The sequence below is a fragment of the Monodelphis domestica genome, chromosome 3 (genome assembly GCF_027887165.1).
Source record: "Monodelphis domestica isolate mMonDom1 chromosome 3, mMonDom1.pri, whole genome shotgun sequence".
Taxonomy (NCBI): Eukaryota; Metazoa; Chordata; class Mammalia; order Didelphimorphia; family Didelphidae; genus Monodelphis; species Monodelphis domestica.
The window spans coordinates 98,326,949-98,437,527 of NC_077229.1; the positions used below are offsets into that span (position 1 = coordinate 98,326,949).

The 110,579-nt window shown below is 41.6% G+C and overlaps 6 protein-coding genes across 11 annotated transcripts in view; 3 read left to right on the top strand and 3 right to left on the bottom strand.

The window, feature by feature from the left end:
- The first annotated feature begins 10,364 nt into the window (after positions 1-10,364).
- LOC100013445 (DNA (cytosine-5)-methyltransferase 1-like) lies at positions 10,365-53,785 on the top strand. The gene is made up of 31 exons (XM_056822775.1): positions 10,365-10,572; positions 11,990-12,059; positions 12,562-12,646; positions 18,263-18,303; positions 19,922-19,970; positions 20,728-20,811; positions 21,590-21,699; positions 23,337-23,455; positions 25,093-25,185; positions 26,391-26,542; positions 26,813-27,000; positions 27,422-27,608; positions 28,337-28,434; positions 29,178-29,325; positions 33,933-34,048; positions 34,275-34,476; positions 34,591-34,724; positions 35,033-35,206; positions 39,651-39,872; positions 40,797-40,989; positions 42,238-42,316; positions 42,554-42,685; positions 42,886-43,168; positions 45,719-45,860; positions 48,132-48,298; positions 49,839-50,016; positions 50,326-50,521; positions 51,957-52,120; positions 52,497-52,613; positions 52,972-53,062; positions 53,522-53,785. Exons 1-31 carry the CDS (start codon positions 10,491-10,493, stop codon positions 53,524-53,526), a joined length of 4,101 nt encoding a protein of 1,366 aa, XP_056678753.1. The 5' UTR covers positions 10,365-10,490; the 3' UTR covers positions 53,527-53,785.
- Positions 53,786-56,774: 2,989 nt separating this feature from the next.
- Positions 56,775-61,793, top strand: EIF3G (eukaryotic translation initiation factor 3 subunit G). The gene is made up of 11 exons (XM_001363582.5): positions 56,775-56,912; positions 57,147-57,193; positions 57,340-57,423; positions 57,520-57,608; positions 58,063-58,122; positions 59,273-59,377; positions 59,464-59,653; positions 59,955-60,062; positions 61,128-61,264; positions 61,394-61,500; positions 61,659-61,793. The coding sequence occupies exons 1-11, from the start codon at positions 56,800-56,802 to the stop codon at positions 61,672-61,674; spliced, it is 1,056 nt and encodes a 351-aa protein (XP_001363619.4). The 5' UTR covers positions 56,775-56,799; the 3' UTR covers positions 61,675-61,793.
- Positions 61,794-62,062: 269 nt separating this feature from the next.
- On the bottom strand, positions 62,063-70,720 carry PPAN (peter pan homolog (Drosophila)). Of its 3 annotated transcripts, XM_016431269.2 has the most exons (13): positions 70,575-70,720; positions 70,243-70,413; positions 68,225-68,326; positions 67,999-68,049; positions 67,742-67,912; positions 67,330-67,406; positions 67,048-67,155; positions 66,834-66,957; positions 66,570-66,648; positions 66,346-66,475; positions 66,073-66,245; positions 65,881-65,977; positions 62,063-64,349 (listed from the first exon to the last, which is right to left on the bottom strand). In XM_016431269.2, the coding sequence occupies exons 1-13, from the start codon at positions 70,590-70,592 to the stop codon at positions 63,314-63,316; spliced, it is 2,337 nt and encodes a 778-aa protein (XP_016286755.1). In that variant the 5' UTR covers positions 70,593-70,720; the 3' UTR covers positions 62,063-63,313. The 3 variants fall into 3 exon arrangements, with proteins under 3 accessions (XP_016286755.1, XP_056676199.1, NP_001191381.1); XM_056820221.1 differs by lacking the exon at positions 62,063-64,349 and having other exon boundaries at positions 65,117-65,977; positions 67,048-67,152; positions 70,575-70,719; NM_001204452.1 differs by lacking the exon at positions 62,063-64,349 and having other exon boundaries at positions 65,751-65,977; positions 70,575-70,592.
- Positions 70,721-73,611: 2,891 nt separating this feature from the next.
- Positions 73,612-82,971, top strand: ANGPTL6 (angiopoietin like 6). The gene is made up of 6 exons (XM_007488577.3): positions 73,612-73,798; positions 75,327-75,902; positions 76,610-76,802; positions 77,070-77,257; positions 77,355-77,625; positions 82,659-82,971. Exons 2-6 carry the CDS (start codon positions 75,339-75,341, stop codon positions 82,841-82,843), a joined length of 1,401 nt encoding a protein of 466 aa, XP_007488639.1. The 5' UTR covers positions 73,612-73,798; positions 75,327-75,338; the 3' UTR covers positions 82,844-82,971.
- An 87-nt stretch (positions 82,972-83,058) lies between these two features.
- Positions 83,059-87,394, bottom strand: SHFL (shiftless antiviral inhibitor of ribosomal frameshifting). Of its 4 annotated transcripts, none has more exons than XM_056822777.1 (8): positions 86,620-87,394; positions 85,774-85,906; positions 85,471-85,520; positions 84,772-84,807; positions 84,527-84,679; positions 84,338-84,441; positions 83,865-84,016; positions 83,059-83,615 (listed from the first exon to the last, which is right to left on the bottom strand). In XM_056822777.1, the coding sequence occupies exons 2-8, from the start codon at positions 85,832-85,834 to the stop codon at positions 83,410-83,412; spliced, it is 762 nt and encodes a 253-aa protein (XP_056678755.1). In that variant the 5' UTR covers positions 85,835-85,906; positions 86,620-87,394; the 3' UTR covers positions 83,059-83,409. The 4 variants fall into 4 exon arrangements, with proteins under 4 accessions (XP_056678755.1, XP_007488636.1, XP_056678756.1 ...); XM_007488574.2 differs by having other exon boundaries at positions 86,551-87,393; XM_056822778.1 differs by lacking the exon at positions 84,772-84,807 and having other exon boundaries at positions 86,620-87,391.
- Positions 87,395-101,219: 13,825 nt separating this feature from the next.
- Positions 101,220-110,579, bottom strand: part of LOC103096413 (venom factor) — a 36,884-nt gene continuing 27,524 nt past the window's right edge. Inside the window, exons 31-41 of the mRNA XM_007488578.3 lie at positions 108,801-108,860; positions 108,241-108,331; positions 107,961-108,003; positions 107,534-107,621; positions 106,526-106,612; positions 105,530-105,635; positions 104,596-104,685; positions 104,090-104,176; positions 103,828-103,911; positions 101,923-102,058; positions 101,220-101,608 (exon numbers count right to left, since the gene is read on the bottom strand). Coding sequence (XP_007488640.2) covers positions 101,476-101,608; positions 101,923-102,058; positions 103,828-103,911; positions 104,090-104,176; positions 104,596-104,685; positions 105,530-105,635; positions 106,526-106,612; positions 107,534-107,621; positions 107,961-108,003; positions 108,241-108,331; positions 108,801-108,860 — 1,005 coding nt within the window. The 3' untranslated portion in view covers positions 101,220-101,475. The remainder of the gene's footprint in view (positions 101,609-101,922; positions 102,059-103,827; positions 103,912-104,089; positions 104,177-104,595; positions 104,686-105,529; positions 105,636-106,525; positions 106,613-107,533; positions 107,622-107,960; positions 108,004-108,240; positions 108,332-108,800; positions 108,861-110,579) is intronic.

The window sequence follows — 110,579 nt, forward strand, 5'->3', positions numbered from 1 at the left end:
CAAATTCTTGTTACACTGAGTAGGGTGAAGAATGTGGGTTTCCATTCTGGAGGGCAATTTGGAACTATGCCCAAAGAGCAATAGAAGACTTGTCTGCCCTTTGATCCAGCCATAGCACTGCTAGGTTTGTACCCCAAAGAGACAAGGAAAAAGACTTGTACAAGAATATTCATAGCTGCGCTCTTTGTGGTGGCCAAAAATTGGAAAATGAGGGGATGCCCTTCAATTGGGGAATGGCTGAACAAATTGTGGTATGTGTTGGTGATGGAATACTATTGTGCTCAAAGGAATAATAAAGTGGAGGAATTCCATGGAGACTGGAACAACCTCTAGGAAGTAATGCAGAGCGAAAGGAGCAGAACCAGGAAAACATTGTACACAGAGACTGATACATTGTGGTGCAATCGAACTTAATGGACTTCTCCATTAGTGTCAATACAATGTCCCTGTACATTCTGCAGGGATCTAGAAGAAAAAACACTAGCCACAAGCAGAGGACAAACTGTGGGAGTAAAAACACTGAGGAAAAGCAACTGCTTGACTACAGGGGTGGAGGGGACATGACTGTGGAGAGACTCTAAATGAACACTCTAATGCAAATACCAACAATATGAAAATGGGTTCGAATCAAGGACACATGTCATACCCAGTGGTATCATGCATCAGCTATGGGAGGGAGGGAGGAAAAATGAACTTTGTTTCCAATGAATAATGTGTAAAAATGACCAAATAAAATAATGTTAAAAAAAAGAATGTGGGTTTCCAAGACCTGATTCTGTTATTCCAAGTATCTCTATTGTTATTGATCAGGAAATAGCTAAATCAGATCTTCTAAAGAATGGTATGATTATCAAAACAATTTGGTACTGGCTAAGAAACAGAAAGGAAGATCAGTGGAATAGACTTGGCGTAAATGATCTCAGCAAGACAGTTTATGACAAACCCAAAGACCCCAGCTTTTGGGACAAAAATCCATTTGATAAAACTGCTGGGAAAATTGGAAGACAGTGTGGGAGAGATTAGGTTTGGATCAACACCTCACACCCCACACCAAGATAAATTCAGAATGGGTGAATGACTTGAACATAAAGAAGGAAACTATAAGTAAATTAGGTGAACACAGAATAGTATACATGTCAGACCTTTGGGAAGGGAAAGATTTTAAAACCAAGCAAGACTTAGAAAGAGTCACAAAATGTAAAATAAATAATTTTGACTACATCAAATTAAAAAGTTTGGGTACAAACAAAACCAATGTAACTAAAATCAGAAGGGTAGCAACAAATTGGGAAACAATCTTCATAAAAACCTCTGACAAAGGTTTAATTACTCAAATTTACAAAGAGCTAAATCAATTGTACAAAAAATCAAGCCATTCTCCAATTGATAAATGGGCAAGGGACATGAACAGGCAGTTCTCAGCCAAAGAAATCAAAACTATTAATAAGCACATGAAAAAGTGCTCTACATCTCTTATAATCAGAGAGATGCAAATCAAAACAACTCTGAGGTATCACCTCACACCTAGCAGATTGGCTAACATGACAGCAAAGGAAAGTAACGAATGCTGGAGGGGATGTGGCAAAGTAGGGACATTAATTCATTGCTGGTGGAGTTGTGAATTAATCCAAACATTCTGGAGGGCAATTTGGAACTATGCCCAAAGGGCGACAAAAGAATATCTACCCTTTGACCCAGCCATAGCACTGCTGGGTCTGTACCCCAAAGAGATAATGGACACAAAGACTTGTACAAAAATATTCATAGCTGCGCTCTTTGTGGTGGCCAAAAATTGGAAAATGAGGGGATGCCCTTCAATTGGGGAATGGCTGAACAAATTGTGGTATGTGTTGGTGATGGAATACTATTGTGCTCAAAGGAATAATAAAGTGGAGGAATTCCATGGAGACTGGAACAACCTCTAGGAAGTAATGCAGAGCGAAAGGAGCAGAACCAGGAAAACATTGTACACAGAGACTGATACATTGTGGTGCAATCGAACTTAATGGACTTCTCCATTAGTGTCAATACAACGTCCCTGTACATTCTGCAGGGATCTAGAAGAAAAAACACTAGCCACAAGCAGAGGACAACTGCTTGACTACAGGGGTGGAGGGGACATGACTGTGGAGAGACTCTAAATGAACACCCTAATGCAAATACCAACAACATGGAAATGGGTTTGAATCAAGAACACATGTGAAACCCAGTGGAATTGTGCGTGGGCTATGGGAGAGGTGGTGGGAGGAGGGGGAGGGAAGAAAAGAAAATGATCTTTGTTCCCAATGAATAATGTTTGGAAATGACCAAATAAAAATAAAAAAAATTAAAAATGGTATGATTAGGGTGGAGTAGTTTTGAAATTCACATGACCAAACTGAAAGAGAATGCCACAGGTAGGTCTCAGTATGGCGAAAAGGCTTTCTGGTGTGTGAGATGGTTATGTGCTGTTATATTTTAGGATAGTGTGTGGTGGCTCAGTTGTCTCTTTTTCTCTCCTTATTTCTCAAAGAGCCTAAACTCAGACTGTAGGTGATTGGAGGGAAATCACTTGGGAGAGTCCCTCTTCTGGGTGGGCTTCCTTAATTGGATGTCAGGTGCTAAGTAAAGATTGAAGATTCCAGCACCCACTCTGCCATGCCTAAGAGCAGCCTCAATATAGAGGGCTCTAGGCTCTATTTGAGAGAAAGAGAGAGGGTGGGAGGGAGGGAGAGGGAGCGGGAGAGATCATTACCAACTTATTTGCTCTCTCTATTAGAATTTCCACAGATTTAAAGGATTGTTACTAATTCCAGACAGTTCAACTCAGTTGTCACCTTTGGCAGTTACAATACTGTGCTGTCCATTTCTATTCAAATATGTCTTCAACTTGTTTCTCTTCAGAAAAAATCAAACAAGAACATTTTGAGTCCACGGATTAGCCTTTGCATCTCCCATCATCTTCCTTTCTGGCACCAGGATCTCCAACATGCACTGACTTGTTTTTTTGAACATGCTGAAATCTGTTTTTGTTCAGCTGTCCTTGTGAACAGTGTTTGTCTCCTTGGCTGACATTGAGCTGTTTTGTGATGTTCAGATTATCAACTAATAATCATTTAGTGATCAAACTGTGCAGTGCCCTTTGTGCATTCTGGATTTTTAAATCTGTTTTTATTATGCATTGTATTAAATAATCTACCACTTATGCAAGTGGAAATTAATACTTTATGTAGTTTTTATATGTTGTAATATTTCTTCAAATAAATCTCTCCTATAAATTATCCTGTATCATTCCTGTTTCCTGTGGTACTAAAAGTTATTTCTGGCTTTGCTCATTTGATTGAATTGTGATCCTCAGAGGAAATGATATTTTTTACAGTAGAATAATGGTTAAATTTCAGGTATGTTACAACCCCCAACTTCTTCCCCTCCCGTGAAGTTCACCTCTTATAGGAAGGGAATTTCCTCTTATTATTATTCCTCTTACCTTTGGTATTAGAGTCAATACTGTGTATTGGCTCCAAGGCAGAAGAGTGGTAAGGGCTAGGCAATGGGGGTCAAGTGACTTGCCCAGGGTCACACAGCTGGGATGTGTCTGAGGTCAGATTTGAACCCAGGACCTCCCATCTCTAGGCCTGGCTCTCAATCCACTCAGCTACCCAGCTGTCCCTGGAACTTCTTTTGATGGGAAAGTGGACACATCTAAGACTTCTCAGGTTGCCTTGTGTTTGCTTATCTGTTTATATATTATATTCCTGGAATACAAGCAACTTGAGGGCAGGTAACATCCATTTAAAAAATTTTTTTTAAACATTTGTTATCCTTTTTACCTTTTATTTTAATTTTTATTTATTTTTTAAACCCTTACCTTGTGTATTGGCTCCAAGACAGAAGAGTACTAATGACTAGGCAATGGAGGTCAAGTGACTTTCCCAGGGTCACACAGCTAGGAAGTGTCTGAGGCCAGATTTGAATCCTTGATCACCTGTCTCTAGGCCTGGCTCTCAATCTGCCCCAACATCACTTTAAAAAAATTCTTTGTATCCCCAACAATACCTAGCATGGTGCTTTGCACATAGGAAACTTTAAATGCTTACCCTATTGGAAAAAAACGCTACATTCTCCCATGGACTGGAAGCCAAGATGGTGATGCTGCCCATTCAACAAGCTTTGTTGAGTTGTTTTTTAATCCATACCTTCTGTTTTAGGAGAAAAAAATAGAAGGATAAAGAAGCAAACAAAAAACTCAGGCCCTACTCTCAAGAAATCCACAAACACCCTAGCTAGCCCCCCTCTACAGGATATAGTCCCCTAGAGAGCCAAGCAGGAGTGGCTTCATCCCTAAGATGCAATCCTGCAGCATTTCTCCAGAAAAAGGAAGAAGGCTCTTGTGGTAGCTTTTATAGTGGCTAGAACAGAAGTGCTTTCACCTGGGAGGAGGGAGAATCACTGCAGGTGTATAGCGTTTTGCCCTAGTGGAAGGTCATTGGCCAATCAAAAGTGCATTTGTCCTCTGAGTGGGCGATGGTTTGAGCTTAAAAGCCCAACAGGCCAGGGGTACTATTGTGCAGTGTATTTGTGGTTGTTATGCTGTTGTATTTTTTGAGAGAAGGAAGGTTGAGAGACCAGAGGAAGCTGTGTTTTTGCTTTGATAGTATTGTTTCTTTTGCTACCATCATTTTCCCATAGAGAATTGCCCATTCCAACTTACCTGGATGGCAGTTGGGTGTTTTAAACACTCTTTTTAATTAGAAAGCTATCAAGGAATTAAATTCTAGAGCAGTAAGTAATGTCTTTGTTATTATCTGTTTTGTGTCTATGTGCTTAAAAAATTGTAAGATGGGACGGGGAAGATGGACAAAGAAATCCTGGGGTATAAACTTTGTCACTCTGGTCTAGGGTTTGTTGGATTGTTTGGTAAGATTTGGGCTTCTTGGTCTTTCTTCTAAGATGTAGCTATTCTGAGTATTTTGTTTGCTTCTTTTATCCTTTTTTTTTACTCCGAAAACAGAAGGTATGGGTTAAAAAAACAAAACAAAACAAAGCTTGTTGACTGGACAGCAACATCATCTTGGCTTCCAGTCCATGGGAGGATGTAGCAGTCCATTGGGTCTGCACTGTGAAAACCTAGCCTGTTCACTTCTCTGCTGGGTGAATATGAAGATCTTTGGAACTACTGATCCTGTCTTATAAAAATCCCAGGCAATGGCTAGTTTTGCCTCTTAGACTGTAGTTCCCTTGCATTTTAGCTCCAAAAGAAAAAGAAATAATTCAGAGAGGAGTTTTCTAGGTTGCTCCACCTCTCAGACTGTAGTTCCCTTGCATTTTAGCTTCCCTCCCGGCCCCCCCCCCAAAAAAAAAAAAAGAAAAAGAAATATTTCAGAGAGGAGTCTTCTAGGTTGGTTCATTGGCAAAGCTTGGAGTCACAGGGCATATGGCACCCCTAGTTGGTTGGGTAACCTTAGGCAATAAAAGGCTTTATTAAAGAAAGCTGAGCTAACAAAATGGCCCTTCTCCTTTTCTCATTTTTGCAGGTACTTGGAGCTTTCCAAGGGGCTCATCATTTCAGAGCTGGTACACTTGCTAGAATTCACCCAGTCAAACTCATATCTGATGGTTCATCTGGCTTGAGTAATTTCAGTCAAAGCTGTGGTAGGTCTTGATTTGGTGGGGGCTAAGTATCTCCTAAAATCTCCTCTGCTTGTAGCCTATTAGCGATTGTGTTGACTGGCTTGTGTCCTAGGGCTGTGGACCTCAAACTAGTCCAATCCCTCTTTTCTTTTGTATAAAGAACTCGGTAACCCAAAAGGTGGACTGACTTGCCTAAGGTCAGACTGAAAATGAGTACAGGAGAGCTGGAATTTGAACTTGGAACCTCGGATTCCAAGTCTACAAGCATAGAGATGTAGGATTCTGCCAACCTGGCCTGAGGAATGAAGAACCAGGTGCTTACAAGATGTGATTTAGCCTGCAATGGTAGTTCATATTTATGACCCTGCTTTTGGGGGAGACTGAGGCTAGCGGTTGTCTTGAGCTCAGGAATTCTGAACTTAGGCGGAGCTAAGGGCTATCAGGTGTCTGTTCACCAATATGGTGCCACACAGGCTGCTTGAGCTGGGACAAACCAAGCTGGGTTAGAAATGGGATCAGGTTAAAGCTTTTGCTCTAATCAGTGTAGTCTGGCCCTGAGTGGTCACTGCACTTCTAGCCTGGGAGTGACAAGAGAGACTCATCCTCCTTTAAAAGGAAAAAAAGACTGTTTGTTCCAATGTCTCCTTAAGTTTTGATAGAGCCAGTCTTAGTGACCTCCTTTCTTTAAATAAATTCCATAGGGTTAATGATTTTGAGAGAAGCTTTGTATGGCCTCCACTCTTATGTTTGATGTTTTTTTTTTAAAGATGGACTGCTTGTTCTTCTGCCTTGGAACCCATATTTAGTATAGCTTCCAAGACAGAAGGTAATGGCTTAAAATAAGAAAGCAATTGTGTTAAATTAAAAAAAGACAGAATGCTAGAGATGGCTGGAGATTACTTTATCCTATTCTAGTTGCCTCATTAATACAAATAGCTTATCAATTCCAATAAGCAGTGCTTCAATGGAGTATTTCACATATATTTCAAGAATGACCTAATCAGTGACATTATTCTTTGATCCTTAGGTACTTCTGAGAGTTACTTTTCTCCAGTATAAAGATCATTCTGAGCTAGGGCCTGGCCTGTATCCCCTCCTGTCTGTGTAAAATGACGTTGTTGCTGTTGATGTTTCCATTGAGGTCTAGTTGCTTTCCTTTGCATGTACATAGCCCACTCTCCCTTCCCCTTCCTCAGGCTCCTTGATGATTTTGGGACATGTAACAACTTATGACATGATGGTAGGCTTCGATGTGCAGAGGACGCTGCTGCAATGTGTACCTTACCTAGAGTAAGCCTAGATTAGGTTAGAGGTGCCATTTGGCTGTGGAGTGACTTTTTTCTCCTCGGTAGCATCTTCTTCATTTGTTCTGAGGCACTTGCACTCGCCATATTGATCTTTTCTATTTTTTGTACGGTAATATAGATGCATTTTTGAGAGCTTCAGAATTAAGATAGAAAACTGTCTGCCTCTCTACTCTCCTATATAGTTCCTGGCCCTTCAAGTAAAAACTTCCTACCTTAGCCAAAATAGAAGTGAGTTAGAAATGCGAAAGAGACATAATTGTGATCTTGGAGTGATATAAAGCTAGCGAAATGGGTTAAGTTTTTCCTTTTGTTCTTAGTTTGAGATCATCTAATTTCAGCAATACTTTACCTGTGAATTATCTATGTACTATATTATCTATCTGTATGTTATTATCCTATATACTCTTCTCCCCTCAAAAAAATGAGACTATTAGATGGTAATAAAATGTGCTTCCTAGTGATTTTATAAGTTTTCTAAAGTTACATGATTCTTGTTGTCTTCCCCACTCCTGCAGTTGACAAGCAATTCCACTGGGTTATACATGTATTATCACTCAAAACCTATTTCCATATTATTCATTTTTGTAAGTGAATAATCTTATAAAGCCAAAACTCCAAATCATATACCCAAATAACATGTGATAACTCATACATTTTCATCTGCATTTCTATTCCAACAGTTCTTTCTTTGGAGGTGGATAGCATTCCTTTTCATAAGTCTCTCAGAATAGTCTTGGATCATTTCATTGCTATCAGTAGCAAAGCATCACACTTGATCATCCCACAGTGCTTGAGTTACTGTATATAATGTTCTCCTGATTCTGCTCATTTTATTCTGTATCAGTTCACATAAGTCCTTCCAGTTCTCCCTGAAATCATCCTGCGCATCATTCCTTATAGCACAATAGTATCCCATCACCATCTCCCAATTGAGGGATATCTCCACAGTTTCCAATTCTTTGCTATGAGATTTTTTAAAAGAGATTGGAATGGGGGGAGAATCTTCTTTTCTTTATTAGTTTCTTTCCCCATTCTCATCCCTCTGTTTTTTTCTCATGGAACCCAAGTACTAAAAAATCACTAGTATTTTTCAAAGCACTGCATATCCTAAATAGTTCATAAAGGTCAACAGATAAAATGTTGTCTCCTTGGAAATTCATTGAATTTTCAAGGTTAGTATCTTTTCTCACTTAGCCAACAATCCTTCCTATATCCTTCCTTGGATAGGTATTCAATTAATCAATAAGTATTCATTGAGCACCTATTTGGAAGATAGGTAGCCATTCATATCCTAGGTGGTAGGAATATAAGGATAAAAAAAAGAAAGTCTCTACTCTCAAGGAACTTTATATTCTGTTGGAGAAGGCAGCATATATAGATATAAGTATATATAGAATAAATAAATAAATAGAAGTTTAAATACAAGATAGGGAGAGAGGGGAGTTTAGGGATTGAAAATTTAGAATTCCTGCCTTAATGCTTGGTGAACATCAACAAATACAAACATTTCCCTAGCTAAAAAAGAACAGAAAAAGACAACTGCATATGAAACCCATGAGCTTCTATTTTAAAGTATAGCATGGTTGAGTTTTTCCTATAATTCAGATTTAATGTTATAGTTTCAGGATTGCTCTGTTTGTCTGATCTGAACTGTCTTCTGCTCTCCTAGTTATTTTTTTTAACAGTTACTCTTTTCATTGTTTACTTTCCCTTTTTTGGTATTATTATTACTATCTTCCCAATTTCTTCCCCCCCCCCAAAGTTCCTCTCTTGTGACAACTAAGTATAGTTATTAAAAATCCAATGACACATTGACAGTAGCTGAAAAGTATGTTGTCTTCTCTCGACTTCTAGTCTATTGCTACTACTTTTTATTTTTGTTTTTATATCCCTTACCTTCTGTCTTAGAAACAGAAGAACAGGGACTATGTAAATGGGGTTAAGTGATTTGCCCAGGGTCACACTGCTTGAAAGTGTGTGGGATTAGATTTGAACCCAAGTTGTCATCATTTCCCCTCCAACTCCAGGCCTATCACTGTGTCCATTGTAGCATCTAGCTGCCCCTGTCCATTACTTCTAAGACGTGGGAAACATGATCATTAGTTTTTTGGCGTCCTGACTGGTCATTGATTGTTTGATTGTTCATTGATCATGGCTCTTTCATAGCTGTTTTGTTTTAGTGTTATAGTCATTGTTGAAATTTTTGCTCTAGTTCTGATTTCTTTACTCTGCATCAGTGTATGTGCTCTGTTTTAGACATACCGAGTTTAAGATATATTTAGAGAATATACATACAGTTCATAGTATCTAAAAACAAGGAGTTGGTGAAGTGGGAATGGAATTCAACTCCTTAGTCTGGAGTTGATTATAAAATTATTTCATGGATATATAACTAAACCCATGGGAGCTAATGAAGTCACAGAGAGAATGTGTAGAGAAGATCCAGGCAGCTGCCCCAGGCAGCTCTCTAATACTAAAAGTAAAGAGTTGCTATTTTGCATTATTGGAAGGAATTTCTATCTAGAGAAGTCTGATCTGCATATTTTTGTTAGTGTCATCATGATGGAAAGCTAATCCCAGAAAGAGACATATTTGAAAGGGAGTAGATTTCCAAATACCTTATCAGAATGTATGCTACAAGGAACATCAGGATGTGTTCAACTTGCTCTCATTTGGAATATTGAATTAAAAATTATTATCTTAAAACAATTTCAGAAGCTACATTTTAATAGTTAGTTAACTTGACTTCCTTGAGCCCATTAACTTGACCTACTAACTCCATTTATAGAAACAAGTTTATCTCCCATATATCCTTATACTTTTGCCCCCTGTAATTTTATTTTTGTAGATTATATATTAATATGAGCGGTTATGCTCTCAGGTAGTTTTGTTCCTTTCGTGTGTGTTGGTAATCGCTGCAAGACACTGTTACTATGTCTTGTAATGTTTCTTTTTCGTGGACCTATATCATTCCTTTGCTATTGAGCACCTGTATCTGGATTGTTGTGGGCTCCAAATGTCTATTAGTTACATCTTTGCATTCAAATGCCTAAACATTCTCTAAATCATCACTATTTTCTCCAGGAGTGTATTAAGAAGAAATTAAGTCTCCTGCATGAATTTCTGCAAGCAGAAGTACAGCATCAGTTATTTGACTTGGAGATCAAATTGCACAAAGAAGAACTTTCTGAAGTAAGTATTTTTCCTAGTGACTCACTTTTAACGTAGCTATTTCCTTCCCTCATGTATTTGCATACTTGTGTGAAGGAAACAGGAGGTGAAATGAGCCTCTTTCACAAGCCTTTTGCTTGACACCTTTTTTTTATTAGTGACAGAGTAGATAGAAAATATTTGGGCTTTACGGTAGGCTTTTACATACTAATTGTTGTTTAAATTGTCTCTCCCCTGCTCTAGGAGGGATACTTGGCGAAAGTAAAATTCCTGTTAAATAAAGAATTATCCTTGGAAAACGGTGACCATACTCTCAATCAAAAAGTGAATGGTTGTTTAGAAAACGGTACCTATACTAGTGACGAGGATTTTGAGAAAAGTATTGAAGAAAGTGCGGTAGAGATGGAGGAAGCAACTGGATCATCAACATCTCTGTCAAAAAGCAGAAAACCCAGAAGAAGTAAATCAGATGGCGAAACTAAAAGTAATAACATTTAAACTTTGGCACACTTATTTTCCTTACAACAATTTTTGTATATTCTTTTGGCCTTGAAGAAGGAAGCTTTTAGCTTCCACCCAAATGTGAGAATGAGTCCATGCTGTCTTTGGATCTTTTTCACTCCTGTCAAGCACAAAACATAGTAGGATAGAATGCTCTAGGCTTTTTTTGTTTTTTAAACCCATACCTTCCGTCTTGGAGTCAATATTGTATATTGGCTCCAAGGCAGAAGAGTGATAAGGGCTAGGCAATGGGGGTCAAGTGACCTTCCCAGGGTCACTCAGCTGGGAAGTGTCTGAGGCCAGATTTGAACCTAGGACCTCCCATCTCTAGGCCTGGCTCTCAATCCCCTGAGCTACCCAGCTATTCCTGCTCAAGGCTTTTTGAACAGAAATAGTAAATAAATATTTACTTGTGAATGAGTATTGACCATTCCCATTAGACCATTAGACACATAGAACAGTGATGACAAACCTTTTAGAGATAGAGTACTGGGCCCTGCCCCCCAGACCAAGTACAGTGCGTCCTTACTCCCTCCCCCAACTGAGTCCTGTGCCCCTTCTCCTGCTGAGTGCTGCCCCCTGTACCCTACACAGGGCAAGGAGAAAGCTCTCCCATTGGGCTGCTGGGCAGAGAGGGTGAATTGAGGAATGTCCTCAGTAAGTGTAGAGAGGGAGAGGGGAGTGACCCAAGTGGTTCTGCTCCCCTCCAGCTCTGTCACCTGTGAGCCATCCACCTTATCCCCTGTGAGCTCCCTTTGGGCTGCTGGGCAGAAGGGTGGGGATATGAAAAAATGTCAGGCACAATGGTGAGGGGGAGAGGAGCAGCTCCATCTGAGACCTTTTCTGCCTTTCTAGTAATGAACGAGGGGAGGGGGGGAAAGGGTTGAGGAATGACCATGTGCCCAGAAAGTGCTTTTGTGTGCCATAGGTTTGCCATCACTGACATAAGAAAAAGGTCCAAACTCTTTAAATTTGTGTGACTGAACTATTGCTTATTCTCTTACTCACTCTAAACCCCCAGATATCTTCTTTGGCATTGTCAGTCTACAATTGTTCACTTAAATTTTTATTGAGCTTATTCTAAGGTTTAGAAAATATCATAAAATTTCATCTCTGTTTAGAAGCTAGAATGGATAGAGTTGCCTTGATTTTGATACGTTAGAAATGGCAATATAAAGAAATTGTTGATAGGAATCATAAGCTGGTATCATTAACTGAATGGGTGAAAAATAATATATCGTATCTCATGGAATGTTATTTATACCATTCTTTTTTCCTCTAATAGTTTGATCATGTTTGTAAAGTGCTAAACTTCCATCTTTTAATTTAAAATATGACCAAATGCTGTTTTAATTTATATAATGAGGGTTTAATTTGAGTTTCTTTTTCTTTTTAAACAGAATCTTCAGCTAGCTCAAAGGTTACAAGAAGTTCTAGCAAGCAACCTATTGTACCTCAGTCTTCAAAAGGGTCAGTATGGCCTGTGCCTTAATTAGGGAAATTTTCTTTACTAATAGTGATTTAAATATTATTTTGGTTAGAATATTGATGGAAGGGTTTTGGAGGATTTCATTTATTTTGTTAACTTATAAGGTACCCAGTTCTCCCTTTGTAGGATGCTTTACTGTGGTTAGTCATCTATATAACATGTTAAAAACCTACTGCTAAAGACCATATTTAAATGTTTCTCTTGAGTTTGTTAATGTTTTGGGGGCATTTCATATGAAGGGATTTTTTACTGCTATTAAAAAAGTCTTCCTTTACTAAATTATTTTGGGGGGATAAAAATTAGAGACAACTTATATTAACAAATTGGGATTTCAACTGGCATGAAATAAAGTAGAATTTTTTGGTAAATAAGGTAAAAGGTATAGCTTCTGCTCTCTGAGTTGTGGGAGCAGTATCAGAATAATACAGATAGGAAGAGTTTGTTTCCTTTTCAAATTGGGACTTCTTGCATTTTGAATATTAGATCTAGTAAATGGAAGTCAGAAGGAGCAACTGGAGAAATAAAGCAAGAAATGAATGTAGAGAAGGAAGATGATCTTGAAGAAAAGGTAACTTGAAGAAACTTAAAATTTACCAATTTTATCTTTCTGTTTTGTAAGTATGGCCCTTTTGGTAGAGAAATGATATATGGGGTTGTTGGTGTTGAGGACATCATAACTGAATTTCAGTAATGGTAGAAAAGGAGAATTTTATTTTTGTTTGAAAGTTATTCTTGTATTTATAGACTATTGGAAGTAATAGCTTCTTGAGATTTTAGATCATCTCTTCTAACCTGACAGTTTATTTTTTTATAACAATATTTAGCTGGCTGGTTGTTTAGTCTATCGTAAGGTAGAAATACATGCTCCAATAGGCAGTACTCTTTTGGAATGGCCTATCCTGCCAAATTGGAAGCTTCTCAAGTTGTTCTCTTCAGAGAGGGTTTGAAACCAGGATAAATACTTCATGTTGGAGTATATATAATGTTTATTGATGGAGAAGGTTAAGAAACACCATTATCAAATCAAAACTTTTAGTTTTGCTGCTTATTAGTTCTGTTAGTTCAATACAACAAGTATTTACTTAGCATCTACTGGGCACTGGACTCACAGATCCATGAATGTAATAATTCTTGCCCTTGAACTAATGGTGGCCTAAGGACAAAGGGGAGTATATACAACATATATAACTATATAATACTATATGTATATAACCTGCACATAATATAGAATATAGATATGTTATATTCACATATTGGAATATGTAATATATGCATATCACATGTACACACAATGTAAATTTAAGGGACTGGGAGGTGGAAAGCTATTATTTAGGAAAGATCAGAAAAATCATCCTGTAAGAGGTAGAGTTATAAATAAGAACCCCAAAATGTAGAGGTGAAGAGGGAGAACATTCTAGGAATGAAGGTTAGCCTATGCTAAGGCACAGAATCGAGATCTAGGAAACAATAATTTAATTAGTTTTCTTTGGAATATAAAATAGATAAGGTAACGTGTAATTCCCCGGGAAAGATATTTTGACCATTTGGGAAAGGCTTTAAAAGCCAAACAAGATTTCTCTGTAATCCTATATCTAATTAGGGAACTATTGAAGCATCTTGAACAAGAAAGTGATATATATGCTCACTTCAATATTTTAAGTATATGAATTTGACAACTGTGTGGATGAAAGATTAGAGACCGTTGAAATGGGAGACAGGGATAACAGGATATCATAGCAAGAATATAAGGTAATAAGGGTTGTGATTTGGATTGAGACATATTGTAGAGTTAGAATTGACAAGGCCTAAAAACTAATTGGATATGTATGGTGAGGGCGAGTGCAGGATTTAAGATGACTCCAAAGTTGTAGATTTAGGTAAATGAGAGGTTGATGGTACCTTTGACAGAAATAGAAAAGTTAAGAGAGATGACTTTTAGGAGAATGTTCAGTTTGAGATGCTTATGGAATATGCAGGTGTGGCTGTATAGAAAGCAATTGGTAGTAAAGGTCTGTCAGAGAGACAAGGGCTAATGCTCTATATAGAACTAACAGTTGAACCCATGAGAAGGGATGAGATTCACAAGGGAAGAGAATGTAGAGAGGGAAGAGAAGAGACCCAGAAGAGACCCTGAGGTATCATTTCTTGATTTTTAAATAAGAGGGATTTATTAAAAGAGAAAAGGTAATCATGCATATAGGATGAAGCCTTTCTAGCAGAGAAGACTGCTCCTTGTCACAATCATTTAAAAGGGCACAATATGTAGGAGTACACTGGAAAGAAAACTGAGAAACGTTGGTTAAATACATAGCATAAGAATAAGGAGAGAGTCTTGTCCTTAAGACTGAGTGAAGAAAGAACATCTAGGAGGGAAGGGGTGATCAACTGTATGGGAATCTTTAGAGTGGTCAAGAAGGGTGAGGACTGAGAAAAAGGGTATGGTATTTAGCATTTAGATTATAAATTGCTTTGGGAGATAGTAGTTACCCTTGACTAATAGGATTGGAAATTAGTTTCTGAGGGGTTGACATGTAAATGAACAAGACAGTATAAATAGCTTTTTCCCATGTGGTGGTCTGGCAGAGTTATAAGTACTTATTAATGAGAGACACAGAGAGAGAGACACAGAGAGAGAGACACAGAGAGAGAGACACAGAGAGAGAGACACAGAGAGAGAGACACAGAGAGAGAGACACAGAGAGAGAGACACAGAGAGAGAGACACAGAGAGAGAGACACAGAGAGAGAGACACAGAGAGAGAGACACAGAGAGAGAGACACAGAGAGAGAGACACAGAGAGAGAGACACAGAGAGAGAGACACAGAGAGAGAGACACAGAGAGAGAGACACAGAGAGAGAGACACAGAGAGAGAGACACAGAGAGAGAGACACAGAGAGAGAGACACAGAGAGAGAGACACAGAGAGAGAGACACAGAGAGAGAGACACAGAGAGAGAGACACAGAGAGAGAGACACAGAGAGAGAGACACAGAGAGAGAGACACAGAGAGAGAGACACAGAGAGAGAGACACAGAGAGAGAGACACAGAGAGAGAGACACAGAGAGAGAGACACAGAGAGAGAGACACAGAGAGAGAGACACAGAGAGAGAGACACAGAGAGAGAGACACAGAGAGAGAGACACAGAGAGAGAGACACAGAGAGAGAGACACAGAGAGAGAGACACAGAGAGAGAGACACAGAGAGAGAGACACAGAGAGAGAGACACAGAGAGAGAGACACAGAGAGAGAGACACAGAGAGAGAGACACAGAGAGAGAGACACAGAGAGAGAGACACAGAGAGAGAGAGACACAGAGAGAGAGAGACACAGAGAGAGAGAGACACAGAGAGAGAGAGACACAGAGAGAGAGAGACACAGAGAGAGAGAGACACAGAGAGAGAGAGACACAGAGAGAGAGAGACACAGAGAGAGAGAGACACAGAGAGAGAGAGACACAGAGAGAGAGAGACACAGAGAGAGAGAGACACAGAGAGAGAGAGACACAGAGAGAGAGAGACACAGAGAGAGAGACACAGAGAGAGAGACACACACACACAGCCCACTCTTGTCAGGAGATGCCAGGCCATTAGATATAATGTTACTTTGTAACACCTACTGTTGGGGCTGTGGTATAGAGGTATTTTTAACACACACACCCCCATTCTTTAGGACCAGCATGCTATGTTTTCCCATTCTTGTTTTTCCAAGAGATCAACATGTCAGGTCTCCCCAGTGAATCATTCCACATATGGAATCTATACATTTAGGATTTTCTCACTAGGGGTATAAAAATAGAAAATATATGGTCCATTTAATGGAGGGAGTTACAACAATTTGGGGAGTAAAAGAGAGGAAAAAATGATAGGTACATTACCAAAAAGCCAATTATGGGGCACCCCCCTTTGGCATGAGTTTAAAATCAGGATAAATAGTGGCTTCAACTCCCTCCTCAGTTCAGCTCATAGCTAAAATTTCACTCTAAATCTCTGATTTCTGCAAGCATCCTTATAGCATCTCCAGAAGACCACTTTCTCAATCCAGGGTATTAATGATTGTCTTTTCCTAAAATTACTTTGAAAGATCTTAAACTTTGGATTTTTAGGACTATTACACAACCCTCAGGGAGGTATATACCAAGAAAAGAATCAACATAGGATGCATGGTTAAACTATAACATCTATGAATCAATTCTCAAAAAAACAAGAGAATTTTTTTTAAATGTCCTACATGTGTAAAAATACAAGTATAAATTAAAATCATATCAGGTCCTTGATTCACTCTCAAGGTCCAATTGAGGTAGCTTATAATCTACAAGCATGCAGGACAGTTGCATCAATATTGCACTTACCCATCATCTGCCTGGATGATAGAAAATTATCATGCTACAGAAGAAAAAAAAAAGTCTGAGGTAAAAGGGAAGTATGATTCCCTGGTCTGGTCCCTACTTCAGTCACAGGGATTGGATGCCAAAGTTAAAACCAAACAGATATATGTCTGTCTCACATAAAGACAGGAAGCAGGGAAGTCCATTGTGTTCAGGACTAGCCAAAAAGCCATTTCCCTAAATCCTCTGAGACAGATCTTCTGCATAGATCCTCACCAGCCCACAGGAATTGTTGGTCCCTTGACCTTGTGTTCTTCTGAACTGATCAAGAGGAAAGATAAATGGGTGTTATCTTGAGAAAATGGCAGGGTCAAGTAAAGATTTTTAGCTTGATCTCAAAATGTTAGTTGGAAGTTTGAGATTAGAAATAGGTAAGAAGTCTTTAAAGGCAGCATTATATAGTGGAAGGAGTACTGGACTATATGATTAGTATGTTATATTTTGAACCCATTTCCTCATATTTAAAATAATGGGGTGGGGGTCTCCTACCTCTCTAACACAGGAAAATATTTTGTACAGAATCTAGCAGTAGACAAGTGTAACCTCTTCCTATATAGGTTTTAAACTTATAAAAGGTAACCATCATTTTCACTTCCTACTAACCCTAATTTTGAGAGGAGAATAGAGGAGAATGACTTATTTTTCATGAGGTATTATAAGAATTCTCTTGTACCATTTTGATATATAGATGGGTCTTACACTGACCCTTTAGCAATCATTTTTGGAAATGCTAGTTTATTAACTATATTTGTAAAAGATCCAGTGTCTATGTTGGACTATCTTGTGAATTCTTTTAAGTCCAACTTAGATGATACTTTAGAGTGGTTTCTAGGAGAAAGGTTAGAGGCCCACCTCTGATTTGTGCATTGGCAAATAACTATCAGAAATATTATATAGAAAAGGAATATCTTCATTGGTTGGCAGGTGGGGGACCTTGGAGATTCCTCTATGATATTCTAGTCTATTCTCATTTTGTCTCTAATTCATACAGTATTTCTAGTCAGTACCATAAAGTCTACAGCTTTCATATAGGAAATAAAGAAATATGTGTTTGTATGTACATGTGTATTTATATGCATATATTTCTTGATGACTGCATATGCTATTCCACTAACTAGATTACTTGAGATCAGGGAATTTGTGTTGTCTTTATGTTTCCCATATTTTCTAGTAAAGTAGCAGGCACCTACTAAATCCTTTTTGGCTTTGATGCCTTTTATTTTTTTTAAACTTATTTAATTAATTCAGAATATTTTCCCATGGTAACGATTCATGTTCTTTTCCTTCCCTCCTTCCATCCCCCTCCTATAGCCAACTTGCAGTTTCACTGTGATTTACATGTCATTGATCAAGACCTATTTCCATATTAATATTTGCAATAGTGATCATTTAGAGTTTATATCCCTAATCATATCCCCATCGAACCATGTGACCAAGCAGTTGTTTTTCTTCTGTGTTTCTGTTCCCACAGTTCTTTCTCTGGATGTGGATAGCATTCTTTCTCATAAGTTCTGGTGCCTTTTAGCAGTTTTTTTTTCTTAAAGCCATACCTTCTTTAGAATCAATACTAAGCTTTGGTTCCAATGTAGAAGAGCAGTATGGGCTAGGCAATAGGGGTTAAGTGACTTGCTCAGGGTCACACAGCTAGGAAGTATTTAAAGCTATATTTGCTTTCTTGATGATTGGAGGAGGTTCTCCTGTTTCCAAGCCTGGTTCTATCCACCAAGCCACCTAGCTGCCCTTAGCACAGTTTCTTAATGAAATTTTTTACCTTTTAATTTTAACTGTTTCCTTTTAGGAACGAGGAGGAAAGAAAATGAAACTTGAAGTCAAAAAAAGGTAAGAATGAATATGCTTTTTGATTTTGTTGATTTCATATTTCCTGAAATTATTTACTTTGGGGAGCATGGAAAGGATAACCAAAGGATTTCTAATAAAATACCAGGGCTAATCAGGAGTCAGATCAATTGAGAGCAGTGCTAAAGAAATTAGAAAGTACACCTCACCCTTAATTGGGCTGGATTCTTACCTTTTATATTCTTGGGAATAATTCCTATAGTTTTATTAAACTGTGTCCTGCTTTTGGAATTAGGTATATTCCTTAGTTGTAGCACAGTGCAGTGGGGAGATTGAATATTTGAGACTCAGTCTCAGATGCTTCTGCTGTACCTCCCTGTGAGAACATGGACAAGTCACATAACTTCTTTGAGCTTTTTTTTTCTTTCAGTAAAACATGGTTTTTGCACTGTGATATGTTGGGGAAAATCTCTGATTTCATAAGTATTGGCATCCCTATTTAAACAGATGACAATTTTTCTTTTTCATAAATGGCTGTAGCCAAAAACTTGATCACCAATTACCAATCATTTTCATAACTAGGTCAGTTCTCAGATATAGAATATAGGTGGGTCTAGTTAGAAAACTCTTTAAATTAATAAGACATATCATGCCTTGTTCTTGAATAGCAGATCATAGACTTTTTTTGAAATTGAATTTAATTTTCAGTTCCTAATTTTCTCCTTCCCTTCTGCTCTTCCAACCATCAAGAAATCAAGGAGAATAAAAAATAAGTTATATTTAGTTAAGAAAAACAAATTCTCATATTAGCCATGTATTAAAAAAAGAATAAAAAAATCTGCTTCAGTTTGTATGCTGAGTCCATCAGGTCTTTATCTGGATGTATATATAGCATGTTTTATTATGAGTTCTTTGGAATTGTGATTGACCAGAGTTTGCAAATCTCTGTTATTTATCTTTACAGCATTATTGTTATTATTTAAGTAGTTCTGATTCTGCTCTACTTTATATCAATTCATACAGGTCTTCTCCTATTTTTCTGAAACTATCCCCTTCATCATTTCTAACAGCACAGGAGTATTCTGTTCCCATTGGTGTATTATAACTCCTTCAGCCATTTCCCAGTCGATAAGCATCCCCATAGTTTTGTTGTCATGAAAAGAGCAGCTATGTGTATTTTTGTACATAGATATCCATTTCTTCTTTTTTAACTCTTTTTGGGGTATAGACATAGTAGTGGTATTGCTGAGTCAAAGTGTCTGCACAGTTCAATAGCTTTTTTGGGTACAGTTCCAGACTGCTTTCAAGAATGGCTGTAGCAGTTTACAGCTCCACCACCTATGTCAGGATTTATTTTTGTTGTTTTAAAACAGATTTTTGAGTCCACCATTAGGCATCAGATTAGGACTTTATAATTTGGACAAGTTAACTAGGCTTCTACTAATGATATGTACTTTTTTCAGTTTCTGAATTTTAGATTTTACACAAAATGAAACTAGATCATTCTTTGTGAAGAACAGAAGTAGGGACTTGCCTAGGATTACACAAAGCTCTAGGAGAGATGGGATTAGGAGGAGTCAAATTCTAACTGGGAAGCTATATAGCAGAGGTCAAGCTTTAGTGCTGAATTTTCATCACTTGCTAATGTTTTTTTAAACAGATCTGAAATAAAAGAAGTAGTTCAGGGCAAAGCTGTACCACCCCTAAAGGTAAGTTGTCTGTGAATTGGGATATGCTAGTCTGTTAAGTGTGTTACTTATGTGCATATAACCCAGAATATTAAAACTCAAAGTCTAAACTTTTGATTTGGTTAGTACATATACTAAATACTATTGGGTAATTGGCTATGCCTTTTAATCTTTTTTTCGGTGAGGGGATCCTTCCTTTTTCCTCATATGTTAACTGAGGGGTTGGGTGAGATAATCTATGAGGATCATTTTAGTTTTAACTCTTCTCAATGTTCAAATTCTGTGATAGAGAAAGTCTTAGAATAATAAGAGGACATAATACCTGGTTTATTTCTCAGCAAATTATATAGAAACCCATTGGACCAAACTTCAAATGCTTTGTTGATATCTAAATACAGCTTATTTTTTAAAACTACACTTATGTGGTCAGTCTTAGGGGTTAGCTTTTTTTGGGATAAATTTAGTTTCAAAAAGAAGTATTCTGTTTTTGTCCTTTAGGTACTGTCTACTATAAGAAAATCTGAACTTAACCTAAATTGAGGTGTGATTTGTTTTCCTTCTAAAATAATTTACTACCAAATTTCTTGGAATGCCTTTTTAATTGGTACATTAAATCTTAATAGAGCTAAAACCAGCTTTTAGGGAACAGTTTTCTTGCCTATATCAGGATTTATCTATGTTGTCTCAAAACAGTAATTGTGTCATATTTCTAATGTAACTGCTTGAAATTGGAAACTGGTAACTTTCTAAATTCTACTTAATATGTTATCTCCTGTAGTCTCCTCCTCCTAAGTGTATGGAATGTAGGCAGTACCTGGATGACCCTGATCTAAAATTTTTTCAAGGAGATCCTGATGGCGCAGTAAGTATTTTTTTCCCTTTTCAATCCTAAAAGTATATATAAGCACTTTTGTGTAAAGCACTGTGTTAGATATTAGGGCTGTGACATGAAAAATCTTTGTCCTGGCAGAAAAGAGCCCTTGCAGTGAAAGAACTTATGTACTACTTGGTGATGAGGGCTGGGAAGGAATACATAAGCAAATAACTAAAATTTTAAAGTTCAAGAATGATTGAGGAGCACTAATCTTCTAGAATGGAGTTAGGATCAGAAACCTCTACACTGAACTGAGTCTCGATATAAGAGATGGTATAAGACAAAGATGAAGAAGAACATTTTAGACATGGGGAAAATTTCTGCACATGCACAAAAGTGGGATTGAGTTCAGGGATGATGGAATAGTATAGCTAACAGATATGGAGAGAAGTAGCTGAAAGGTAAGTGGGGATTAGGATGTGGATAGCTTTTAACAGTTAGAGTTTTTATATTACTACAATATTTAAGATTTTATAAAATAAAGGAAAAACTAGACCATTGTGAGTAGTTGGGAAAATATGCGGTAAACTAAAATAACAAAATAGCACATTACCCCCATCTATCTTTTTTTAATAAATTGAAATGGACTTATTCTATGATGTAGTAAGTTTGAACATTCTTTGTATTCTTATAGTATTCTGTTTTGTATAATTCTTAAATATCTCTAGTTGGATTGAAACGGACTTATTCTATGATGCAGTAAGTTTGAACATTCTTTGTAGTCTTACAGTATTCTCTTTTTTGTATAATTCTTAAATATCTCTAGTTGGATGAACCAGAGATGTTAACAGATGAAAGATTATCCGTTTTTGATGCCAATGAAGTTGGCTTTGAAAGTTATGAAAGTCTCCCACAACAAAGAGTAACATCCTTCAGGTAACATGGGTCTTGGAAAGATAGAGTTGGGGATTTGATTGTTGTGTTAATCATTATGACAGATTCAGTTAAGGGATAACATTTGACTCTGGGATGAGAAACGTTTTTTTTCTTCTCCAAGTAACCACAGGAGAAAAAGTCCATCTGGCACCTCAAATTTTTTTTTGCTTAGAGAAGTATATAAAATATATATATATGTATATATATTTATTTATTTTTTAAAACCCTTACCTTCCGTCGTGGAGTCAATACTGTGTATTGGCTCCAAGGCAGAAGAGTGGTAAGGGCTAGGCAATGGGGGTCAAGTGACTTGCCCAGGGTCACACAGCTAGGAAGTGGCTGAGGCCAGATTTGAACCTAGGACCTCCCGTCTCTAGGACTGGCTCTTAATCCACTGAGCTACCCAGCTGCCCCCAAAATATATATTTATTTACTTATGTTTTTATTGTCTCTGCTTATTAAAACTATTCAGTAAGTAAAAGTGAAAACTAAAATATAGTTGAAAGTTATGATTTATGCCTCGGTTACCGAGAGACTACTACTATGACTACTAAAGGATAGAGAAGAAAAGGGGAAGAAAGATAGGAGAAAATTAGAAGAGAGCTTGTCCTCAATAGATTTCCATGAAATGATACTCCCATACTATGGAGTTTAGGTTAATGTCTCTGGTAACTATAGTTAGGAATGGAAATGGAAATCCTCTTTGGTATTTGTCTAGGAAGTCCAACTAAGGATGTGAGTGAACTAAATCCATTCTCACACACTGGAAGTTCCTTCCCTTTGGCAATACTAATTCTTCATTTGACAAATATTTGGTTATTAAGCAGACTATGAAGTTAGAAGTACAGTGAATAAGAAAAAATAAGAAAAAAAGATGCTCTCAGGGACTTTATAATCCAGTGGGGGAGATAATCTATACCTAGATCAGTGATGCTTTGCATTTACCATTGATAACATAGTACAGGGTACTTTTTATACCTTCTCATTGGGTTCTCACAACAAACTTGTGAGATAGAAAGTATCAATATGTATCTCAGTCACAGGTGAAGAAACTGAGACTTGGGAATTAGGAGCTTCCTCACAGTGATCACAGGGAAAGTAAATCCATAATAAAGTTGAGATTGAATCTTTGACTTTCTGCCATAGCATGGAATTTCTTTGTAAGATGAATGTGATATTTCCCAAAATAAAAATTAATAGAAGTTGGAAGGAAGAGGCAATTCTCTCATTTGAAGGAAGGCATTCAAAGAGGCTTCATAGAAATGACATATGAGCAGTGCCTTAGAGGAGGCCAAAATGACCAGGAGATTATATAACTCCCCAAGGGGAAGGAGAACTAGCATGAGCAAAGACATTAACTAATGAAACAGGGCCCTGCCTCTTCTTTTTTTTATCCTTCTCCATACTTCATAATCCTAGAGAACTTTTTGTATACATTTGCTTTTGTGCTTATCTTTGGTTGGGGCACACATGTGCATGTAATGATAGTTATAAGAGATTTGATGATTAATCAAGTGGTTTACTAAGGACTCATTATCCCTTTAAATTAAAGGAGTCGACTTTCAAAGTACTGCAATATCTGGTTTAAATTTGTAGTAGGATAGTTACCAAAAGTCCTTTTTTCCCTCCCTCACTAGTGTATATGATAAGAAAGGCCATCTGTGCCCATTTGATACAGGCCTGGTTGAGAAGAATATAGAACTCTACTTCAGTGGGACAGTAAAACCAATCTACGATGACAACCCATGTCTGGATGGTAAGAATACATATTTCTGGGTACCATGTTTGGGAGAGAATATTGTATATCCTTGCTTTTGTTTTAATTTGAATAACCATCTACTAACATTTAAATAAAGATCATACTTGACTCCAAATCATGCAGAGATATTTAGAGTGTATTTTAACTTTTGAGTGTTAATAATATTTGCTTCTGAGTCCTCTACAGATCTGTGTGTATTTGGATTTGGTTACTGTAGTCAACTTCTATACTAATGGAAAGCACATTGATTCTGCATAATTTTATGTCTTTATCTCAATTGTCAATTTTTTATGGCACAATAATTTTCCATTATATTCTTCTATTATATATCATTTCTACAGTAATCCTCGATTTTGTATAAATAGGGTTTTCCCTAGGGTTTTTTTTGCTATGCTGACAATTTTTTTTTAAACGAGACGTTCTTTTTTGAAATAACAATATTTATTTTTAATTAAGAGTAAGATAGCCCAACTCTTAGGGGTCAATGGGTTCAAGAATTTGAACAGTTTATTAGCTTATTACATGTTGTCATAGTGCTTTCTAAAAATTGCACCATTTCATAGCTCCATCAGCTGTGTTAGAGCATGCCTATCTTTCCCCAACCCCATCCACTTTGAATTTTGTGAATCTTAAATTTTTTTGCCAATTTAAAATGTGTAAGATAAAAAATATTCCAATTGGGAATGAGTTACTAATTTGACCAACTCTTCTTGGTGCTTTTTTGTAACTTGTTTTTGAGATCTACCTGTTCATATCTTTGGATTATTACCTGTTTGGAAGTAGATTTTAAAAAATAGAATCATATCAATTTTTGGACACTTAAAACATTTTTACCTGAAGTACTAATAAAATAAGTCTTATTTTCCTTTTTATTCTGATTGTATTGCTTTTTGCTTTGTAGTTTTTTACTTAATAAAATTCATTTTTTATCTATCATTTTTTATATTTTTATTAAAGAACTTTCTTCTCATTATAATGAACTAATATTGTTCTTTTCTTTTTAGTGTTGTACACTCATTTGGGCAATAGACCTTCCATTTAGATATTTCAGCTGTAGTGGAAAGTTCTTAGAATTTGAAAGTTGCTAGCTTATCAAAATATTTACAGTAACAATGAGTGACTAATTTTTGCTCACTGGTTAGCTTCATGAAACTTCCACAGATGTCTTAGAAGTGACATCTTTGACATTAAATGTGAATTAATTACTTGTTAGTCAAAGGAACCATGAATTCACTGATATGAGTACTCTTTTCATTGAAAATTATCATAACCTTTAGATGTTAGACTCTCTTTGCAAATTGCAGTGGCTTCTGAATTCTCACCTGTTATTCATTGTTTTGGTAAAGAATCCACCAAAATTAGTGAGACTGGATATTTGATGGCAGTCTATCACTAGATTTGTCCTAGAAATCATTCCAGCTTGGTAGAATGTGTTTACCTAGTTTAGATTTGAGAGTCCCAGGCCATCAGTTTGCAACAGTGAGGAACTGCAGACTTTAATTATGGTTGTGAAAACTTTTCAGAACATAAGACATTTTGCTTTTGGCTTCCATCAGTCAAATCCCAAACATTTTTTGCTCCTCGTTAAAAGGGAAAAAATGGGTTAAATTTACATTCTTTTTTTCCCCCCTTAGGTGGTGTCAGAGCCAAAAAACTTGGCCCCATAAATGAATGGTGGATCACTGGTTATGATGGTGGCGAGAAAGCTTTGATTGGCTTCTCCACAGGTACCTTCAAAGTGGGAGTTATTTTGAAGCAGTTGGCTACATTTTACTAACAGCTCAAAGTTTTTAACATTGGGTATCTATAAAATAAATACTAAATCCTCCTCCTAATGACTTAGATGCACTTTGATAAGGGGCTTCACATGACCAAAATGGAATTTTTGTCGAGGTTATTCTACTCTTTTAAGATGTTGGCCCCAGAACATGCATCTAGAGCACAGTGATCAGAGTGCTAGAATGAAGACCTGAGTACAAACCCACTCTTAGACATTTGTTAGCTGTATGACCCTAGTTAAGATTTTAGACTCCTCTCTGCCTCAGTTTTTGCAACTGTAAAATGGGGATAATGATAATAGTTATCTCATAGGGCTGTTATGAGGCTCAGATGAGATTTTTGTAAGATGTTTGTTTATTAGCATAGAGCATTGACCCATAACAGGTGCTTAATAAATGATTGTTACTTTCCTTCCCACAGTTGAACTCCAACTCATTTGAAAATTGAGACAAAGGTGAAGGAAAAGCCTAATTTTCATTCTGTTCAAATTGGGATTTCCCTTTGATGAAAAACTAGCTTATTTGTTGACTTGAAGTTTGTCCCAACTATACTCTGATTCTCTAGTATTTGTTTAAAAACTTTATAGTAGTGCTAGGATTCATCCAGGTTCCTTCCATTTTAGTACTAATTCTGAGTTCATTAAATTTTTCTTGGCATTTTTATGTCAGTTTTCTGCAAATAGCCTTCCTTCTTTAGTTGAATCCTCCTTTTCAATAAAGAGCAGTTAGCCAAATAAATTGACATAGGCACTGCATCTGATAATGGATGTGAAATTCTGTACCCACATTCTGCTCCCTCTCAAGAGGATCATAGGATCATAGATTTAGAGCTGGAAGAGCCCATAGTCTTCACCAAGTCTTATTTTAGAGTTGAAGCAATTGAGACAGAGGTTTGGTGAGATTTCAAACTAGGTCTTCTGACTCCAAATCCTGTATTCTTATCATACTATGGTGGTGTGAAGTCATTTAGGAGCAGCTTGGAGGCTGAAGGATCCCAGGGTCTTTTGGAAGCCAGGTGTTATCCCCAAATTTATATATTTATCATTGGTGTTCTTGCACAAATTGCTCTGTTCATTTCAGCTTGGCTTCAATGTTTTTCATTTATGTCCATTTTGTCATTTCATCACTATATATAATCTTATCTTATCTTCTAGCTTTTGCTGAGTATATTCTGATGGCTCCTAGTGAGGAATATGCCCCTATATTTGCACTAATGCAGGAGAAGATTTACATGAGTAAAATAGTAGTTGAATTCTTACAGAATAACCCTGATGCCAGCTATGAAGATTTGCTCAATAAGATTGAAGTAAGTATGTTCAATCTTTAACGTGGCCAATGCTAGGTGACAAACTAGTTACATTTGTAAAGTAGAGCTTGGAGCCCTTTAAGAATCTGTTCTCGTTATTCCAAAACAGTAAATGGGAAAAAGGTTAATGTGATCCTCGGCTAGTGTTTTTGTGCTTCTGATTATAAGAGTAGTTTTAGTTTCCAGTATAAAACCTTACACTTTGAATGATAGATTTACTTGTCAACAAGGGAAGATTAACTTTGATCTTTGTCTCCTTCCTTTTAAAAGACCACTGTTCCTCCTGCTGGACTAAACTTTAATCGATTCACAGAAGATTCTCTTCTTCGACATGCCCAGTTTGTGGTGGAACAAGTAGAAAGCTATGATGCGGCTAGAGACATTGATGAGCAGCCTGTCATCATTACACCTTGCATGAGAGACTTGATTAAATTAGTTGGTGTCACCTTGGGGAAAAGGTAAAGACTGTTAATAATTTTAACTCCTCCCCCTCCCCCTCCCCACATTCCATTCTAATAGCCACACAAGACAGAGCTTCTTTGGTTTTGAAGTATAATTTGTAAAATGCTGATGAAAGTGCTTTTATATTCATTTCCCTAGTCTTGACCTATTGGAGAAAACCACGCAGTACCTCCTTAGTAGGACTTCCTGGGCAGGGTGTATTTGGAGGTGACCTTTCTGATCTGATGGCTACTTTTCTGAAGTAAAGCTGCTTAAATGGCAACACAGAGGCGATGATGTTGTCTGTCCAGAAAAATAGATTTGTTTTCCATCATCTATAAGACCTTTTGTTTTGTTCTTTGAGTTTCATTGGTACATTGATGCCTTATTTTACCTCTAGATCAGAGCTATCTAACCAATCCGACTTCTGAATTTCAGACGAGCTGCACGGCGGCAAGCCATCAGACGTCCTACCAAAATAAACAAGAATAAAGGACCAACCAAAGCCACTACCACCAAACTCGTCTACCTGATCTTTGATACTTTCTTCTCAGAACAAATCGAAAAGAATGAAAGAGAAGACAAGGAGAATGCTATGAAGCGTCGGCGCTGTGGTGTCTGTGAGGTAGTACACACACTAACGTTACAAATTGGAGTTAACACAAGAAGAATCTTTGTGACTTGATTTTCTTTGGGGCATTGCATAGACTTCTTATATAAGGATAGTTCTTGATGAACAGGATATTCATCCTGGATATAATGTTCTTTTGGTATGAAATGGTTTTTATTGGACAAGAAATGTCAACTGCCTAAAAGCTAATCTATTTAGAATAGCTTAGCAATCTTTGTGTATTCAAGATATTTGATGACTCAGTAAAAAACATTGTTATAAGAATGATTTTTATTTCTTAATTTTGTAACCGTTTAAATCTTTAATAATGACAGTGTTTTGTGAGTCATTTATCTCCCTCAAAACTCTAGTGTGCCTTCCATCGTGCTAAGTTTAGGGAGGTCTCCGACTACCCTTCTGGCTTTGCCCTCACTTAGAGAGCACAGACTAGTCTAAGCTCTGTCCAAATCTCTTCACATTCATGTGCCAGGAAAGAGTGGTCTGGGCCATTGTTACATCTCCATAGTCCATCTTTTGTGGGAGCATTATGAAAGTTGTATATGGGTCCTTAGGAGACATGTTCCCCTAAAGAGAGTCCTGTTATTCAACACCTAGGAGAACATTGTGCCATCTGACCTTCACTGGCCTTCAAGTTTTTATATTTGTCTGTGAATTTAATATCCAATATGAATTTGTCAGCTCTTGTTATGGCAATTGAATACAGGTACTCTTGGTTCTTCCAGGTTTGCCAACAGCCTGAGTGTGGAAAATGTAAAGCCTGTCAGGATATGGTTAAATTTGGTGGCAGTGGGCGCAGCAAGCAGGCTTGTCTACAGAGAAGGTAAAAACATAGCTTTCCTTTTTAGCCTTGAGAGCACAGATTTACAGAGAAAGATCCCATGTTTGGGTGCCCTCTACAGAAGACTCCTCTCTAGTCTACATTAGGAACTACTTGTAGATCTCTTCCCTTCCAGCCTTGACAAGGATAGTCTTTGAAGGTGCTTGTTCTCTGTCTTAAGAGACAGTCTTCAAGCGATGATGGGTCTGCAATATACTTTATGTTGTAGCTAAACTGTGTGGTGATCTCTCTGCAAAACCTGTGTGTGGCTATCTCTGGGCCTCTTCTTGAAGGCTGCTCAGTGTGGTAGGGCCTGCTACTATGTGCTTGTGTTCATTCTGTAGGCAGGGCCTTTCAGAGCCCAGGTTCCTAATGAGGTGCTTGGACGTAGATTTGACTTGTGTCAAGAGAGCTGTGTTATTTGTATTTGTGGGGCATCTAGGTGACACAGTGTATAGAGCACCAGGCCTAGAGTCAAGAGGACCCGGGCTCACCTCTGACCTTAGACACTTACTAGCTGTGTGGTCCTGAGCAAGTCACTTAACTCAGTTACCTACAGAGGAAGTTAAAAACACAGCTTTCTTTGCCACTTTTCTGTCTTAGAATTAATGCTAAGTCAAAGACAAGAGTTTCAAAAAAATTTGTACTTGTGAAGAGTCTCTTTTTTTGTTATATATCAGTTACAAATTATTTCTAGTTTCAGAAGCTCCTTTTAAAATCTATGATGAGGATTATTGACATTCTAGGTGCCCAAATCTGGCTGTGAAAGAGGCTGATGAAGATGAAGAAGTTGATGATGATATTCCTGAAATGCCCTCACCTAAAAAAATGCTGCAAGGGAGGAAAAAGAAACAGAACAAGACTAGGATCTCCTGGTTTGGAGCTCCAATCAAGGTAATATTTAGAAGTTTCTTTTGTCTCATTCCAAGGAATATTTCCATTCTAACAAGTACATAGAAGTTTCTGGGGGGTAAAAAGCCACACCAAGTTTTAAATTCTTCCTATAAAGTTAAGGCTGCACAAATGCTTTTCAGGTTTTTGGAGAATAGGAACAGCTGGAATTACCTTCATAAGCTACCAACCACTGCCATTAAAACAGTACTGGCCGATGGCCTATCCATCCTCTTTCTCGGTTTTGTTATCCAGTTCTTCAGCTCTGCTATCTGCCCACTGACAGAAATGCAGATAATCCTTGCACTGTCTACCTCACAGGATTGTTGGGAGGAAAACACTTTGCAGACTTGAAGTGGCCATATACAAATAGGAGTGGAGATTATGTTAGTACCTTTTAAGAATCCATCAGATTTCATAAGTGCTTGTTATCTGCTGACGCTGTACTTTGGCATTGCAGATACAATTACAGTCCCATCTTGCAAGATGTTTACATTGACAAGTACCTATAAAAATACATACAAAACATAGAGTAAATAAATACAAATACATACAAAGTAGTTCAATAGAAGATGGGGAGAGGAAGGCCCAAACATTTGAGGCTTCATGTAGAATATGAAGCTGCGTCTTAAATGAAGAGAGAGAAATACTAAAACAGGTAAGCAGGGAGTGTGTTCCATGGCATGTAGTTCAGACAATGTAAGGGAAACAGATGAGAAATGGAGTGTTATATGTGAAGAACAGAGAGCAGGCAATTTGGCTTGAATGTATAATATAGGAGAAGTTGAGTAATGCCCTATGGCACTAAAAGATAGGTTGGGTCCAGGTTGCAATGGTTTTTAAATGCTAAATACCTAGGATTTTATATTTTATCTTAGAGGCAATAGGAAGCCATTGCAATTGATTGAATATGGGAATCACATGGTCATATCTATACTTTTAGAAACAAAATTAATTTTCACGATTTTTTCCAATTATTTTCTCTCCTGTGCTTCCTTTGTTCCCATTGAACAGTTATAACAAAAATAAAGAAAAAATAAAATCTTCTTAATAAATATACATAGTTAAGCAGAACAAATTCATTCATTACATCTCTTGTCAGGAGGTATGTAGCATATTTATTTTTAAGGGTCTTCTAGAATTGTGGTTTGTCATTACATTGATCAGAATTGTAAAGACTTTAAAAGTTGATTTTTTCTTCATAATATTTTTGTTGTATAAATTGTTATGGTTGTGCTCATCTCACCTTGCATCAGTTCATAAGGTCCTTCTCAGTTTTCTCTGAAACTCCATTTTGTTGTTAAGGTACAATAGTATTCCTTTCTATTCATGTGCCATATTTTGTTTAGTCATTCCACAACAGGTAGGCATTCCTTTAGATTTGTTCCTAGTTTTTTGCAACTGCAAAACGGTGCTATTTTTTATTATATGTTATATTTTTTTCACATACATATCCTTTTTTTTTTTTTAAATTTGATCTCTGAGGTTTAGGCCTGATAGTAGTATCACTCATTCAAAGGGAGGGAGAGAGAGTGTCTGTGTGTCTGTTTTATTTTTTCAAATGGAAAGAAAAAGTTTATCATTAGTGCAGATGAAAAGATTGGTTTTATAAAACATCAAATGGGCAGATTATTAAGGTAAAATGAAAATTTAGTGAGTATTAGGGCATAGTTCCATATAGGTTTTTAGACTAGCTGGGTCAACTCATAACTCCACCAGTGGTACATTATCTCTCCAGTATCTCCAGCATTCTCTTCATTTTTCATTATCCTTTTTTTTCCCATCTTTGCTGATATGGTGGGTTTGAGTAAAGAATTTTGAAGTTACTTTAATTTGTATTTCTGTAATTTCTATAAGGTTGTTGCTAGCTTGAATTTCCTCTATAAAAGTTGTTTTTACTGTCTTTTATGCATCAATTATAGAATAGCTTTTACGCTTTTAAATTTAAATTTCCTTGTATATCTTGAGTTTTAATTTTTTTTTTAAAGTCTTACCTTCTGTCTTGGAATCATTAATGTGTAATGGTTCCAATGCAGAGAAGAGTGATAAGGTCTAGGCAATGGGGGTTAAGTGACTTGCCCAGAGTCACACAGCTGGGAAGTGTCTGAGGCCAGATGTGAACCTAGGACCTCCCATCTTTAGGTCTGGCTCTCAATCCACTGAGCTGCCCCTGAGTATGAAATTTTTATCAGAGAAACTTTCCCCCTACCTGATATCTAGTATTTTTTTCCCTTCTTATTTTAATGAATTGATTTTGTTAATAAAAAACGTTTTAACTTCATATGATAGGAATTATCTGTTTAATCTTTTGTAATTCTATCTATCCTTTGGTAAAAATTGTTTTTCAACCCTCATGATACTGTGTATTAGTTCCAAGGGGGAAGAGTGGTAAGGCCTAGGCAATGGTGGTTAAGTGACTTGCCCAGGGTCACACAACTAGGAAGTGTCTGAGGCCATATTTAAACCCAGGGCTTCCCGTCTCTAGGCCTGGCTCTCAATCCTCTGAGCCACCCAACTGCTTCCAAGAATCCTTCCCTTATCCATCAGATTTGGTCATTTCTTCTTAGCTCCTCTATTTTTCTTATGACAGAATCTTCATGGCTAAGGTTTGTATCTATTTTAGAGTTTCTCTTCATATAGAGTGTGAGAAGTTGGTAAATACCTAATTTCTGTCAGTCTCTTTCTAGTTCTTTTGGCATTTTTTGTCAGTCCTTATCTGATAACTCAGGTCTTTGGATTTGTTATACACCAGGCTACCCTGTTTACTTTGTTACATACCCAATCTTTTCCTAATAAATCTCTCAATTTTTTAAACCACTTGTTGTTGTTATTCTGTCGTTTCGGTCATGTCTGACTTCCTGTGGTCACATTTGGGGTTTTCTTGGCAAAGGTGTTGGAGTGGTTTGGTATTACTTTCTCCAGCTCATTTTCCGATGAGGTTATGTGACTTGCCTCTATTCACTTGGTTAATATGTGTCTGAGGTCAGATTTGAGCTCAGGGAGATGTCCTGAGAAGCCAGTACCTTATAAATATTTTTAAAATAAATTGGAAAATGAGCACACTTTTGGAACATTCCTTCAGAACCTCGATGTCTGTAGCTATTCAGTTTGCTTGGCACATAAGCTGACAAATCCTGCTATTTCTAATTTCACATGTCTTCAATCTAAGCAATGTTGTGTCTGGAGTCCAGAAGACCAGATTGCCTGTTACGTGAAGGTCAGGAAGTCTTCCTGATTTCAGGCCTGGAGCTCTGTTTCCTGTGTGCTGCCATCTAGCTGCTCCTTTTAAATGAATAGCAGGTTATTTTGATGAATATTGCTTTGTGATATATCGTTTGAGATCTGCGAATGTTAAAGTTTCATTTTTTTCCCCACTTTAAAAAAAGGCACAGCAACTATTTTCCTTGAGATGCTTGCTTGACTTTTTCTTTCTTCAGATGAATTTTTTTATTTTTTCTGTTCTTGTAAAGTGTGTTTTTTTATTTTTGCAGTTTCATTGGCATGGCACTGATACGCATGTTTAGTTAGTTAGTATTGCCTTTTCTTTTATGTTGGTTTAGGCCACGGATGAGCAGTTAATATTTCTTTAGGTTTGCAGATTTACACTTTAAGCAAACTTACTTTGATAGTGGTATGTAGGATGGTTTGGAGTGCTCAGGCAAGGGAGGGATACTTGAGGCTGGGCAATCATTTAGGAGATAGTTGCAGTAATCTAGAAAAGCAATAATAAAGACCTGAGCAAAGGTGGTAGTTTTGAGAGTGGAGAGAAAGAAGAATATATGGATTTATTAAGGACTTATCAGGTGGTAGATACTGTACAGATCTCATTTGGTCCTCATAGTAACCTTGAGAGCTAGGTGCTATAATTATGCTCATTTTATAGATTAGGAAACTGAGGTAGAAGGGTTAAGTGTTGCCCAGGATCCATACAGCTAATTATGTGATTGAGGTCAGATTTGGAGTCTGGTCTGCCTTACTTCAGACCCAGTATTGCTTAGATTCATGACATGTGATGTGTTAGAAATAGCAGAATTTGTCAACTTTTGTGCCAAGTAAACTAAATGGCTGCAGAAATTGAGGTTTTGAATGAATGTTCTAAAAGTGTTTTCATTTCCCAAATTATTTTAAAAATATTTCCACATTAAATAATTTTTATTAAAGTTTTATTTTATTTAAGTTTTTCCCTTCTGTGGTTTTTAAGACATTTGTGGGAGAGTTAGGAGCTGGTAGTGTATTCAGACCCTCAGTTCAATGCTTTGCATCCCTTAGACTTTCAAGTGTCTGCTTGAGGAAAGTTATTTTGAACACCTTTCTTTTGTATTTGGAGGGAAATGCCCTTTTCTCCTTCACCATATGCTAAGTTATGGAACAAGAATTTTTTACCCCTTAGTCACTAGCTAAAGATGTATTTTTTAACGTTTTAAAAATGGGCTTATATTTTCCATTGCTGTTTATCAACCATTGTAGGAATGGGCATTTAAAGACAATTGCAAACTTACAGTTATAATAGAAAGGAATAAAGGAATGGGGACCCTCTAATTTGTAGGGTCAAACTAAACTATCATTATACATAAAACGTGGCCTTATTAACAATGCTTTTGCTTTTACAGAGTGATGGGAAGAAAGATTACTACCAGAAAGTGTGCATTGACTCTGAAATTCTTGAAGTGGGAGACTGTGTTTCTGTCAGTCCTGATGATCCCACCAAACCCTTATATTTAGCAAGGTTTGTGTTGCCTGTCTCTTCTTAGTTTCCCACCTACTCCTTCAGTTTGAATTCTTTCTTGTGACCAAAAGAATGAAACAAAATATTTGACCCAGAACCCTTTAGGACTGAAATATTCTTTCTTAGTAGTTAATCTTTTCTAGAGGAGAAAGCATTAAATAGCCCCTTTTTGGAAATGGGACAATATTCTTTAATTAAATAACTAGGACTTTCTTTTTCATTCTAGAATCACTGCATTATGGGAAGATAGCAGTGGACAGATGTTTCATGCTCACTGGTTCTGTGCTGGGATAGATACTGTCCTTGGGGCAACATCAGATCCTCTGGAGCTCTTCCTGGTAGATGAGTGTGAAGATATGCAGCTCTCTTACATCCATGGCAAAGTGAATGTGATTTATAAAGCTCCCTCAGAAAACTGGTCCATGGAGGTAGGCATGAACCTTGTGTCCTAGCTTTGGCCCTTTAGCCAGCCACTTCACTATGTTGTGTTAAAATGTTTATATTCAATGCATGTAAAACCTGTTTTCTCTTGCTCTCTAAAGGGGGGATTGGACATGGAGCTTAAAATGGTTGAAGATGATGGTAGAACCTATTTCTACCAGATGTGGTATGACCAAGACTATGCAAGATTTGAATCTCCTCCAAAGATCCAGTCTACTGAGGAGAACAAATACAAGTGAGTGTTTAGTAATGAAGACATATGTTAGTCTGAAGTCTGTGTTTGCAGTTCAGTTCCATTGTTAATCTGGATACCATTGCCACAGAATCTTAGGAATTGTGTCTGCTGGAGTAATAGAAAGTTGAAGAAGATGTGGAATAAAGAAAGTTATAAAAGCCCAGAGATCCAGGGCAGTAAAAATTGTCTCCCTTTCCTAAAGTCACCTCCTCAGCCAGGACAGATCCAGCAGAGTTGGAGTCTTGGTTTTGATTCTCTTCTGCTTAAATCACTAGCAGTCACCTGACTTTTTGTTTCCTTTCTTCCAGGTTCTGTATAAGCTGTGCCCGACTTGCTGAAATGAGGCAGAAGGAAATTCCCAAAGTAACGGAACCTCTGGAAGAGCTAGACCACAAAGTGCTGTATGGCTTGGCAATGAAAAATGGAGTACAGTATAGGACAGGAGATGGAGTCTTCTTCTTGCCAGAGGCTTTTGGATTTAAGTTAGTATTCACTCATTCAGTGTATCCGTATTTTTATATCTATGTGAAATTATTGGTAGTTATTTTTAAGAAGTATGATTTAAACAGAAAAAAATGTCTTTCCCTCAAAAAAAATTTAGTGGTCAGAGATAACATTTTTCAAATAGGAGATTTACATTTTCAAAACATTCATCTTTGCTTGGGTAAAGCTTGTTACTTTTTCTAAATCTATTCTAGTCTTCAGTCAATATTTCTGCCTCAACATATCATGTGAAATATGTTTCTAAGAGACATAACTGAAAAGTGATTCAGTTTATGAATTCTTGTCTACATTGAGAATTATATTTTTCTTGCCTTAGGAAGTAAAAAAATTATTTTTGTCATGCAAAACACTTCCATATTGGTCATTGATGTAAGAGTGAACTCATATACAACCAAAACTCCAAAATAAAACCATGAATATGCTGATATGAAGGACAACTCCAACAGTTCTTTCTCTGGAGATGGATAGCATTCCCAGTCATAAGTCTTTCAGAATTGTCCCAGATTATTACACTGCTGAGAGTAGTCAAGTTTTTATAGATAATCTTTGTACAGTATTGCTGTTTCTGTGAACACTATTCTGCTTCTGCTTATTTCACTGTCAGTTCCTGCAGATCTTTACAGCTTTTTCTGAAATGATCCTGCTTGTCATTTCTTATAATACTATATAAGAATATAATATATTCTTTTTTTTAATATATTTTATTTGATCATTTCCAAGCATTATTCGTTAAAGACATAGATCATTTTCTTTTCCTCCCCACCACCCCCCATAGCTGACGCGTAAATCCACTGGGCATTAGATGTTTTCTTGATTTGAACCCATTGCTTTGTTAATATTTGCATTAGAGTTTTCATTTAGAGTCTCTCCTCTGTCATGTCCCCTCAACCGCTGTATTCAGGCAGTTGCTTTTCCTCGGTGTTTCCACTCCCATAGTTTATCCTTTGCTTATGAATGGTGTTTTTTTCTCCTAGATCCCTGCAAATTGTTCAGGGACATTGCACTGCCCCTAATGGAGAAGTCCATTATGTTCGATTATACCACAGTGTATTAGTCTCTGTGTACAATGTTCTCCTGGTTCTGCTCCTCTCGCTCTGCATCACTTCCTGGAGGTTGTTCCAGTCTCCATGGAACTCCTCCACTTTATTATTCCTTTTGGCACAATAGTATTCCATCACCAACATATACCACAGTTTGTTCAGCCATTCCCCAATTGAAGGGCATCCCCTCGTTTTCCAGTTTTGGGCCACCACAAAGAGCGCAGCTATGAATATTCTTGTACAAGTCTTTTTGTCCATTATCTCTTTGGGGTACAGACCCAGCAGTGCTATGGCTGGGTCAAAGGGTAGATATTCTTTTGTCGCCCTTTGGGCATAGTTCCAAATTGCCCTCCAGAATGGTTGGATCAGTTCACAACTCCACCAGCAATGAATTAATGTCCCTACTTTGCCACATCCCCTCCAGCATTCATTACTTTCCTTTGCTGTTATGTTAGCCAATCTGCTAGGTGTGAGGTGATACCTCAGAGTTGTTTTGATTTGCATCTCTCTGATTATAAGATTTAGAACACTTCTTCATGTGCTTGTTAATAGTTTTGATTTCTTTATCTGAGAACTGCCTATCCATGTCCCTTGCCCATTTATAAATTGGAGAATGGCTTGATTTTTTGTACAATTGATTTAGCTCTTTATAAATATGAGTAATTAAACCTTTGTCAGAGGTTTCTATGAAGATTTTCCCCCCAATTTGTTGTTTCCCTTCTGATTTTAGTTACATTGGTTTTGTTTGTACAAAAGCTTTTTAATTTGATGTAGTCAAAATTATTTATTTTACATTTTGTGATTCTTTCTATGTCTTGCTTGGTTTTAAAGCCTTTCCCCTCCCAAAGGTCTGACATGTATACTATTCTGTGTTTACCCAATTTACTTATGGTTTCCTTCCTTATGTTTAAGTCACTCACCCATTTTGAATTTATCTTGGTGTAGGGTGTGAGGTGTTGATCTATTCCTAGTCTCTCCCACACTGTCTTCCAATTTTCCCAGCAGTTTTTATCGAATAGTGGATTTTTGTCCCAAAAGCTGGGATCTTTGGGTTTATCTTATACTGTCTTGCTGAGGTTGCTTTCCCCCAGTCTATTCCACTGATCCTCCTTTCTGTTTCTTAGCCAGTACCAAATTGTTTTGATGACTGCTGCTTTGTAATATAGTTTAAGGTCAGGGACTGCAAGGCCCCCATCATATGTGTTTTTTTCATTATTTCCCTGGATATCCTTGATCTTTTGTTCTTCCAAATGAACTTTGTTATGGTTTTTTCTAAATCAGTGAAGAAGTATTTTGGTAGTTCAATGGGTATGGCAAGAATATAATATATTCTTATAATATATTCCATCATCAACATATTCTACAATTTGTTCTACCATTTCCCAAATGATGGACATCCCCTCAATTTCCTGTTTGCCATCACAAAAAGAGCAGCTATAACTATTTTTGTACAAGTAGTTCCTTTTCCCCTTTTTAAATATCTCTTTGGGATACAGACCTAGTAGTGGTATTACAGATCAAAGGGCATGCATTGTTTTATAGTCCTCGGGGCTTAGTTCCAAATTGCCTTCTGGAATGATTGGATTAGTTCACAACTCCATCAACAATGCATTAGTGTCCCAATTTTGCCACATCCCCTCCAACATTAACCACTTTCCTTTATTGCCATATTGGCCAATCTGATAGGTGTGAGGTAGTACCTAAGCACTGTTTAATTTGCATTTCCCTAATCAAGAGTCATTTAGAACATTTTTCATTTAATTATTGATGGCTTTGATTTCTTCATCAGAAAACTGGTTATTCCTATCCTCTGACCATTTGTCAATTGGGGAATGGCTTGTAGTCTTATACATTTGACTTAGTGCTTTATAAATTTGAGAAATTAGACCTTTATCGAGACATTTGTTATAAACAATTTTCCCATTTGTTGTCTCCCTTCTAATCCTGGTTTGATTAATTTTATTTGTACAAAAGCCTTTTAATAGAATCAAAATTACTCATTTTACATCTTCTTAATACTCTTATCTCTTGTTCATAAGCTCTTCCCTTGGGAGACTTTTTACACCTTTGGCAGGATCTGGTAGGTACACCATGAGCTTACATAAACTGATCTGTTAGTGGTTGACAAGAACTTGAGAAGCTTGCTTGACTTCAATTAGAATTTATGCCAAACATCATTGGTGAAACAGAACAGTCCTACTAAGCACATGGTGCCTTATATTTCTGTAACATAATAGTTTCATTTGGTTTTTCCTGCTTTGAATGGTAGTGTAAGTATTATTTTCACTTGACAGGTGAAGAAACTGAGGTTCAGAAGGGGCCAGTCTGAAACTTGAAGCTATATATCCTTACTCTTAACTGAATTCCCTTTTTAGCTCTGTCAGCTCTCTCCAATCCTCTACAAGTGGCTATTTTCTCCACCAGCACAGATCATGTAGCCTTGCTTAAATGTCAGTGTTTAGTCAAGTTGTCATTTCCCAGTAAGGCATGGGTGAGCCCTGGGATTGAGCATTTTGCTAATAGGTGCCCAATAAACACTTGAAAGGTTTATCCTGCTTAGTGAAGCCAATTAAACAGGTGTGAGAATTCAAGCAAGTCACCCCAAGAAAAGAAACTATAAAGGAATCTCTGAAGTTGAGAGCAGGCATTCATTCTGTTCATGTTGAATCCAGCCCAGACTGGAATGGTGCTGTTTATATTGAAGGAGATGGTCGATGCCTTCTCAGGGTTAGTGATATTTCCCAGTTTAGCAGTGAGGAATCTTGTCACCTAAAGTGTAGTCAAGGCCAAGTCTCTGAATAGGAGGCAACCCAGGTGATGGCTCCCAGTGAATTCGCTGGCCAGAGTTCTCTGACCATAACCTTCTGCATAAATGGAGATTGGAGAATAGAAACCCTACAGTGGAGGTGGCTAGATTGCTCAGTGGCTAGAGAGCTACGTCTGCAGTTAGGAGGACCTGGGTTCAAATTTGGCCTCATATACTTCCTGGTTGTGTGACTCTGGGAAATCAGGCCCTGGGAAAACAGACTCAGTTGCCTAGCCCTTATTGCTCTTCTGCCTTGGAACCAATACTTGTATCAATTCTAAGATATAAGGTTAGAGTTTTTTTAAAAAAAAAAAAAACTACTACCATGTGAATATAGATCCTAAAGAGAATATACATAATGAAATAAGAATTAAATTCCTTTCTCCTAGATGATAACAGTCTACAAAATGAAATCTTTTTAATACTTTGTATTGGCTATACCTACTGGCTTTAAGAAGTTTTATGACACAGTGACTCTTGATCAAACCAATCAGATACCAAGGGAGATTGTGTCCATTTTTTAAATGTTGTATTTATTTTGATCTTTCTGGATACCATTTCTTTCATCTTTTTCAGCATAAAGTTGTGTAGCCCAACCAAGAGGTCAAAGAAGGAGTCTGTGGATGAGGAACTCTACCCAGAATATTATCGGAAACATTCAGAGTATATTAAAGGCAGCAACCAGAATGCCCCTGAACCATACCGAATTGGCCGCATCAAAGAGATCTTCTGTAGCAAACGCAGTAATGGCAAGCCCAATGAAGCTGACATCAAGCTTAGAGTTAATAAATTCTACAGGTTGGCAGCAATTACACAATTAACTACTCATGCAAGTAACAAAGTTCCAAGAAATTGCTCAGTGCTCAGTTATGAACATGTCTATGGTAAATTCAGATACTTGAGATTTTCCTTAGCATAGTAGAATATGGTGCAGACTCAGTGACTATCCAATGGCTTTTGGTAGTGTCAGTATTTTAATGTTAATACTATAGCTTGCAAAGCCCATTGTTTCTTGGGGGTCAGCCTAAGCAATTTTGAAAGAACACAAGGATTTCCCTTCCCTTTTGGAGCCTCTCCTCCCTTCAACACCTCTTTAGTTTGTAGTATCTTTTTTTTTTAGATTTGAAAATTTTCATTCAATTGATTTAGAATATTTGCCCATGGTTACATGAATCATGTTCTTTCCCTTCTCTCCTCTCCTCCCCTTCCTGTAGCCAATGAGCAATTCCACTGGTTTTACATGTGTCATTGATTAAGACCTATTTTCGTACTATTAATATTTGCCGTAGAGTGATTGTTTAGAGCAGTTTGTAGTTTCTTGAATACTTTTACAACTGCTTAGCACTGCCTTTGTATCACTCAGTCCTATGCTTTGTGGCCTTTTACAGCCACTAACCTTTTTTTGTCATAGCCTTACTTTACCCCAACTTCTCTGTCCAGCATACTATTCCTTCAGGGTTCTAATCACTATTGGGCACCAATCAGCTCACAACACCACTTTGCTTGCTAATGGCTTAAGAACGTTATCCCTCCCAGGTTGTGTCTGTTTAAACTGGGGTACCTTTGATGAATTCCTTCCCATGACACTTGATGGAGGGTAGTGGGTGAAGGCTACATGCTTGGCCAGTAGTGGAGATTTGGGGAGGAAATTGGGTTTTGTGATATCCCTCTAAATAAACCCTTTCTAGAATTGTATTTTACAACCAATTTCTTCTCTTATAGACCAGAAAATACCCACAAATCAATGAACGCAAGTCATCATGCAGATATTAATCTGCTCTACTGGAGTGATGAGGAAGCGATTGTGGATTTCAAGGCTGTGCAAGGCCGCTGTGTCATAGAGTATGGGGAAGACTTAACAGAATGTATTCAGGATTATTCTGCTGGCGGCTCAGATCGCTTCTATTTCCTTGAGGTGATGCCTATAAGTTGGTGTTTTCTTAGAAGTAGGAGCAGCTAGGTGGGTCAGTGAGCCAAGAGCCAGGCCTGGAGATGGGAGGACTTTGGTTCAAGTGTGGCTCCAGACATGTTTTGACTGGGTTAGATCCTGGGCAAGTTACAGCCTCAGTTGCCTAGCTCTTGTCATTCTTCTGCCTTGTCTAGTATTGGTCCTCAGACTGAATGTGAGATTTTTTTTGTTGGAGGTGGGGTGGGGAGGCTAGTATAGTGTCCCCAGTATGTATCCTTGGTTCTGGTCCAGTCAACTTCCTTCTGAATTGATTTGTGTGTTAGGAAGGCATACCAGGTTTACAGAGGTCACAAAATTAGGAGGGAGCTAATACATTGGATGAAAGAATCAATACATTAAAAGATCTCAGCAAACTGAAATAATGAGACCGAATTAAAGGAGAAATTATTAGAGTATAGAACTTGAATTGTTTTTTTTACCCCAAGTTTAGCATAGATAGCCAATAGTTCATGAAAAAGACTTGTACATTTTAGAGCATTTATATCTTAATGAAGACTTAGCAGCTTAACAACAACAAAAAAACAAACCAATTTAATCTTGAGCTATGTTGATAAAATCTGTACCTTAAATGAGTGAGATGATTGTTCTGCTGTAATTTGCCCAGTTCCCATCGCATATATATTGTCTTCAATTCTGGACACCACATTTTAATGTGATGGAATAGTTAAAGGGGGAATGTCTGGCCTACCTTGGAAGATGGAAGAGTTCCCCATCACTATAGGTTCTTTTTCTATGTTAGTAACAATTCTTTTCTTTTGGGGGGTGAGGAGGGGGGCTAGGCAATGGGGGTTGAGTGATTTGCCCCAGGGTTACCTAGCTAGGAAGGGTCTGAGCACAGACACTTCCTGTCTCTAGACCTGACTCTCAACCTACTGAGCTACCCAGCTTGCCCCTTTTACTAATAATTCTCAAGATAGGATAAGGAGGTAGGCAAACTGGGTTCAGTGAAGTGATATGGATCACACAGCTAAGAAGTGTCTAAGGACAGATTTGAACTCAGGTCTACTCTAGGACTTGAAGAGAATATATATCTGCTTATCAGCCATATTATGGAATGAATTATTATAGAGGTTAAATAGTATCCCCTCTGAAGTCTCTTCCAATTTGTTCTTCCCTGAGACATGGATGAAATGTTTGTTAAATGGACTTATCCTTTTATTTGAAGTAACTAATGTCAGATTTTTATTCTTTTAGGCATATAATGCAAAAACGAAACGTTTTGAAGATCCTCCAAACCATGCCCGTAGCCCTGGGAATAAAGGGAAGGGAAAAGGTTGGTTGTATTCAAGGCTTATTTTGAAAGATTTTTTTTCCATTTCTGTTTTATAAGCCAAAGAAAATTTTAAGTTCCTCCTTTTGTCTTATTCTATAGTCTTTGATAATCCCTTTGAAATAGTAAGGCATTGGGACTTTCTGGGCAGGTAGAATCCCTATTTTTGGTGTGATTTGTGGGTTAACAATTGTGAACTAATTAAAAAAAAAGAAAACACAAGAATCTCTTTGCCCTTAGGCAAAAACAGGAGAAAATCTATAGCAGTAGAGCCAAGTGAGCATGAAACAATAGAAGTAAAGCCACCCAAGCTTCGCACTTTGGACGTGTTCTCTGGCTGTGGAGGATTGTCTGAAGGCTTTCATCAAGCAGGTAAAGGCAACAATTTTTTGCCCCTGGACACTCCAATTTGAGCCTTTAATTTCCCTGCAGGGTTGTTCTCCAAGGGCTCTTGAACTCTTTGTCTCATCCTTCTAGCTAAAGAGACTATAATGCTCTTAAAGATAGTGTAGTATCTTCTTAAACAATGCCTGAAACCTTTTTTCTTTTTTTTTTTCCTTTTTTCCTTCTAGGAATATCTGAAACATTGTGGGCCATTGAAATGTGGGAGCTTGGGGCCCAGGCATTCCGTCTGAATAATCCGGAGACCACTGTGTTCACAGAAGATTGTAATATTCTCCTGAAGCTGGTTATGTCTGGGGAGAAGACCAACTCCCTGGGCCAGAAGCTGCCTCAGAAAGGAGATGTAGAAATGCTGTGTGGCGGCCCACCCTGTCAAGGATTTAGTGGCATGAACCGCTTCAACTCAAGCACTTATTCCATGTTCAAGAATTCCCTAGTTGTCTCGTTCCTCAGGTGAATGGTGCTGGGGGATAACCATCCCCTTATCTTAGCTTGTAGAGGTGACAAGTCTAGGCAGTCCTCACATTCCTAGTGAGGATGGCCTTGCTGTAGAGCAGAGTCACTACTTCAGCCTGGTGGAGTGCAAGGCCTTAGCCTTTCTATTCTCCTGTGTGCAAATTTGCTACAGAGTAACTTGCTTGCAAAAAGACAAATTTGATTTTTTTAAAAAGTTTTTATTGATGTCTCTTGTTTTACATATCATCATAGTTTCTCTCAGTAGCCTTTTCCCATCCCTCTTTCAGAGAGCTACCTCACATAAGTATTTGATAAAGACAAAGATCATAGGATATTCCATTTTTTTGTACCTTTTTTAAAATTTACATTGCTGTAGCCATTATGTATATCATTTTCATGGCTCTATTTCACTCTGTATCTGTTGACAGCTCTTTTCATGCTTCTCCATATTCATCCCACTCATTTCTAATAGCACAGTAATATTGCATTGTGTTTTTGTGGCACAAATTGGTTAGCCATTCCTTGTCTGATGGGCATCTATTTTGTTTCCAGTTGTCTGCTTTCACAAAAAGTGTTGCTATAGATATTTTTAAATATATGGGGACTTTCATATCAGATTTCCTTTTAGGGTAAGAGCCCCATAATGAAATCTCTAGGTGAGAGGACATGGGTTTTAGTTTCTTTGTTTGCATAATAATTCCAAATTGCCTTCCAGAATGGTTGTGCTAATTCACAGCTTGACAGTTAATCAGTGTGCCTATCTTTCTCCAACCCATCCAGTAGTGACAATTACTATTGTTTTTTTTCTCATATTTGTCAGTTTGCAGGGTAGGAGATCAAATCTTGGAGTTATTTCAATTTGCATTTCTCTTATTCTTAGTCTGTCATTTCTTCCCTGTCATTTATAGTTTGTGATTTCTTTCAAGAACTGTTTATTCCTATCCTTTGGGGAATGACTTTTGTTCTTGTATTTGTTAATTATTTGTCTTAAGATACCAAGTCATTATCAGAGAAATTTGATACAAAGATTTTTTTCCTTCTTGATTAGAGGCAGATAGAGGCAATTGGTGATGTTGTGAATAAAGTTCTGGGCATGGGGGCCAGGGAGACTTGAGCTCCTATCTGGCCTCACTCAGACACTTATTGGCTGTGTTCCTGGGCAAGTCACTTAACCTCTGTTTGCCTCAGGTTCAAAATGGGGATAATAGCAGCATCTATCTCAGGATTGTTGTGAGAATCAAATGAAATTGTGAAATGCTTAGAATCGTGTCTGGCACATAGTAGGCTCTCTATATAAATGTTCCTTCACGCTTCACTAAATTATTTCCTTCATTCTTCCCTGTGTCCTAAGTACTTTAATTTTGTCTACAGAAGTTTTTAAATTTTTTTTTATTTAAAGACATTCTCTTAATTACATGCACTGATAATTTTCAGCATGTCTTCCACAATTATAAGATCCAAATTGTCTCCTTCCCTTCCCATCCCTCACTTGGAGATGGTAAACAATTTGTTCTGGGCCATGCATACATGTGAAACACACTTCCATATTGGCCATTGTTGAAAGAAAACACTCATACAAAACTAAAATCTCAAAATTAAACTGTAAATAAACTGATGTGTAAGAGAGGATGCTATGATTTGCATTTCAACTCTTTCTCTGGAGGGAGGCATAAGTCCTTTAGAATTGTCCCAGATCTATTGCATCGCTTAAGAGTAGCCAAATTTTCAGTTGATCATTATACAATATTGCTGTACCGTGTAGCATTTCAATTTCTTGTAATCAAAATCAGCTACTTTGTAACATTTGTAATTGCTTCTTTTCCTTGTTATTTAAAAATATATCATCCATTTATTGATGTGAAAGGTATATGGTCTATTTCTATTCTAACTTTTTATAGTATGATCTTGAATATTAAGGTCATCTATCCATTTAGAATGTATTGTGGAATATGGTATAACATGTTGGTCTAAGTCTGATTTCTGCCATTCTACTTTCTAGCTTTCCCAGCAGTTTTTAGGGACTTCTTTCCTCAGTAATTTCTGCTTTCTGCTTTGAGTTTCGTCATTTCTATTTCTTTCTTCATCTGTTCTGTTCCATCGACCTGTCTCTCTATTTTTAAACCAATATGAGATAGTTTTGATGATTGTTTCTTTACAATATATTTTCTATTTCAAGTTCTAGAAGTGCTATTGAAGGGGAGGTTCACTTATACTATGCAGTTCTGATAGATTGTCTCTTTTTAGGCCATTCCTTCTGCCTTAGAATTGGTTCTGAGTATCATTTCTAAGGTAGAAGAATGAAAAGGGCTAGGCAGTGAGGGTTAAGTGAATTGTCCAGGGTCACACAGCTAGGAAGTGTCTGAGGCCAAATCTGAACCCAGGACTTCTTGTCTCTAGGCTTGGTTCTGTGTTCACTGAGCCACTTTGAATGTCTCTTCTAACGAGCTCAATCAACTCTTACCCAGCAATAAAGTTATCAATAGATTGTTGGTGTCATTCTTCCTTTCTGCAAAGATTCTTATTTGACTCCTCTCCGTTCTCCTGCAGCTACTGTGATTACTACAGACCCCGGTTTTTCCTACTAGAGAATGTAAGAAACTTTGTGTCATTCAAACGTTCCATGGTCCTGAAGCTGACTCTGCGATGTCTAGTTCGAATGGGATATCAGTGCACGTTTGGAGTATTACAGGTAGGCTCAGATTTTACAGGAGAGAGAAAGGTAACTGAGGAATTTGATGCTGATGGAATTGGCACCTCTGTGTCTTTGGTCTTGAGTGTGTTATACTTGTTACTATATCTGCTTTTCATGGTTTCTATCAGTGTGTGTTAGAATGGACTCTAGTTATTGTTAGCATTTCAAATCATTTGTCTCCTAAAGTGAAATAAAATTATAGCTTTATTTTTCTCAACCAGTATCCTTTCTCACATCCTGTTTTCTTCAGCTAATTGGGTTCTTAAAAGAAGAAATGAAGTTTATTCATAGTGATACTTTAATAAGTTCTAATACCTATTCTCTTTTAGATGAAAGATGTTCCATGTTTGTCCAACTGGTTAGCTGTGCCTCTAACCCGTACATGAGTCTGCCTTAAAAAAGAAAGTTCATATTGGATATCGTTTGTTTTTATGTCACTTATATTTCCAAGGACACTGTGCCATAGAGTTGTCTCTTATAAGAAAGATCACCCAAAAAAAGTTAACAAAACTAACACACGTCAAAAAAGAATGACATCGTATACAGTGTCTCATCCATAGTCCTCCCACCTTCACAAAGAACATGCATTCTCATCTTTTTTTGGGTCCAAGCATGATCATTATAAATAAATCAATATTTGAACAATATGATTGTTTTGTTGTTCTTTCCACTTACTTTTCTAGGCATGTTTGTTGCTTTCTTAGGTCTGCTTACTTCATGTTCTATCAGTTAAAATGTTTTCCCCTACTTCTATATCCATCATAAACATCTTTTCTTATTGTACAGAGTAATAATAGCCTATCACATTCAGGTACTACAACTTGTTCTCAGTTTGTGAGAATCCATTACCAAAGATACTATTGTAAATATTTTGGAATATATGGTTTTTTTTTTAATCCTTTGCCTCCTTGGATCATTAGTGGACATTTGCATTGCTTTCCAGAATGGTTGTTCAAATTCACTGTTCCATCAGTGATGCATTTGCACACCTGATTTGGCAAAATCTCTGTAATTTTGTCTATTCACATCTTTTCTCATCCTTGCCAATTTGCCAAGTATAAGAGAAAAGGACAGCATTGTTTTGTTGGCATTTTTAAAATGAGTAATTTGGAGCAGTGTTTTTTCATGGTTGTTAATAATTTGAAATTCTTTTCTGAGAACTATTTGTTCATATCCTCTAACTATTTGCCTTTTGGGGAATAGCTTTTGATCCTAAATATTTCTGTTCATTGCCTCACTAATATCATAGATATTAGATCCATATCAAAGGTATTTATTAAAAAATCTTTTTCCCAATTGGTTGCTTTCACTTATCTTAATTGTGTTAATTTTGCTTACACCAAAGCTCTTCAGTTTGATGTAATTGAAATTATTTGTGTTAGTTGTTGTTAATCTCCTTGTTTCATTAAGAATCACCCCTAGCTTTGGCTCTGAAAGGTCCTTGAAGGGGCTTTTTTCTAATTTTTTTTTTTGGTTATGACTTTAATATTGATGTCACTTATCTGTTTCTGAGCTTATTGTGGTGTATCATATAATGTTTAATTTCCATGGGGCATGAATATTACTGATGACATAGAAGTCAGGCTTTTGCCTCATGTTAGAGGGTTAATGATCAAATTAATGAAAGACCAAACATTCAATTTGAAAGCAATGATGAGTTATTCTGTTTTGAATATCAGGCACTTTAAGAGATGATGGTTGGTGGTATGATTAATTAATGGAAAATCAATAATAGTCCCCAAGAATAGAAAATGAACGTTACCATCCTTCCCTTGGCAGAGAGATGGGGTACTTCTAGGGCAGAATGATGCATACACTGATTGACAATTGAGGTCTCTATCAGTGTTTTGGGTTAATTTATTTTCTTTGCTACAAGGGAGGGTTCAATTCTTGAGGGGGTCGGGTAAGGTATATACAGAAATAACATAAAAACAAAAGACATTGGCAAAACTGAATCTTAAGAGAGAGCTTCTGGGTAGTGCCATGAGATGGCCTAGAGTGATCTACTATGGTGAGGGACTTTAATATGGTTAGATAAATTAGCATGACTTCAGCATCAACTTTAAAGCTGTGTGGTTGATTTAAGTAATAAAAATTCAATAGATATAATTTTTGTTCCTAAGCCAAAATCTCCCTTGGTATGCATATCTGCAGTTTTTCATTTCACAGGTAGATCTAGAATCCAGAAATAGATAACCTTTACTTTTAAATAATGTCTAGTGTGTTGGGCTAACTTTGTAGAATTTATGCTTTGTCTTCTGTGTCCAGGCTGGCCAGTATGGTATTGCTCAAACTCGAAGAAGGGCCATCATCCTGGCTGCAGCCCCAGGCGAGAAACTCCCCATGTTTCCGGAGCCCCTGCATGTATTCGCACCCCGAGCCTGCCAGCTCAGTGTATTGGTGGATGACAAAAGATTTGTTAGCAATATAAAAAGGTAAAGGAATGCAGAAGTATTCCATTTATCCTAGGAAATAATCCCTATTGCAGGTGTCAGCAAGCTCTTTAACCTTCTATAAAATCCTCAGAGCTAATTGTCTCCAGGTGTCATTGGTAGGCCTTAGGTCCTAGGTAGGAATAAAAGGAGAGAGAAGGTGTGTACAGTACAGAGTAGTGGAATGCTCCTCCTTGCTTGGTAGCCTCTCTTTGTGCTTAGTGTTGTCTGACTTGGTAGTGTTTGTTTTATACACTCATAAAGTATTCAGCTCTGACTTAAGTGCTTCTTGTGTTCCAGGCATTGTGCTAGGCCCTGAGGGATAGAAAAAGAAAAAGGAAACAGCCCTTGTCTTCAAGGAGCTTATTTTTTTTTTTTTTTAGGGAGAAGCAACATATTCACAGATAAATAGATATACAATAGAAACAAAGTGATTTCAGGGTCAGGAGAGAACCCAGAGGAAAGGAGATCAGGAGAGGCCTCTTCAGATGAGACCCAAGGGAAGCAGAGATCCTGCGATGTAGAGAGCAAGACAGCCCGATGAGGGCATGGAGACATGAATTAGAATGTCAGGGGGCAAAGGAAGAGGCCATTTTGGCCAGAACATGAAGTATGTGGGGGGAGAAATGTGGAATCAATTTGCACAGATAGCCTGGGGCCAGATTAGGAAGTTGGCTCTAAGTGCCAAAAGAATTATTTCCTAGAGACAATGGAGGAAACCATGAGACTTCTTAAGCAGTGAAGTGACATCACGAGTTAGACCTGTGCTTTAGGAATAAAGCACATATTTGACAGTTGTGTGAGGAGTAGAATGGGGAGAGAGAAGAAATAGGGAGACCAATTTGCAGGTTAATATGAGTTTAGTTGAGTAGTCATAAAGGCCCAAGCCAAGATGGTGGCTGAATGAAAAGAGAGAAGAGGTCAGATTCAAGAAAGTTTTTGGAGGTAGAATAAACAGGCCGTGGCAACTGATGAAATATGGAGGTTAGGGAGGAAGAAGAATGGAAGAGGACTCTTAGGTTTCTAGGTGGTGCCCAGCATTGAAATAAGAAAGTTTTAAAAAGAGGGTGGAGTTTGGGGAGGGAAATTGATATGCTAACTTTTGAGGTATTTATGGGATACTTGGGTAGGTGAAAATGTACATCAAGCTGTAGGTGATTTGGGCTTGGAGCTTAGGAAAGAAGTGGAGGCTGGTTTTATATATGTATATATATTTGGAAGGCTTCTATTTAGAGATGTTAGTTGAACCTGTGGAAAGTAATGAGATTCCCCAAGAGACAGTGTAGAAAGAGAAGAGAACCCAGCACAAAGGCCTGGGGGTACACCCTTGTCGAGGGTGTGGGGCATGAATGATGATGGTCCAGCCAAGGAGATTGAGAAGAAATGGTCAAATAGGAAAACCAGGAGAAGTTTGGAGGGGAAAAGAAGAGATTCTGTAATAGAATGACTACCAAAGCAGCGTTTCCCTTCTTCTGCATTGTGATTGATATATGATAAAAAGTTTTCAGAATCTAAGTTTCTACTGGTGGTTGCACTGTTTCAGAATGAAATCTGCTCCATTCCGAACCATCACTGTACGTGACACAATGTCAGACCTCCCTGAGATTAAGAATGGCGCTTCTGCCCTGGAGATCTCCTATAATGGAGAACCTCAGTCCTGGTTCCAAAGGCAAATCAGGGGCTCACAGTATCAGCCCATCCTCAGGGATCATATCTGCAAGGTAAGACTTATTGTAAAGAAAGCCACTGTCTCTTCTTAGCAAGTTTCACTTTTTTCCCCATTCATCTATTTTGGTAGCTGGTTTTAGATACTTACATCCTTTAGATATTTTGTTCTTCTCCATGAATAATGGTATTCTCTTAAGGAAAATTACTTTACCACCTTACTTTCATGAGATAAATGTTCTCAAGTTATTGCTATTTTAAGTTCTAAAATACTTTTTAGAATCTGATCTATTCATGTCTCATAGCCTTGGGTGGGAAGAGGGTTTGGATGCAACATGGAAAGGAAATGGTGATTTTGGTTGCAGGATATGAGTGCGTTGGTAGCTGGCCGAATGAGATACATCCCCTTGGCCCCAGGATCAGACTGGCGTGACCTGCCTAACATTGAGGTCCGTCTCTCAGATGGATCTACAACCAGAAAATTGAGATACACACATCATGATAAAAAGAATGGACGCAGTAACACTGGAGCACTCAGAGGTGTCTGCTCCTGTGCAGAAGGTAGGGGTCTTTCCTTCTCCTGGACCTGCTCTCTCAAAAAGGATGAGAGTTAAGTTCATGTCTTGTCTTTCATTAATTCTAAATGGTCTTCATATTACCTATTTACAAATGGATCACTAGGTGATATAAGTGGGCAGTGAAATATTTCCTAGAAATTATTTGGGGAGGCTTCCTATTTCAAAACTTGAAAGATAATAAGCAAATTTAACTGGCTTTTTCAGACCTTGTTCCCTACCACATGTTTTCATTTTAAAATTTTTTATTGCTTTTGATATTCCATCATATTTCCCCTTGGTCCATACGATCCTCTTACTAAGCCCTTCCTTGTAACAGAAACATTTAAGTCAAACTGACAAGTCAATATGTATCATATGTAGTCTGTAGTCCCTAACTGAGAGGAAAGCTTCTTTGGTTCTTCAAGATCAAGATTATTCATTACAACTTGCCTTCAGAATTCAGCAGCCCTTAAGTGTTATTTCCATTGTCACGATCATCATATATATATATTTTTTTTTTGTTTGTTTTCTTGGTTCCACTTTTGTCACTCTTCATATCTTGAGCCAATGCTCCAGATTCCTCATCTGTCACTTTTTAGGGCACATTTTTGGCCACATTTTCCCCAATTTGTAGGCATTCATTTTGTTTCCTGTTTTTGCTGCCATGATGCTGTGAATACTTTGTTCTAATTCTGCCTTAGACACTCCCAAGGTCTGGGACCCTGGGCTACTTCTGTTCCTGGGGCCTCAGTTTCCTCATCTATAAAGTGAGGATGTTGGATGAGATAAATAATTCAAGTCCCTTCAAACTCTGAGTTTATGGTCTTATGATCCTCTGACCTTTTCTTTCTATCATTGACCTTCTCCTCCTATGTGTTCTGCAGGGGGATCACTGGACCAAAAAGTATGAGCAGCTTAGTGATTTTTCTCTAGTAAATTCCATAGACATACATATACATACAACACATACACATATATGTCTTGGATAACAAGCTTTCTATTAAAAATATTTTAGGTAAAGTTTTTTTTTTATTCAAATACTTTTATTCTAGCTGCATTTTTTTTTGGTTAAAAAGTTTTTCAGTTTTTATAATTGTCTAATTTCTATTTTATGGTTGCATCTATCCATTTTTGATTAAGAATTCTCTGCCTCAGAGAGGTAGAGAGGGATACGTTGAAAAAGGTAGGTTTTGCTAAAACAAAAAAATCTTAAATTATTTTTAAAAATCAAATTTTCTCTACCTTGATATGCTTGTGAAAAGTATGTCCTTCCTTCTAATTATCCTTATGATGTGACCTTTTCCATTTAGATTGCATAGTCATTTGAAGCTTTAATTTGGTCTTTGGCAAAAGGTGCTGTTCCAAGCCCAACATTCCCTTTTTCATAATGAACAATACCAAATAGGCATTTACCTCTGCTTGGTTCTTCTTCCACTCAGGTAAACCTTGTGATCCTGCAGATAAACAGTTCAACACCTTGATTCCATGGTGCCTGCCCCACACTGGGAACAGGCACAACCACTGGGCAGGACTCTATGGAAGGTTGGAATGGGATGGCTTCTTCAGCACCACAGTGACAGATCCAGAACCTATGGGCACACAGGTGAGAACATACGGTGGGAGAAAGTGGAATTCAGTAATTTTCCCACTCGTGGAACTTAACAATGTTGGTAGTCACGATTTCTTGCAGAGCTGCTCTACACAAGTTACATTTTGAGGCCCAGCTGTCATTACCTGGGTGGCCATTCAGTTCAGAGTATTGTTTTCATCGCTACTTATATTCATACATGCTCCAATAATCCATCTTCCAGTGGGGCATCTGTTACTTCTCCCAAAGCTTTATTTCAGTGAAGCAGTGATCCTGCTTTTTGGCCATTGTGTTACAGGAATGAGAATTGTCAGTGGTTTCATTTCCCCCAATATCCTTTCTGTTGAAAGGAAAACTTGGGGGCTGATAGCATGGGTTCTTCTGTCCACAGGGTCGAGTACTTCACCCAGAACAGCACCGAGTAGTAAGCGTACGGGAGTGTGCCCGGTCCCAAGGATTCCCAGATTCCTACAGATTTTGTGGTTATATTCCCGATAAACATAAACAGGTCAGTATTAGCTTCCTATGGCTTTTTTATTGGATGGAGAACATATTTCTGAAATTATCAGACAGCTTTTCATTAGGAACTATCTTATTACTTAGTGCAGTTGACCCTTGACCAACATAAAATGCTCTCTTGCCAAATGAATACCTGATATAAATTGCATTTGCCTTTCCCACTAGAAGAGCCTGAGCTGCTGTGAAGTCTCTAAGATCCATTCAAAAGCAACCTAGGGAATGGAATGAAAATTCTCCTTTCCGGTAGAATAGCACCCTGATTCAAGTCCTCTGAGAGTGTGCTGAAAGTCCAGGTGTTCACAGGACCCTATTGCACAAAACCAAGGTCTCTTCTTCCTTCTGTGCAGGTGGGTAATGCAGTGCCTCCACCCCTCGCCAAAGCCATAGGCCTGGAGATCAAGCTCTGTGTGTTGGCCAAACTGAAAGAGAATGCCACAGGTAGGTCTCAGTATGGCAAGAAGTCTTTCTGGTGTGTGAGATGGTTATGTGCTGTTATGTTTTAGGATAGTGTGTGGTGGCTCAGTTGTCTTTTTCTCTCCCTATTTCTCAATGAGCCTAAACTCAGACTGTAGGTGATTGGTGGGAAATCACTTGGGAGAGTCCCTTTTCTGGGTGGGCTTCCTTAATTGGGTGTCAGGTGCTAAGTAAAGATTGAGGATTCCAACACTCTGCTGTGTCTAAGAGCAGCTACAATAGAGGGCTCTTGGCTCTATTTTGTCTAGAGATGTGTGTGGTGTGTGTGTTCAGCCATTACCAACTTGTTATCTGTGTTAATATTCCTGATATTTAATATAATTGTTATTTCACCCAAAACATTTAAGTTGTCACATTTGGCAGTCATAATACTATGTTGTCCCTTTCTATTCAAACTCACATTTGTCTTTTGTTTCTCCTCAGTTTAAATAAAGAGGCCTGAGACATAGCCATCAGTTGGAATTTGGAAGTTGTGGATTACTTTTCTTAATGTGCCAATCTTTTTTATTATTCCATTGTATTCATATTCATGAAATGTCTGTCTCTCCTTGGCTGACACTGCATTCTTTTTATGATCAAATTGTTAAACTGTAAAGTACTCTTTATATAGACTAGATTTTAAAACTATTTTAATTACATATTAAATTTACTAATTTCTAATGACTGAAATGTTTTTACATATATAATAAATCTTTATAAATATTCAAGTCTCATTCCTGCCTCTTATAACTCAATAACAATTCCAAAATTGTTCCAGTTTTTAGGTCAAGTATCTCTCTAGCACATTAGGACTTCTGACTTGTCAGCCTGCCACAACTTAGAATGTTTTCAGTTGGAAAATGAAGGTCTCCCTTTTAAGAGACATCTGCTCTGAAAAGACAGTGTAAACCTCAAAATTCCTTAGACTTATAAATGTTGGAAATTTCACCATTGGGATATTTCATACTTGGAAAATTTCTTACTGATAGTCTATTGGAATGGGAACCCCATTGGCATGGGAGGTTCCTTCTCTTCCCTTCTTAAGATTACTTTAGGACAGAAACCTTTTGCTGAACAATGGAAAGGACTTTGACCTATGCTTAAGCATAGAACAGGAATTTCTTTGAATCATGATTGATTTTAGAATTGATACAATGGAGATACTTGGAATAAATCTCCACCCTATTCAGTCCTAACAGGATTGAGTAAGGGCTGCAGCCTAGATCAAAGATTTAATTATTTGAAAATATGACCTTCAACAGACATGTGCAAAAGCCAGAAACCTCTGGGCGGTCCTGGGTTAAGCTAGAGCCTCCATTGGCACAGGGAAATTGATGAACAGTGATTGGTAGATGGGAGAACTGAGAGGAGGAACTTGGATGGTTTCCTTAAAGATAGGAGGGTCTGGAGACTTGAGGAGGGTTGAGGAGTTTGGTCGGGGTGATTGCGGTGGACTCGGAGAAGCTTGCGCTGAAGGAAGCTGAAGGTGGGGGCCTCTGAGACTGTTTCTCCATTTTGGTCACGTGAGTGATAGGGACTGATCTCTTTTCTTTGCCCCAGCTATCTAAGGGCTTGGGCCTTTTGGCCCAGCCTAAACAGAAGGGGTATTTAAGCCCTATTCCCTTCTCTCCCTTTTTCTCTCTCTCTATCTCTAATTCCTTTCTTGCTCCTATTGTAATTAAACTCCAAAAAAGGCTGACTGCTGACTTGAGTTTTTCATTTAGGAATTACATAGCTGAATTCCTTGGCGACCTTGAATTAATATATATTAGTCTTTTAAAGTGATTCCCTTGTCACAACAGTAGAACTCCTTGGTCAGGGGATAAGTTGTTTCTAGTTTTAAAGTGAAAAGCCAAAGGCAGCTATGTAATTCTACACCCTTAAAGGGCTGCTAAAACAAGTGTTCCATACTGTTAATCCTATGTGGTCAGGGACTGTCCTGCTCATTGGGGCTTTTTCTTGCTTAAGATCACAAGGCTTATAGCTATAAGGAAACTTTTAATCATCTACTCTAAAACTCTCATTTTATGAATGACAGAACTAGTAAGAGGAGTTTAGGCAAGTTACTTGACCTCTGAATGCAAGGGGCAGATCTAAGATCCAAACTTCAGATCTTTTTCTCTTTAACACATACTGTTTTCACTATATCTCTCAGATTAAATAGGTTTATAAAGGCAGCTAGGTGATCTATTGAATAGAAGTCTAGACATGGAGTCAGGAAGACATGTTCAAATCTGGTCTCTGATATGTTTTGATCTGGAGTAAACTGCTTGCTTGTCCTGTTTGCCTCAGTTTCTTCAACTGTAAAATGAGGGAAGGTAGATAGTATCAGGTCTAGATATGGAACCCCTGGGTTCAAATCTGCCCTCAGATATTTCCTATCTGTTTGATCCTGGGCAAGTTACTTAACTCCAATTGCCTAGCCCCATGTTAGGGAACCTATGGCATAAGTGCTGGAAGGGGCTGTTCCTTTCCCTCTCACCACTGAGCCTGAGGACATTTTTCACAACACCTGCCCTTCCCAACATTTCCTTCCTTCCCTGTCTGGGGTAAGGGAGAGGCTCACATGTACTGTGAAGGTACAGTTTGGGCACTTAGTCTCTAAAAGGTTCACCATCACTGGTAGCCCTTGCTGCTCTTCAGTCTTTGAATTGATAGTAAAATAAGTGAGGGTTTTAAAAAACAAACTAAAGTCATGCTACTAAGCACCTACTTCCCATGGTTATGATGATCAAATATTTGCACATCACTTATTCCAGTGCCTGGCACATAGTAGGCACTTAATAAATGCTCCTTTCTTTCCTTTAAGGTCATAGCTTCTGAATCAGTTATATTCCTATTTCATCTTTCAAATTTTAGTAAATATACTACTTTTCTTCCCATTATCTGACCCCTAGTTATTTATGTCTTTCCTACTGCAGAAATGGTCCCCTAAAATAACCCTATTTTATCTAGAGGAAATCGGGAGTATGGCTGTGGGATTGCTCTGCAGGGGAAATTGGTAGCCAAGTTTCACCAGTGTAGGAAGCATATAAGTAGTACAGTACATAGAACCGCAGCTGGACCTTGGAGTCTTTCTGATATGTCTTCCTCAATTCAAATCTGGTCTGTTCATCTGTAAAATAAGCTGGAGAAGAAAATGGCAAACCAGTCATACTTGCCTATAAATCCCCAAATGAGGTCATGAAAAGTCGGACACTACTGAAAATCGAGAGAGTGAAGGGCTCCTCCTTTTGTCTTTCGGGTTTACCATAAAGCTCCACAATACTTTGGACCAAATCTGTTCCTTTTTGTAAGGGAGCAAAAAGTAGGATGGGGAAAGGAAGGGGAGCAGGGAAGGCTGGGGACAGAGACTGGGAGTTTAGGGGAAGCGGGGACGGAAGCATGGGGGGCTGGAGCAGAAAGGGAGATGCTGGGGGTTGAGAGGGGAAATATGTGGGGCTCGGGAGAAAGCAAACGTGGAGGGTTGGGGCACAGAATAGGGTAGGGAAGGCTGAGGCAGAGATGGGAATGAGGGGAAGGGGGCTGGAGAGTGCTGGGGCCAGAGGAGGAATTTTGGGGAAGGGTTTGGGGAGAAGGGAGCAGGGGGTTGGGATGGGGCAAAAAGGGGATGAGAGAAGAGAGAAGTGATACTTGCTCTCCGACAGCTCAGAGCCGAATTCTCGCTTGCACCAGGCAGCCTCCTCCAGCAGGGGACGCCGTGACAACGGAAGAGCCGAGCGATGCCTCAGCCAAGACGGCGGAAGTGGATTTCAGAATCCATTTCCGTTTCCTGTCTTTGGCCCGGGCTCAGGCTGCGTGGAAGATCCCGGACGATGCCGACCGGAGACTTTGAGTGAGAAAGCTGGGCTGGGTTCGTGGGGCTGGGGTCCTGGGTGCCTAGGTTAGGGGCGACAGGGCGGAGGGGACCCCTAGACGGGGGCTGGGAACAGGAGCGGGGAGCTGGCGGTGCCCTAGCCTCCTGGGCCGGAGCCAAGGCCTGGACAGAAACCGGGAGCAGGCAGAGCAGGGTAGAGGATCCCGGGGCTTCAGTTTCTGGTCGTCCCTGAAAGACTCTTTTCTCCCGCAGCTCGAAGCCCAGTTGGGCGGACCAGGTGGAGGAAGAAGGAGATGATGGTGAGTCTGGTTCGGCGCTCGCAAACCCCCAAAACTAACCCCCTCCTATTCCCCCCCCCCCCCATGCCCCTTCTGGTCTGGCCTTTCTCTTCCTCCTCTCCAGCCTCCTTTCCGAGTCTAGCCTGACCTCTGTCCCTTCCCCGCAGACAAGTGTGTCACCAGTGAGCTCCTCAAGGGGATTCCATTGGCCACAGGAGAGCCCAACAATGAGCCAGAGCTACTGCCCGGTGGTGAGTGTCCCAGCTGTATTTGTGTCCCAGGAGGGGGAGCGTGTTTTGTTGTTCTGGGTCTCCATCCGTCCTTTTCCTTGGCTGTTTCTCCCTTAGCTCCTCTCCCTGCCCCCAAGGAAGTCATCAACGGGAACATCAAAACCATCACCGAATATAAGGTAGAAGACGACGGCAAGAAATTCAAGGTGGGCTCTGCTGTTTTCCTTATTCCTTCCCAACTTTTCCTTATGTGAGTTAGACAGACTTTTTGTCTTAGTGAATGAGAAAGCTTTTACCGAATGGACCAAGCACTGAAGATAAAAGTTCAACAGGGATATATAGGTCTTATTCTTAAGGTGCTCCTCGTCTCATGGGGGAGACCACACATATAGGACAGTGGTAACATATGTGCCTTTATATAGATGTATTTTGTTCTAAGAAGTTACAAGGTTAGTGTTTGAAGCAGTGGGGAAGTTAATTGACACTGTTTTTAGTAACCATGAGAGTGTTGATTTGATTATCCTACTTAAAGGAAGGTCTCATCCTACTGGAATGCTACCCAGTAGGATGCAGACCCTCTCAATTCCTAGTTGGATACACTGATTAACCCAGTGAATGGACTCTTCCCCAATCCCTCTCTTTTCTTGTTCATTTTTACAGATTGTCCGTACCTTTAGAATTGAAACTCGGAAGGCATCTAAGGCTGTTGCAAGGAGAAAGGTAAAAATCATTGGACAATGTATCTTCTTTTTGTATCTTTTTCTTCAAGGTTCTTCTTGATGTTCTGTAAGCATTAGCTCATCATGGAGCAGAATACAATGGAAAGAATGCTAGACTTGGAGTTAGGAGAAACCTAGATTCTAATTCTGATCCTGACACTTAGGGCAGCTTTGTATTTCTGGGCAAGTCACTTTTGAACTTCAGTTACTCCATCTTTAAAAAGGGGAATAGTGATGCTTCTGACTTGTAGAATTGTGAGGAAAGTACTTTGCAAATTCTAGAAATCTACACAAATAGGGGGAGTTGGAATTACTGATTGTATACATACTCTTAAGCCAGGAATGTTTGGGAAATCTTGCAACTTTCCTGCTATTTCCAGGCCTTGTATATTCTAAGGAAAGGAAGTTTCCTTGGATCTAGGAAAAGTTTGAGGACCAGGAACTAAAATAGGTAAGAGAATAAATAGGATTACACATGAGAACAGATTCTGAATATGAATATTTTCTGGTCTGGAAAGTAAGAACTTTGAATAAGCTAGATCCAAGACTAAAATATTTAGGCATGTGGTGGGAACATAAAAGCAGGCAAGCTTAGACAGGATAGCCTGGGATGGAGAATAATTTTGTAAACTCATTACCCAAAAGTGAGCACTGAATTCAGTTCAATTCAGCATATTTTTGCTAATTCTTTCCCAGCAAACAAGATAATTTACCTCCTTATTTATTCCTTTAATGTTTTAAGATTTATAAAGCACTTTTTTTTACCTCACTTTCATTCTACTTGAAAAGACTGTTTAGTTGAGGATTAGGCTTGATCTTCTGCTGTGAGAGAAGAGACAAGGGCAGTATATGGAAATGGCTGAAAGGAAGATTTAGGTTCCTAATGAACTGTTCATATGGTCTGCCTCAGGAGGTCAGAAGTTTCTCATGATTGGAAATTTTCTATTAGGTTTTCTGTGATAACTTAGGGATTTAGAAAAAGATTTTGTTACATTCCAGAAGTATATTCTTCTTGATAGTTTTCTACTTCTAAAATCCCCCAGTTGAAACTTTACAAAAACCCCAGTGTTATATCCCACCAACCACCCCTGTGAACTGTGACTCAGGCCTACCTGGCCCGGTTCTAATCTTATGACTTTTTCTGTCCCCAGAACTGGAAGAAATTTGGCAACTCAGAGTTTGATCCCCCTGGCCCAAATGTGGCCACCACTACTGTCAGCGATGATGTTTCTATGACATTTATTACCAGCAAAGAGGTAATTCATGGGTACAGGAGCTGGGGAAGAAGTTTTGGTACAGGAGCAAAGCATTTCCATCTCATTCTTATCTCCTCCACGCCCAGGACTTGAATTGCCAGGAGGAGGAGGACCCAATGAATAAACTGAAGGGGCAGAAGATTGTGTCATGTCGAATCTGCAAGGGTGACCACTGGACAACTCGCTGTCCTTACAAAGACACACTGGGACCTATGCAGAAGGAACTGGCTGAACAGCTGGGGTTGTCTACTGGGGAGAAGGAGAAGATCCCTGGAGGTTTGAAGGGGTTACTGGGGCTGGTGGGCATGTGGGTGTGTCTTTGTGGGACTTGCCGTTGTCTCAACTTCTGTGACTCTGTAAAATGTCTCTATTTTAATGCCATAGCAATTTGGCCTGGGGGTGGTACTGGTGCTGGTGGTGGTCTATGTTTGGAGGAGAAGGGAGTTTTAACATAACGGGGAAGTCTACTTGGTAAGATCCTGGCTTAGACATTTTGGCTTTGGCCCTGGAAGCAACTGAGAGGGGGAATTGGGGCAGGCCTTGGGTCATTCTCAGCCTTTGTGTCTACCCCTGACAGAGTTGGAGCCTGTGCAGGCAGCCCAGAGCAAGACAGGGAAATATGTGCCCCCAAGTCTTCGAGATGGAGCGAGTCGAAGAGGAGAGTCTATGCAGCCCAACCGGAGAGGTATGGAAAGGATCCTGGAGGCAAGGATGGACTGGAAGATACCAAATGGTTAAGACTTACTGCTCATTAGCCTTTTCTTAGAGGGTTGCCTATGTGCTGACAGCTTAGTAGGGGAATAAAATGCCAATGTAGTGATATTTTACAATTGAATTAGTTACAAAATAAATGTGAGATCTGAGAGAAGCTTATCTAACTTGGGTTACTGGAAAGCTGCTTTAATGAGTTAGCATTTGAATTGTGTCTCAAAGATAAGCAGAAATCCATCTGATGAATTGGTGGGAGGAGAGCAATGCTGGCAAAAAGAACAGTGGCTTGAAAATTAAAGTGTACAGTGCCTCTTCAGAATCCATGTAGGCCAATTCAGTTAGAGTAACATGAGAGAAGATCAACAATGTGGGGTGTCACCAGTTTCTAGGGTGCCTTCAATGACAGAAAATTTGACTTTGACTCAATATTGAGTCACTGAAGAAAATTTCTGTACAGTGGAATGTGTAATTTTGCTTAAGAAAAAATTGAAGGAGAGAAGAGAAGGGAAAGTGGAGGCAGGAAGTGTTAAGCATATTTCTAGGCAAATGAAAAGGAGCCAGTAAGCAAAGAAGGGATCAGAAATGCAAGAGAAGAAGATTCCTGCTAAAGCAAAGTCTTGGGGGAAAGTGAGAAAGAAATAGGGTCAAAGGGATAGGCACAAGTCTTAACTTTAGATCACATTGGATGTCTACAGTATTTTTTAAAGTAGAAGACTATGTTGTCTGCTCTCAGTCAGCAGGTGAGTGTTTGAGGATTAGAAGAGAAGGGGAAATGGGATCTGACCAGGCAGTTAATAAGGAATAGAGTTAAAGGATTGTTGGTCTGTACCAATAACCAAACAGATTATGCATCATAAAATTCATGGCGAATTAAATCAGCTTTAGACAAAGCTATAGTTCCTGTCTTGGTTCTACTTTGTGGCTTCCCCCAGGGCTGGGGTGGGCCATGATGCTTTGAGAATGGCAGATACCTTATAATTATCCAGCATTACTGCCTGCTTTGGACTGGACCTTTCCCATGTTTGCCTATCTTTTTCAGCGGATGATAATGCTACCATCCGAGTCACTAACCTCTCAGAAGATACTCGAGAGACTGACTTGCAGGAGCTGTTTCGGCCATTTGGATCCATCTCCAGAATCTACCTGGCCAAAGACAAGACCACTGGCCAGTCCAAGGTAGGGCTGCTTTGACTAGGTATTTCCTGGGTGAAGCTTCCTAGGGAAGCTAACTTAGACCATGGAAATTGTGTTTTCTATGGTTTCTGAATGGAGGGAAGGCTGATACATCTTTAATGCCTTCCCTAGGGCTTTGCCTTCATTAGCTTCCACCGGCGGGAGGATGCTGCTCGTGCCATTGCTGGTGTGTCTGGATTTGGCTATGACCATCTCATTCTCAATGTGGAATGGGCCAAGTAAGTTTTTTCCATTATCCATCTCTGGCCAGTATCCCTGACCTGAACCTAACTTTGGGGCTGGACCCTCCATTGTAGATATTTTCATGAATTATTTCTGGGTTATGTTAGAGAAGGGAGATAAGAAATCCTAACTGTCTCTTTGCTAATTTCTGCAGACCTTCAACCAACTGAAGTCACCATGTTGTCTACCTACCACACAGTTGCCTGGATTGGAAAAGGACCTGAATCTGAGGGAGGGGGCTTTAACGGAAGCCCCCTACTGGCCAAGGGCAATAAATATTCACACCTGCCCCCAAGCCTCTCTTTTTTATTCTTCTGAGTCTCAGGAACAAATCTAGAACCAGCAAGAAGCCATGTGGTGCCTGTGGTAATACCCCATCCCTAGACCCAGCCTCTTCCTTCCGCCCTGATGTGATTCAAGAGCTGTCACCTGGTGGCCCCATCCTGCCCTAGTTGAGGCTCTCAAGTCAGGCTTTTCCACAGCTCCCACCCAGTCTCAGGCTTTAAGGCAGAGGTGACTTATTAAGTGCCTGCTATTTTATTTACATCACTGTCACTTCTTCTTGAAGTGGTCATTTTATTTCATTCTCCCCATAATAGAATCTTCCACAGAGAAGTGAAAACAAAAACACCACATTGGTCCATAACCAAAAAGTAATGTTTTGGTCCATGCCTGTTGTCCTCTCTGCCAAGAATTAGGGAAGCATAGTTAATCCAATTCACTGAGAATGGATGGGTCGTAGTATTGACCAGGCAGGAAGTTTTTCTTAAAAATTACTGAAATAATTTTGTAAATGATTCTGCTTCTTCACTTGCTTAAGTCATATTTGGCTCTGCCTTGTAACTGAGTGAGTCGTTTCCTCTCTTTCGGCCTCAGGGTTGGCCTCTGTGAAATAAGGTTGGATTGGAGGGTTAGTTCTTTGAAGTCCTTGTGAGGGCTATATATGGTTCTTGGGATTCTTCATATCTGTCACAGTACAGCTTGTTACAAGACTCCATTATGTCTATGTCCTGCAGTTTCTTTAGCCATTCCCCAGTTGATAGGTGTCCACTTTCCTTCCAGTTCTTTGTGAGTACAATATTTTGCAAAAAATTGAGCTTTCCCCTCGTCTTTGACCAGTCTTTGAGAATACTGTTAGCTCAGGATTCAAAGATAAGAGGTGAGTGATAGCTGTCATCCTCCCTGAACTTAGGAGATTTGGGGATGTAATATAAGCAAAAGAAAAAGAAAATTTTCAGCTGGAAGCGGAAGACGGGGAGTGGGTGTTGGCAATAAGTCATTGAGAAGGCCAAATACCCAGTGGATATGGCACCTGAGCTGAGCCCATGAGGGAAACTAAGGATTTGGATTTGCAAATCTGAGTTCTAGGCCCAACAAATGCAGGGAAATAGAAGTTTAAGGAATGGTTAGCACTCCAGTGTGGGTGAAGCTAGATGCTTAGGAAGTAAGGTGAAATAGGTGTCAAAGTTGGGGGGCTTTCCTAAAGAGTTGGTGTCTCATTTTAGAGGCACGGGCCAATGAAGTTTTTGATCATGGGAATCATCTCTGATAGCATGAGGTTGGCAAACTGCAAGGATTGGAAAGGAGAGCCAGGCCTGGGAGACCCATTTAGCAAAGAGTAATGGAGTGAGATAGTCAAAGGTCACTTAAGCTTTCTAACTTTGGTGCCTCAATTCTTCCATTTGTCTGGCACAGCGGTCTGCTCATTACCCCATCACATCTTCATATATTGCCTTATCACAAGCTCAATGCTGGTCTTGGACAACTATATATCCAATGACAGTATGCTGTGTCAAAGCTTGTCAGTGGTCAAGATTTAGCAGAGCTTATTTGCCTCAGGGATATTTCTCCACCCTTGGGTCCCCCACATAGTCTTGAACATCGAAGGCTTGAGGCCACAGCTGTATAGAGCAATGGGTGGAGGCAGATGGCCAGAGGCACAAGCACCCTGCTTGCCTGGTAGCCCAGGTACAAACTAATGTCCAGAGCAGCTTTAGCCTGGAACTCATTTGAGAAACTGCTGCAGTGTTCCAGCCAGTGGCGACGGGCCTGGATGTTGAGGACAAGCAAGATGTGATATGGGATGTAGGACACAGCATAGAGGACTACCCCACCCACTACTAGCATTCCCACCTTAAGTTTCTCTGGCCTTGTTATATTGGGGTTGGTAAGGATGGCCTGGCAAATGGCACTATAGGCCAGGAGAGTGAGCAGGAAGGGTAGGCCACAGCCTAGCACTGCCAGCACCAGGCTGTAGACCCAGTAGGCAGGCAGATGATCATTTTCAGCAGTTCCCAGGCATTTAGTACAGGACTCGGTCTGATTCACATGGCAATGTGCCCCTGTGCCATTTTCAGGCAAGACAAGGTGTGAGAACTTGAGGGTAGGTGCTGCCAGGGCAGCCACAAGGCCCCAACCAACCAAGCTGATTGCCCAGGCATGCTTGGGTCGCACATGGCCATGGGCAAAGAAAGGGTGCACAATGCCTATATATCGGTTGAGGCTTATGCAAGTGATGAAGAAAATGCCACTGTAGAGGTTACAGTTAAAGAGGAAGCGCTCTAGCAGACAGGCAGCCTCCCCAAAACTCCAGTGTTTTGGGGGATAGAAATAGAAAACCAGGGGGGGCAGGGTGAGAGCATAGAGAAAGTCACTGACGGCCAGCTGAGCTGAGAAGATGATGGCTGGATGCCATGGGCGCTGCTCTTGTGAACTGAACCGATACAGGACCAGGCCATTACCCGCCACGGCCACGAGGAACTCGACCATTAGCACAGGCCACAGGTAGTGCTGGTAGTGGTTCAGGGTGCTGGTAACCCTCACCAAGATCCCTGGCAAGCAGGTGCTGTTAGGTGTTTGGGTCATGGTGCCTGTGGAAATGGAAAGCAGGCCTGAATGGGCAGCTCCTTTCCCCCAAATATAGGAATCAACAGTCCCCATCTCTTCCTATATGACCTTGAGTCAACATGAAGTAGTGAAGAAGTTTGGACACAGTAATCGGATAAAACTGAATTCTAACTCAAATTTTCAACTGTGAGGCCCTGAGCAAGTCTTGTAGTTCCCTGGGTCTTAATTTGCTCATCTGTAATACAAGTGGGGTGTTGCTGGACTGGATAATCTCTTAAGGTCTCTTTCAAATCCAAGTTTATGAACTGATTTAGTTCAGTCCCTTCATTTCAGAGAGGAAACAAGCCCAGAAACTGCCCTTTCCAGCCATTACTCAACACATCCTTTGGGGAGGATTTCTGCCCTCCCTCCTCCCAATTCTCCTTCCCCATTGATTTGTTGGTGAAACCTGGAAACATGGGGCAACTCTACATCCCCACCTCAAACCACTCCTTCCCATCTCAGTTCCCAGTCCCCATTCACCTGCCTTGACCTTGCTCCTGGTGCTGGTGGCCCGCGTTCCTCTGCTGCCTCAATCTCAACTACCAGGCTCTGCCGTCACCTCTTAGTCAGAATGGTGCACCACCTCTTAGCAGTTAGCCCCTCCCAATACATATTTCCTTCCTCATTCTCACGCCCCCACCCCAACAGGGCTCCTCAGACAGGAAAACCAGACTTTCTAGCTCCTTCCACCCACCAGAAATAACTCTCCAAGTGACAGTGGACTCCAATTACTTCTTTATTGGGGATGTTATATAAACCATTACTTTCTACCATCTCTGTATGGAGACTCCATGCAAGCCATGCCCAGCTTCTGGGCCCTAACATTGGCAGGGGAAGTGGGAATTGTTCTGAATTCCCAACTGCCCCCCTGCCAACCAGTTCAAAGAATTCATAAGACAAAGTATACTCCTGTTCAATTGCCCAGCTTCCTTTGTGCCACAAGGGCCAAGCTAACAAACACTTGCTCCCACCTGCTTCATAGGTAGCTCTGGTGGGGTACATGCAAGGGCCTCTTAACTGAAACCGCTTCCTCCCTCAAGGCCACCTCTTGCACTGCTCCCCCCTCCCCCCAATAGATCATCAAGAACACAACTTGTGTCAATTGAGGAAATTCTCAGGAACTAATTCCCCATAACCAAGAGACAGTGGGAAACCAGGCCTCTTCCTTCAATCCCCCTTCCCTGGGCTGAGAGGATGCTTTAGACTGTTCAGAGGAATGAGGACAGAATGGGGAAAAGGGAGAAGGGGCTGGAGGATAGGGCTGTGCCTTTGTCCTTAGAACCCACAGGGCCCAATGTATTTATTCCCTTCCCAGAAGAGAGAAAAACAGGTCATCAGTTCATTCTTCAGCCAAATCTCAGGCTCTGGCTGCTGCTGAGGACTTGTGCCGGGGCCTCTTAGAGGCCAAAGCTCTTCCTAGGGCTTGACTATGAGGGAAATGTCGAGTTGTGGCTCCTCTAGGTTGCTTGCCTTTGGCTACTCGGAACTTCCCCTTTGGATGCTGCCCTCTGCCCCTTCTTATTTTCTGGTCTGGCTGTCCAGGGGACTTGTTGGGTCGTCTCCGTTTTGCCTGTGGGAACATATCTGGAGCCGAGGGTAAGGGAGAGAAACATCAGCAGAGTGGCAGTGAGGCCTACATGCTGAATGAACCCACCAAGGACCACCCCTCTCCAACTCACCCTCATCTGGCTCTTCACCAACTGCTTGGCGAAAATACTCTGCCTCATCTTCCTCATCCTCAGACCCGAGGGCTGCTCCAGCTGGCTGGCCTGGGTCCTCTGCATCACTGTCCCCATCTCCCTTGTCCATAGCTTGGGGCTTTACCAGCTGCATTCCCTCCAGACTCCGTTTCCTGGAAGGGGAGAATCACACTCTGGGACTTAGGTCTTCAGCCCCAAGAAAACCCTCCCTTGGGTCTCCTGGTGCCCAGGCTCCCTCCATTCCCCACTGACCGGTGGGCCTCCCGCTGCTCCTTTTTCCGTTTGATGTCCTGCTCTTGCTTGCCTCGGCGCTCAGCCTTCAGCAGGAGTTTCTGCTCTCTGGTGGCCAGAGTGGCCCTCAGCTCCTCCTCAGATTTGTGCACTGGAGGAGGGAAGGAAGAAGAGGAGACAGCATTCTTTAAGCACTGCTGTTCATCTCCCCACCTGCACCCTCTTCCTCCCAGCAAGTGGCTCACCAAGGCTGTGGTAGAGGACATTTCCGTCCCCTACGCCCTCCTGGATCTTGATGAGCCGCAGGGTCATTCTGGGGCCAATCTGGGGGTTGGAAGAGACTGTGGGTGTCTGAAACCTGCCCTCTGCCGCTCCACCCCCCCATGCCTTGAGCAGGCCAGAGGCATCAGAACGTTTACTTTGAGTGATCATGGAGTATCACATCAGCATTCTCATCACATACCACAACCTTTTGGCTTGGCCAGACCAATCCCCGCCCCAGCCCTCACCTCAGTAAGCCGCACCGCGCTCTGCTCCGCCTTCATGTTCCCTCGACCAGCATAGGCCTGGGGCAGCTCGGTCACATTGTGCTCCCCGTCTGGCTCTGCCTCACTTTCGGACAGCCCTGCACCCCTGGGCAGACATGGGAGTGGGTTGGAGGTGGTAGTGAGGGCCCAAGAAAGGTGGGCACCAACCCCTTCCCACCCCCGGATCCCAGCTCACGTGGCCAGCAGCTCACTGACGTCCTCCAAGCGGCTCATGTTTGGGAACTTCTCCTGTAGAAGCTTCTTCATCCCCCGACTGGCCCCCACAGGAACAACCTTCAAACTGCTGCAAGGTGGGAGGCTGGGGTGAGGGGTCAGAGACCCTTGAGGTCTCCTTCCTCCCCTCCCCCGGGGGCCTCAGAGCGTTTACTTAAGACACAATCACAAGGTCTCAGCAGAGATCAGATCATCATGGTCACCAGGGTTTATGTAGCACAAGCCCACACACACACATACTCACTAGTGTCTGAACTGGAGCTCTTGGGAGTCAGGGTCGTAGCTGAGGAGGAGGCAGCGCTTCACACAGTTCAGGTTCACCTGGCAGGGAGAAAGGAGCACCTGAGAGGTCCTGCCAGCAGGACCTGGCACAAGCCATGTGGCTGGCATGCATGGGGCACCTTCACATTAAATGTATGAGCTGAGGGTGCTACAATGTGCTAGTATGTCACACACATCCCGTATACTATATACACTCACAATACATATTTGATCACAAGAACACTATAAAGTTGGCACTGTTGTCACCCTCATTTTATAAAGGAAACTAGCTGAGAGGGGCTGTGGGTCAGCTAGTGACTGCTGAAGGATCTGAACTTGGATCTTCCTGCCTCTAAAGGTAGCATCTTGGCTCAGGGACTCCCATTAAGTCTCACCTTGTGTACATTGATGGATGGAAACATGTTCTGGAATACCGATGCGGTGAGCTTCACGTGAAGTCCATGGGGGCCAAAGCCATTGAGCACCAGGAGGGGGGGGTGTGAGAACTGCTGTTCATGCATCCGGTGGCGACGCAGGGAGGAGACGACGTCCCGTACCAGGGAGTACTAGAGGTGGAGGAAGCAAGGCTGACTTCAGGCGGCTGATCCCTCCGCCTTCCCACCTCACCACTATGCCACTTGATCCCTCTCACCTTGGTGACCCCAAAGGTAAGAGTAGGGCCCCCCGGAAGTCGTATCAGCCTCTGCAAGAGAAAAGGGAACATGGTCACACAGGTCTGAAGGCAAAGGCATTGGGGCCCTCACAGGGGAACAATGTATATTCCTGACTATGGGGGAAACTCAGGCTCTTTTCTGGGAGGTGGGGGAGGGTGATGCTCAGAAGAGGTCCAGGCTATATGGGACGGAAGAATCACTCACAAATGTCACATTCTTCTCTGTTTTGCTAAAGATGAGGAAATGGGAGACGCCAAGAGGGCCAGCCACAGCTACACAATCCTTAAGGGAATTCCGCCGTCGTACCTAGTAGTGTAAAAGGTATAGAGTAAGGCTGATGTCAGGGTTTGAAAGGATGTGTATGCAGTTCCTTCTCTAGGACATATTATGAAAGAATGGGGAAAAAAAAGGCTTGGGAAAAGAGATTTTGAGTATTATTGTGGGAAAATTAGCTGGAGGTTCAGGCATAATTTCTGGTCCATGACTTACAATATAATAAGAACAAGCAAATACATTTGCCTAGAAACTTATTATTCTGATTGGGGAATATGTATGTGAGGTAATTGAAAATGCAAAAGCTTAAAAAAGCACTCCTATCCATCTGTAATGCTAATAGGTATCAGAGGATAACATATAAAGCTGTGGCCTCAGGACCCCTCAGAGGCAGAGTCCAATACCATCACTTTACAAATAAGGCAACTAAGGCTGAAAGAGGTGGTATTTGAACCCATGTCCCCTTAATGTAGTTATATTTGGCTTCAAAAGCATTCCCTTGGGCAGCTAGGTGGCTCAGTGGATTGAGTCAGGCCCAGAGACAGGAGCTACTGAGTTCAAATCTGACCTCAGGCACTTCCTAACTATGTGACCCTGGCAAGTCACTTAACCCCCATTGCCCAGCCCATACCACTTTTCTGCCTTAGAACCAATACGCAGTATTGATTTCAAGATGGAAGGTTATGGGGGGGAAAAAAGTATTCCCTGACATTCATAGGAATTTGACTTAAGATTAGAATGAGATTATGAAAAGATTATTAAAAAAAAATAGTTACAATGGCTGGATTTGTAGTATCCTATTAGAAATGTGTGGAAAAACAGAAATGCAAGGATTCAGCACCTTTTGGGAAGTCTATTAATGAACCCCTGAAAACTTAAGCTGAATGATCTAGAAATATGGCTCATTACCAGGCCCTTCTAGCTTGGCTGAGATCTGTCAGGGTCTTCACTGCCCGCCCCCCCCCCCATCTATTATCTCTACACCAAAAAACATCAGAAGCGGCAACACAGAAAACAGAAGGGAATACACAAACCACAGGGGGAAGCATGCAGTAAATAAATGAAGCTCAATAGCTTAAGAAAAGGATTATTACTCATTATAAATTCCTAATTTGCCTTACTTCCAATTTTTATCTTCAATGTATGGAGAAATCCAGGAGGTGAACTGCTTTTCTAGGTCTAATTCTGATCAACAAAGTGCTAGGTAAGGTAACGAAGGCCATAGGAACTGAGTATTCTACTATATTTTATAATAAATAAGATCATGGAAGAAGCTAGGTGGTTCAGTGGATAGAGCCAGGACTGAAAACTGGCGGTCCTGGGTTCAAATTTGGCCTCAGATACATCCTACCTGTGTGACCCTGGGCAAGTCATTTGATTCCAATTACCTTGTCCCTACCACTCTTCTGCCTTGGGACAATACTTAGTATTGACTCTAAAACAGAAAAAGCAAATATGAAAGAAATCTCTCAGGTCTGCCTGGAAATTTCTGGTCCTACACAATGAAACGATACACCAAGACAAAAATAGGGAAATCGGCCACAGGCACCGCAATTTACGCTGGAATACAGGATCTGAGCTGGAATAGGCTTCAAAGGCTCCCTACTCCAAACATCTTGTATTAGGGAGAATTGATCTTGAGGAACATCCAATTTAGCTCCCTAGTCTTACAGAGGAAAACAAGACAGCTGAGTTAAGTGACTTGTCCATAGTCACCCAGGAATGGGGGGGGGGCGGGATGACGCCTAGGGCTCCAAAGCACTCTCTTAGATCCTCAAAATTAGTCTGGGGAAAGAAGGAGAGGATTTTTCTGCTGGACTCCAGAGGGCAGGGCTGGGGGTACTAGGCGAAATTGTAAAGAGGTGTCGAAAGATTTGATGATGTCCAATCACACTATTCCCGACGCCATCCCTAACCCACCCTGGGGGTTCACAGGGGCGCACACCGACCTGTAGGGAGCTGGCCGTGTAGGGCTCCATGACCCGCCGCACGTCCAGGCTGAGCTGGCGGACTCCGGGGCCGGCGGGACCACGTGCGAACACGAAAGAATGTGGAGCGGACGCGTACGCCTCCTGCGCGCGGAGCTGGGCCGCCGCGCGTGCACGCTTCTGGTGTTGGCTCTGCAGATGGGATGGGGTAAGGGTGGGAGGAAGAGTGAGAAGTGGGGCTCCCCAGCGATCACCACACCGGTACCCCGAACAACCCCGCGCCCCCGGGGCCCCGCCCAGAACCCCTCACCCGGCGTCCAAAACGCGCCGCTGCCACTAGCCCGGGATCGCACCTTCCCGTGCCGCCCCATGACGCTGGCAAGAGCACAGGGTCTACTCCAGCTCTCGGAACTGCCACAGGCGGATTCACCACGCGGATTCTACACGCGGCCTTCTCGGAAACGTCGGAAGGAACTTCCGGGGCGGAGAGGAGAGAAGTGAGGAACCAATTATTTTCTTTTAGGGATGGTCACGTGGTCAATCTTCCTACGAATCGCCATTAACGATAAGAATGACCTGGCCCTTCTCCTCGTTCTCCTTCCACCTCCTAACAGCGCCCCCAGGCGGCCCGGCAGGTCCTACGCATGCGACCTTTCCATTTTCCCCGTACCTATCCATCAATCTTTGTACTTTAATAAAACTGGGGGGGGGGGGGGGTGTTGGGGGGGAGGCAACTGGGTAGCTCAATGGATTGAGAGCCAGGCCTAGAGACAGTACTGATTCCAAGACGGAAGGTAAGGGTTTAAAAATAAATAAATAAATGAATGGATGAATGAATGAATATAAAACTGTATATGAAACCTTGTTCTAGATGCTGGGGATAAAAAGAAACAATCCCTGCCCTCCAGAGGTGTGCAGTCTGTCTAGGAAGATAATGTATGCACAATTATGTATAAGTAAGGATTATAGCATTTTCCATAGCACTTGAAGGTTTGCAAAGGGTTTAACCTATGCTACCTCATTTGATCTACACGACAACCTTGTGAAATCATTTCCCACCCCTCTGCACTCCTACAGACTTTATCATTTTGGACTCTTCTGGAATTTCAACATCCTGCAAGATCACACACCCTGAAACTCACACCTCCTCTGCACCTATTGCTTCTGGAGTTCCTCCTTAGAAACAGTGGAGGATAGACTCTGGAGCTCCTCCCAGATTCTTCCAGGGCAGCCATCCCACCATTTTCCACCTGGCTATACACATCTGATTTCATCATGCTTCTTTCTTTTTTTAAACCCTTACCTTCTGTCATAGGATTGATCAGTTCCAAAGCAAAAGAATGGTAAGAGCTAGGTGATTGGAGTTTAGTGATTTACCCAGGTCACATAGTCAGGAAGTGTCCCAGGGCAAATTTGAACCCAGAATCTCCTGTCTCCAAGCCTCTATCCACTGAACCTGCTCCAAATGTCTGTTTAATTGTCATAGGAGAACAGGCTATTTATCCAGGGGGGTTGGGGGTGGGGGTGGGGAAAGAGAATCCGAATTGCAGCATGTCCGAAAACAATTGTCAAAAATTGTTTGTACATGTAATTGAAAACATTTTTAGTTAAAAAACATCATAGAATCCTATTGTGGGAACATTAATACTTTATTGTGCAACTGAGAATATTAAATAAATATTTCTCCAGTTTAAAATCCTTTCCAGGCATACTTTAATGGAGGAAATTAATAATACTATTAAGTTTTTTTAGGAAACAATACTTAACACTAAACTCTTTTCTCCCATCTCTCCTAAACCTAACAGGACTGTTCTTTGTTAGGAAACTATAAAAAGCTAAGGATAACCTGGAAACTTTGGAAAGTAGATTACAGGTGGCAACCAGGTTTAGAATGGAAAATGTATTAATTTAGTCAAGGTCGTGGCTTACCACCACCCATGACTAGATTTAATGGTTTCAGAAAATGATTTTTTAGGACATTTCAAGTAACTATTGTTTCGTTTAATGAAGGAAACTGTTAACTGAATTGCCATCTAAACTTTGAACCCTTGCTCAATCTCTACTATGAAATTGTCTTTATTCAAGAATCCTATAATCCCATAGATTGCAAATTCAAAATTACTTCTATTGGAGAGATTTGTGGGGTGTTACAAGGAAACTCTCCTAGTTTGACCATTTTTCTCCCTAAGCAGAAAAAATATTTAGATTTGAATAATCTTAACTAATAAAATTCTTTCTACAAGGCTATCCTCAAAGTGTAGAACATTTTTTCTCTGATGATATGTTAGATCCAGAAGGAACTTTAGAGATCATTTAGGGTCATTTTATAGATAAAACAGGTTCAGAGAGGGAAGAAACTTGCCCAAGGTCACACAGCTAGAACTCAGGCAAGAATTCAGATCTTAGGGGGGCAGCTGGGTGGCTCAGTGGATTGAGAGCCAGGCCCAGAGATGGTAGGTCCTGGGTTCAAATCTTATCTTAGACACTTCCTGAGCAAGTCTCTTAACCCCCATTGCCTAGCCCTTTCCACTCTTCTACCTTAGAACCAATAAGGGTTTAAAAAAAAAAAGGAATTCAGATTTAATTCAGACTCCAAATCTAGGGCTATTTTTTCCTGTCTTTGTTATTCCATTCTTGTACATTTCTCCATCTCTCGCTTTTTAAATCTATCTCTCTTGGTCTTCTTTGTCCTTCTCTCCTGTCTCTGATGTCTCTTTCCCTCTCTTCCTGCCCTGGTGCCCCCTCCAGGCTTCATTCCTATTTCTCTCAGGTTCAGTGAACTCCTGGTCTTTCCTTCCTGTGACAGGGGAACAGGGAGGGCTTTGGTTGTGTGTAAGGAGGACCTTAAGAAGAGGATGTTGGGAACAAGATTTGGCTATTAAATCTCAGAGAAGAGAATAGTAGGAGAGTAGTATCTGTTTGCTCATATTTCTGCATAAATATATGTGCATACAGGTTCATGCCCATGTTTGGGTATAAAAGTTTATTCCTGATTCCATGCCAGCATGTGAGTCTGTGACTATCTGTAGTTGGGAAGTCATACGTATTCATTTTGGTACTGGGATTGTGTTAGTGTCTGTGGAGTCTTTGTGACTTTTACAGCTCATGTCTGGAGACCCTCCTCAGAGACTCTGTGCTCTGTACCCTGGGCTAGAGAATGTTTCTTCCCAGCAGTCATGACAGCCTGGGCCCTCTGGTAGCTGCCTCTGGATCAGGGGCAGTCAATGGTCAATGAGAAGAGGAGTGGTCAGTGGGGAAGAAGAGAGAGTAAGAGCCAGTGGGGGGGGGGCAGGATAGGGAGTCAGTGACCAGTGGAGGAGGGGCAGCAGAGATGGGGTAGACTGAGCATCTGCAGAGATTCTTACAAACAGACCCCATAGATGTTTACAGTTGGGTTCTTGGGCAGAGATTGTGCAGCTCCAGGGTCTGGCCTGGAAAGGGCGGGGACATGGGGAGCAGGCACCAGGCCTGGGCCGTCGGCAGCATTATCTGCCACGAGATTTCTTTTCTCCCCATTACACAGAAAGTGAGGATCCAGGGCAGACCGGAGAGCCTGAGGAGTTGTGAGCTGTGACTGGTGAGTGCCTTAATCTAGAACCCCCAGGGTGGATGGGGAGCTCCCTTTACCTTAGGAAAGGTGGATGTGTGGACTCTCTGAGGCTTGACCATAGCCCATCCAGACCTATCCAGGCTAGCCCCTTTTCCACAGAAGCAAGTCCAGCCTTAGGAATCAAAGGAGAGCCGACAGGCCATTGGGATGATTGGGACATTCTCATTGTACCCAAGTTGGGGCCAAACCTCAGAATGCCAAATACTACTGACTCTCTTCTGTGTGTGCTATAGGATCTGAGTGATAAGCTGGTCCCACTGAGGACCACTCTAGGCATGTATGTGCATGTGTGTGCACTTGTACAAATAATGCTTGAATATTAAAAAAATCCCTATCATCACCATATTATGAGCAGGGCAGCCTAGCCTTTTCCTCTGGGGAACAGAAAGATAGATATGGACAAGAGAATTGTGCTGGCCCTTTCTCCTCCCCACCCCCCACCCTAGACGGATTCCTGTAGCTAAGGAATTTCCTTTGAGATGGACGAGTTTACTGTTGTTGAGGGATCTGTGATCAGGGAAGGAGAAGGGGGAGAATAGACCCAGCTTCTGGTCTCTCAGTCCCATCAATCTCCAGTCTGAAGAGTCTACTTCTGATTGAGAGGACTAGCAGGATCAAGGTGACTTGATCGAGTGGACTTTTGGCCACATGTAGAATAAATATGGGCATTACCCCGAGGCAGCTTCTAGCCTCCTTGGAATGATCCAAGTGTCCAGGGTAGAGAGGAGCTCTGGGCAGAGGAGGATTGTGGATGTTTAATGAAAACATTTAACAAGGCAACAGCAATGTTCATTTTTTTGTGTGTGGAAGCCAAGGGAGACCTGAAGACAAACCAAGCCTGGTGGTCAGTGATCCAGTCCAAGGCAGAGTAAGGAGACCAAATCAGCATGTATTAGAAGATGATTTTAGTGAAGAAATTATATTATTGTTGTTATTAATAATTACTAATATTATCATTGTTACCATTGCTAGTACTATAAATAAGTACTATAAATAAGTACTATAAATAAGGTTTTTTTAAACCCTTACCGTCTGTCTTAGGATTGATACGGTATCAGTCCCAAGGCAGAAGAATGGTAAGGGCTAAACAATTGGAGTTAAGTAACTTGCCCAGGATCTCACAAGTTAGGAAGTATCTGAATCAGATTTGAATCCAGGACCCTATGTTTCCAGGCCTGGCTTTCTATGCACTGTGCCATTTATCTGCCCCTATAAATAAGGTTTTAAAACATGTTTCATCACAGCAAGCTCATGAGATGGGCATTGTAGATGTTATTACTTACTTACAGATGAGGACACTAAAGCACATAGTGGTTAGGTAACTCACTTAGAGTCATGAAACTACTACATTTCAGAATTAGAATCAAGCATTTGGGGCTCCTGGATTCTCCCAAACAAGGGAAACCCTCTGGCAGGGACAATGAGTGAGTTCAGCGTTTACTGAAATAAAAGATCTGTGTCCACACGGGCTGAGTCTGGTTCCTTTCTGTTACAGGGGGCAAGTACCATGGACACCCACATCTGGATGTGGTTGTTGCTTTTGATGACCACACTGAGGGGGCTGGACCCTGCCCTGGGTGAGCAGAGGTCCACAGTGGCCAGCCCACGCTGCACTTATACCTTTGTGGTCCCCCAGCAGAAATTCATGGGTGCTGTGTGCTGGAGTGGAACAAGGACAGCGGCCCCCAGTCCAGACAATGCTAGGGCAGATGAGCTACAGGCTCTTCGGGCCCAGCTGAGACAACAGGAGGTGCTAATCAAGGAACTGAGAGAACAAGTGGCTGCAGATGGAGTAGCTCTCCGCGAAGTTCAGGCCCTTTGTGCGGAGACTCGGGCTCCTGGCTCCCAACCTAGCCAGCTAATTCATGGAAAAGCCAAGGGTTCCCAAGGGGATGGGCTGGCCCAACTAGAAGGCCAGGTCATTAATGCCTTAGCAGAAGCCCAGAATGCCACTGCTCAATACCACCAATTGGATGCCAAGTATCGTGCTCTGGCTGTGCTAGTCAATGATCAGAGCACCATCATCACCCAGCTGGAGCGGCGGTGTCCAGGAGAGCCTAGGGGGCAACAGGTATAGGACCAGCAATGGTCACTATTGAGGGAATGGTCATTATCTTGGGATATGCAACTTTTTGAGAGTGATTATTTATAAGATGATTATTGTCCTGGGAGGAGGGTAACCACTCAAGCATAGTTATACTCAGTTTAACTTCTATCTCATACCTGAATTTGTGAGATATATATATATATATATACATATATATATATGTATATATATATATATATGTGAAGAGAGAGAGATCGATTAATTAATTTGGGGCAGATTTGGAGATCTGTCCTCCTCTGGATCAAGTGTTCTCCCCAAAGCCCATACCATTGCTTTGGTTTTAGAAGCATTCATTATCAGGTGAGTTCTTTCCTCTGCTGGTTAGATGAAATTGTGAGGCTCTGGTTACAATGAAGGATGGAGGGCATTGCGGTATCCTATTTTTGGCACTACCTAGCCCTTAATCCCAGGATGAACAATCTGAGATCCAGATCTAGGATTTGGATGGAAGCAGAGACAAGTTACCTACGAATAAATATGATAAATCCCTTGGGAATAGGGACACAAAGTAGATCCTTCAGGAAAAACTAGGACAGAAGGGCAGCTAGGTAGAAAAAGTAGGAGAGATGGCCTCTCCTCTCTCTAGTCCCTTAGGATAGGTAGGTCATCCTAGGATTTAGGGTTTGGGTCAATATGGTTAGACACCCCTAGTGAGTTACTGGCTTCTACAGGTCTTGCTACCACCTCCCTTGAGCCCCTCAGGGCTTGGAGGGCTGGTGGGTAGTGGCAGCAGTGGTAGTGGAAGACCAGATAGGGAGCTGCAGAGGGAGCAGAGCAGGGTGCCTGGCCAACCACAGAGGCAGCAAGGGACTCTGGCCTCTCCCCTGTCCACAAGCCCCCCAGGAACACCCACACAGACAACAGGTAAGGAATGGCTCAGGTTTATGACTTGGAGGAGGGGGGAAGATCTTGAATCTTCATCAGGGGTGGTGGGAATAGGGAGGGGGCAGTGGCTATAATGAGGCCTCTCCTGGAAAACCCTTTCCTCTATTCTTCACCAAATCTAAGCCAAGACCATACCCAGAGCAACCTTTCTCCCCCACATCCCATTATCCTGGCCATCTTGTGTGTCCTCCCGTGACCCCTTCATCCCTTGCCAGGACAGACTATGTATGTCCTCATGATCCTCAGGCCCATGGCGGGATTGCCTGGAGGCCCAAAGGGGCAGACAGGGAATCAGTGGGGTTTACCAAGTGAGACTGGGCCAGAAGTCAGTGCCTGTGTGGTGTGAACAGCAATTAGAGGGAGGAGGCTGGATGGTCATTCAGCGGCGACAGGATGGCTCTGTGAATTTCTTTACCAACTGGCAGAACTACAAGGTAGGTGCAGCGGGAGGGGTGGGCTAGGAGCTCTGAAGGGTTTAAGGCCCTCCCTGGAGCTCTGGGCAACTGAAGACTGATCTCCCTTCCTACAAAGTTGGGCTTTGGCAGGCCTGATGGCGAACACTGGCTGGGACTTGAGACCATACACCTATTGACCCAGCTCCGGGACCATGAGCTTCTGGTGCTACTGGAGGATTGGGGAGGCCATCGGGCCCATGCCCGATATGATGGATTCTCCCTGGAGCCTGAGAGTGACCACTACCGCCTGAGGCTTGGCAACTACAGGGGTGATGCTGGCGATTCTCTGTCCTGGCATAATGACAAACCCTTCAGCACTGTGGACAGAGACCGGGACTCCTATTCTGGTGAGGCCTGGCTTGGGATTCTTCTGACTGAGTGGGTACAGGAGGGCTGGGACCCAGCATCCTACTCCTATGAGGGTAGATAGGGCTCAGGGGCTCAGGGAGGACTAAGATTCAAGGATTATGGATATAGAACAGCCTTAAGCTTGGCAAAACATTTTTCCTATGTTATCTCATCAGATCTTTCCAACACCCCTATGAGGCAGGCACTGTTATTACCATCATTTTGCTGGTAAAGAAACAGAGAAAGTTCAATGTTAAGTGACTTGTGAAAAGTCATATAGCTAGTGTCTGAGACAGGATTCAAACTCAAATTTTCCTGATTCCAAGTCCACCATTCTTCCAACATTGCCACCTAGCTTCCTTTTCTTGTAAGGGAGGGGGGACAAAGAATGATGAGGGAAAGGGATAGAGGAAAGGGACAGGACCTGGGGACTTGAGTGCTCAACAAAACCTACTAACAAGGACAGAGACCAAAGATCTTGATTACAGCAAGTATGGAGGACAAACCAGTCAATAAACATTCTATTGTATTAAGTGGCTACTATGTCCAGGCACTACTAAGAGTTGGGACTATAAAGAAAGGCAAAAGACAGTCTCTGATTTCAAGAAGCCCACAGTCAAATGGCAGATACAACATACAACTATGAAGAAATAAACTATATACTGGATAAGTTGGAAATAATCAACAGAGGGAAGATACTAGAATTAAGGGTATTCCAGAGAGGCTTCCTGGGTTAAAGATGGGATTTTACCTAGAACTGGGAGGAAGCAGAGATGAAGAGGAAGAGCTTTCCAGACCTGGGAGATAACTAGTGAAAATGATCAGAGTCAGGAGATGAAGTTCTTATGTGAGAACCTACAAGGAGGCCAATGTCACTGGGTTGCAGAGTACGTTGGTGGGGAATTGTAAGAAAAAAACTGGAAATGTAGAGAGGGACCAGATTATGTAGGACTTTGAACACCAAATGAAGCATATTATATTTGATCCTGAGGATGATAGGGAGTTACTGGAATTTATTAAATTGAGTTGGTGGGGAATGGTGACTTGGTCAGACTTTCAATTTAAGAAAATCACTTCTAGGAGTTGAGTGGAGAATTAACTAGAGTGGGAAGAGAATTGTGGCAGGGAAGCCAACCAGCTGGTTATTGTAATAGACCAAGTGCGGGGTGATGAGGGACTTGCATTAGTGTGATGGCAATATCAAAGGAGGGAAGGGGAAATATTTGAGAGAAATTATGAAAGTAAAATCAATAGGCCTTAGCCACATATGGGAAATGGGAGGGTGAAGCAGTGAGGAGGAGTCAAGAATGACATTATAGGTTGTAAACCTGAGTGACTGGAAGAATGGTGTCACCTTCAATAGTAACAGCAAAGTTAGGAAGAAGGGAGGGTTTCGGAGGAAAGATAACGGGGTCAGTTTTTGTCATGTTCAGTTTTAAGTGTCTATAGAACATCCAGTTTGAGATGTCCAGTAGACAACTGGAGATACAATGTTGGAGATTAGCAGGAAGGTTAGAACTGGATAAATAACTCTGACAATCATCAGCATAGAGATAATAATTAAATCCATGGAAGCTGAAGAGATACAGAAGGAGAAAAGGATCCAGTACAAAGCCCACCCATGATTATCAAGTGTGACCTGAGTAAAGATCCTGTAAAGGACACTGAGGAGTGGTCAAATAAGCAATAGAAGAACCATGAGAGAGTAGTTTCATTGAAACCTAGAGGGAAGAGAATATCAAGAAGGGAATGACTGACAGTATTAAAGGCTTCAGAAAGATCAAGAAAGATGATTATTGTGGAAAGACCATAAGATTTGGTAATTAAGGAATAATTTGTATCTTTGGAGAAAATGCAGTTTCAGTTGAATGATGAAATTAGAAACCAGACTGTAGAGTTAAAAAGAAATTGAGAGGAAAGAAAGTGGTCGTACTAATTGGAGATGGCCTTCCTTGTGGGGTTTAGCCACAAAGGAGAGAAGGGAGATATGATGATAGCAAGCAAGGATAGATGAAGTGAGTTTTTTGAGGATGGGGGAGATGTAGGAAGTCTATAGGCAGTAGGGAAACAGTCGGTGGATAGAGAGAGATCGATTAGTGAGAGAGGGGACCAAATAGAGAAGGCAGTCTTCTGAAGGAAATAGGATGGAATGGAACTAGATCACTTATACATACAGAGGAATTTACCTTGGCAAGAAAAGGGGCTACCTCATTATGTAAGACAGGGGTGATGGGGAAGGTAACACAAAGCATCCAAGGGATACAAGATGAGAAGAGGGAGCTCTCAGCAAATGGATCTCAGAGAAATAACTATTAGCAACACTTAAGTGCAAGATATTTTACTCCTAAAAGAGAAGAGAAAAAGACTCAAGAAATGTTTCTATTTATCAAGGAGAATGCCCCTACACATGTTGGATGTGTAGGGGCATGGTGGAGTGGCTTCCAGATAAAACCAAGAAAAATGTGCTGATGAGGCAGAAGGGAATCTTCACTTATGGTGATAGGTCAAAGAATAGGACATGGAAGAGAAAGGAAAGGTGGACCATTGAACATTTGGAGCTAAGTAACCAATATAGAGCTCTTTACATAAATGGGAAGAGATGTACCTTTAAGGAAGAAGCAATTGCTTATGCTCTAAAGACGCTAGATTCACAGATGCCAACAAGAGGGAAGTCATCCAGTAGATGTCTAAGGTGTTTAGTGAATCCCCAGTGAGAGCCACCAGAAAAGCTATTTGTTGATCTAATGTCAACAATAAAGAGTACTACTGTCTGAGACATGGGGGACAGTCTCCCCAACATTTATCAAATTTGCCATTACTTCTGATGACTTATGGTTGAATGAAGGATCCTAGAAAAATGTAGCTAGATTAGATACAGTGGTAGACTTGCAGTCAGGAAGATCAAAACCAGCCTCAGATACTTACTAGTTTTGTGACCTTGGGTAAGTCACAACCTCTGGGAAGGCCTTTGCTAAGGCTGAGCCAGGACTATATGGTGTAGAGATCACATAGGAGCCAGACCAGCCGGCAGACAAGTATATTAAATCTTGGAATAGTCCCAGACTGAGTCTCTCCCTGGAGCCCACTTCAGGACATTAGCCAGAGAATGCCAGGAGATGATTGTAGTAAGATGGAGCAACATCTGATCCAGGTGACTAGCTTCCCTCTCTCTCCTTTGTCCCTTTCTCCTTGTCCAGAACAGGCAGAGCCCTGGAGATCTCTGAGAGGATATCCTCTCACTACTTCAGGGACCTAAACTCTGCTGAGGAAGTCACTCCACTTTTATCACTTGTTTTTTGCCATTCATTGTAATTGTCATCTACCACCTCTGCCTCTGGGTTCAAGAATGGGGAGTAGGGGATGGTGATCATCTGTCCCGGGGAGGAGGATTCATACTCCCTCTCAACAATGGAGTTGTTGACTGTCAGGAACACAGTGTCTTAGACTCAGACCCATAGATTTGACACAACTTCAGGGTCACAGACACTAGATCTAAAGATGCCCAGTCCCCTACCCACAGGGCTCACTCACTAACAATCACAATTTCTCAATCTCACAGACATACACTCAAAAAGAAAGATAGAAAGGTATGAGACTAGCAGAAGCTAGTACAGGTTGGTGGATTCATAGAGGGCTGAATGGCCTGATCCAGAGTTGTAAATAATGCCATTTCCACACCAACCTAGAGACCAGATGTCCCTAGCTGGGGGCCCCAGGGGACCCTTAGCTTAGAATTGCCCAACACTGTTACCAGTGACTTAGATGAAAGTGTAGAGAGAATGCTTATCAAATTCCCAGTTGACGTGAAGCTGGGAGGGACAGTTCAGACAAGACAGCCAGAAAAATGTGCCAAATCGCTTCTTGTATAATGTCTTCATTTGAGATTCAAAAAGTCAACTTCACAGGTCCAGGATGGGAGACAGGAACAATTCACGAGAAAGAGACAGGGATTGTAGTGGACCACAAGTTCAATATGAACCAACAGCCACCAAAGACTCACACACATTTCCTCCGTAAAAGGACATGGTTGAACTAAAAGGCCTCGAAGGTGCCTTCCAACTCTAGATGGGTGATCTAGTGAAGTTAAACTGCATTGATAGTCAGGGTCAAGAGTAAAAATAAGGGAAGGGATAATACCACTCTCACTGCCTAATTTTTCTGGGTCATTTTCAGTTCTGGACACCATATTTTAGGAAGGACATTGACAAACCAGTGAACACATAAGGCTTTGATCTGGAGATTCAACGTGAAAATTTGTAGAAAGACATAATCTGAAGAAGACTTAGAGAGACAACTTTGTCCTAAAGTTTGTTTGAAGATTAGCTAGGTGGTATAGTGGGCAGGAGTCTAGGCCTAGAGTCAGGAAGAAGTGTGTTCAAATCTGACTTCTGATGCATCCTAGCTGTGTGATGCTGTCATGAGGAAGAAGGATGGATTAGTTTTTTTTCTGCTTGGCCCCAAAGGATAGACCTGGGAAGAGTAATGGGTAGAAGTTCCAGAGATCAGATTGGGGTTGATGTCAGGGAAATTTTTCTGCCTCTTAAATCTCTCACAAGTGAAATGGGCCAGTGAAAGTAGTGGATTCCCTCTTACTTGTTATCTTCAAGTGAAAGATCAATGACCCTTTTATCATGATGTGATTTGTAGGCCTTTTTAGCCAGCTCTGGGTTGGGCTAAATGTAGATGGCCTTTAAATTTCCATCCAATATATTCTATGATGGAGAATAAGGCCTTGGGATAAGGGAAGGGGAGGGGGATGTTTGACAGAGCCAGAGGTCTGGGACTCCTATTCCAGTAAGGGGAGAGGATGGGGAAAAGAGGACATTCAAGGATTAGGATTCCACCCTGTCAAGAATGGGACAGTTGAAGGGGAGGGAAGGGTCCCAGGGGTCTGCTTCAGTCAGTTTTGGGGATCACTGCTTTGCTCCATACAACCCGACTCTCCTCCCTCTCCAGAAATATAGGAATTTGGGGGACTGGGACATTAGTGATGGGTTGTGTAGCCTTTGTTCTCTTCTTTCTCCTCTCCTAGGTAACTGTGCTCTCTACCAGCGGGGTGGCTGGTGGTATCATGCCTGTGCCCATTCTAACCTCAATGGTGTCTGGCATCTAGGAGGCCACTATCGAAGCCGTTATCAAGATGGTGTCTACTGGGCTGAGTTTAGGGGTGGTGCCTATTCACTCAAGAAGGTGGCCATGCTAATTCGGCCCCTATGACTCCTGACTTCTACCCTGTGGACCTTACTGGGGTGGGAGGTGGGTTTGGTCATCCTGGACGACCTGGTATCTTGTATCCTTGAGTCTATATGCATTGGGGGCCCACAAAGCCTGGGCTGCTATAAACACCTCCCATATCACAGTCACACCCCATCAAGCGGTAACACCTCCCTTCCCACCAACCCTCAGCCTTGCAGGAATGAGAGATACTGCCATTCAGAAACAGGAAATGTCCCTTTGTTATTTTGAACATGGTATATAAAACATTAGCAACATAATATATGTCTGTGAATATGTCATGTGGGTGGGGGCTATGCTGTCTCCCATGTGGAAGTGGTCAGGAGGTCCTTACCCCCTTCCACAATGCAAGAATGCACACACGTAGAAGTTCCTACATCATAGGGAAAGGCCTGAGTAACCCGAGACTTCCTCCTGGTGACTTGTCAGCCTTCTCCTAGACCACAGCCTAGCAGCCACCCCCAACTTCTGCTGGTCCCATAGGTCAACACTGGTCCTCCAAGTAGGTAGGGGATTTCTGGGTGGGAAGGTGGGGTGGTCTAAGGTGCCTAGTTGCCTTCCTCTTCTTCTGCTTCCTCTTTGATGTCCTCCAGGATGATGCTGTCTAGGTCTTCAATGAGGCTGCCTTGGCTAAGGCAGGTGGCCACTGTGGAGCCACTACTATCATGGACAGCACTTGGGAACAAGACAACAGGCATGTGTTTCTGTTTCCGGCTCTTGGGATGCACACAGGAAGTCCCTGGTTCATAGGATCCTGGAGGGGAGGCAGATATAGTCTGAGCCTTTTCTGTTCTGAACCCCTCTCTAAGACTCTGAGGTCTTGAGGCTTCTTTCTGCTTAGCCAGAGACTGACCCCCAGGGAGCTGGCTAACAGGGAAGTGGGGAATGGACTGTCATCTCTCTATTGGGACCAGGGAGAAGTGGGGCAAAGGAGCAGCTCTGTCATTCAAGGAAAAAGGGATGGGGATGAAGAGGGGAGGGAAGGGGATGCTGGGGGCTTGACCTTGTCGATTGTAGCAGGTCTCAGCAAAGCAGGAATGTTCATGTTTTCTGCTTCTCTCATTCTGGGGTCGGCGAGGGGGGAGGATTCGATTTGGCAGAACAGGGTTACCACAGCTATAGCATGGAGATGGGTTTCCCATCTGGGCAAAACCCCTGGGGAGAAAGTAATAAAGGTAGGAGGTCAAGAAGGAAGGGTGAGTCAGAGATCAAGGATCAGGGACTGATAAAGTAAGAATGAAAGAAAGAGATTGAAGGTTGGGGTCGGGTTTTAAAGTGAGAAAGACCCTTGGAAATCATCTACATCGAGACTTCTCATTTTAAAGCAAGGGAAACTGAGACCCAGAAGGTGGTCCAAGCTCATAGATCTGGGATTATAACCATAATTGTCTGGCTCCAAGCTAGGCATCCTTTTATGGCATTGACCTTTATGAAGTCTGGGGACAAGAATCAGGAATCAGGGATCTGAGAACTCACTTGAAGGTATGGCCACACTGTAAACACTGGAACTCGGCTATACCCCACATCTTGTCTTTGGGCACTGGATCATACTTCACCTTGCATTTCCGGCACCGGGACACCTGAAAAAGGCAGTGTGAATAGGGCCAGCCTTGCTCCCAGGGACCTCACAGAGTCCAGTCTCAGCCCTGGCCCTGGTACCTTTACCTTTTTGCGTTCAGGCACCCGGCGCCACCACATGAAATCGCAGGGCTGACAGGCAAACTGGCAGTCTTCCTTGGCGATATGGCCCTTCTGGGCATCATCCAACATACGCAGATTTTTCTCTGTCAGGGGTAAACTCATGGTGGCTGCTACCTCCTGTATGGGAAGTTAGAGATGGGGTCAGGGCACCTCTACCTCCACTGTGGAATCAATGGACATCCTCACCCTCACCTCAGATCCCCTCTCACCTCAATGTCTCTGTCCTGTAAGACATTTTGCCGGTCCTGGGCAGGGAGTAGGGAGACAGACATAGGAGTCTGGGCTGGGGTCTGCATTGACCTCTCAGACATCCAGGTACCCCTATGTTCTTATCCCTGAAGCTTTTCACTTGGCAAAGAAGCAAATTCTGAAGCAAGGACCAAGCACTGACCAGGGAAGAGTCCTCAGCCCACAATTCAGACCCTTAGACCACTCCCACCTCCTCCTAAGGTACTATCCTTCTTGGGCCAGCCTGGATACCACACTGAGGGGAAAGAATGCATATAGAACTGGACAAAGGAGATTGTTGAGGTACCAAGAAGAGAATATGAGAGACTGGGAAAAAGGCTGTCAGGGTTGTGTCTCCTTCTCCTGGGTCATGTGCCCTCTAGCTCCTCCAGGATTTGCCTCTTAAAGAGTTGGGGACTGTTGGGGGCAGCTGGGTGGCTCAGTGGATTGAAAGTCAGGCCTAGAGAGAGGAGGTCTTAGTTTCAAATCTGGTCTCAGACATTTCCTAGCTGTGTGACCCTGGGCAAGTCACTTAACCCCCATTGCCTAGTCCTGACTACTCTTCTGCCTTGGAACCAATTGACAGTATTGATTCTAAGACAGAAAGTAAGGGTTAAAAAAAAAATAGGGGTCTGCTAAATCTTCCTGTAACTGTAGGGCAAACAGGGAAAGGAAATTACCTGGACAATTGGGTCTGGTTGGTGTCCATCTCCTTCTTCTGGTCTGATGTCTTCAGAGAAAAAGTTTGGAGAGCAGAGGAGCCGTCACAGGATATACTTTTAAAGAGTCACCCAACCCCCCCAGTGGTCTTTGCTTCTACTGGCCATTCTGGATACTGGAAGTCCCTGGGACCAGCCTTCCATGATGTTCCTGGGCATTTGGGTCCCCTCCCAGTACCTCTGGGGACCCTAGCACCCAACAAGTCCCTAACCCGCCAGGGCTCCCTTTACCCACCCCACCCCCACAGTATTTCCCCAGCTAACCATTCATTTGCTTAACCAGCCAGGAAGCAACAAGGTTATGGTTGTCGTTGTATCTCTGCATTAAGACATTAGCCTTCTTCACTGACACGTGGCCATGAAACTTCTCCCTCAAGCGTCTGACACATTTCTCCCGCTGTTAGGAGGTTGAGGTAAGGGAGGGAGACACAGGAACATCATTAGTACCATTGCTGAAACCCTTGAGAAACCTGAAGGCCAGCATTGGACAGTATCTGGGCTAAGGCAGTTAATTCCATTCTTCCTTGGGTATCAGTTGCCTAACCTATGAAATGGGCACACAGGCCGGGTCCTTAGACTGGTGGGGGAGAGAGGTCACATATGCACCTCATGCCAGTTTTTTTCCCCCTTTCATCCCCTCTCCTTTCCATTGTGGTTGTTTGGGGGAGGAAAAAGTCTGCAGAGAGGTAGGGCCATCTGTCAGCGGGGCCCTTGGCCCTTAAGCAGACGGCATTTCTCGGAAAAGGCCAAAGTCTCGTTCAGTGGGGCCCCAGGTGGAAGGCAGATGAGAAGCTCTCTGCCAGAGCCCACTAGAGCAGCACGGCTGGTTCCGGAGCCGTACCTGCCTTGCTCCCCACCTCCCCAGGCTCCAGGAATGGGATCAGGTAGGGGCTGGGGGGCAGGGGTGGGGTCCCCTCCCGGGCCCGGGCAATCTTGATCTCCATTGGTTTCTCCTCCCAGTCAGGCCAAGCCTGCAGTTGGGGGAGGCAGAGCTGGGCTTCTCGCGCGGCGCATCCGGGGTCCTGTCCCCGGTCCTCTCACCTCCACTCGGGAGGACCCGGCTCCGGCCATCCTTGCTCCCGTGGATCCCGCGGCTCCCGAGGGTCTCACCTTACAGGCCCCAGTAAAGAGGGTACTGAGATTTCCCAGCTGTTTCCCAGGCCTTTGTCTCTGCGCAGAACAAATAGCACCCCCCCACGCTCCCCGCTTTTCCGCTTTCAGTTTCTCGAAAAGGGCGGGGCGTCAGAGGGATGGGGGTTGTCAGAGCCTCAGGCTAGACCTGGAGGTTTCCGAGTCCTGCCCAGCCCCCAAATTCAAGCTGAATAAAGCCTGCACCTATTTAGCAGTTTAGGTAAAAGAATTGGGTGGGGTCAGAACCGGGAACGAACCGCGAACGGAACGTCCAGAATCTCATCCCAGGCTCAAGAAGTCCCCAGCTCAAGCAAGCCAGAAGCATAAAAGCTGGAAGACCCTCAGGGTCTTCTAGTCCAACCTGTCTCTGAGGAGAAATCTCTAAAGAAGGTCCTCCGGTCTAGATGGCTCTAATTAAGAGCTTTCCCCCAGAGCTGCTTCTTTAACAGCCATCCGTAGGCTCCGAGTTCTGCCCCTTGGGGCTAAGCAGAACAGTTTCCGTATGGTCCTTCACATAGCCGTAGAAAGCTAGCAGTAGGTACCATTCCCAAATCTTCTCTCCTCCAGCCTAACATCTCCAGTTCTATTACCCGACCCTCCTAGAGCACGGAGTCTCGACTTTTTACTCTAAAGGCTCTTCTGCCTCTAAAATACATTGAACTACCTGCTCCTACCCACCCCCAATCCTGATCATCCTTAAAAGAATTCACCACACCCAGTGCTACAAAGACAAGAAAACAGACCCTATCTTTGAGGAGGTCCCACTCTATTCAGAAGCAATATAAAAATATGTGTGGCACTCCCTCTAAATTACTTACTTCCCCAACTCCCACTTGAATTGGCCAGTTCTCAAGGGTAGTTGAATATTACTTTTCTCAAGGTTCCTAGGGGTAAACCTTCCGCAGCCGGGTTTATTTCGTACCCCCACCAGTATACTTTCCATTGATTATCAGTCAGACTTCATTAACTTTTAGAAAAGGCATTTACTGTGCAAGGATGACTAGGATAATTGTTAGAAAAAGAAGTTATCCAGACTAGGGGCATGTTCTCCCCTTGGGCACACAAGTCTGTGGGCTCAAACTTAACATGTTAAGGTAGGGAGGCACATATAGAGAAAGAACGAACACATGTAGGATTGGAATAAACAAATCCTGGTCACTAGGAATCATTTTCTCCCTTTGTAGTCCTCATGAAGTTCTTCATAGGTAAAGCTCTTCACGAGATGGATTCCAGAGGGCACGATGGGTAAAGTGGGGTAGGAACACGGAAGGGATAGAGGATACATAAATAGCTAGGAGGGACCAAGGAGTGGTGGCCAGGAAGAGGAGCTTCTATCTAGGCTGCCTGTCACTTGGAATCACAGGGGTTCCCAGTTGATTAGTAGGGCAGTAGATTGTCATGCCCTTCATAGTCCAAAGTTAATGTTGACTTGGTTACAACACCAGAGCAAGAAATAAGACATGGGAGAGGGATGTCTGCCCACAGTAGTAAGGCAGATAACTAGGCTCCGTTTTATTTCTAAGATGATCATGAAGGGGTCAGGAGATACCTGGGTCTTGGCTAATTATAGAGAGGCACAATATGGTTGAGATAGTCACTGTCTAGTCTTTAGCCAGGTCAGTTTAGCTTCAGGATTCATATAAAATTTTTTCCCATTTTTATATCACCTCTCTTTCAGAATTTAGCCCTTCCTCCTCTATCCGGTCAATTATCTCTTTTAAAAAAGAAAAAAGGAAGAAAAAATGGCTCAGCAAAAGTAACCCACATAACAAACAATAGCCCTTACCCTCTGCAAAGAAGGAAGAGACAGTGCCTCATCACAGCATTACATCATCTTAAAAAAAAAATTCCTTCTAGTTACACCGGGATAGTCATGTAAACTGTGTTCCTAGTTTGTTTATTCCATTATGCATCAGTTATTATGTCTTCCCATATCCCTGACTTTTTTTCATTTCATTGTATCCATATACCACGATTATTTTAGCTATTCCCCAGGCTGCCCCTTTGAATGACTTCTGGGCTAACTCCAGAATCTGTGGTTTACTCAAGCATGGTAGAGTTTGAATACTTAACATTTCATTTTTATTTACATTCAGAAAACAATTGGTTCCAACTAAAGGCTAGGCAATTTGGGGTTAAGTGACTGGCCCAGGGTCACACAGTTAGGAAGGCACTCCGTCCCTTGAGTGACTCATTTTTACAGGTCACACTGCTAACCTGGTTGAAATTTATGGAGAATGGAAGCTAGGGTTATTTGAGCAGTTTTCTGGGATTTTTCAGTTATGTATATCCCAATACAGAAAACTTTGGAAAAATCAAGTTGGGGTAGGGGTGGGATGCGTATGGACAGAGCATGCTTCTTTGGGAGTGAACAACACACTGCTTAAGACTAGGATCTAGGAGTTTCTCACACATAGGTGGTGTGAGTGAACTGGAGCAGCACAAGTTTGGAACACCAACTGGTCACCTGCACAGACTTGGACTCCAGTTGGCTTTTCTAGTCATGCCCCCTAGAAGGTACAGAAAGTACCGATTGTCAGCTGGGGGTAGGCAAAGGTGTTTTCTGAGCCCTTTATATTTGGGATATTGGGTCAGGCCAAACACAGTAAAAGCTTGTTCGGGTCCTGCCTTGTAGAAGCCCCTGTAAAGACACAGTCAGTTCACCACTTATGAGTAAAGGAGTAGTGCATCATTTTTTCCACCCTATGAGGTGCTCTCTCTAGCTCACTGTCCTCAGAGACTTCCAAATTTTTTCATCTCTTTTCAAGTCCTTCCATCATCTTGTCCTTCTTATTGTTTTTCATCAGTTGTCTTTGTTGGCTACTTTACTTAGAAAATAGAGGCCATTTGCCATGAGGTTATTTTTCTTCTCCATTGTGCCCATCAAAGCTCAATCCTGTACTTCTTTCCCTGAGAACAAAGTGGTCCTTCCCCTTGCCAAAGCCAATCCTCTCCCTATTTCTCCATCCCATGCTCTCCTGATTCCTTCAGAGGATGGGTCAAAGGCATCTTTCCTTATGTCCTGACTGAGTCCCTTCAGCTGATGAATATACTCAGATCTCTTACACCCTTTAAAAACCCTTATTTGACCCTGCCTTCCCTCAAGCTATTGCCTCACCATCTCTCCTTTCTTTCATTGCCAAACTAGAAGTAACAAATGATGTCCCTTGACTCTAATTCTTCACTTTCTTTTCATTTCTGATCCCTTTTCCATCTGACTTCTGATCCAGACTCACCAGACTGCTTTTTCCAAGGTTAACAGGGATCTCTTAATTGCCAAGTTCAATGGTTTCTTCTCTGTCCTCATTCTTCTTGACCTTCCAGAAATATCTGACACTATATACTCTGGGATTTTGAGACACCATTCTGTCTTGTTGTTCAGTTGTGTCAACCTGGAAAAACACAGAACCACTAAAGTAGTCAGCAAAACCAGGTCTTTAATCAAGAAAGAGACAGGTCGGTCCTTAAAAATCGGGCTGCCACACAGAGCCAAGGGCTAAATATTACACAGAGTGGAACCCTGGGGGCTCTGGGGGCAGCGCCTCTGAGAGAATCACCCTACTAGGTGATTCTCCAAAGAACGATCCAACATAGGGATCTTATACCTTTTGGGGAACTAGATAGGGAAGGATAATTGATTGTCTTTACAATGGCTACAAGGAAGTGAGAAGTCCAAGACAGGATTATCAGGGAGACCTTACAATGGATACTAAAGAAAGATTCCAGCCTAGGACTGGGCTTCCTGGAAGAGGACTTGGATACAATGGGAAAAACTTGTAAGACAAAAAACATTTAATATTTGATTATATCTACTAGTCTCACCTAAACTGGGATAATTAAGTACTTCAAGGTCTATTGTTCAGTCTGGAACAAAGTCAGTCTGGGACTCCCCTTAAGGTAAGTTTCCAAGGGATAGGAGCAAACTTGGAGTTTCCAGATTTTGAGTCAACAGTTGTATATGATTCTTTGTGACTAGATTTGGGATTCTGGCAAACATACTGGAGTGGGGGTAGCTAGGTGGCTCAGTAGATAGAGAGCCATGTTTGGAGATGAGATGTCCTGAGTTCAAAGCTGACCTCAGACACTTCCTAGCTGTGTGACCCTGGGCAAGTCACTTAACTACACCTGCCTAGTTTTTCCTGCTCTTCTGCCTTGTAACCAATGCTTAGTATTAATTCTAAGACTGGAGATAAGGGTTTAAAAACAAAAACAACATACTAGTAAGTGTCTGTGGTTAAATTTGGACTCAGATCTTCCTGTTTCCAGGCCCATGGGCAGATAGGTGGAGCAGTGGAAAGAGCACCAGGAGACAGGAAGACCTGAGTTCAAATGTGACATCAGACACTTACTAACTATGTGACCCTGGGCAAGTCACTTAACCCTAAGTTTCCTCCTCTGTAAAATGTGGGGTCAAAAAGGGTTGGACCTGACTGGACAGAATCTTTTGCTCTATGATCACTTATGTCCTGCTTCCTCCCCTTGGTTATTTTCCAGGACTCTGTAGCAAGCTCTCTTTTCTTTTGTGCATACTTTTTTTTCTTGGAGATCTCATCACTTCGTATGGGATCAAGTGTTCCATTTATGCAAGTGACTCTCACATCTACATACATGGTCATTGTTTTGCTCCAGGACTATGGACAAGCTTCCTTGTTTCATGGCTCCTCTTGTATATCCCATAAGTATTTCTAATTCAACTTGTCCCAAACAGATTCGTTTTGCTTCTTTGTCTCTAAAATTCTTTCTCCAAACTTTTTTTTTCCTGTTAAGAGCCCCACTATCCTTCTCATCATTCAGGTTTATAGCATCCTTGACTCCTCCCTTTCACTCCTGCCCCATATCCAAGCAATTGCTAAGTCTTGTCAGATCTGCCTCCATGATATCTCTCTCAAGTTCCTCTCCTCCACTCACACAGCCACGACTCTGTTTCAGACCATCATTATCTCTATCCTGGACCATTGAAACAGCCTCCTCATTGGCCTCCCTGCTTCCAGCCTCTCCTCTCTCCACACTACTGCCAAAATAATATGCCTAAGGTGCAGGTACTCTTCTGCTCAAATATCTTCAGCAGCTCCCTATTGTTTATAAGATAAAATGTCAACTTGTTAGCCTGACTTTTAGGTCTCTATCCAATCTGACTCGTAACCTATATCTCCAGCCTTGCTTTATGTTATTTTATGTTATTTTTATCTTCTGTCTTAGAGTTGATACTGTGTATTGGTTCCAAGGCAGAAGAGTGGCAATGGAGGTCAAGTGACTGGAGGAACATTAGCATTTTTCTCTTCCTTTCCCTTCTGTCTGTCAACATGGAATCTAGAAACCCCAAACTTGTAGCCCAGTAAGATCTGATGAACCCCAAGTTTTAGGACTAGCTTGTAAGATGGAGATCCCAAAGCTTGTACTTGTTCCCTGTTCCTGTGAGAATCCACCCAGAAGGGAAGCTCAGGCCAGCAGTTTCAGACTGAATAATGGACCCTGGAGTAAAGACATTTGTGTCAGTCTCTAAAGCTGAAGGTCCTGAGGTCTGTCCTTGGAAGGAGGGTTTGATATACTGGGAGAAGCTTCTGGAGACAAGAAAAGTCACCAGGGTCTCTCTGTTAGGAAGTATCTGAGGCCAAATTTGAACCCAGGACCTCCCATCTCTAGACCTGGCTCTCAATCTACTGAGCCACCCAGCTGCCACCCAGCTGCCCCCCTCCCCCCTTTTTGTTTTCTGCTGAGTTTTCTTTACATGTCAGACTAATGCCTTGGAGACCTTTATTCCAATGCTTTTTGTTTGATATCCATTGTTTTACTATATTCCATTGTTCAAGATTACCCAACTACTTAGCCACAGTTGATGCCAGGAAGAGCAGCCTGGATTTTGCCTTCCTAAAGTGCTAGTGTCTTTAACCACCTAGAAAATGTCATGGCTCAGAAATGTTTTGTTTTTTGCATTTCAGCAGATCTGGACTGCTTTCTTTATCATGGAATTCTTCTGCATAAGGATAGGGTTTGCTTATTAATCTAGAAACCCCAGGCAATCATCTCCAAGCGCTTAATCTCTCAAAAAAAGATAAAAAAGAATATCTATGTGCATGTATCCAAATATTTCTGTGTGTACGTGTTGACCTTTCTCCTTATCAGTTTCCTTTTCTCTGTATTTGTCTTTGTATCTCTTTGGGCATATCTTGTTTCTCCTTCTCGTTCACTCCTCTGTATCTGGTTGGAAAAGGCACCATGGTGTACTGAGTGGATAGAGTGTTGGAAGAAGACCAAAAAAGCCAGGTTTTACTCTTGCCTCTGGCACGAACTAGCTGTGTGACAATGGACAAATCATTTCAACTAATTTTTCCCATTGGTATAATGGGTCTAACTAAACCTGAAATACCCACCTCCCAGAATTCAGAGGATCCATAGATTTAGAGTGAGAAGGGGCCTTGGAGATCATCTAACCCGACCCCTTTTACAAAGGAGGAAGCTGCAGGGGCAGTAGGTAGCATAGTGGATAGAATGCCAAGCCTGGAGTCATCTAAGACAGCAGGGAAGGGTTAAAAAAACAAAACAAACCCAAACAATTCTGAGAGACCTGTGAGAAAGAACACTATCCACATCCAGAGGAAGAACTGTGGGAGCAGAAACACAGAAGAAAAACAACTGCTTGATCACATGGGTCAATGGGGATATGACTGGGGATGTAGACTCTAAATGAACATCACCCCAGTGCAAACACCAATAATATGGAAATAGGTCTTGATCAATGGCACATGTAAAACCCAGGGGAATTGTTCATCAGCTCAGGGAGGGGGGAGGGAAAAGAGGAGGGGAAGAACATGAATCTTGTAATCATGGAAAAATATTCTTAATTAATTAATTAAATAAAAATTTCCAAATCTTAAAAAAAAAAACCCTCAAAAAACAAAGGAGGAAGCCAAAGCCAAAAGACATTATATTGGCTTGTCCCAAGTCAGTAAGAAAACAGATGATACAAACTAGAAGTAGGATTAGAACCAGGTCCTCTGATCCCAAATCCAACATGCTGTCTTTATACCGTGAGACTCAAATGAAATAATGTCTATAAAGGTATTTTCAAATCTTCAAATTTCTGTACAAATGTAGGTAGTAATTATCATGAATAATTTTGTAGTGTTTCATAGGTGAGAAGCAGCATGAAAGTAAACCAGTTTAAAGAAAGCTTGTCAAGATAGCTAACCAAGAGGGGCAGCAATGGATAGAGTACCAGGCCTGGAGATGGGAGGATCTGGGTTCAAATGTGTCCTCAGACACTGCCTAGCTGTGTGAGATGGGCAAGTCACTCAACCTTGTTTGCCTAGCCCTTGCTACTCTTTTGTCTTAGAATAGATATTAAGATAGAAGGTAAAAGTTGTTTTTTTTTAATTCAATCATTTTGAGGTCTTTTTATTTTTAAAAATTAATTAATTAAGAATATTTTTCCATGGTTCCATGGTTCATGTTCTTTCCCTCCTCTCTTTCCTCCCCCCTCCCTGAGCTGATGAGCAATTCCACTGGGTTATACATGTATCATTGTTCAAGACCTATTTCCATATTATTGACATTTGTACTAGGGTGATCATTTAGAGTATACATCCTCGATCATATCCCCATCAACCCATGTGATCAAGCAGTTTTTTTTTTCTGTGCTTCTAATCCCACAGTTCTTCCTCTGAATGTGAATAGTGTTCTTTCTCATAAGTCCCTCAGAATTGTCCTGGATCATTGCATTGCTGCTAGTAGAGAAGTCCATTACATTCGATTGTACCACAGTGTATCAGTCTCTGTGTACAGTGTTTTCCTGGTTCTGCTCCTCTGATTATAAGAGATTTAGAACACTTTTTCATGTGCTTATTAGTAGTTTTGATTTCTTTGGCTGAGAACTGCCTATTCATGTCCCTTGCCCATTTATCAATTGGAGAATGGCTTGATTTTTTGTACAATTGATTTAGCTCTTTGTAAATTTGAGTAATTAAACCTTTGTCAGAGGTTTTTATGAAGATTGTTTCCCAATTTGTTGCTTCCCTTCTGATTTTAGTTACATTGGTTTTGTTTGTACAAAAACTTTTTAGTTTGATGTAGTCAAAATAATTTATTTTACATTTTGTGACTCTTTCTAAGTCTTGCTTGGTTTTAAAATCTTTCCCTTCCCAAAGGTCTGACATGTACACTATTCTGTGTTCACCTAATTTACTTATAGTTTCCTTCTTTATGTTCAAGTCATTCTGAATTTATCTTGGTGTATGGTGTGAGGTGTTGATCCAAACCTAATCTCTCCCACACTGTCTTCCAATTTTCCCTGCAGTTTTTATCAAATAATGGATTTTTGTCCCAAAAGCTGGGATCTTTGGGTTTGTCATAAACTGTCTTGCTGAGATCATTTACCCCAAGTCTATTCCACTGATCCTCCTTTCTGTCCCTTAGCCAGTACCAAATTGTTTTGATGACTGCTGCTTTGTAACGTAGTTTGAGATCTGGGACTACAAGTCCTCCTTACTTTGCATTTTTTTCATGATTTCCCTGGATATCCTTGATCTTTTGTTCTTCCAAATGAACTTAGTTATGTTTTTTTCTAATTCAGTAAAGAAGTTTTTTGGTAGTTCAATGGGTATGGCACTAAATAAGTAAATTAATTTGGGTAGGATTGTCATTTTTATTATGTTAGCTCATCCCACACCATGAAAAGGTAAATTTTTAAAAAAATCTAACAAAAGAATATTCCATGAGTATTATCTAATATAGTATGTACTAAATAATATATAATATGCATTACACATGTACATATATGATATATAATCAAGAATGAAAATGGAAAAAACTATAGAGAGAAAACAAATGAAAAAGATTTGCAAAAATCACTGTAACAGACTGTTTTCTGCATCAGAGACAGTGGAATTACTTCACGTAGATTTTAATATTAAAATTCGGTGTATGTTTATAGAGGAGGTAGAAATGACACTAAACAAAGAGAGGTAAAGCTACTGGATTAGATTATGTGTATATATAAAGGAAGGGGGCAGGGTAGCACAGTGGAGAGAGTGCTGGTCCTGGAGTCAGGAAGTTTAATCTTTGGCCTTAGACACTGGCCATGTGACCCTGGGCAAAACATTTAACTTTGCCTCAGTTTCCTATTCTACAAAATGAACCAGAGAAGGAAATGGCAAAAAACTGCAGTCTTTTTTGTTGATAAAACCCCACAGGGGTCACAAAAAAATAACTGAAAAACAACTGAACAATAACAACATATAAAGGAGACCCTAACACAGTTGAGATTTTTGAGGGTCTTAATAAATGAGGTATCTGGGCGAGGGGAAGAGATAAAATATGTAAAAATGTTGAATCCTAGGAATACCTAAAAAAAGACAACCAAGAGAACATTAATAATGATCCCTATGTACCTACTTTCTCCTGTCTAATAGAAAATCTTCAAGAGAGTAATTTATACATGAATTAAGGACATCTTTGATGAGTCTATTAGAAGGGAATAAGCAACCTTTCTCAACTGAGAAGCATATATACCAGTGAAATCACAGGGCCAGTCTTCATTTCTATCTCTGTTATTATTATAGTGTGAATAATAGTCATTTTTCTTCCATTTGGTTTTTCCAGTATGGATAGCAAAATTGAACTCTTTTCAGTCATCATGGATCTTGATTAAGAGGTTGTGCAGTGCTCTAGGACTTGATACAATGACCACAAATGGAGGATGCCATCTAAAGAGAATTGCTTTTTCATTTGGACTCTGTATTGATCATCCTTTATAACAATGGCAAACCTCTTTGGTGAAAATATGTCTCCATTTTATGCTTAGGGGGTCATGGAATAAAATTATCTCTCTAGTTCTAGCTATCTTTCGAGGTAGTGTTGACAAATGTATGTAAATAACTTCATTTAGGCAATATTTTTCTCTACAAAAAAAAAAATCCTTGACTATGATAATTGGTAAAGAATAAATATAGAGGGATCTTTATAGTAACTACTATGTCCATTCCTTTATCCATCTTTCTTTTTTAGCATCAGTATCTAGTTTAAATAGATCAAGTTGATGTTGACTCAATTTTATACATATTGGAATTATAAGGGACTTCATAGATCATCTAATCCAACACTTTAATCTTTTTACACAAGAGAAAACAGAGTTTCATGGAGTTTAAGTTACTAACCTAAGGTCACACAGCTAGTCAGACTTTGAACCCAGGAATTCCAACTCCAGGGTCTTGTCTCCTTTATATTTTCTCTTTTTTTCTTCTAGTTTGATTTTGATTTTGACTCATTGACTAATAAATTGACAAATTAGTCAGTTTTCTGACCACCCATGGGCATTTAAATCAGAAATGACTCCTGATTATTCCTGTAGGGAACTAATCACATTTTTTAAAAAGTTATGAAAAAAAAGAAAAAATAAGGAAAAAATAGTTCTGACTTTTTTTTGAGGCCATGTAAGGCTTGGTTTATGTTATATCCTTTAAACATGTAGGGAAAGGGCAACTGGGTGGCCCAGGGGATAGAGAGCCAGTCCTAGAAATGGGAGATCTTGGGTTCAAATCCGACCTCAGACCTGTTCTAGCTGTGTGAACCTGAGTAAGTCAATTCACCCCATTGCTTAGCCCTTGTCACTCTTCTGCCTTAGAACCCATGTTCTAAGACAAAAGGTAAGGATTTTAAAAGAATAAAAATAAACATACAGGGAGACAACTGTCCCTTAGCCTAAAATCTAGTCTAGGATTTTAGGTGAGAACTGTGATATTCACCCTTCAAACCTAGCCTCTGCCTCCATGTTTCTGGTCTTCTTATACCTTACACAAACCAACCCCACCTCCCACTCCCATATTATCCACCCCCCCCCAACCCTTACCTTCTGTTTTAGAATCTAAGTACTGGTTTCAAGGCAGAAGAGCAGTAAGGGCTAAGTAATTGGGATTAAGCAATTTGCCCAGGGTCACACAGCTAGGAAGTAACCTGAGACTAGATTTGAACCCAGGACCTCCCATCTCCAGGCCTGGATCTCTGTCCACTGTGCCACCTGGCTGCTCCTGTGTCCTCTTGATAGAGTGACATTGACCTCCTTGCTGTTCACTGAACAAGATACTCCATCGCTTGGCTCCGGGCAGTTTCTTTGGCTGTCCTTCATGTCTCTGGAATTCTGTCCTTTCCCACCTTCATCTCCAGGCTTCCTTGACTTCCTTCAAGTCTCAATTAAAACCAATCTCTTAATTCTAGTGCCCTCCTTTTGGGGATTATTTCCAATTTTATCCTGAATATAGCTTGATCGTACATAGATGTTTGCACGCCGTCTAGACTGTGAGCTCCTTGAGGACAGCATCTTTCTTTGAATTCGCATCGCTTACCAGAGTGCCTGGTCCATAGCTGGTGTTTAATAAATGTTTATTGACTTAGAGCTTTGGGCTAGCAGGAGAATGCAATATCCCCTGTGGACACGAGGGGGTGCCCAGAGCCTGAGTTGTTCCCTCTTAATGGCTGTTAGTTTTGCCTTTCATTTTCAAAATAAAAAAAGGCGTTTCCCCTTTGGGCAAATTCTTGCTTCCTTAGTTTAAATCTAAGGAAGATGAATATATATTTTTAAAATGTTAAAACAGATATTGCTTTACCTTGTTTAATTCCATTTTCTTGGCCGTGTGCTCTCTGAGGTTCCCATTAAAAGGATGTGCAGGAAGATTTCATCTCTTCCGGCCCCCTTCCTCCCCACCCACCCATGTCATCCCCTGGGGCCGGATTATTCATAATCATGAATAAAACTAAGAAGATGTATCTGCTTGGGTGCAGGTTGTACAAGGACCCACTGTCTCCGTTATGTAAAAAGACAGGGGGAAGGAGTGGTCAGAATGTGATCTAGGTGCATTGGCCCCCTGGTTCCCTTATTCTATATTCTGGGATATGCAAGTGGATTGTGGCCATCAGGAGGTACTCTACAGCCAACTCTTATTGACCCTCTGCTCCCTCTTCTTATCAACTGAAGCCTTTTTTGCCTCAGGGAAAGGTATGGGACTTTCAAAGAAATGAATTATATTGTCCAGCACATGCTAGTAATTCATTTGCTATGTACCTACTATGTGCCAGACCCTGAGGAGAAAGTTTAAGAAATTGTATGAAGTGTAGTAAATGTCATATTTATATTTATTACAATAAATGAAACAAGCCTTGCTCTCAAGGAGTTTGTGATCTCATGGGGGGACTTCAGGACTTTTATAAGTGTATATGGAAGAAACTTAAAGAGAATAACTACAAATATATACAAAATGGTTAAATGTTTATAGGAGAGTTGGAGAGGAAGGCACTAGTCCTACACAAAACAGTAGGAGAAGAAGAAATGGATAAAATCGTCCCTTCATCCATCAGAATTAGATCTATTGCTATATCAAGAGAAAGAACTGTGGGAGTAGAAATACAGAAGCATGCTTGATCACATGGTTCAATGGGGATATGATTGAGGATGAAGACTCTAAACAATAACCCTAATGCAAATATCAATAATATGGAAATAGGTCTTGATCAATGGCCAATGTAAAATCCAGTAGGATTGTGTGTTGGCTACAGGAGAGGGGTGAGAGGTGGGGAGGGAAAGAACATGATTCAGGTAACCATGGAAAATATTCTAAATTAATTAATTAATTAAATAAACTTAATTTAAATCTGAAAAAAAAAAAGAATTAGGTCTATTGCCATCAGAAAAAGCTAAATCAAAAAGAGAAAGAACAAAGAGAGCCCCTTCCTATAAAGGGCCAAGCTTCCATGCAGGTAAGCAAAATATTGTCTTTCCCCATCTCTAATCTAATGGTATCCAATTAATAAAGTGCTCTATCCAATTTTATCTCAAGTGCATCTTATTAGACTGAAACAATCACTCTTCTAGATCCCAAATGAGACTCGTTGGATATGGCCAGGTGCCTTTGGACTAAGTCCAATTTTCCTTCCAATATCTCATAAACACCTTGGAGTTGACTGCTTCTTCCCAAGAAGCAATGTAGGAGCTGAAGAGTCAGTAAACATTTATTAAGCGCCTAGTCTGTGTTGTTTTTTGTCCCCCATTTTTGAAGAGGACCAATGACATCATGGGTGATGTTTTGACTTGTATGTGAATTGGGTTTGAGTGAGGCAGAGTTGCATAAAGGCATTAGCCTCTTCCAGAGTCATCTAAGTGCAGCAGCAAGGCAAAAGTCAGGATGGATGGTCATGGCCCAGGATGCAGTAGACAACCTTGGCATCTTTTATGTCTGACTGAGTTCTAAGCACTCCACAGGGACTGCTTTAGCCATTCATTGGAATGAGATCACTGGAACGAATTGTTCCTATCTGATCATTCTGCTGGAGGAAGTTGTCACATGCTTGGGGCTAGGAGGGAATAAGTTCTCAGGATACACAAAAGATAGTTCTTGACTTTGAGGAGTTCACAGTCTAATAGTGAGACAACATGCAAACATCTATGTAGACACAAGTTATATACAAGATAATGAGAAAATAACCAGTGGAGAGAAAGTACTAAAATTTAGAGGGATTGGGAAGTTTTCTGTAGAAAATGGAATAATTTCTTTCAAGATGGATATAGGTGATGTACTTTAGGAAGAGTACACCTGCATCCTGGTTCCATAATTATATGGAAGGAATTCCAAATTCCTTTCCAAAATCTTTAGGTAGGGTGGTGGTAGAGTCAGGATTCCCTACTGCTCTCTCCCCTGATTGGTCACCTTAAATAATGGGTAGGTCAAATTGGAGGATATTTGGAGATATGTTGGGAGATGAATGGCTCCACGTAGGACCCTTAGCTTTTGCTATGTTTAATAAATTACATAATCACAGTATGTGAATGTGGTGATGAAAGGAGATAATGACTAACTGGAGATTCCAGATGTAAGATGGGGGCTCCACAATCATAGATTCCATATTTTGATACTTGGGACAGATCGTCTCTTGGCTAAAATTTGAAATTAGATAGTTTGGCTTAAAAAACAAACAAATCAAGAAACAACTTACCTTTTATTTGAAAATTGATACTAAATAAGTGGTAAGGGTAAGCAATGGGGGATAAGTGACTTGCCCAGGATGACCTAGCTAGGAAGTGTCTGAGGCCCTATCTGAATCCAGGTCTTCACATCTCTAGACCTGGTTCTCTGTCTCTTCCCTCTCCCCCTCCCTCCCTCCCTCCCTCCCTCCCTCCCTCCCTCCCTCCCTCCCTCCCTTCCTTTCTTCCCTCCTTCCTTCCTTCCTTCCTTCCTTCCCTCCATCACTTACCTTCCATCTTAGAATCAATACTAAATATCAGTTCTAAGGCAGAAGAGTGAAAAGGGTTTAGGCAATAGGGGTTAAGCAAGTTGCCCAGTGCCAGACAGCTAGGAAGTATATGAGATCAAATTTGAATCCAGGACCTCCTGTCTCCAGATCTGGTTCTCTAACCAGTGTACTACCTCCTTGGGAGATATTTCATATCCTTTATTTAGGAGCTAGCTTACCCCAAAGCTCTGTGAATGCTGATACTGAAGTACCTGAGCAGGATAGTCCCCTCTGACCAGAACTCTTAGGTCACTGCCTTCTGGCCAGAGTGATCCAGTCACCAGGAAGGAATAAATAGTCTGACATTACTTATTAAATCCTCCATTTTTTATTGATTTTTTCTTTTCAAATATCATTGCCCAATTCAATGATTCCCTCATTTTCAAAAAGAACACATATTTAAAAAATGAAAACAACCAAGAAGAACGAATCATGACGATAGCCAGATGTGGAATTGTATGCCACATTCTGTGCCTGTAGTCTACCCCATCTCTCCCGAGAGAGAGGAGGCATTCTTCACCCTCAGTCAACTCTCAAAGGGTGCAATTGGACCCGCACCAGCTAACTTTCACAGCCATGAACACGCAGATATTCTGAAAAGTTCTCTAGCTTTTTTCGGAATCCCAAAAATGCAACATCTGATATTTCTGGCCACTTAATGATGAAGGTATCCTTGCTTAAGGCATAGCTGTATCTGTTCAAACAAGAAAAAGGGGCTGTAGGGGGTTGGGGGGAGGAAGGGAGCAGAGTAGGTTGTCCAATGGGAAAGATCGGAATGTTGTAGATTTGAGGTTTGAATAGCTGGCTAGATTGGTCTGGTGGTTGGAGACTCAGACCATGGCCCCAAGGGTTCCTCTCCAAAAGTCCCTGCCCATAATGCCTGCTCAGTCTCATACCTGAGTCCCATTATACTTTCAATAGGGGACCCTAAGATCAGGGCAGGTCAGGATCTCTGCCATGGGCTGGGGACTCTCCAACCCCAGCGACACCTAATGAGCAAGAACTTACTCGTCTTTGGTCTTCCATAGGTCTGATGACTGGCCCATGATTAAATATGTTTCATTGGCCTTCAGCCCAAGGGTATGGAAACACATTATGTGGGAGACAAACTTTTTGTCTTTGTTGACAACTCCAGCATCTGTGCCTGTAGGGTAGAGAAATGAGGAAGGCTCCTTAGCTTTTATAGGGAATCTGGACCACGCCAGGATTTGGATCAGGCCAAGGGCTGAAGAAGCAGAACCGTCTTTGGAGAAGGAAGTTTGCCCCTGGAAGAAGTGGGCTCAGATGTTGAGGAAGGAGAATCTACCATCAGCTACCAGCTCTGTCAAGAACTTTGGGATTATCCAGGAATTGATGCAGAGTAAAAGGAGCAGAACCAGGAGAACATTGTACACAGAGATGGACACACTGTGGTGCAATCGAATGTAATGGACTTCTCTACTAGCAGCAATGCAATGAATGATCCAGGACAATTTGGAGGGACTTATGAGAAAGAACACTGTCTACATTCAGAGGAAGAACCGTGGGAGCAGAAACACAGAAGAAAAACAGCTGATTGGTCACATGGGTTGATGGGGATATGACTGGGGATGTAGACTCTAAATGATCACCCTAGTGCAAATATCAATAATATGGAAATAGGACTTGATCAATGACACATGTAAAACCCAGTGGAATTGCACGTCAGCTATGGGAGGGAGGTAGGGGGAGTTGAGGGAAAGAACATGAATTTTGTAACCATAGAAAAATATTCTAAATTAATTAATTAAATAAAATTAAAAAAAAGACTTTTGGGATTAGACACCCACACAGACTGTGAAGTCCATCAGAGGAGGAGGAGGGAAAAGCATCAGATTTGGAGGCAAAGATGCTTGTTTTGTTACCTGGCGTCAATAAGACCATTGGGCAAGTCTCCTAACCTTTCTCAGACTTTTTCTTTGACTGTAAAATTCAATAAACTTTAGTCACCTTCAATATCTTCAGAATAAAATATAAAACCTTCTATGAGGCTTATAAAGCCCTTTGTGATCTGATTCTTTGCTACCTTTTTTGGTCTTGTGTGTTGCTCTCCTCCATACAACCTGCTCCAATGACACTGGCTTCTTGGTTGTCTCTTTCACAAAGATATACTATCTCCCAAATTTGAGCTTTTTCACCGGCTGTCCCCCATGCCTGGAACTGTCTTCCTCCTTATCTCTGCCCCTTAGTTTCCTTTAAGACTCAGTTAAAGGGGGCATCTGGGTGGCTAAGTGGATTGAGAGTCAGGCCTAAAGCTGTGTGAACCTGGGCAAGTCACTTAATCTCATTTGCCTAGTCCTTACTTCTCTTCTGCTTTTGAACTGATACCTAGTATTAATTCTGTTTTTTTTTTTAAACCCTTACCTTCTGTTTTAGAATCAAGTCAGAAGTCAGAAGAATGGCAAGGGTTAGGCAATGGGGGTTAAGTGATGACATGACACAGCTAGGAAGTGTCTGAGGCCAGATTTGAATCCAGGACCTCCCATCTCTAGGCCTAGCTCTCACTCCACTGAGCCACCCAGCTGTTCTCCCCCCTCCCCCCCAGTATTAATTCTAGGACTAGGTAAGAGTTAAAAAAATGCTTGATGACCTAAACTAAAATGAGGAGATTGGGCTAGATAATCTGTAAATTCCCTTCTAGATCTGCATTCCATAATCCTAAAATGAAGAAGAGTTGATGATGCTTTAGGTATGGGTGACATGAAGACCAAGTCTCTTTTTGGGGGAGACTCACAGATGTGATTCTTCTGCCTGTTGCAAATAAACAGTTCCCCCTTCATAAGTGGTCAGTCTCATCTCTGTTCCTGAATATGCCAGGGAGCCCAGCATGCTCCCCTCTGAACCCTTCCTCTGCCCTCCCCAGACTTTGGCCACTGGACACAGTCCTGAACTCACCACTTTTGATGACCTCCAGGATTTTCATAGTGTAGTAGATATAGGTGTCCACCTTCTCCAGCTCCTCCAAGTGGGCCTTATAGACTGATAAGAAAATGAGGCCATCCAGCTCTGGTGCTAGGGACCCTTGCCCAGCTCTTGGCCACCCTTATCCCTCAGGACTCCTGGATGCCACCCAGCCCCGGCTCTCAAAGGTGCCCCTCTGTGAGGATATAAGAACCTCTAGTTCTGCTTAAGCTATAGGAGAAGTCTTGATACTCACCAAAGTCAAGCCCTGGCTGACAAGCTTTGACCTGAAGTAATTCCTGACTTATGCCATCATGGTTACTGGTTAGGGAGGGGCACTTTTCTGGGTACATTAAAGAAAATGGAGACACATAGAGGGAAGAATAGAGAGTTGAGCAGATGGATAGACAGACAGATGGACAAGTAGAGTAATGGTGGATCTTCCTGTTCATGTTTGGCCCCCTAATCACTGGGCCACCCAGGTGCCTCCAAATGCCTGGATTCGAGGTGCCTTCCCAGCTCTCTGATTTATAGGGTGGCAAAGTGTTGGTTGGTCTCTTTCTGATCCCCATGTATTCTGGCAATAAACTGTTAACACCTCTGATGACAACTGTGCCTCCCACAAGTCACTTCTTGCACCTCTAGAGGGCCAGACCCAACCCATCTCATAAGTGGTGCCTCCCAGGTTGACCAGGGATGGAACAGATCCTCCTGCCTCTACTCCGTGCCCCTTGGCCCAGATGGGCCAGAGCCCCGGTTCACCTTCTGCACACCGGCACACGTCTTTGTGGCAGATCCTCCTCAGGAACACAGTGGCCCCTGGCACGTTGTAGAAGGCACTGCATCTCTCTGCTGCCATTCCACCATGGGTCAGTCAAGAAACAAGGGGCTTAAAGGCGAGGACCTTCCCTGGTCATAGCTGCCTCCCCAGCAGGAAGAACGGGCCTCACAGCACCATTCTTCCCCTTTTCCACTATCCAGGACCTCTACTGGCCTGAATTGAATTGAGTGGGGTGGTCTTCCTCCCTCTCCCTTCTCCCATCTCTCCTCACTCCCACTGGAGGGGCAGAATGAGGAAGCAGGTCCTTTGTGGTGTGCCACAACCCAAGCCCCTTGGGCTTCCTAAACTAGCTTCTCAGTTTCCCAATCCTTACAGCGAGCATTCCTGGTCTTCCCATTCCAAAGGGGGCTTTGGCTTTGAATGACATGTTGATTCCCAATCTGGGACCTGATCCTCATGCCCCAAGACCGTGGCTCTGACCTGGGTTGCTTAGAGTTCTCAGATCCTATTCAAATACTCCTTGAAGGACCGTGGAGTGTCTTGGGCTCCCTCCACTTGACTCTGTCCCTTCCAGATGTTCCCTCTTTAGCTCTTCTCTGAATGCTTTCTTAGCCTTCTAGGTCTGGCCTTGATTGTTCCATCTCCTTTTCCCTTGCCCTCCAGGTCTCAGGAATCAATCTTTTGTATTTTATTTTGCTTTTTTTAAACCCTTCCCTTCCATCTTAGAATCAATACTGTGTATTGGTTCTAAGGCAGAAGAGTGGCCAGGGCTAGGCAATGGGAGGTTACAGCTAGCAAGTGTCTGAGGTCACATTTGAACCCAGGACCTCCTGTCTCTGGGCCTGGCACTCCATCCACCCAGCCACCTGGCTGCCCCCTCAGGCATCAGTCTTACTCACTTTAGGCCCTACTCACCAGGCTCATAGTAGTTGATGATGGTGACAGGGGCAGCTTGCAAGAGCTCTGTCTCAAGTTGTCGGTGAATACGGAAGCCAAGCACTGTGTCCACTTGGTGGGAGAGCTGGGGGAGGGGTCAGACGTTCCCCATGGGAGACAATGACCATAGAGGTCTCTGGTTGCAAGGAATGCTGGGTACATTGATTATAGAGATGCGAGCCAGGGAGGACACTAACCTAGGAACACTCGACAAGGGGAGCTGTGGGAAGGGATTGGCTGACCCAGAAATGGCAATCATGAAGCATTTTGGGAAGAGAACCTGCTTGGGAAGGATAGATTCCATAAATCTACATCCTGGTGCTTTAGCTAGAGAAATTGCTCTCACATATTCTAATGTGCCAATGGGTACAGGCCAACGGAAAGGCCATATCTGTGTGTCAGCTCTCCCGGGTTGCTAATGGCTGTGGGTTTGAGGGGGTTGCATGTATGCACTCCCCATACACCAATGGGAACCTAGGGAAGAGGAGTATCTGGGGTCTCTGTTCCTGAGTGCCTTCCCTCTGAGGTTACCCCGAATTTATCCTATATATATTATTTGTACATAATTTTAGCTTGTTGTCTCCCTAATTATACCATGAGCTCAGGGACTGTTTTTTAACTTTTTCTTTGTATTCCCAGCACTTAGCACATAAAAGACACGTAATAAGTGTATTAATAGGTGTCATGGACGCACTTAATAAATGCCAGTTGAATGATTTCCCCTATTAATGGTCAGGAAACCAGAAGGAGCTCTGCAGTTAGTGGATAGAAGTCTGAGAGGACCAGTTTCCAGTATGTGCTAATGAATAAGCCAGAGTCAGCCTTCTACTTGGGCATCTCCTATGTGTCTCAATGAATGTGGTCCAGAGAACATTATATTGGGGGGGGGGTCAGCTCCCAACATGCCCTGGGAAGGTCAAAGGGCACATATCTGTGTTTCTGCAGACTTTCAGTGCCTAGGCGGCCTGGCCTCACCCTCTCTAGGTAGAGAATGACGGAGCTGTTGCTGGAGCTGGTTTTGGTCTCATACTGGAAGGCATACATCTCAATGTTGCTTGTGAGCTGAAATAGAGGAATGGGGACATCAGGGACTTGTAACATTAAGGATTCAGGGACATTGGGGACTAAGATACTACCTTAACTCAAAGACTTGGGGACTTGGGGTATCAGAAATGTGGAATATTGATGATTTGGGGGCCATGGGGAATTTGGCATGGCAGAGACACTGGAACACTGGATACTCAGGGATAGAAAGAATTCAGAACCTCTGAGTCATTAGGAAGGAACTGAGGGAGGTTGGAGTCTCCGGAACTAAGGAATGTAGGAGATCCTGAGGGCACCAGGGACTTAGATGGGAACTCATAGACTTGGGGGACTCATGAATGTTGGGGTTCCAGGCAAGGTCCCTAGATCCTGTAGGAGGTGACATCATTGAAGGCAAATATGTATTCACTTCTAAGATTTGACTCTTCTTCCCAGACTGGGGAGAGTAGCTTTCCTAAAAAACCCATTTGACAGATAAGAAATTTGAGGCCTTAGAGTGACCCCATTCTCTATAACTGGACAGAGATACCCTCATTGGGGAAGTATTATCGTTCAGTGGGAATGAGTGCCAGGAGACTTAAGGTCTGGTCTCAGACATGCCACCAAGTTGTTGAATTACGTTGGGTCTCTCTCTGGCTTCAGTTTCTGCAGAATTGGGGCTACAAGCAGTGGCTTGGTCTAGTGTTTCCCTCCTCAGCAGCTACTGGGAGGTACCAGGAGAAGAAAGCTTTAGACTGAGACCCTTCTGGAGACTATAAAGAAATGATGGGCCAATTTCTTTCTTTTTTTTCCCTTTTAAACATTATTTTATTTGGTCAATTTCAAACGTTATTCATTGGAAACAGATCATTTTCTTGATGGGCCAATTTCTGATTAGTTACCATCTGTAGTTATCATTCTAGATAGAACCAAGGACCCCTTTTCCTTCCTCTGAATCACCTGCTGTAGGTCATCGTGGTCAGGATAGAAGCCGGTCAACAGCGATACCTCCAGGATGGTCATTGTGGCCTCTTGGGGCCCCAAGTACCTGCAGGTAAAGTGCTACCTAGGTGGGGTTATGGGTTTGGGAGTTGGAGCCTTGGTGTGAGAAAGGATTCCTGCCAAGCCTGAGGACCTGATACTGTGGAACAACCAGCCACAGACAGGTCACGAGGCCCCAAAGGGAAATCTGCACCCTCCAAGCCCCCCATTGTGGGATCTAAGGGTTGAGTCCAGCTTGTATAATCCATCAGGTTCAGAGGTACAGGGCCTCCAGGACCAGGGTACTTGGGCACTAAGGTGGGACAGAAGAGATCATGCCTTTTTTTTTTTTGGAGAGACAGGAAATCTGAGTACTCGACAAAGGGAGATAGAGAGATGGGGGTACCTTGCTTCGATCCTCAGCTGATAGGTCTCCCCCTTACTTCTCTCTGTGGAAAACACCCATAAGAGAAAGCCTGGAGACCTGAGAGCTGAGACCCCAGGGGTATTTGTGTGCTCACCCCTGGGAACCAGTGGGGGAGACCTTCCCCAGGACACTCCCCAGGAAAAGGTGGTGTGACTGCTTATCCTCAGGGATGGGCAGGAGAAGATACTGGGCTAATCAGGGCCATGGAGATGCTTCCTCTTTCTGGAAGGCTCTGGTAGTGGTGGGGAAGGGGGCTCACCATCAGAGACGGGATGCAGGGTTACATTCAGATGATGAGACTGGCAAGGGCTCTTTTGTCTCTCTGGAAGCTTGTTGTACATAGTCAGGATCTGGGCCAGTGGGAAGATGAGAGAGGAGAGAGGGAAGAATGAGAGGGTCAGGGCTTCCAGGTCAGTGGTCAACCCTCCTACTGCATATGCCTTTTCCTGGGGTGAGGAGGATTTCCCAATTTCCCATGACTAGGGTTGCAGTGGAGATGCCCCCAGGGAAATGGCAGACCCCATATGCTGATTGGCAAGGAAAGGGGAGCTCACAAGGGCAGGGGAAGGCTCAAAACTGGGGGGGGAATCACAAGGGACTCGGGCATCCAGATGAATAGAATACTTCCTGGGGGCTAGCATGTAGGTTGGTTTATCTGGGGCTGAGGGGAGTGAACTAAGAAGGAGAGAGATTCCTGGGGGCTTAGGCCTGGAGGGGTGAGATGGGGACCAGGATCATGAAGGTCTGAGAACCCCCCAGCTTGTTTCCCATACAGCAACATTCTGGCCTTGAACCCAGGGAGAGAAAGTTGAGACTCACAGAGAGGGTGCCTTTCCCTGTACCGCTAGCTTTGATAATGAGGTCATCCTGGGCTGAGAACTGTGGGAAAATAACAGCACGTCAGAGTTATGAACACACCTTAGAAACAAGCTAACCCAACTCCCTAATTTCACAGAGGAGGAAACAGACTCCCAAATGGCAAGAGACTTGCTTAAGGTCACTTCCTGCCATACTGCCCATCCATAGTCCCCATATCGGAAGAGAGATAGCTATGGGTAGACCATGATGTCCACCTTTCACTTACATTTTAACGGTTTCCCATCCATGAACATAACACCATTAAGAGAGAAGTAATGGTAGCAGGGTGATATAAAGGAAAGAGTACAATATTTGGAGTCTCGGGGTTTGGGTTCAAATTCAGCGCTGCCATTTCCTGTTTCTACACAGTAGGAATGGAACTTCCTTTTCCTTCCTCTAGCCCTTTGGAGGATGGCTACAAAGCCCAAGACCCGTGTGCCCAAGGCACTAAGTGGAGAGTTCCAAGTTGATGGCCACCCAGGAGGTGAGTAGTTTGGGACTCCCTAGGAGAAAGACAGGGCCCCCTCCAGCAGGGTCAGAGTCTAGAGGGTATGGGAACATGGCTGAGCCCAGACCAGAGTGAGAGAGCTACTGGTGATTGGCAATTGGATAAGTGATTGGTACAACAGAGAGAATTGGCTAAGTGGCTCAGTGGATAGAGAGACAGGACTGGAGATGGAAAGGCCTGGGTTCAAATGTGTCTCCTAGCCCAACACTTCCTAGTTGCATGACCCTGCACAAGTCACTTGACCCCAGTGACCTATGCGTTATCACGTTTCTGTCTTGGAACTGATACTTAGTATTGATTTTAAGACAAAAGGCAAGAGTTTTTTTTTTTAATTGAATAGACTTAGGGACTGATATACAGTTAATATATATGACCATGGGCAAATGATTTCATTCCTCTGGTCATAATTTTCTCCTCTTTAAAATGGGGTGGGTTCAGGGTGCAGCTGGGTAGCTCGGTGGATTGAGAGCCTAGGTCCTGGGTTACAATCTGGCCTCAGACACTTCCCAGCTGTGTGACCCTGGGCAAGTCACTTAACCCCTATTGCCTAACCCTTACTGCTCTTCTGCCTTGGAATCAGTGCACAGTATTGATTCTAAGGTGGAAGGTGAGGGTTATAAAAATAATAAAATGGGGTGGTTGGTCTAGATCAGAGGTCCATAGATAGATATCAGGAGGTTCATGAACTTGGATGGGAAAACACATAACTGTATTTCAATACATTTAGTTTCCTCTGTAATTCTATGTATTTTAAAACATTATTTTGAGGAGTCCATAGGCTTCACTAGACTATCCAAGTGGTCTAGGGTTCCTATAGTTTAGGAACCCCTATATTAGATAACCTGTCTAGTTCTGACCTCATGATACTGTGATCATTCCCATTTTACAGATGAGCTCAATGACTTGTCCAAAGAGGCCCCAACTAGTAGAATTATAACAGCATATGTTTATATAGCACTTTATTATAAAGTGCTTTATTGGGGGCAGCTGGGTAGCTCAGTGGATGGAGAGCCAGGCCTAGAGATGGGAGGTCCTAGGTTCAAATCTGGCCTCAGACACTTCCTAGCTGTGTGATCCTGGGCAAGTCACTTACCCCCATTGCCTAGACCTTACCACTCTTCTGCCTTGTGTGAATTTTACATTATTTCACCCTACTTAGATCTTACCTTATGGGAAGATAAAGTTGAAATCTCCTGATTGAACAATGAAGATACTTAGCTCTTACCTTATAG

Coding starts and splice junctions, on each gene's coding strand:
- LOC100013445 (XM_056822775.1), top strand. CDS start 10,491: ATGGAGGAAGCAACTGGATCATCAACATCTCTGTCAAAAAGCAGAAAA. Junction 10,573..11,989: donor ATCAGATGGCGAAACTAAAA/GTAATAACATTT, acceptor CTTTTTAAACAG/AATCTTCAGCTAGCTCAAAG. Junction 19,971..20,727: donor AAGCTGTACCACCCCTAAAG/GTAAGTTGTCTG, acceptor TATCTCCTGTAG/TCTCCTCCTCCTAAGTGTAT.
- EIF3G (XM_001363582.5), top strand. CDS start 56,800: ATGCCTCAGCCAAGACGGCGGAAGTGGATTTCAGAATCCATTTCCGTT. Junction 57,194..57,339: donor GGAGGAAGAAGGAGATGATG/GTGAGTCTGGTT, acceptor CCTTCCCCGCAG/ACAAGTGTGTCACCAGTGAG. Junction 58,123..59,272: donor AGGCTGTTGCAAGGAGAAAG/GTAAAAATCATT, acceptor TTCTGTCCCCAG/AACTGGAAGAAATTTGGCAA.
- PPAN (XM_016431269.2), bottom strand. Junction 68,327..70,242: donor ACACGGCCAGCTCCCTACAG/GTCGGTGTGCGC, acceptor TTACACTACTAG/GTACGACGGCGGAATTCCCT. Junction 67,156..67,329: donor GAGCTCCAGTTCAGACACTA/GTGAGTATGTGT, acceptor CCCACCTTGCAG/CAGTTTGAAGGTTGTTCCTG.
- ANGPTL6 (XM_007488577.3), top strand. CDS start 75,339: ATGGACACCCACATCTGGATGTGGTTGTTGCTTTTGATGACCACACTG. Junction 75,903..76,609: donor GAGAGCCTAGGGGGCAACAG/GTATAGGACCAG, acceptor TGGCTTCTACAG/GTCTTGCTACCACCTCCCTT. Junction 76,803..77,069: donor AACACCCACACAGACAACAG/GTAAGGAATGGC, acceptor CATGATCCTCAG/GCCCATGGCGGGATTGCCTG.
- SHFL (XM_007488574.2), bottom strand. CDS start 86,580: ATGGCCGGAGCCGGGTCCTCCCGAGTGGAG. Junction 85,907..86,550: donor CCGGGTCCTCCCGAGTGGAG/GTGAGAGGACCG, acceptor ACCTCCTAACAG/CGGGAGAAATGTGTCAGACG. Junction 84,442..84,526: donor GGGTGCCTGAACGCAAAAAG/GTAAAGGTACCA, acceptor TGCCTTTTTCAG/GTGTCCCGGTGCCGGAAATG.